Here is a 142,495-nt window from a genome sequence, read left to right as displayed (position 1 = left end):
AAAGTGTCCCAGACTTTGAGAGAAAAGACCCAAAGCCTGGATCATGCTTTTATGAAAATCCTGAGAAGTGCCTTTTAACACACAGCCTGAGATCCTTCTTGGCACTGCTCTGCTAGACCTGCCCTGACGTCAGAGCACCTATACTAACTCTCCCCACGCCTCTGCTGCACTTCCATATCTGCCCTCCTTCCCTCTGCACAAAAAGCTGAGACTGTATTGTTCCCATTTTATAGATAGGAAAGTAGGGCTCTGAATGATTAAGTGACTGAACCCGGTCACTTTGCTCTAAGTGGCAGACCCAGCCTCCCTCTCTTCCCTAGCCTAGGACAACTTGCACAGACGTCATTCCACTTCTGGAGATTCTGCCCTCTTAGGGGTACATGAAAAAATGCCTATCTCCACCTACCGTCCCATCCACACATGGGGATTCTGTGGCTCCGGCACCCCTAAGGGTCAGCAAATTTCCTCCCTTTGCTGAAAATCTGCTCCCTTTCATATAACTCCAAGTGATCTTTGGGCAAGCTATAGTCTTTAGTCAGGACAATAAAAACTGAGCAATTAGGAGACAACTGCTCCTCTGATGGACAAGATCACCACCCAGAGAAGGCTGGCCCACCTTTGACTTTGTAAAGTTTCAGAGGGGAAGAGAGGAGGCCCCAGAGGCCCCCAAATCTCCCTGCCCCACTTCACCTTACCCTTTGTCCCCGCTGTCCCCAGCCACCAAAGTCTTCAGTGGCTTCCCTGGGCAGCATCCTCAAGGGTACCAGATGTCCCCAGAAATTTAGAAGGGGAGAGATCCAGGCCAAGTACAAAGTATTAACAACATATGTTTGGGAACATGTTATTTAGCCCAGGAAATCAGCACTTCCAAAATTATGAGGCAAATTTGTATCCAAAATACAACTTAAGCTCTACCCCTGAATTTCATCAAATGACAATCTGAAGGATTTTGCAAAGCCAGTGTATGAACATATTGTCGACTGAAAAAACAAAACAAAAACACACAAAACCTAAAAACTGACTTATGTTTTATTCGATGATCTTACTGAGGACTATAGCCCGGGAATCAGCTTCTCAGATAGCTCTGAGGAATTGTTCCGAAGAGGTACGGGAAGAACCAGGATATAGAGGAGTTTTTGCTGGAAAAAAAACCTGGTGGTTGGACATCAAAAGATTACTGCTAATCACACACACACACACACATCTCAAGGTAATGATTTTAATGCTTTACTTTGTATGGGGCAATGCAAGAATCTGGACTTACTAAAATTATTCCTTTGATATGCACCTTAACTACCTATCCTGTTTCTCTATCCTGAATCCCCTCAGGGCACACCGTTGGGGGGGCCGCAGTGGCTGAGGGCTTTATGACCATCCTCCTTTGTTTACTGAAATGGCAAGTGACATTCTTTGTCTACAATATCCACCCTGATTCCTCTCTACTTTTCTCAGAATTCCAATCTCCTGAGGCCCCATGCCTTGCTGCTACCCGGGGACACTAATGTCAACCTTACTTTTCACCTGGAGAGTGTAGTCTAGCCAGGCTGGCAGACACGTGGAACCTTGGTGTAGGTCACTCCCCAGTGCGGGGGCTGGCACCACCTCCCGTGTGGCCAGCAGGCTTGTCTCTGCCTGGAGCAACCGCCTTCTCCTCAGGCGCTCACAGACGGGGTGCCAGACCCAGGACAGCTCTGATTGTCACTGTCATACCCTTACTCCCACCCCTCGTGAGGAATCTGTCCCTTTCCCAGTTCCCTCTGTCTCTTACACGTCGTCACGCTGCCGCATGGTTACCGGTGAGCTCACTCCTCTCCTCCATAAAATCCCAAACTCCTTGAGGGCAGAGACCTTGTCCTGCTTGTCTTTGGGGTTCCATACCTGGCTCTGGGCCGGGCACTTAAGAGGACTCCATGTGTATTTGCCAATAAATCCTTCTGTCTCCTGGCCTCCAAAGATAGCAGTTGGATGAATGGTCAGAACATCGTGATAAACTAAAATTCATTCTATGGGGCTTCCCTGGTGGCGCAGTGGTTGAGAATCTGCCTGCCAATGTAGGGGACACGGGTTCGAGCCCTGGTCCGGGAGGATCCCACGTGCCTCGGAGCAACTGGGCCCGTGAGCCACAACTACTGAGCCTGCGCGTCTGGAGCCTGTGCTCCGCAACAGGAGAGGCCGCGATAGTGAGAGGCCCGTGCACCGCGATGAAGAGTGGCCCCCGCTTGCCACAACTAGAGAAAGCCCTCGCACAGAAGCGAAGACCCAACACAGCCATAAATAAATAAATAAATAAATTTTTTAAAAATTCATTTTATGATGTGGCGATGGAGACACACAAAGACTGTGACATCATGTCAGGCAGCTGACACCACCAATCATTAGTAATGTCTATTTCAAGACAGTGTCCTTGGCTTGGACACGTGTGGGGAAAACAGTTCAGAGCCCCGCTGAGTGTGTCACTGTGCTGTAGGAACTGGCTCCGACAGGGATGGGGCTATGCAGCTGCTGTGGACTGAGCTGGTCTACCCCTTGGGACAGAAGCTGTGTTTCATTCATCTCTACAGGTCTCAACGTCTAAGTCAATATTTTTGGATAACTGAAGTAATTCCTTTACATGAAACTAGTGGTGTTGTCGAAGACAAAAAGCTCAGAAGAAACCTCTTTCTGCATCTCTCTACTCCCCCACTGACTGAAAAGAACAGACTACGGTGTAGGAAAGTTCCCCGGATGGTCCACGGCTCCCAGACACACTCCACGCCCACTCATACCTCAGTGCCATTGCACTGCCGTTCCATCTTCTGGCATAGCCCTTCCCCTTCTATCCTACTTTTGTCCAGAACCCCCCTTCTACACCTTCTCTGTCAGGTCTTCCTGGTCCAGCCCCTTGAGAGTTTTTGTGAGTCAACACTGGTCATTTTCATAAGGTCAAGGCAGTCTTAGGGCAAGCAGGAGGAGGAGGCAGGCAGGCCCTGCCCCTGCACCTCTAGCAGCAAGATCTGCAATAACGGGGAAATGTGCTCACTGGGTCTGAAGCAGATCCTTGAAGGCCTTGTGCTCCAGCCTGTGGTGTGACCGGGCATGGGGCATGGCGTGCAGACAGAGACCTGGAGATGAGGACAGAGGGCAGCTGGGGGCTGAAAAGTAGGAGCAGGATTTTAAAAGTTGGAAGCTCCTGCATTCCATGCTCTGAGCAGCATTCGGGGAACGCAGAAAGGAGCAATGTGGTGGGATTGGTGGAGGTGCTGCACGGAAGGCACGGATCTGGCGGAGACTGAAGAATATGCATGCAAACCCCACTCCGTCACTCACTAGCATTGATCATAAGCAAATCACTTGGCTTTGCTTTTTGTTTTTAATTTTTATTTATTTTATTTTGGGCTGTGTTGGGTCTTTGCTGCTGCACGCGGGTTTTTCTCTGGATGCAGGTAGCAGGGGCTACTCTTCATTGCGGTGCACAGGCTTCTCATTGTGGTGGCTTCTCTTGTTGCAGAGCATGGGCTCTAGCCGCGCGGGCTTCAGTAGTTGTGGCGCACAGGCTTAGCTGCTCCGCGGCATGTGGGATCCTCCCAGACCAGGGCTCGAACCTGTATCCCCGGCCTTAGCAGGAAGATTCTCAACCACTGCGCCACCAGGGAAGCCCCCAGCTTTTCTTAATTTAGTTTCTTTTGCTATAAAACTGTCTCCCAGGGAGCAGGAACTAGATTCTTACGCCACTTTTCTGTAACATGTGAGCAACACCGCGGGTTGGGATCTCTAGGGACACGTCTCAGGCCTCCTGGGAGTTCCCTGGGTATCCAGTAGAGAGGAGATTCCCACGCTGGACGTTTCTACTTCGTGGTTTGCCTCTGACATTGTTCAGCTCAATCTCTCTAAAGGGTTTACAGAATGCTCTAATATCCACGATGCATTCTTACTTCATCGTCCCATCAGCCCCTTTTGCAGATGGGGAGACATGGGCCCGTGACTTGACACTGTCACTCTGTGAGGACCAGCGCCCCTGGTTCCGGCTCTGGAGAGCGCAGACGCCTGGCCCCCCGCGCCATCCCTGGGGGCGGAGTGAGCAGGCGAAGGGCGGGGCCTTTCGGGTCATGTGACTCCCGGCCCGGAAGCACTCGCGCCCCAGACCCCGGCGTGATCAGTTTGGGGGCTGCCACCTTCAGCGAGCGCGGAGGTCGCACTCCTGTTTCGCGCTCCCAGCATCCGCCGCCATGGCCTGGACCAAGTACCAGCTGTTCCTGGCCGGGCTCATGCTCGTCACCGGCTCCATCAACACGCTCTCGGCAAAGTGAGTCCGGGCCTGGCTGGGAGGGGAGGGGACTCCGCGCCCTCCCTTCGCGGCTCTTCTTTCACCAGCCAGCTCAGTTGCTCTGATCCGTTCATGCGGTTTATGGACCACCCAAGGGGTACGAGGCCCAGGGAAATGCAGGGCAGGGCTGTGTCCCCAGCTGGAGGATCCGAGCCCCGGCTTTGATTCGCTGTGTGCTTGATCCCAGCGAGTCACTTTCTAACTCAGCGCCTCAGTTTCCTCATCTTTAAACGGGAGGAAGTTTCTCTCCCCTGCCCCTTCCAAGCTGGCTTCAGGGGCCCAGCCCTCCAGGAGCCGCGGGCCAGGGAGGGCTACAATAAACGTCATGCAGACCGAGTGACCAGTGAGCGTGGAGGGCTGCGATGACAGAGAAGGGGGTGCACCATGGGCCCCTCTTGGAGGAAGGGTTACAGCTGGGCCTCGAAGCTTCGGTAGGACTTCTACATGTGGTGGCGACGTTGAGGCAGGAACAGCAAGGCCAGATCCAAGTGGATTGTAACTAGCACCAAATGCCCAGGCTGGATTTTATCCCATAATCAAAGAGGGGCTTTTGAGATGGGGAGTGACATGTTAAAAGTGATACGATGAACCTGGTGGTCAAGGTGAAAAGTAGCTGGCTGCAGGGAAGACCACTCCAAAGCTGCTGCATAGCAGATAAGGGGAACTGGGAGGTGGCAGTGAGGTGGGAAGGGAAGGGGCAGCTGGGAGAGACCAGGTGCAGAGTGAAGCCACAGGGCCTGACCCACAGGATCCAATAATCACTCCTGGGCTTCTGCCTGGGGGAACAGACGTGGCATTAACCCATGCAGGGTGGGCAGGGGGGCAGTTCAGCTCTGATGTAAGGGGGGGTGGTGCTCGTGGGACGGTGAGGACAGTCCTCAGGAGGTTGGGGGTTGAGGGCCTGGGGCTGTCATGAGGCTAAGGGACCGGGCACAGCCTCCTCTCTGTAACAAGCAGGAAGCCCGGGGAGCAGCCCCTTTTCTTGGCGGCCCTTCGTCCCTTTCTCTGCTCCCACCTCGGGGCGGGGCCCTCCTGCCTCTCTGCCCACCATCTAAGAGCCCCAGTACCCAGAACCTGCTCTTTCTCTGAACCAGTTCCAAGGTGCACGTGGAGGACAGTAGACAGTGACCCTCTCCCAGTCAGACCTCCCTTCCACCTGAGCCCTGCCAGGCTCCAGAGCAAAGGGCAGTCACCCCAGTCACCCTCTGGGCTGCGCTCCAGGCCCCCTGAGGGTTGTGGGGATAGTCGTATCTTATTCGTTTTTGAGGGTGTTTCTTCCCAGCGTAATCCATCAGTGATGTGAGAAATGCCCCAGAAGAGAGGTCTGGGAGAGAAGTATCCTGTTCGATTCATCAGGCATGTTTAAGGTCCTTACAGTGTGTGAGGCACTGCCTAGACCTAGGGAAGGAGACAGAAGTGACCGAGAGAAGGTCCCAGGCTTTGAGATGCTTAGAATCTGCAGCAGAGTAGACAGATGTGCACATGCTTGACAATCACAGTGTCCTCCCTTCTCCACAGGAGGTGGACCTCTGGGTGAGGCCCACCTGTCTCTCTGGTTGGGCTCTGGCCGCCTGTGTCTGTGTCTTGTGCTGGGCTCCTGGGCCCTGAGGCCTCCTGAAGGGTACTCCTTTTGCTGAGCCCTTAGCTATAAAGGAACCTCAACCCGAGGGCTCCCATCTCAGGATCTGACTGCAGCAGAACAAGTCATCTGTCCATCCGTCCCACAAGCCAAGGCCTCAGTCTGGTGCTTGTAGGGTGGCTGTGGTCTGCCAGGGCCACCGCCGTCCACAAGGAGAGCTGAGTTACCTACTGAGGTAAACTGTGCTGACTCAGCTCCTTCCGTAAAAAGCTCCAGACCTGTCAGGTAAGAAGCCAGGGGATCCTCAGCCCCAGGATGCCTTGCCCTTGGAGGCTGCCTGAGAGGCCAGAAAGAGGTTCCCAGGTGGGGTCCCAACCTTTGGTCCTGTCCCCTGCCCTGTGGCCTGATGTGGGGCCTCTTAGGAGCCTCCCTACCTGTGATGGGCCCCAGTATTGGACCCTAAACAGTGTTCTAAGACCAGGCTGTGAGAAGGACGCTCTCAGAGAAAGAACATGGGAGAGCAGCTGTGTGCATCCTGATAGAGATTATTGATCTGAAATCGCACTCTGACCTGCAGTTGCTGGCAGGGACAGAGAGACGAGAATGTGACCACAGCAAGTGCTAACCAGCTAATACACAGAGAGCTCCACGTGCCACATCCTGCCCTGGCCGCCTTTCAAGAGTTAAGTTAATGAATTCTCATAACCACCCTATGAGGTAGATAAATTCCTTGTCCCTGGATAAGGAAACTGAGGTTCTGGAAAGAGGGGCTTGCTTACCCAAGTTCAACTCAGCTATTAAGTGGCAAAGTTTATATTTGAGCCTAAGTAGTCTGGCTCTAGAATCCATGCTCTTAACCTCCACTATGGATGAGGCTGGGAACTTCTCTAGTCATTCTTAGGGGCCTTTAAAGTTGTTGGAGGGGCTTCCCTGGTGGCGCAGTGGTTGAGAATCCGCCTGCCGATGCAGGGGACACGGGTTCGTGCCCCGGTCCGGGAAGATCCCACGTGCCGCGGAGCGGCTGGGCCCATGAGCCATGGCCGCTAGGCCTGCGCGTCCGGAGCCTGTGCTCTGCAACGGGAGAGGCCACAACAGTGAGAGGCCCACGTACCGCAAGAAAAAAAAAAAAAAAAAGTTTTTGGAAACATAGAAATTATCCATTCTCATCCCCACAGTTTACAGTCAAGGTCCCAAGAAAAGTTTTGTGTGTGTGTGACTCAACTGGTTGGTGTCTAGAACCTCGGTCTCAGGATTTTGGTGCAGGGCTGGTCTTCTACAGCTGCAGTACCCAAAACTCCCGCTTCCTTGGGGGTTTCCTCTTACATCTCCCCAGGCAAGAACAGACAAGCATGTGCCCATGGCAGTTGTAATCCTATAAGTTGCATCTCCTCTCCCTGCCATCGGAATGCCTTCCCTCTGGGACTGGGTGACAAGCATCTAAAGCCTCCATCCCAGAGGTCACTCAGGGCTCAGGGTTAGAGTCTCTAGTAGCCTCTTGCAGTTTCCTGGCCTGTAAAATGAGCATAACGTTTCCCTCCCCGGCTTCTTGGGAGGACTGAAGACAGTGGATGAGGAAGTGGGCGTGAGCACTTGCTGCTCCTGTGCTGGAACCACAGGTCAGCTGTCCGCTGCAGGAGGTCACTGGCCACTCAGCAGGATTGGGTGTGCTGCGGGGAGCCAGCCTGGGCAGGCTGGGCTGGGCTGGGGCTGGGGATCACCTACCCCCGGGAGGGAAAGTCACCGATCAGGCTGGCCCTGTAGCCTCGTCCCTGGGTGTTGGCAGAAGGTCCCTCCCTTCTCCTTTCTGTGGCTGCTTTCTCCCCGCCACCAGGCTTCTGCTGATGCACTTCCTGGAGACTAAACATTATTTGCCCTCCTCTGGCACCGCGTAGGGCTGTCTGCCTGAACCAGTGCACATTTCGGAGCCCCACTCTCCTGAATCCAGCTGGGGTTCTGCATGTAAAGAGCCAGGGTCAAGTAGACGCTCACTCAGGAAGGCTCACATCCCCTCCTAAGCTTCTGCAGGCTGTGAAGCCCACCCAGCCACGAAGGGGCCATGGGGGTCATTTCTCCAACAGTCAGGCCCACTGGGTCCGGGGAGCCTGCAGGAAGGTGGCAGGAGGCCTGCGATCACTGGGCCTCTTTTAGGGAAGGACTCCCACTGTCCTTCCTGTGCCAGCTCTAACTTTTGCCTTGGCAGCTGCCCCTCCCCCCACCCATAGGCTCCAAAAGTGGGCACGGGATAATCGCTACAGAAGGGTTCAGGCCAGCTGGAGAAAGCCTTAAATCAGCAGGGCAGTGTAGCAGTGAAAAGAGCATGAGGCTTGGAAGCTACAGGATTAGATGAGTCACTGGGCCTCTCCCAGCCTCAGTTTCATCTATAAAATGGGCATAATAATCCCTGCCCCACCTTCTTCCCAGACTCCTTGTAAGATCTACTGAGGAGAGTTATCTAATACTTAAGGGGGGGCGGGCTGTCATCATTTATCACCACGTGAGCCAGGGACACCTGCTATGACACCCCAGAGAGTGGAGAGGCCCTGGGGCCCTTCTGAAGATCCCAAGCCAGAGAAAGAAGCTGACTCACTGGGCTTAACAGGCCCAGGATGAGAGCGGAAATGGCACAGATTCTGAATATGGATACACAGCAAATCAGTCCGAGGCAGCCACATCAACCACTTCCTCAGCTTCTGACCGCCACCCCTGGTCCCACACAGACGCGTACACCTCTCAGAACGCTGAGCTTTGAGTTTACTGAGCAAGGCCACGCCAGAGTGACTCACCCCTAGTAAGGGTAGCCCACCCGGAGCCCTCCAAGGCCCAGGGAACTCTAAAGGAAGCCCGCCTCTGCCAGTGGAGGGCACTTCCTCATGTGGCCTCAGCCTGAGCCTGGTGGGTCCCCAAGGCCTCCTGCCCTAGAGACCATCGCTTTCCCCAGGATGTAGTGTCCAGAGAGAATGGAGGGCCCATCTGCAGGGCTGACATTTTCCCCACCTCAGCCAGGGGGGTGGGAAGAATCTTGAGTAAGAAGATGATCGGTGTTGAGGAAGGAGCACAGAACAGGGGGTGGTGCTCCTGGGTACTAGTGCTTCCCTGTGTCCCTCAAGCCCTGTCTGGTCCCTGGGTTTCTCATCTCTCAAACAAGGAGCTTCCCGAGATGATGGCTGAGTTTGTTCTCCTCTTTCAGCACTTTGTGGCCCTCCCAGTGCCTCTGCGTCAGCCTGCAAGCTGGGTCCCAGAGGATGGATACTCTCCCCGGAAGCTTTCAGGCTAGAGCAGAGCTGGGGCCACACCCACCCAACACAAGGGGAAGTGGCTCCTGCTCAGCAGAGGAGAAAGAGGGAGAAGAGGGGCAGCAAAGAACTTTTATTGACCACCTGCCATATGCCGGGTCTTATATGTCTTATTACTTTTGCCAGTTCATCAGTGTTGGCATTATTATCCCCAACTTATAGGTGAGAAATCTATAAGTCATGCAACCTGTGAGAGTCAAAAGTCTGAGCTTTCCGTGTATCCTGCTGCCTTTTCTGAAAATAAGTTCAAGCAGATGGGTTTGGCCCTAGATCTGCCCGTTGTTAACTGTATGAGCCTGAACTCGGCTCTCTCCACCCCAAGGTCTGAAATGCCTGTCTGTGAAATGAGGATCCTTGTTGTGAGGCCTAAACCACACAGCCCACATGAAGCGCTCAGCCTCCTCAGGGAGAAGTACAGGCCTGGCACAGAGTCAGTACACAGTGAATTGTACGTTCATAAAAACATGTTAGTGAAGCGTGTTGCAAAGAGATAAGTGCTATCCCACTGGGGAGTGATTGCTTTCACCCCCAGATGAACCGGGCCTGGCTTTTGGCCTTGTTCTGTGCTCCAGTCCTTCTGTGACTGCACAGTGAGCCAAACCTTTCCCAGGGCCAAGATGAGAAGCCTGACTCTATCCCAAAGTGACTGCAGGCCTGAACTCCTGCCGGACCCCAAGAGTCTGGGTCTGGGCGGGGCAGGGCAGCCTGTCCTGACACCCAAACCCCTGTGGTGTAAACCTGCCCCAGGCTCTCAGATACAAAAAGATTCCATTTCCCCTGCTGGCAACCTGCCAGCCCCAGCCTGTTCAGGCAGACCCACCCCTTGGAGAAAGCAGACCGCGCAGGGGGAGGGGAGGAGGCTTAGCACCAGCCCTACAGCCTGCTCCCTGTGCAGTGCCCCTCCATGGGGAAGGGCAGGCCCAGCTGGTCCCACCATCAGGGGACACCTCAGACCGGGTGGCAAATTAGCAGTCATGGATACATTGCCTTTGGACTGTAGTACCTGCCTATTTGTCTAGCAGTGTCTGGAAGTCCCACTCATTCAACCAAAAAAAAAAAAAAATGTTTGAACTTCTGTATGATAATGTGCCAGGAGCAGGGGATTGAAAGCTGTGGAAGTTGCTGGATGCTGAGCTCACAGCCTCTCAAGTGACAAGGACTACGGAACCAGAAAGTGATGCAGATATGAGCTGTCATGGCTGTAAGGTGCACAGGCAGTAGCCTAGACGGAGTTCCAGGAGGTGGCCCCGCTGCTAGATCGAGCGTCTTGAGCCTGCCAGTCTGTGCTCTGGATGTGGCCCCAGGATGGGGCAGGGCCTTCCATACCAGCCCTTGCCCTAGGCTTCTGGTTGACCATGAACTTGGCAGGACCTCCCTTGTCCCTCCTGGAAGAGCCCTGGGAACTCTCTCTCTGACCTGCTCGCTCGCTCGCTCCAGGGCAGTTGTTTCTGCGCCCTTGGTAAAGCATGACCTCTTTGCTCTCCTTCGCTTCTCTCTTTTGCTCAGCTGCCTCACCCAGGCCCTCCCAGAGGGCTCTGTCTGTGAAAGTGAGTCTGGCTGGAGAGCAGGCCAGGCTGGGTGAGCCATACAGGTGGTGTGTGTCCCACACCCACATCCCATGTCCTGTCCTGCCCTGCCCTGCCTGGGGATCCCAGAGTCACAATCTACAGCAGATCGGGCAGAAATGAGGCCCCAGAGAACAGGTGGTTTCTGTCCTTGATGGGGTTTTCTTTGCCCCTTTGGTACTGGGTCTGGTTCCAGCCGGATCCCCTGACCCAGATTTCCTCTGCCTTCCCAACCAGGCATATCAGAACTTCTAGCTGCCCATCAGCTCTCCTTTGACCTCCCCCATTCCCAAGCACCAGAAGCCCTCCTGCCTTCCCTCCTCACATCTGTGGGAGTGGGTGGGGTCTCCTACCTTGAGAAAAGTTTGCCATAGTCCTGTTTTGTTCACTTGCCCAGGGATATGTTCAGATCTCTTTGTAGATTTGATCTCTGCCTCCAGGTCTGTACTACCGGCAGCGCCCAGCCCGCCCCTCCCACCGCCTGCCCACCTGCCCCGGGCTGTGGGAAAGGCTCCCTGTCTCCCTCCTCAGTCTCAGGCACAGAGAAGCCCCGCCTGCACAGGATCTTTGTCAAACCCAGACCTGCACCGCTTGGCGTGCCCAGTGGCCCCTGCTTGGGGCACAGGAAGCAGAGGCTTCCCTGCACTCTGGGAGCTGAGGCTTGTGCACAGAGGAGCCAGCAGATGGGGTGGGGCCCACCATGTAGCTGCTCTTGACAAACATTGTAAGGAAAGACATTTAAGAAGAAGTCCTGAGTCTTACGCTTTAGGGACTGCCACCGCCGATGAGTGGGGTCGCTGCAGCGGGCACAGGTCAGTGGCCCACTGCAAGCGGCCCTGGGTCTGCATTGACTTGAGTCAGCAGTGTGATGTGGCGCGTGCAGTCCAAGCCGGGTCAACTAACCAGGATGTCCAACACGTGGGAGGGGCCGCCCTGTTGCCCGACTCCGTCTGGGCCCGATCACATGCCCTTGGCTCTGGGCCTGGGCCCACCAGAGTGCTTCCAGAAGTCAGCAGCCAGGGGAGTGAAAGGTTAGCAAGGGCTGGGGCTGCTTAACCAGGAGAAGATTCAGAAGGTGGGGAATGAAATAAAGTTATCAAGACATTAAACAAGCCAGTTTGTGATATAGTAATGTACATGTGTGCATGCACTTCTTAACACATGAAATAGTAAGCAGTGGGTCTAATTACTGGTAATTTTGGAGCAGTGATGAGTGTAAATAATACTTCACAATTATCTGCAGTGACTCGAATGTGATGAGAAGAATTGTGATTTCCGTGTGTGACAAAGTCGCAGGTACTGCAATACTACACTCATAAATGGAGGAAATGCTAAATTTCTGTTAGAGGTTCATGAAATTTCAGCTAAAGGGTCCCAGGCCCCCACGTTCTGTCTGCCATCCAGGGGAAGACTCCTTGCCGTGGAGACTGGTCCCTTTGAGAGGGAGCCCCGCTCTGGGCCGAGTCCGCTAAGTCTGGTCTCTGGGCTTCAGGAGGTGTGAGCTCTCTGCAGGCCCCAGGACCGGGTGGGAGAGCCCGCTGCCACACTGCAGGGTTTGACCTTCTCTCTGTCTGCTGCAGGTGGGCAGACAACTTCGTGGCCCCAGGCTGCGGAGGGAGCCAGGAGCACAGCTTCCAGCATCCTTTCCTCCAGGTATCTGTGCCTGTCCTCGCCCATCTCCATCTCCCAGGCCTCAGGTCAGGGGCCCCCATGAGGCCATGCTGTTTCCTGGCCTGGGTTGGGGGCGTCCTCCCTTGCTCTCAGGAGAGCCAGTTGCTTCGCTCTCTCCCTCCCGGAACAGAGGCCAGGATGTGAGGTGCCCCTGGAAGGGTGCAGAAGGCACAGTCCCCTGTAGGAGGCCTGCAGGAGGCCTGGTGAGCGGTCATGCCCTGGACTCCTTGAGGCCAGCCCTCACCATGGCCAAGTCAGGACACATTTGGAAAAATCCAGCCCTGTCATAAAACCTGCTCCCCAACCACGGGGAGCCCAGACCCCACTGGGGCAGGGCAGACACCATCAATGGAAGGTACCTTATTGCTAGACTGGGAAGCAGGAGACTTCAAGTTTAGTCCAACTCTGCCAGCAACTTGCTTTATGACCTTATATAAGTTCTCAAGCCTCTCGGGGCCTCAGTTTCTCCATCTGGAACATGACCAGGGATTGTTCTAGATTGGTGGGTTTTCAGATCAGGCTCTACACGGCCTTAGGGTTTCCGTCGAGGTGTTTGAAGAGCTTAGGGGTAGACCTAGGAGGCAGGCTCTGGCCTCCCACACAGAGCAGTTCTGCTTTTGTCTGTTTTACATGTTGGGGTTATAGGTAAACTCTTGTGTGAAGAAAGGTTATGTTTAAAAAGTTTTGTTACAGAGAATTCCCTGGCAGTCCAGTGGTTAGAACTCCATGCTTTCACTGCCGGGGCCACAGGTTTGATCCCTGGTTGGGGAACTAAGATCCAACAAGCCGTGCAGCATGGCCAAAAACAAAAAAAACCCAAAAAAACTCTTGTTCTAGGTGGTCTTCCTTCCAGCTCTGAAGTCCTGGTTCTGTCCCTACAGGCAGTGGGCATGTTCCTGGGGGAGTTCTCCTGCCTGGCTGCCTTCTACCTACTCCGGTGCAGAGCTGCAGGGCACCCAGACACCAGCGTGGATCCCCAGCAGCCCTTCAACCCCCTTCTTTTCCTGCCCCCAGCCCTCTGCGACATGACCGGGACCAGCATCATGTATGTGGGTGAGTACCCAAGCCAGTCTGCCAAGGGCTCAGCGAAGCCTGTGGCCCAAGGGGGCTGCTGGGAAAGAGCCACCCCCAGCTCATCTTCAGCTCCCCCCACCCCTCTCCCACCGACCTTTACACACATGCCCCCAACCAAGGTCTACTGAGTACTTGCCACGTGCCAGCCCTGTCAGCCCTGAGGACACCTCAGTGAACAGACAAGCTGGGCCCGTAGGAGCTAACGTCATATGTCTCTCCTCTCCTAGCCCTGAACATGACCAGTGCTTCCAGCTTCCAGATGCTGCGGGGAGCAGTGATCATATTCACAGGCCTGTTTTCGGTGACCTTCCTGGGACGGAGGCTGGCACTGAGCCAGTGGCTGGGTATCCTCGCGACCATCGCAGGGCTGGTGGTCGTGGGCCTGGCTGACCTCTTGAGCAAGCACGACAGTCAGCACAAGCTCAGCGAAGTGATCACAGGTGTGGCCGGGGCGGGCATCCCGGCACAGAGTCCCTCGACAAAGCGTTTTACCAGCTCTGCTGGCCGCCAAGCCCCGGGGGAGGGCACGTGGGACACCAGCTGATGTGGACACGCCCCCGCGCTCGAGGTGATAGGAAGAGTGCAGGAAAGACCAGCAAGGGACAAGCGGCGTGAGGGAGGGGTGGGTAAGGAGCAGGGCGGTCCGAGGAAGGAGAGGGCTAGTTCTGCGATTTACTTACAGCCACACAGACCGCAGGATCCGGAAGAGGAAAGGAATGAATGTTGACTGAGCACTTACCAAGCGCGCAGCCAGTGCTTCGCACTGTGCTCATCATCTCTGCCGTCCTCACAGTCCCGGCAAGGAAGCGCCGCAGCCCCTTTTACAGTGAAGTGGCCACCCAGCTCACGCATGGCAGGATTAAGCCAGAAATGTCCATCTCAGAGCCTGTTGCTTCTCAAAAGACCCGCTAACCCCAGCTGTGCAGCCCTCAGGCCCAGGCAGACCCCGGCACCTTCTGGAGCCTTAGCCCAGAGGGGCTGACAGTGCCCTCCCTGCTGGCCTGCCTCACCCCTCAGGGGCCAGGAGGTCAGGCGCGGGGGCTGTCGCGGCCGGACCTCGTGGACCGTACGGTGCCCTGCGGAGTCAGGGGCTGCAGGGGCTCTTAGGTTTCCGTGGGCTGAGATGTCTGCCTCAGCCTGGCCTCACCCTGGGCCCCTCCTTTCCCACAGGGGACCTGCTGATCATCATGGCCCAGATCATCGTCTCCATCCAGATGGTGCTGGAGGAGAAGTTTGTCTACAAGCACAACGTGCACCCACTGCGGGCAGTCGGCACTGAGGGTGCGTGTGAACACGGGCTGGCAGGAGGGCGCTGGGTGGAGCGCGCCCTGCGGGGCGGCACACGGAGGGAATGCGGTGAGGGCGCCTGGCGAGGTGCCGGGGGCCTCTGGGAAGGGCGAGCCTCCTGCCCTCCTTCCTCGCTCCCTTCACCGTGTTCGTGTTGACAAATACCCTGACAGCTGCCGTGCACTCGGCCAGGAGCTAAGGGAGGACAGGGACGAAGATGAATGAGACGCAAGCCCCGCTCTAGAGGAAGCGACCTCAAGAAAGAAAGGAGAAGAAAGAAAGCAAGGAAGGAGCGGGCAGTGCGTTTTAGCTCGGACTGCTTTTACTCAAGTGACGCTTCACTTGCCAAGCATATCTGAGCGTCATGGCCCAGGGAAGGTGGCATTTGCGCTACAGATTTCAGCAAGCAAGAATGGACAGGAGGGAACTCCAGGCCGAGTGGAGACATGGGGAGCTGGATGTGAGTTTGGAAACCAGTGAGGAATAGTTTGGAGGAGGTACAGGTTTGATGTAGGGGAAATGGCCAGGAATGGAATATGTCAGGGTCATATCTTGGAGAACTTTGGAACATCCGGCAAGTGGATTTAGACTTTAAATGACAGGCAGGGAAGAGCCACCATAGGTTTTTGAGCAGGGAAGTAAGTCAAAATGATGCTTGAAAATTATGGAACTAGCAGGGCGGATTAGAGCAGTGCTACCGAAGTGTGACCTACGGGCTTGTCAGGGAGCTGTAGGTGCCTGCTCCACCGTGAGCTGGGGGCGTACAGCAGAACGTTAACCACCTAAATCAACTATGTCGTCAAGCATACTGATTGCTTCCACTGCGTTTTTTTTCCTAGCAAGACTTTCTGAGTGAAGCAGTGCCTTGATGTACATTCTGGCCCAGCTGCTTGTCACACACCAACAGCGCTGAGTTAGAGAGCTCTGTCTTTCCACACTGGTGAGAGCAGTGTCGTGCTTGCAGCCAGCAACCCTTTTGGCAATGAATAGAATTGAGTTTAAAAAGTGTCAGAGAGCATTGTACATTGTAAGGGTAGCTGTCGTTTTGTGAAGGTATGTGTACATGTCTGTGCCCTGGTCACAGTATAAAATGTTTAGCCTATTCTTGGTGCGGTCAGAAAATGCAGGTGAAAGTGGAGAAGGGGCCGTCAGAGCCCATTCAGGAGGCCGTTGTAGTTCCTAATGAGCAGAACGGCTCCAGGAGCTGGAAGGAAGGAGCTGGTGCGAGGGTGCCTCGGAGGGGTGGCTGGGAGGTCAGCGGAGCCCAGCTGGTGGGCCGGGCCACGCTGCCGGGGCTGGGGGCCCAGCGGAGAGCGTGACGTGCTCCCTCCATTCCCGCAGGCCTCTTTGGCTTCGTGATCCTCTCCGTGCTGCTGGTGCCCATGTACTACATCCCCGCTGGTTCCTTCAGTGGAAACCCTCGCGGGACGCTGGAGGACGCGCTGGACGCCTTCTGCCAGGTGGGCCGACAGCCACTCATCGCGCTGGCGCTGCTGGGCAACATCAGCAGCATCGCCTTCTTCAACTTTGCAGGCATCAGTGTCACCAAGGAACTGAGCGCCACCACCCGAATGGTGCTGGACAGCCTGCGTACCATTGTCATCTGGGCACTGAGCCTGACGCTGGGCTGGGAGGCCTTCCACCCGCTGCAGATCCTTGGCTTCCTCATCCTCCTGACAGGCACAGCCCTCTACAACGGGCTGCACCGCCTGCTCCTGAGCCGCCTGTCCAGGGGCCGGCCCCTGGCAGAGGAGGGCGAGCGTGAGAGACTGCTGGGGGGCCCTCGGACTGCCATTAACGATGCCAGCTGAGCCTCCTGCTCTACTGCCACCTGGACGCTCCTTGTTCACCCTGAGGCTGAGGCCACGTGGGCTGGTGAACCTCAAGTGCCCTGCCCCCGAGGCCTCACCCTGCACCCTCCCCACAGACCCCCCCCCGCCCAGGGCAGCTGCTGCCACAGAAGATGACACAACACCCAGGTCCTCCTTTGTCACCACCCCATTCAGGCCTGAGCGCAGTGCCCGAGCCCCAGCAGGCTTCCCCAGCCCCTCCTGCAACACTAGAGCTAAATCATGGAGTAGAATTGCAGGAACCAACAGCCCTAGGGTTTCCTCCTAAATCATTAGCTAAATGTGGTTCTCCCAAGAAGAGAGGTCACTGAGCAAATTCTAATAGAACTAAGCACCACAGTTTCTAAAACTTGTAAGATACTCCCTAAGCCTGTCTTGGAACCGAGGTTTCAGCCAGGGCCTTGCCGCAAACTCAGTGTGTGCTTCCCAGCCCTGTACCTGGTCACTCTGGGCCTTGGCATCCTGCTCTGCAGAAGGTGTCCACGGTGTGGCTTCCGTGCCTTCCGGCCCACCTGGGCCCATTCTGCAGGCCTGTGGTTTTGACCAGCCTGGGGAAGGAGTGACAGCCTGTTTATTGAAGATGCCCCCTGCCCACTGCCCTCCTCCCCACGCCTGCTCTGGAATCCTTGCTCACACCTTGAAGTCCTCCCCACCTGGGAGAAGTTACGGGGGGATTTCCAGGCAGCCCTTGATAATAGCTTTTATGAACTCTTCACCTTCCATTTTAAAGATGAGGAAACTTGAGTCCCAGAGTTATAAGTTGTTTGGCAAAAGGGCTCTCCTGCCATGGGCTCTGGCTGTGCAGCCACACGACCAGGCAGTCGGCTGGGTTGCAGAGCACGTCTGGGGTTCTGCCTCACCGCAGCAACCCGGCAGACACCATGGAGAACCCTCTAGGGTGATGGGTTTACCGGGAGTCTACCGTTGAGAGTGATGCTGGTATCAAAGGCGTTATGTTAAGTGCTTAGCTTTCATTCTCTTGCATCACAGCGTGCACAGGTGGATGCAGGTGAGAAAAGTGTGGCCCGGAGAAGGTCAAGTGACTTCCTCCTGAAGCCGGTATTTCAAGCCGGGTCTGCCTGATTCCAAACCTGTGGGCCCGCTTACCGTAAGAGTCTCTGAGATCTTTTGGGGGTACTTCCTGTGGCTGGGAGAGAGGCATCCCGTGCTGTTATCCTCCCAGTAACCCCACCCTGAAGAGAGGGGACTGGCAGCAGGGACCCCAGGGAGCTGAGCGGCCCTTCACCCCAGTGGGGTCCTCTCTCTGTGGCAGGTCACTTTCCTGGGCCGCTCAATCGTGAAACAAATACCGAATGGCTTCCGTAAAGTAGATCCTGGGAGAAGGGATCTCTGACAAGCAAAGCCGTCGGGCTGTGGGAATCCAGCAGGTTCTTACCATCGGGAGAGAAAGGCCTCTCCGTCCCACCAGCTCCGAGTCTCGGGGAGCCCTGAGCTCCTCTGGGCCACGGTGTGTGTCACGGGAAGAAGGAAATGGAGATCGAGGGTGGTGGGTGCTATAGCTGCTTTGTCCAAAAAACTGGGGCCTTACAGTGTTGTTTCAGGCTTTTGATTTTTAAAAAGCAGAGGGGAGTTGGCAGTGTGGACTTTTTTCTTTAATGAGAGGGAAGGAGCACAAGGGTTAGGACATTCCTGGAGGTTAAGTCTAGAACGTTGGATGGAAAAGCTGTAAAGTACCAAAGCACAGAAATCGCGTGTGGATTTTAGCATTGAAGGGTTGGGGGGATTATAATGGGACTTCAGTGGTGAGAGGAGGCAGAGGATGGGGAGGGGACTTATGGTCAGGCCTGCCACCCACTCCGGCAACTCGCTTTATCTCCTGGAGCTTTAGGTCTTCACATCTCTAAAATGGGGAAGCCTGCATCTCACAGGATGGCTGTGAATATTACCTAAGATATAAATGGAAGGTGGCTGTAAATGCCAACGTACAGTGGAGCGTCCTGTAAGGTGGCACTGCACACCAGGGTGGTCTGTCAGGCACTGAAGTCCCAGCAGAGCCATGGTGGGGAGCATCGGTTTTGCTAGGAGGGGGAGAAATGTTTCGTTAAAACATAACCGTTGTGGGGCTTCCCTGGTGGTGCAGTGGCTGAGAGTCCGCCTGCCGATGCAGGGGACACGGGTTCATGCCCCGGTCCGGGAAGATCCCACATGCCGCAGAGCGGCTGGGCCCGTGAGCCATGGCCGCTGAGCCTGCGCGTCCGGATCCTGTGCTCCACAGCGGGAGAGGCCACAACAGTGAGAGGCCCGTGTACGGCAAAAAAAAAAAATTAAAAAATTTTTTAAAAAACCCATAAAACCATAACCATTGTGGAGTAGAGTGTAAACTTCTCATCGATTATAAGATAAAACAGGATGCCTTGTAAAATTTTTATGTTGACCCTAAGTACCCTTCCAGATCCTGGAGGTGTGTCCTCTCTATCCTAGTGTCTGGGGTGCTTCAGAGGATGAGTTTGAGAGGCCATGCTGTGTCATGCTGGTAATGGGGGCGGAGGGGGAAAGAATCTCCACTCTCCTGCTGAGTCCAGAGGGTTGTGAGGAATGTCTGTAGCTGTGGCCTACTGCTCTGAGTGGAATAATGGGGCCCTGGACCCCAAATTAGGATTGACTGATAACAGACTTCTGTAAACATCAGTTCAAATACAGTGTAATTCAGACCATCTGCACTGTAGTGAACTGACCAGTCCCTGCCCCATTCATAGTGGTCCTGGGGGACCCTGGGGCTGGGGTGTCCTCAGGACTGCCATCCAGGTCCTGGAGTAGCCCTCAGGCTTGCTGCCCACAAGAGGTTTAGGACCGTGCCAGGTGGTTCCATTCGCCTTCACTCTGTCCAAAGGTCTCTGTACTTTAACAAGCAAAAAGCACTCAAAGAGCTCAGAGGACGGTAGGAGGATTGGAGCAAACAGCCATGTGGTTTAGGGGGAGCCAGAGATATGTGTCCTCAGCTCCGTCTCTCCCTTCACTGGGTGGCTTTGGACAAGTGATGTTACCTCTCCCCATGATCAAGTGGGATTTATTCCAGAGATGTAAGGATGTTTCCACATCTGCAAATCAGTCAGTGTGATACACCACATTAACAAAGGATGAAAATCATATGATCATCTCAGATGCAGAAAAAGCATTTGACAAAATTCAGCATCCATTTATGATAAAAACTCTCAACAAAGTGGGTATAGAGGGAATGTATCTCAACATAATAAAGGCCATATATTACAAGCCCACAGCTAACATCACACTGAATGATGAAAAAAGCTGAAAGCTTTAAGATTGGGAATGAGACAGTTTTTCCCACTCTTGCCACTTTTATTCAACATAGTATTGGAAGCCCTAGATAAAGCAATTAAGCAAGAGAAAGAAAGGAAAGGATCCAAGTTGGAAAGGAGGAAGAAAAACTGTCACTATTTGCAAATGACATATATATAGAAAACCTTAAAGACCATCAAAAAACTATTAGAACTAAAAAAAAAATTCAGTAAAGTTGCAGGATACAAAATCAATACACAAAAATCTGTTGCATTTATATACACTAACAAACTTTCGAAAAGAGAAATTAAGAAAACAATCCCATTTGCAATTGCATCGAAAAGATAAAATACCCAGGAATAAATTTAACCAAGGAGGCGAAAGACCTGTATACTGAAAACTACAAGACATTAATGAAAGAAATTGAAGACACAAATAAATGGAAAGATATTCCACATTCATGGATTGGAAGAATTAATATTGTTTAAATGTTCATACCATCCAAAGCAATCTACAGATTCAATGCCTATCAGATTCAATTCTACAAAACTCCAATGGCATTCTTCACAGAAATAGAACAAAAAATCCAAAATTTGTAAGGAACCACAAAAGACCCCAAATAGCCAATGCAATCTTGAGAGAGAAGAACAAAACTGAAGGCATCACATTCCCTGATTTCAAACTAGACTACAAATCTATAATAATTAAAACAGTATGGTATTGGCCTAAAAACAGACACATAGATTAATGGAACAGAATAGAGAGCCCAGAAATAAACCTGCACATACATGGTCAACTAATTTATGACAAAGGAGCCAAGACTATACAATGGGGAAAAGAACCATCTCTTTAGTAAATGGTGTTGGGAAAACTGGACCACTGTCTTACACTATACACAAAAATTAACTCAAAATGGATTAAAGACTTGAACGTAAGGCCTGAAAGCATATACCTGCTAGAGGAAAACAAGTTCCTTGACATAGGTCTTGACAATGGTTTTTTGACTCTGACACCAAAAGCAAAGGAAACAAAAGCAAAAATAAATAAGTAGGACCACTTCAAACTAAAAAGCTTCAGCACAGCAAAGGGAGCCATCAACAAAATAAAAAGGCAACCTACTGAATGGGAGAAAACATTTGCAAATTATATATCTGATCATGGATTAATATCCAAAATATATAAAGAATGCATACAACTCAATGGTGAGAACAAATAAACAATTCAATTTATAAATGGGCAAATGGGGACTTCCCTGGCGGTCCAGTGGTTAAGACTCTGCACTTCTATTCAGAGGGCACGGGTTCGATCACTGGTCAGGAAACTAAGATCCCACATGTCCTGCGGCACGGCCAAAAATAAAATAAAAATGGTCAAATGATCTGAATAGTGTTCCGAAGAGGACATACAGATGCCCAACAGGGACCTGAAAAGATGCTCAACATCGTTAATCATCAGGAAAATGCAAATCAAAACCACAGTGAGATATCACCTCACATCTGTTAGAATGGCTATTATCAAAAAGACAAGAAATAACAAGTTTTGGGGAGGATGTGGAGAAAAGGGATGACTTGTGTGCTGTTGGTGGGAGTAAATTAGTGCAGCCACTGTGGAAAATTGTATGGAGGTTCCTGGAAAAATTAAAAATAGAACGACCATGTGATTCAGCAATTCTACTTCTGGGTATTCAAAGGAAACAAAAACACTAACCTGAAAAGATATATGCACCTTTGTGTTCATTGCAGCATTATTTACAATAACCAAGATTTGGAAACACCCAAGTGTTCATCAATGGAGGAACAGATAAAGAAATTGTGGTATATATATATATATATATATATATATATATATATATATATATATATTCACAATGGAATATTATTCAGGCATAAAAAGAAAGAAATCTTGCCATCTGCAAAACATGGATGAATCTCAAGGGCATTATGCTAAGTGAAATGTCAGTCAGAGAAAGACAATACTGTATGATCTCACTTATATGTGGAATCTTAAGAAAAAAAAAAAAAACCCTCTATTTTTTACCTTTGTTTGCTACTTATTTCTAATGGAGCAAAGAAGCAGAAGGTGGTCTAAAGCAACAAAGAAGTCTAAAGCAGAATTAGTGAGTGAAGATTTGTTTTGTCTGATTAATGGGTCCTGAGGACTGGTGTAGTAGGACTTCTTGCCTCTGTGTCACTGAAAAACAACTATCCTTCTGTGATTTGACTGCATCTCAATGGGTTCAACCAAACATTCCTTTCCCTTCCTTCCCTTCCCTTCCCTCCTCCTCTACTCTTTATTTCTCTCTTTCTTTCTTATTGTGGTGAAATATACACAACATAAAACTCACCGTATTGACCATTATTAAGTGTACAATGTAGTGGCATTAAGAACATTCACATTTGTTGTGCAATCGTCACCCATCTCCAGAACTTTTTCATCTTCCCAAACTGAAACTCTGTACTCATTAAACAATAATTCCCCTTTCCTCCCTTCCCCCAGCCCCTAGCAACCACCATCCTACCTTTCTGTCTCTATGAATTTGACTACTCTAGGCAGCTCATGTAAGTGGAATCATACAATACTGGTCCTTTTGTATCTCATTATTTTGGTTAACATAATACCTTCAAGATTCATCCATGTTGTAATATATATCAAAATTTACTTTCTTCATAAGGCTGAATAATATTCCATTGTATGTATATAGCACATTTTATTTATCTATTCATTCACTTAGACATCTTTGGCTATTGTGAATAACACTGCTATGAGCCTTAGTGTACAAATACCTGTTCAAGACCATGTTTTTAATTGAATATACACCCAGAAGTGGACTTGCTGGATCATATGGTAATTCTGTGTTTAATTTTTTGACCAAATGCCATACTGTTTTCCACTGTGGCCACACCATTTTGCGTTCCCACCAGCAGTGAACAAGGGTTCCATAAAATCACTGATTTTGTAACATATTTCCTGATTACAGTGCATGTTAACTGTAGAACATCTAGATAATGTTAAAAAAAAAAAAGTGTAGAATATAAAATCCCCTTTATTCTAACTACCTAGTTTTACATTTGACCTCAATACATGTTATCCCCAACAGGAAAGGAAGGGGTCATTTCCCTGTTACGAAAATGCTGGAGAGCGTGGTCCAAAAATAGAGCTGAGGCCTGCCCTGCTTGACCTCATGGTCAGAGGCCCCATCCTGGCTGTCCCAGGACCCTAATCATCAATAAGGTTCATGCAGTTAAGCTGACTTCTGAGTCATATTCATGGGCTGCTCCTGGTCTCAGGCGAGACATGGGATGGTCACATTCTCCGTGGGCCCGTCTCCTCATCTTTAAAACCCACCTCAAGATTGATAGAGCAAAACATAAAATGTTTGCGCAAGGTGATTCGTCTAGAGAAACGCGTTCTACACACGCACCAGCTACATCTTCATAATCGAGCTTTCATTTCTCGACCAGAGAGCACCAGACGACCTGGGTCTGATCCATCAAAGATGCGGTCCTGCCCCAGGGAGCGGAGGACTGGAGCAGTTCCCGCCTCATTTCACTTTTCCAAGTCCCCATTGGCTGATTCCTACCATCGGTCCGCCTTGTCCGCGCTGTCTTCTCCTATCACCGCCGCCGGTAGCCTCTCATCCTGTGCTCTCATTGGTCCTCCTCGCAATCGCTCTGCGCCAGGAGCGGTCCAGAGGCAGCCACTGGGAGTCGCTGGATTCGGTTTTTAAAAAACGCCAGCAGTGAATCCGTGGCGAAGCGGGCAATTTGAACGCCACCCAGCCGGGGCACGCGGCCGGCGCGCTGTTGGACCCCAGCCTCTGCCTCTGGACCCGGAAGGCCGAGAAGGAGCCGTGGTCCGCAACCCTGAGCGCCAACCATGGGCCCGCGCCGCCGGATCCGCAAGCCCGAAGCCCCAACGAGGCGCGCCGCGAGCCCGGCTCCCGCCGCCCCCCGGCCGGGCCCATCCTTAGGTAACCCGCCGTGATCCCTTTCCCTCCGAGCCGGCCTTCCTGCAGCCTGTCTGTGACGTGGGTACGGCCGGGTCCGCGTGCCCATTTCACAGACGAAAAATCCTATGCTCGCTTGCTGAGCCTGGTGTCCAGCCCAGTCTTCCGACTCCCTGTCCGCTGGCCTTCCTCTGCAGGGGGGCAAAGCCGTTCTGCCGTCCAGTATCCGCTCCGGGACGGCCCAAGGTCCAAGACCGGGGAGGGACTGGGGAAGGCAGTTCTGAAGAGGAGAAAGGACTGGCCCAGACAGTATTCTTGATTCTACTAACGTGTATGAGTACTTACCACTAACTAGGCATTGTGTTAAACTCTTTATATGGATTAACTCAACTTTATATTGTGCCCATTTTACAGATGAGACAACTGAAGTGCAGACAGACAGACCTGATAATTTGAGCAAGGTCACCCAGCTTGTTCCCACAGACACGGGATTTTAAAAAATCGGTGTTTGTGCTTTTTTCAAATGCAAAAGTATTGGCTGCTTTTTGTGACAATTTCAAACAACAGTTCTAATTTTAGAAGGTGCCTTTCCAGGGTTTTTTGGTGTTTTGTTTTGGTTTTTTCCTTCAGTGAGTGGCTGTATTGGTCCTTAACCAAAGTGCCCTAACTCAGCCGGTGCTCTCACCTTGTTGCCTTCCAGAGGTAGCATGCCCGGAAAGAAGGCTGGTCTGTGGTCCTTAGTTTCTGTGCTGTGGTCTGGTGGATGGGATACCCACAAACAAGAACTGTGACAGCAACTGCTTTACTTGTCTTATGCTCCATAGCTAAGAGCAGGGTGAAGAAAGTATTATTGGTTATTTATAGATGTTGCTATTGTGAATGAGTTGTTTTTTATTTTTCTTTCCTTAACATAAATAACCTTTGCATCTAGCTAATTTGCTGAATTCTCTTGTTAATCCTAATAGTCTTTCAGCTGCTTTAATTGAAATTTTTAAGTGGACCATTATACTGTTTGCAAATAATGACTTTTGAGTCTTCTTTTCATTTTTATACATTTTATTTCTTATTTTATTGTTAGTGAGGCCCTGAGACTAGTGTTGAAGAGCAATATTTTGGTCATCTTTGTCTCATTTGTAATTTTAACAGGAATATTGTTACATATGATGTTCACTGTTGCTTCCGGATGTAGAAGCATCCTTACAACTCCAGTCCCCTGATTCACTCTCAGCTCAGGATGACCTTGCCTCATGCTTCATTGAGATAATAGAAGCCTCCAGCCTGGATTCCCCTTTATCTTCTCACAACAGAGAACCTAGGTGACCCCTTTCCATCAAAAGCCACTCCTCCTCCTACATGAGCTCTTGGTCATATTCTTCTGTCACCTTCCCAGGGGCTTTCTGTTATCCTTACCACCTGCACTTGGAAGTAAACTCATACTCCTTACATTGGCATTTGGCAAATGTGCTCTACTATTTCTGTTCTAAAGAAAAGGGCACCCCACATCCTCAGCTCCCTCATACTCCCCATTTCTCACTTCTGCCCTTCACAGCTACCCTTTTTATTTTATTATTTTTAAATTAATTTATTTATTTTTGGCTGCGTTGGGTCTCCCCCGCTGCATGCGTGCTCTCTCTAGTCGCGGAGAGTCGGGGCTACTCCTCGTTGCCATACGTGGGCTTCTCATCACAGCAGCCTCTCCCGTTGCAGAGCACGGGCTCCAGGCACGCGGGCTTCAGTAGTTGTGGCCCGTGGACTCTAGAGCGCAGGCTCAGTAGTTGTGGCGCACGGGATCCGTTGCTCCGCGGCGTGTGGGAACCTCCCGGACCTGGGCCCGAACCCCTGTCCCCTGCACTGGCAGGCAGACTCCCAACCACTGCGCCACCAGGGAAGCCCCACAGCTACTCTTTTTAAAACAGCCAGACTTAAGTCTACACACGTGTCTGTTTCCCCTCTTCCCAGACACCCTTCAACCCATTCCAATCTGACTCCCCACAACCACTACCCTTACTTCTAGTACCCTTGAACTGCTGTTGTGAAGGTCACCAGCTACTTTCATGTTGCCAACTTTATTAGACATGCCTGTGTCCTTCTCTTACCCTGTCTCTCAGAAGCATTCGACACAGTGGGTCATTTCTTCTTCGAAACACTCCATCCCCCTGGCTCTGTGATACACACACTCTGCAGTTTCTGCTCAGTGGTTTTTACTGCCTGTGACACCTGTCTTCAGTATGTTGATGTTGGACTTCCATGGTCTACTTTTCCTTTCTTTCCCTTCCCCAGGTGGGCTCATTCCTCCCCGTGGCTCCAGTACATTCATACACTGACAGCTCTCACATCTATAGCTCCAGCCCACATCTCTCCCCTGACCCCACACACCTACATCCAACGGCCTTTCTACTCGAAGACTCTTGGGTCTGTCACACTAAACACATCTAAAAGCACACTTCTGGTTACTCCCCTCCTGCCGCTTCATCCCCGGCTTCCCCCATTTCAGGAAATGGCATAGCCACTCACAGGATTGTTTAAGCCAGAAACCCGGGAGAGATTTTTCATCTCGCCCGCATGTCCGTGCAATCCAAATGTAAGCTCAGGCACTTCCACCTCCACGTCGCATCCTAACCATGCCACTCGTTGCCTTCTCCACTCCCACCAGCCTAGTCCAAGCCCCCAGCACCCTGACCTGGCTATGACTTCCCTTCCACTCTTGTCCCTTTTTGGGTTCTTTCCTTACGCAGCAACTGGAATGATCTTTAAATGTAAGTGGATCATCTCTCCGTCCTGCTTAAAGCTCTTCCGTGGCTTCCCATTACCTTAGAATTAAATCCCAACTCCTTATGTCGGATTTTAAGACCCAGCTATTGAATGTTTAATCCCAATTCTTTCCCATGATCTCTCTAATTGGTTACTTTTCACAAGCACTTATTCCTGAGTCATAGACTTCACATCTTCCCTTACCCCTCTGAGGTTATTATGTGTGTTTTTCTTTCTCTCTTTTCTGTAATAACTCAAGTCCCTCTGGTATTGGTTATTTTGTTTGCTGAGTTTGGTCCCTTCCTTTCATGGTGTTGGCCTTTTTACATTGCTTGGTGATCTTTAGCTGTGTTCATCTTTCCATTCTGTGACTGCCGTGTCTGATTATTAAAGGCTGCTTCCAGCGACTGGATTGGGGACTGGTGGTGCGGAGGGAGGCAGGTGCCAGTAGCTCATCTCCTGGGTGTAGGGCCTCCCTCTTTCTAAAAAGTCCCCTGTTTCTTTGGCCCCTGGGATAAAGTCTCCAATGCCAGTGCATCTCTGCATCGCCCCTCTGTCCCCATTTGCTCTTGGCAGCTTGTCTAACACTTGGCAATTAGTTCACCGTATTAAATCCCTTCTATGCAACTACTTGGTGTGGATTCTCTCTTCTTGGCTGGACCATAAATAACATTTCTTCAAAATGTTAGTTTTTGTGGGGGTTTTTTTTTTCTTTTTTTTATTTGTTCAACTTCTCAGAGGTTCATTTTGTTTTTATTGGTCCTTGGTTTAATTTATGGAGCCAGCTGTACTGTTTTTGTTTTACGCTCTTTTTCATTAAGTTAGTTTATTATCTTTAATATTTCTTTTGCTCTACCTTCTTTTGATTTACTTTAATAATTCTCTTCCTAATACGTGAGTTGAACACTTAGTGGAATTATCTTTTAATGTTCTTGTTTTCTCGTAGATAGATCTTGAGGCTGTACATTTTCCTTTAGGACTATTTGGCTATATCGCTTAAGTTTTAAGGTGTAGACTTTTAATTTTTATTCATTTCTAAATAGTCTAATTTCAGTGAATTTTCCTCTTTAACACAAGAGTTAGAAGAATTTTTATTTTTTATATTCTTGTGTTTTTAATTTCCGATCAGAGTTTGACTTTTTTGATTTCTACTTTTAGGAATGCTTTTCGGATTTTTTTGTCTTTTTTTGTTGTTGTTGAAACTAGGCTTTGAGCCAAAGGCTGTGACTTCATAGCCCAAAGGCCCGACACTGACACTGAGTTATGCCACTTCTGAGCTCCCACCTTGGCCGCTAACGTGTTCTGGCCAACTGTCTTAACCTCTCTGGGCCTCAGGATAACAGAAACAAGGGAATTGTACTAGATAATCTCTCAGATTCCTTCCAGCTCTTAAAATATACCTAAAAATTGGACTTCCCTGATGGTGCAGTGGTTAAGACTCCGTGCTTCCAATGCAGGGGGCGCCTGTTCAATCTCTGGTTGGGGAACTAAGATCCCACCTGCTGCGCGGCAGGGCCAAAAAAACCCTAAAAACAAAATTGGAAACTGGGTTTCCAATCCAGGTGGGAAAGACAGAGGAGATGCACAGAGTACTGTGGGCCCAGAGGAGGGAAGTGACCCATCGGTTTGGAAGGGATTGGGAGTCAGGAAAGGCTACATGGAAGAATCGGCATTTAAAATACGACCCTCAGGGCTTCCCTGGTGGCGCAGTGGTTGAGAGTCCGCCTGCCGATGCAGGGGACGCGGGTTCGTGCCCCGGTCCGGGAGGATCCCACATGCCGCGGAGCGGCTGGGCCCTTGGGCCATGGCCTCTGAGCCTGCGTGTCCAGAGCTGTGCTCCGCAATGGGAGAGGCCCGTTTTCCACTGCATTTTGGTCTATGACCCAACTCTTTTGCTCAGGCGCTTCCTCCCGTCGAGCTGCTCGTCGGAGACATCGGGTGCTGAAGGAGATCCGAACTCTTCAGAAGAGCACACACCTGTTGTTAAGGAAGTACCCCTTCAGCCGCCTGGTGAGCTCCAGGGAGCTTCCCGCCAACCCCCATGCCGCCTCCTTTCTTTAAATTTCCCAGGTATTGGGCCCCTATCGCCTCTTGCCCAAATAGCAAGGGACCTCTTCTCTAGCCTGGTCAGGGACTCTTCATCTTCTGAAAACATGAGCCCACCAAGGGCACCTTCTAATTCTTTATGGAATTAATTTCTAACCCCTACCACCTTTGAACTGTGTCCTTTGATTATGTAAAAGGAACTCTCTCATCCAACCACCCTTTCATCCCTTGTCTTGCCCTGAGAGATTGTCTCCTCCTCTCCCCACCACCAATGAGGAGACACGGGCCAATCTCTAAGCTCCCTGGAGTTGACACCAGCTACTAGTTAGGGTCTATGATTAGGGCCAGGAAGGAATCACAGAAATGAAGATTCATGGAGAGAGTCTGTCTTCTCTTGAATCTCCTTTTACTCTGCTCCTCCCCAATCCCCTTCTCCCTTGCTCCCCATCCCCACTCCTTCGCAGGCAAGAGAAATATGTGTTATATTCACTCGTGGTGTGGACTTCAATTGGCAAGCCCAGGCCCTGTTGGCCCTACAAGAGGTAAGAAGGGGGCCAAGGTACAGTTGGGTGAGGGGTGAGTATGGGAGAAAGGCAAGGCTAAATCTCACCTCCTTGAAAAGAACAACAAGGAACACCCAGTGTTTGGAGGCTAGGGTCTCCTTTGGTGGTAGTGGAATTCCCAGGCAAAGTTCAGTCTCATTCAGTGAATAATCCTTCCCCACGGTCCTTTGAGCCCTTAGAGACTGAGTTTAGCAGGTCTCTCAGCAAAAAAGCAGCCCATGCCCCCTCGTCTGTGTCAGTCTTTCTGCTTTTCTTTCTGTCCACAGGCAGCAGAAGCGTTTCTAGTTCATCTCTTTGAGGATGCCTATCTCCTCTCCTTACATGCCGGCCGTGTCACTCTCTTCCCGAAGGACGTGCAGCTGGCCAGGAGGATCCGAGGCATTCAGGAGGGGCTCGGCTGAGCTCCTGCTGCCCGTGACTCTGTAAGCGTTTCCTGCTCACCAGAGAGTGAGTGCACTTTGGGGGAAAAACACCTAGCTTCTCATCACTGTGGTGGGAGTTTCTGTGAAGGAATCTTCCTTCTCCATCCTTAGTCCTTTGCTGCCTCGCCTTCCCTTTGTTCTCTAGGAAATGTTTGACCTAGTTTTAACTTGAATGCTTGGGATTCTGTGGCTCATGCCCTCTTGTACAATGTTAAATAAAGATATTTTTCATTTAAGTAATGACCAGACAACCTGAATCTCTGACAGAGTTAATCCTCTCCATTTTACAAGGACCAGATGACCTCATTTTGATTAAAACAAAGTTCTTATTATTTTTTTTTTCAAAGTTCTTATTTTTGAAAATGTCTTGTTAGTAATTGTGATTCCTGTATTTCAGGGATGATACCAGGGACTCTGCCTGTAACTAGGACCAGATCACGGAGTACAGGGTGCTGCCTGGACTTGCTGTCTCTGATCAGAGTGTGTGTGTTGCTTTTGTAATTAGGTATTTTAAAGAAGGAGACTGCATGGCTTTCCTCCGTAACAGAGGTAATACGTGACAGAATCAACACATTCCAAAAGTCCTGACAATAATTTTCAGATGAAGAGACTCCAAGTTTGACTTCACTTTGCAAATTATTCACACACCTGATGATTTGGAAGACATCAGATTTTCTAGGTTATGAGAGAAAAGGATATTTACTGATTATTTTAGATCTTTCTATACCATTTAAAATTTTTACCATGTGTATATTTACTTTTATTTAAAACATAAGTGAAAAAATAAGAGAAGACCACTTCACCCAGTTGCATGGAAGAGCCTGGCGTGTCCAGCATACAAATCTCTGTCCTTCAGGTTGATTTCATCATTAGTGGCGGCAGCAAGTTCCTGTGTGGACTGTGCCTGTCAACAGATTACATAGCTTTTCAAAAACTCAATTGGGATGAAAACAGGAAATCATTAAGGTTTGATGTTCTGGCTCCTTCTGGTAAATTCCTATCAAAATCATTCAGAAATTCTAGCTTGTAGAATTTATTTTATTCTTATTTGCAAGTCATAGATGATGTATCATAATTTATACTGCAGAATTTTTCATTCCAGGACGTTTAAGAGCCTTTTCAGTGTTTTTACAGGTATTTTTTATAACTCCCTTGTGGAGAGATAATAAAGATAACTCTTTAATGAGAAAAAGTTGAAGCGAAGTCTCTATTATACAGAGATTATACTGTGTCCTTTGTGTGTTAGCGTTAAGTTCTTCATCTGGACACTTTGCCAACAGCCACAATTTAAACAAGAGAATTCAGGGATGTGTTTTTGTGTCCGGTGGAGTAGAGCGTGAGCAGGTAAAAACCTTGCCCGTCTCTTATAACTGAAAGCAGTTTAAGAGATTTCCAGAGAAAGAGGAAGTGCCACCCGAAGACTTTTAGATATTGTGTGTGGTGAAAATGATTAGTGAGGGCGGACACTAATAACGGTGTGTCAGCCAACTGAACTGAGAGACAAACTAAAGGGAAAAGGACCGAGTTCTGTTGTGTGATAGATTTTAACCCTTCGGAAAAACCGTTTCCTGTTCGACATCAACTCATTTTTATGTAGACATTGGAATAAAGCTTACCTATCTATGACTATATTTAAAGTTCTTGTCAGTATGTTATTAATCAGAAGATTATACTCTTCCTCTAGTTTTCTCTAAATTGACACTTCTCTGCTCTCTTAAAATTGTACTAACCAGGACCCCACTGTAACACATGGTCACATGTCACATGCAAATGCCAGGCAGGATGTCTGCTTAGCACCACAGAGTATTTATACAGTAACGTGAGAATAAGTAATTTACACCATGATAATGTTATATAATATCATTACAATTTACTGTAAACTTTGAGCACTTACATTGCTGATGCTGTTGGAGTTTTGTTTTTGTTTTTCTCTACTTTCTGGGTGATTTCACCAACATTATGTTCTAACCTTTCCATTGAGTTTTTTCTGCTTTCACATTTTTTAATATCCAAGAACTCTCTTATTTTTTGAATGTTTCTTTTTTATAGCATCCCAATCAGTATTTACTCCAAAAAAAAAAAAAACCAATCTAGATATTTCAAGCCAAGCAGAATTTAAAGGAAGGGATTGGTTAAATGATGTCAAGAGGGCTGGAAAAACTAAAGGGAAGAGAGGACGCTACCCCAGGATCAGGAAGCTTCCAATGCTCGAAGCCCACACTCACTGCTGCTCGGCTGGAAGCATGGCCCCCGCCACCACTGCGTTAGAACCACACCAATGCTACTGAGCCAGAATAAGGAGCCCCCGCCCCAGCCAATGCTGCTGCAGCCACCACTGACACCAAGGAAGCTCCTGTCATCCGCTGCTGCTTCTGCTGCCAAAGGCACTACCAAAACAACAGAGAAATGTCTCAACTCCCACCTGCCAGGCCCCACCAGCATTTTCCATTGGCAGAACCTAGCCAGAGCAGCTGCAAGGGAGTCTGAGAACCCAACTGTTGCCTTCTAACCCCCTTGTGTTAGGGACGAGACCTTGAGAGGGTGAGAATGGAGCTTTGAGGGCCAATAGACACAATCTGCAGGACGTGTGCTCTCAGCACCCAATCCCAATCTTGTTTCATGGATGCAATACCATTTTAAGGATATTTATTATAATTTTGCTACGGGTTTTTGTTTTCTTTTTGCTGTATCATCCTGTTTCCTCTAAGTTGTTTTTGTTTTTCCTGTTAGTTCTAGTTCCCCTTTCACTTTTAAGGTTTTCCTTTAATGTTTAACAATCTTTACATTTAAAAGTGGGAGACAGAAAAGCTAATAGGTAGTTCTGAGCATGTTGGTGGGGCTTGTTGACTTGGAGCTTTACTGTAGAATGGTCAGGTGGGTCTTTTCTTGGGGACACCCTGCTCTCTTAGGCCAGCCAGATCCCCAGGGGATAATCATCCAACCCTTACCACTTGGACAGCAAAGGCCCAGCTGGCTCTAAGAGCTGAGTGACGGAGTGCAGAATATGCAAAGTTCACTGTGCATAAGCTTCCTTAATCTCCCTGGCTTTGGCCTCCTGAAGTCCAGGGACTCGATTTTCTCTTCTCTTGAGAATCAGCCTCCAAGCTTCTGCTGGGATGGGGGAAAGAGAGTCACCAGTGATTGAGTGGTAGGAGAGGAACATTTAGGGACCTGTTTCCTAAGCAGCATCTAACCAATCCTCTATTTTAGCCAACCCTCACTCACACCCAGTTGTGGAAGTAATTGATGCTCTTTTGTTCCTGAGCCTTATAAAGATTTTGCCTTGTAGGTTGTGATGGTTCTTAACTTCCCCCACTGCTAGTTTAGGATTCCACTCTCTTGGGTCTGTGAAGTCAGTTTCTACTCATCTGTCTGCTTTCTAAGTTTCAGGATTTTTGATACTGTTTTTTCCTGTCCTGTCTTCCCCATCCTTATGAATTTATGTTGAGCTTCCTATCATCTATAGGATTGTAGATTGGCAGTTATTTTCTCTCTTTACATGAGAAAGCTGTTCCACTATTTTCTGGGTTCTCTTCTTGCTGTTGAGAAGTCAGCTGTCAGTCCAACAGATGCTCCTTGGAAGCTAATGTTATCTCTGACTTTCTCTTCTTAGAAGATTTTTCTTTGTTTTTGGTGTTCTGCAATGTCATTCTGATGTGTCTAAGTGTGCATTTCTTTTTATTTATCTTGCTTGGCATTCATAGGGCTTCTTGGATATGGGTTGATGTCTTTTTATCAATTTTGGAAAATTCTCTCATCAAACACTGCCCCTTTGCATTCTCTCTCCCCTCATTCTGGGATGCCAATTATCTGTTTGCTGGGCCTTCTCACTGTATCCTTAATGTTTCTTCCCCTCTTCTATTTTCCATCTTTTTTCTATCAGTGCTGCATATCTTCTTTCTTCTGTTCTACCCTGTAATTAATTGATTTTCTTTCAGCTATGTCTAATCTAGTTTTAAACCAGACCATTTTCTTAATTTCAGTTATTGTATTTTTAGTTCTAGAATTTGTGATTCTTTTCAAAATTGACCTGTCACTTTTTATAGTTTCTAGTTCCCTGCTTAAAATGTCAAGCTTGGCTTTTGAATCCTTTAACATAGTAAGCATAGTTGCTTTACAGACTGTGTCTGATAACTTTCATATTTAGACTCACTCTGGATCTGTTTCTATTTGTGGTTTCTGTTGATTCTCACTCATGTTTTTTTCTCTTTGGTGTTGATTACATTTGATAGTATGCCCGACACATCTATATGAAGAAATAATTTGAGGCCTAGAATGGTACCTTCCTCTAGAGAGGATTGGCATTTTCTCTGCCGTGTACTTGGAGGCACTAAACATTCAAAACCACCTTAATTCAGTTTTAGAGCTTGAGATTTTCTGAGCCACCCACATGTTTCAAAGCCAAGGTACGGTGTCAGGTTGGAGTTGTTTCTCATTCACTTTATTCCTAAGGTACAACCTGCCCTCCAAGGTCAGCTTATCATGCTTACCTTGGCAGGTCTGCACTTCAACCTTTGTCTCCCTAACCCCACAAAGTTACCACAAGCATACCTCATTCCTCAGCTACTTTTTTAGGACTGGCAAACATCCCCATGAGAAAGTGTTAGGCCTAATCTGCTGTTAAACTCATCTCTAGATTTCTGTCCTCTTTGACTTTGGATCAGTAATTACTAATAAGTAGTCACTATCTTGTTAGCCGTTTAATGCTTTTAAGGAAGGAAAAATATAGTTGTCCAACTTTTTTTTTAGTTGTCTTCAGTAGGAGAATGGTCCAAATGACTACTGGCATAAAGACATAGACCAATGGAATAGGATAGAATAGAATAGAATAGAATAGAATAGAATAGAATAGAATAGAATAGAATAGAATAGAATAGATAGGGAGCTTAGAAATAAACCCTCGCATATATGGTCAAATGATTTTTGACAAGGGTGCCAAGGCCATTCAATGGGGAAAAGACAGTCTTTCCAACAAATGTTTCTGGGAAAACCAGATATCCCCATGCAAAAAAATGAAGATGGAACCTTACCTAATACCATATAGAAAAATCAACTCAAAATGGGCCATATGGGCTTCCCTGGTGGTGCAGTGGTTGAGAGTCCGCCTGCCGATGCAGAGGATACGGGTTCATGCCCTGGCCTGGGAAGATCCCACATGCTGCGGAGCGGCTGGGCCCATGAGCCATGGCCGCTGAGCCTGCGCGTCCGGAGCCTGTGCTCCGCAACGGGAGAGGCCACAGCAGTGAGAGGCCCGTGTACAGCAAAAAAAAAAAAAAAAAAAAAAAAAGGGGCCATAAACCTAAATGTAAGAATGACAATTATAAAACTCTTAGAAGAAAACATAAGGCAAATACTTCACAACATTGGATCTGGCAGTGATTTCTTGGATATGACACCAAAAGCACAGGCAATAAAAGAAAGAAATAGACAAATTTGAGTTCATGAAAATTAAGAATTTCTGTGCATCAAAGGACACTATCCACAGAGTGAAAAGGCAGTATGAGACAAATATTTGTGACATATAATGAGATATATATGATATATGATGATGTGTACATAACATATAATGATGTATAATGAGATAATGAGACAAATATCACAGAATGAGAAAAATTTGCAAATCATATCTGTTAATATCAGAATATATAGAGAACTAAAAACAACAACAAAAACTTGATTCAAAAATGAGCAAAGGGGGCTTCCCTGGTGGCACAGTGGTTAAGAATCCGCCTGCCAAAGCAGGGGACACAGGTTCGAGCCCTGGTCCGGGAAGATCCCACATGCCGCAGAGCAACTAAGCCCATGTGCCACAACTACTGAGCCCACAAGCCACAACTATTGAAGCCCGTGCACCTAGAGCCCGTTTTCCACAACAAGAGAGGCCACCGCAATGAGAAGCCCGCGCATCACAACGAAGAGCAGCCCCCGCTCACTGCAACTAGAGAAAGCCCGCGGGCAGCAACGAAGACCCAACACAACCTAAAATAAATAAATGGTAAATAAATAAATCTATTTTAAAAAATGAGCAAAGGTCTTGAATAGAGGAATATGTTGCAACAAGAATGTTAGTTTTATAACTCTTAACATTCAATAACATTTTTTTCAAATTTTGTAATTTTATATCTTCCCAATGGGAAAAAATAACGAGACTCATTCCTGAATGTTCATGTTTAAATCTCAGTTGATAATAGCTATTTTCATTACTGGCTAAACTGTCTGATGAGAACATACTGTTAGTTCCAAATCCCCAGCCTGTAGAGGATTCCAAGAAATGGCACCCAGAGAGTATCAAATGCAGCTTGATCTGGGAGAGAAACAAGAGACATGCGTTTCGGAGTCTCTAAGTGAGCTGAAGAGAACTGGCCAGGTGCCTCTCTATGGGCGTTTGCTAAGTTCTGGACGGTCCCCACTCCACCCCAGCCAACTGAGTCAGTGTGGACACCCTGTCTGCTCTGACCATCAACTTGCACGGAACAGGGTCTTCAGAGTAGATGGCAGAAGGCCAGATACCAGATGCCAGCGAAGGTTGTGGACAGAGAACTGTCATTCTGTCCAAAACATACGAAACCGTCCCTTTGCCTAACAAGTGTCTCTCCAAGCCTCTTCAGTGTTAGATTTGCTCGGTTTACCAGTGCGCACACAGGGTCAAAGCTCATTCTCCTCCCTTTTATCAGATCACACTCAGGCACCCAGAGAACGGAAACCCTAACTCTGCTGTTAATAATAGCATGACTCACCTGCAACTTTTCCACAGAAACAGCAGCAAAGAACAGGAGGCAGCCAACACCAGATTAGACCCAGATTCCACCACAAGGCACAAGAGACAGCGTAGTTAGTACACTTGAGATAAAATTTGTTTTTTTCAGGCCCTTTCGTGGAATCAGACTTGTAGGTTTGGGAATAACAGTAATAACCAGCCAGTGTATACACACACCTATGCCCGAATCTCCTCTCTAACAACGTCCTCCCCACACCTGCCTGCAAAGCAGCTGGCTGTTCTCTCCTTGGACTCCTCTACTGACAGGGAGCTCATTACTTACCTAGGCAGCCTATTCCATACCCTGATACTCTGACTCCAGAAGAATCAGTAATTTTCTCCTACTATTTCCAGTTCCCCTTCTTGGGACCCATATAGGTCATACCTCACTCCTCCCCGACATGACAGGCTTTCCTGCAAGAAGACAGTCCAGTGACAGCTCCAAAGTCACCACTGGACTGTCATGACTATTAGATCAGAGACTCCAGCTCCTTGGCTTGGAGGTTATTAAAATTTGGTTTTGCCATTCAAATCAAGGAGGAAAGGGAAGGTTCCAGGCCCAGACAAAGGCCCTCTCAGAGCACCTCCCCCTCCCCCAGGCGAGCCCCTTGCCCGCAGGCCTTTGTTGCTCACTCTCAGGTCTCCTGGGGGAGAAGGTAGGACAGGGGCATCGTAGGGGTGAAGGGGGCTGGCTTCCCAGGACCACCCTGGGCTTTCTAATTCTCTAAGGAGCGTTACATGCACCCATCTGTTCACAACCTATGTCTAAAGCCAGGCTGCTTACAGTCTTGAGGAAGAGGCACGGGCCAGCCGAGAGGCGGTGCCTTCATTTCCTGCACTGCTGTGTCTTCAGCTCGTCTCTGACCCTCCCATGCTGGGCACCACAAGGCTCTGGCCACCATCACAACTCTCCCCCTGCCTGATGTCCTCCTTTCTCCCCTGCAACTGAACCAGTATTTTTTACAAAATTTTTAAAAGTGGAGTAGATACATTTACTCTGTAAACTACCAACTTGGTAGACTGAGTACAGAAAAACAATTCAGCTAAAACTTACCAGGCACATTAATATATGAATGACAGTGAGGAGATGGCCTGGTAGTTAGGTGTGGTGATTAGAAGGCCGTACGTGCTAACCAATGGTCACTGGGACCAAGATCATGGCACACCAAATGCAAGGTCACCAACCCCTGAAGCTGTGCTGGGGGCAAGTGGAGCAGCTATGATGACAGGTCTGCACACTCAGCCCGAGGGATTAGCAGTAACCAGGCGCCTCTCGTCCTCTCCTGGAGCCTAGAGAGATCAGGATAGGACAGTCCTGCAATACCACTCAAAAGATTTCCAGGGGCTCGCATAGGCCTGGGGCCGCACCTGGCTTTCTCCCTGGGGTCCCTCCCAGCCTCCCCCTTCCACAGCCAAGGAAATGGAAACCCAGAGAGGTTGAGTGAATTCTTGAGCAAAGAAGCTCCCCTGGCTGAGGTCGAGGGGACTTTGCAGGCATGAGGTGGAGGGTGGTTCTTAGTCCTGCCACAGAGATGGGGGTGGACGACCAGCCAGGGAGACCACCATGGGGAGAGAAGGGACAAAGAAAAGAGACACAGCATTAGACTGTGACAGCAGTCAGCTGAGTCACCCCCAGGATCCCAAGGGGCCCCAGGATCTTTGTTCTCCCCAAACCCATTCCTACAAAAAGCAGAGTCCAGCTCCTCTGGGGCCCCAGGAAACTCTCCAGCCCTCACCTTTCCGTCAGGAGAGAAAGGGGTGGGAGCCCTAGTGACCACCAGGGCCAGGTACGACAGACGTGGCAGGACGTCAGGGACACTTCCCGTCCCTCTCCCTCCCTTCTGCCACTGCCCTCACTGGTACAGGATTCTGACTTTGGAGACCCCTCTAAAACATCCCCTTGGCCCTTGTTATGGGCTCCATTGTGTCCCCCGCAAATTCCTTTGTTGAAGTCCTAACGCCCAGTACCTCAGAATGTGCCTGTACTTGGAAACAGAGTCTTTGGAGAAGTAATCAGGGTAGAACAAGGTCATTAGGGTGGGTCCCAATCCAGTGTGACTGGGCTCCTTATAAGAAGAGGAAATTTGGACACAGATGTGTATAGAGGGAAGACCGTGTGGAGAAACAGGGAGAAGATGGCCATCTACCAGCCACGGAGAGAGACCTCAGAAGAAACACCCCCACTGGCACCTTGAACTTGGACTTCCAGCCTCCAGAACTATGAGAAAATAAGTGTCTGTTGTTTAAGCCCCTCCCCACCCCACGTGGTACTTTGTATGTCTGCAAACGAATACAGCCCTTGTCTATCACCCGGATCTCACTGTTACTGCTGCATCCACAAGACAACAGGCTGTGTGACGGTGGAAGCGGACACCGGGCCCATCACAGAGAGCGGGTGTGGTGGTGTGGGGAGAGGAGGTGAAACGTCACCCCGGCAGACGCAGGGCGTGGGCTGTTCAGGGCAGCAGGGCTCGGTCGGGTCTGTGCAAGTGAACATGCCCAGTAGAAGAGACCGGTCCCTAGGTGCTTGGGAGGGAGTCCCAGACTCACTTGGCCTTTTCACCAGCACCCCAGGGCAGAGGATGTTGAGTCAGAAGGAGAACTGTAGAACTCACGGTGGGAAGAGAGCTCTGCAGGCCCCAGGCTCACCTCTAACCTCCGGTGGGGCAAGAACCACAGGCCACAGGCCCAGGGAGAAACCTGAAGGAAAAGAAACCCGATTCAATCATAACATCTGTGCAGGTATTTAAATGAGAAAATAACTGTAAGAAGAGAGACGGAACACATCGGTCAAGAACCTTCCTGTTCCAGAGGCTTTCACGTGGCTGAGACTCACCTGTCCTTCCTGACAACTCTGAGGGGACTGCTGGGACCTCACCTTCCACACGAGGTGGTGAAACAACCAGAGCAGCAAAGGAATCTGGGCCTGGCACGGGCAGCCCCATGTCTGAAGCCCGACTCTGACTGTGGCTCCGTAACTCGGGCAAGCTGCTCATCCTCCGTCAGCCCCGTTGCGGGGTCTGGCAGCGCTGCCTCCTCGTAAACGGCAGCAGCTGCTATTGTTACCACGGTTCCATAGCAATGCCTTCAGGGAGGCTGAGCGGCCATGTGGCAGAAGCTTGAACACAGTCTTCGGGCCAAATTCACAGGCTTGGACAACCTGATACCAAGCAAGGAGTACGGCCGCATCAACCGGCTGTTGGCCCTCAAATTGCCTTCGCAGGAGCCCTATTTCAGGACTGTTGCATGATGAGGGCTCAGAGGGCAGCGGTCTCAGGTGCTAGGACTTGGTGGGGGGCTTCAGTGGTTTAAGCAATTCTGAAAGGTTGTCATTAGCTATTGAATAAAATTGGTCACCCTCAGTTCCCAAGCAGAGGGACTAATGTACCATAACATCTCGAATTTATTTGGTGTCTTTCTGCCAAGGAGATCAAAGCACTTGAAAATAATTTCCTCTAAACTTTTCTGAGAAAGAAGCCAGTGGGGGAAAAGCACATTTCGCCTAGGAGCTCCGCTTGACATCAGTCAGTCTCTGAGACTTTATAATTCTGTATGTTCTAGCAAAAGGCTTTTGCACTGAGGATAGTGGTACTCTGGGAAGTAAACTGACAGATGGGGTTGACCCCATTTTACAGATGGGTAAATGGGAGCCCTGGGAGCCTGAGTGCCTTTCCCAAGTGAGGACTTTCTCATCATGCACTGCTGGCCATTGGTACCTCCATGCATTGTCATGTTTGCTATTTTCTCCTTCCCAGGGCTCCCCCAAATTCCTCCTATGTTCTCAATCCCTTCCCCTCTCTCTTTGTCCCAGGAGTCACCTTCTTCGAGCCTTCTACACCTCTATCTCCTGTGCAGAGCTTCATATGGCTATGTACCTGCAGCTGGAAAAACCTCCCCCCGTACCCTGCTGCCCCTCCTCTTAGCCAACCCAGGTCTGGCCCTTCCTCTCCCTGGCGAGGTTGCTTCTGTTTTTTACCACTTACTCCTGAGCCCACAGGCAGACTTTCACCTTCACCCCTTACATTGCAACTGCTCACCAGGCACTGTTCTCAATATCCTGAATAATAATAACCACCATACATTGAGGGTCTACTGCTGCAGGTGCTGTGCCATCCATCCTTAAATGACCTGGAGAGATGGCTACTGTTAGCCCAGGTTACAGACGCGGTAAAAGAGGCTCACAGCATCTGGTTCAAGTTTATAGCAACCTGACTCTAAAACCAGTGCCTCTCCTGCTTCTCCACAATCCCTCTCGCTGTGCTGCTTTATGTGCCTGGTGCAGGGCGGGTCCTCATCGCCCACCCAACCCCCCAGCAGCTCCCCTTCTTCTGCCCTCCTGGCCATGAGTTTCCCAAGGTCCTTCCTCTGTCCCTCTGTGTGGCATTCCTGCACTCTCCCCAGGCTTCAGCTGGGACTTCTCTCCAGATGGCCCCCAAATCCACCCTCTGGCTGCAGCCGCCTCCAGCTTTGAGTTCTGTATCTCCAAATCCCCTTAGCTGCTCAACATCCTGGGGTCTTGAAACATAAGTTTCTAAACGCAGACTCCACAAAGCAACCTCCATCTTGCAGGGGCTAGGCTTCTGCCCACTGTTCCCCAATTCTCAGTCACCTTGGGTTTTTCCATAAGCCTGGCCTTTCCACCTCCCTGCCAGTCACCCACACACTATTCTTTCTCCCCGGTCCTCTCAAACTCATTGCTTCCTTCCTCACCTCATCTCCTTACAGCTGATCTACTGCCACCTTCCCGCTGGCCTTTCTTGTCTCTGTAAGACCCCAGCCCTGGACCCCTCAAGTCTTCTGCACGTGCCCTGGGATTGGCCTTCCTTGGGGTGGAGGGTCGTAAGGACTCTACTCCTCAGTCCTGACCTCCTGAAATAACTCCATTTCCACAACCCGGACACCACACCCAGTGGTGCCCCACTGAATCCCTCTACAGAGGAGGCGCAGGGTTCAAAGTCAGACAGACCTCAGCCTGAAACCTAGCTCTCCCACTCACTTGCGCTGTGACCGTTAGGTTGGTAACTTAACCTCTCTGAGCTTCAATTCTCTCATCTAAAATTTAATCAAGCTGTTGGAAAGATTAAATGGGGTTCTGTTTGTAAAGCACTTAGCATACCCCTGGCACCTTACTCAACAAGTGGTGACTGATTTCTTTACTGGAGACCAAAATACACCCCAGACCCACATCTGCCCACCTCCTCACAGCCCACGCCACCTTGGAAACCTCTCTGCCGCGGGAAGGGCATGCCCCCTCAGGAATCATCTGTAAGGGGAGAACAATTTGACAGCAGTGAAAGCACATTTAATGCCAAGGGGAGATGGAGAATTACTCGCTTGGGCGGCAATATCACCCCAGGTGACAGCCAGGACCAGCATAAGGAACAAAACCCTCATCCTAGCAGCAGAGAAGGGCTGCTTCCTCCCTCGGGACATGACACTGGGCCAAACCCAGGCTCGTGTCTCCCTTTATACACAGGATGGGCCCTGCAGCCCCTCGCACAGGAGGAACTTGATGCTCTTCCACCCTGGTGCTTTCTGGGACTGGCCAGGCCTGCGGCTCCCTCCCCTCCCCCCCTTCCAGCCCTGGTGCCAGGTCCAAGCTCCAGTAACAGCATCATCACTCCCCTCCTGAAGCCCAGAGCTGCTCCCCGGGGCGCCAACCCTCAGCCCTAACGCATGGACAATCAGGCTTCCTGAAGCTTTTTTTCCTTTGCTATACGCCCAGGGATTCAGGAGTCACACAGAAATTGAAGTCACCTAAAAATGAAATGGGGGCTTACCTGAATTCATTCTTGGTAACTGTGGTCAATCAGTAAATCTCTTCTCTGGACTTGAGAGCAGGACAGAACTCACCTCTGGGTCAGGGACCTACAGAGGTTTCATTCATTTTTGTTCATTTTGTCCATTTCATGCTCCACTTTAATTATGCTGATTTAGTGGATCTGAGTCAGGAGTAGCTCAAAACTGCACAATGAAGAATGCTCTACTTCAACAACAGTTGATTTGCAGGTCTAGGAACAATGGCTTGGCGGTGGCGTCCAGCTACACACACATACACACACACACACACACACACACACACACAGAGAGAGAGAGAAATAAGCCTTATTAAGACACATTCTGGGGTAATAAAGATGCTGTAGGGAGACAGGCACATTTGCAGACTGAAGATGGGAATGTAATTGAAAGGGTTCAGAATATGTCACCCCCAAATACGCCACTTTGGCATACTGATTATTTTGAATTAAAGGTACTTTTTTTTTTTTTTTCTTGCTGTACACGGGCCTCTCACTGTTGTGGCCTCTCCCGTTGCGGAGCGCAGGCTCCGGACGCGCAGGCTCAGTGGCCGTGGCTCACGGGCCCAGCCGCTCCGCGGCATGTGGGATCTTCCCGGACCGGGACACGAACCCGTATCCCCTGCATCGGCAGGCGGATTCTCAACCACTGCGCCACCAGGGAAACCCTAAAGGTACTTTTAAGAAACAGTTGGTACAAGAAGGACACTCTGGGCTTCCCTGGTGGCTTAGTGGTTGAGAGTCCGCCTGCCGATGCAGGGGATACGGGTTCGTGCCCCGGTCCGGGAAGATCCCACATGCCGCGGAGCGGCTGGGCCCGTGAGCCACGGCCACTGAGCCTGCGCTCCGCAACGGGAGAGGCCACAACAGTGAGAGGCCCGTGTACAGCAAGAAAAAAAAAAAAAAAGGACACTCTGACCCTCCTTTGTCCTCCTGAAAGCAAGATCTCCCATGTGGAAGGGACCCTCCCTGTACCAGGAGGATAGAAGACATCCTTATCACCAGGGACAGGGAATTTAGGGCTGAGAAACCTGTATCAACAAAACTGGTTAAAGTAACCCATATCCTCCTACTTACTTCTTCCCTATTTACTACCCATAGCCCAAACTCCTTTGTCTTGTCAATTCTTCACAAATGTATTGTTTCTTTGTCTAAAAAGTATAAAAACCTCCTTCTCTGGTCATTTCTTCAGGTCTTCCGTCTCTTGTGAAGGCTCCCATGGACATGTAAGACTTCAATCAAATTTGTATGCTTTTCTTCTGTTAACCTGTCTTATGTCAGTTTAATTCTCAGGCCCAACCAAAGACCCAAACAAGATAGAGGGGGATTTTTCTTCCCCTACAAAATCGAGTATTTTCTTTTAAAACTCTTTAAATTATGAGTAACCAACAGTTTTGCCATGAGGTTTTCCTTAATGAAATAGTTACACAAAGATACCAAGATAGATCTTCAAACATGTTTGTTCTGGACTATTTATAACAGCAAAAAAAAAAAAAAATGGAAACAACCTGGAAGTCTAAAAACAGTCTACAGTTAAGAGTTCTTCATTGCAAGCAACAGGAGCCATTTCTGACTGTTCTAGATGGAAATGGGTTTATTAGAAGGATATATAGTGGCGAGTGCCTGAGGCCACAGACAGGACTGGTGCAGAGGGCTCACCTCTGCACCACAGCGTGCACTTCCAACCCCACCAGCACCAAACGCTGGCCATCACCACCAACTCCACCGCCATGGGCTGCCCAGGGAGGCGCCATCGTGCTGAAGCTGCTGCCTCTACCAGATAGGCAGTGTGTCCTCACACAGCCGGAGGAGTAAGGGAGCTCTCTTCTGCCCCGTATAAAGGCATTCATCTCATTCCTGAGGGCTCTGCCTTCATGACCTAACACCTCCTGAACACCCCACCTCCTAACACCATCACAACAAGGGAGCATATGAATTTCACCATAGGAATTTGGGAGGTGATGCAAACATTCAGGCTATAGCAGAGCACACTAAAAGTGTGACCCCCCCCCAGACTTTTGTAGGTTTTACTTCCAGGAACCCCACTAAGTTCTCATGGTGAAGATTGGAGAAAATCCCCCTTTCGATTCTGGCATGGGATGGGGAAAAGTAACTATTTTGAAATAAGACTAGAGGGTTCTTTATAATAAGAGCCCTCCAGGGCAAACCTTATCAAAACCTTATCTTACCTGAGGGAAGGGCAATTATCCAACTCTGTTCCTCAATAAACTTCCTGTCTCACGTAAGGGAAGAGAGAAAAAAGGATGAAAATTGCTTCTGAAGGTCATAACCCAGGGACTCGGTCCTTCTTTTAAAAAAAAAAAAATGAGATTTAATCATAAGGCTATAGAACCCATCCCTTCCCAAAACCTTACTGACACATCAACAGGCTCCAGGATCATAACAGCAGATTACAACTGAAAAAGCTGCAAGTCACAGAGTCTTTTTAAGTAGGAGTTCTTATGGAAACCCCAAAGATAACGGAGAAAGAAAAACAAGGAAATTAAAGGAAAGAAGCCTTTGGCACCCATAGTGATTATTAAACACAGTCCAGGGACTTCCTTGGCAGTCCAGTGGTTAAGATACTGCACTTCTACTGCAGGGAGAGTGGCTTCAGTCCCTGGTCAGAGAACTAAGATCCCACATGCCACTTGGTACGGCCAAAAAAATAAATACATAAAAATAAAAAAAGTAAACACAGCCCAGCTCCTACCCACGTTAGCACAAATCCTTACACTAAAAGCTTAATTACCTCAGTTTCTCTTACCCAGAGCATCATGTCTGGCTTTCAACAAATATGGCAGTTGTTAATCCAACTATATCAGTAATCACTTTAAGTGTGATTAAAAATTAATTTAAAAACAGAAGTTGTCAAAGTGAATTCTAAAAAATTTTTAAAAAGAGACCCAACTACATGCTGTCTACAAGAAAACTACTTTAAATATAAAGACACAGATAGATTAAAAGTAAAAAGATGGAAAAAGATATACCATGGTAACACTAATCAAAAGAAAGTTGAAGTGGCCATGGTAATCTTAGACAAAGAGACTTCTGAACAAGGAAAATTATCAGAGATAAAGAGGTCCATTACATACTGATAAAGGGGTCAATTTTCAAAAAAAGACATGACAAATAATTGTAACAAATATACTACACTAATGTAAAATGTTAATAATAAGGGAAACACTGTGGTGTGTGTGTGTTGGGGGGGTATATGGAAACTGTACTGTCTGCTTAATTTCTTTGTACATCTAAAACTGTTCTAGGGCTTCCCTGGTGGCACAGCGGTTAAGTCCCAATGCAGGGGAAACGGATTCGAGCCCTGATCCGGGAAGATCCCACATGCCGTGGAGCAACTAAGCCCATGTGCCTCAACTACTGAGCCTGAGCTCTAGAGCCTGTGAGCCACAAATACGGAGCCTGCATGCCACAACTACTGAAGTCTGCGCACCACAACTACTGAAGCCTGCGTGCCTAGAGCCCATGCACAGCAACGAAGACCCAACACTGACAAAAATAAATAAATAAATAAATTATTTTTAAAAAACTGTTCTAAAAAATAAAGTCTACTAATTTTTAAAAGGTAATACATGCTAATTTTTTTTAACTTGGAAGAATCAGAAAAATAGAAAATAAAAATCCTGAAGACTTATCATCCAAAGGCAACTGATATTGACAGTTTGATATAGTTCTACCAGACTTCTTTGTGCAGCCTCTCACTAATAGAAATTTCTTTACCGCTATGTATATCCTGGAACCCCGTCTGTCTCTTATTATAGTTGTCTTTGTTTTCCACAAGGTCTTAAGTTCTCAGAGGGCAGGAACCACAACTTATTTTTTATATTTCATATGGTTCTTGGCATAATACCTGGAACATAGTAGGACTTCAGCAAATTTTTGTTTAACTGAATTGAATAGAGAAGAACTGTCCCCATATCAAAGCTATGCTTGCTGAAGAAAAAAATTTACAGAATGATTAAGAAAATATAGAAACTCTTATTTTAGAGTTTACACCTTTCAACAGATAGAGATGGGCTGGAGACCTTAACACAATAGGACCGAGAAAAAAGAAGTACAAAATTTATCTTTGGAACAGAAACGGACTCACAAACTTAGAGAATGAACTTATGGTTACTGGCAAGGGAAGGGGGAAGGGAAGGGATAGTTAGGGAGTTTGGGATTGACAGGTACCTACCACTATATTTTAAAAGGCTAACCAACAAGGACCTACTGTATAGCACAGGGAACTCTGCTCAATGTTATGTGGCAGCCTGGAGGGGAGGGAGTCTGGGGGAAGAATAGATATATATATATATGGCTGAGTCGCTTTGCTGTGCACCTGAAACTATCACAACATTGTAATCAGCTATACTCCAATATAAAATTAAAAAGTGAAAGTCACTGGGAAAATAAAATAAAATAAAATAAAATGGTTTTCCAAAAATAAATAAATAAAATTTACCTTTGAAGACCTCAACACTGGTACCTCTTGGTGGCCACATTACTCAGAGGGCTAAATCTTTGGCCAGGCTAGTCCAGGCCGGGAGACTTGTACAGAGCATGTGGTTCTTTCAGGTTGGATCTGCAGAGCCTACTGTGAATGCATTTTCTCAGGAGAACAAGCAACCGATGGCACTTATAGTGTGAATGCCACCCGTCCCTGTTGGCTGCTGGGCAGTGACACTCTTCTTCTTCGGGAACCTACCTAGATTTGAATAAGTGCACGAAACCCGTTGGGTGTATAAAGCATTCCACACACAAGATTCAGTCCAGTTCTTAGCGCTTTCCCTCTTCATAGCGTGACAAATTCTCATTTGATTTTTACCCTTAAGTACTCAAGGTGAAGGATTCTCAAACAAGTAAATGAACCTCCTTCTCCATCTTAAATCAGTTTGAAATTTAAATTTCCATTTCCAGATGAAGTGGTGCACTTGTCTGGAAGAATTTTCAACCAACTTCTTAATCCTTTAACTCATCCTGCCTGCACTTGGAGTCTAGTGGAGTGACAGATTTTACAAATCACACCCATCATATTTCTATCAATTCAGGTGACGTGTAAGGGCTGCTGACCCACTCCCCCATACACACCAAAAAGAGAACAAAACTAGGGGATTCTTTGGACCTCACATCAAATTATAGTGACAGTAATAATTGGCATTGATACAGTGCTTTACATTCAACTCCACAAAAAGTTGGGTAATTTCTTAAATGTTACCTCAGTTGACCGGTGTCCTAACATATTGTCTGATCCTCAGGTACTTTGCCTGGATTCAGATGAGTCCCATTCCCAGCACAAACAAAGGTTGGCTAACACGTCTCAAAGAATACCTAAGCTGTAGCCAGCCTGAGCACAGGCTCCTACCTAAGACAAAAAGGCTGGCATGAGTTAAAGGGGATCATGTGTTTGTCCACCTTCTGGTCCTGGTACCCAAGGTGTAAAGAACCCACTGGTGGGCTGATGGCTGTCGTTCTAATCCTCCTACCCGGGGAGTCCCTGGCTGTGGCTGCCTGGCCCTCTGCAGGGAGTGGGGCACTCAATGTCAGGCCCAGCAACCTTGGCACGTGATGTCCTTGCCAGAAAGAGACAGGAGAGGGAGGCAGATGGGGGTCTGTGTTTGGACAATTCACAGAACAAAACTCTCAAAGCTCATTTGAGGGACTTTGGTCCAAATACAACTCCTGGACAGGTACCTGAATCTTGTTAGAAAGTTAGCTAAACACCTGGTTGAAGGGTTTGGACAGTTTGCTGAGGCAAGATTCCCAGGAAGGGGAGGGCAAGGATCTTAAAGACTCCACTCAGTGTATGAGGAAACTGAGTAGTTCTTTTATTTCTGCTAGGACTATCATCTGTCTGCTGTAGTTTCACACTTATGGACCTTCGTTTCACTGAACATATAATAATAATGATAAGAATTGCTAGTAATTTCTGAGCACTTACTAGAGCACATCTGACTTATTAAATCCTCATAACCCCTACGAAAGTAGGCAATCTGCTATAACAGTACCTTTCAATTGTATGGTGCTTTACACCGTTCATTTTTTTTTTTTTTTTTTTTTTTTTTGTGGTACGCGGGCCTCTCACTGTTGTGGCCTCTCCCATTGCGGAGCACAGGCTCCGGACGCGCAGGCTCAGCGGCCACGGCTCACGGGCCCAGCCGCTCCGCGGCATGTGGGATCTTCCCGGACCAGGGCACGAACCCGTGTCCCCTGCATCGGCAGGCGGACTCTCAACCACTGCGCCACCAGGGAAGCCCTACACCGTTCATTTTTAACGTGTTAATTACAAGCCATCGAATAAACACTGAACACTCGCCTAATCCGCAGCACCTCACATCCATTACCTCACTCTTTTCCCACAAGCATGCTGTGGCTAGGACCTGAACCGTCCTCCTGTAAAGCAGAGGATACTGAGACTCGGAGATGCAGCATCACTTGATCCCATGGTTAAGTGAATGATTCAGGCAGGTGTCCAAAAGATGTCCCACCCTTCCAAAACCTGGGCTTTTATCCAGCCTCTTTTGATCCTCACAATAGCAGAGAGATGATCACTGCCCTACAGTTGGGAAGCAGAGTCTCTGCTGAGGGAGGGGACTCATCCTGGGTCACCCAGGCACTTGACCTATTGGTCACACGGGCCAAGTCCTTCTTCCAAGTGCTCTAAGACACTGTACGGTTGAATAGCAGGACGCATGGCTCCCTGGTACTTTACAAGCCCCATCAGGGCTCTTATCCTGAAAGTGGGGAGGCAAACGAATCAAATTCAATAAAACCTCCAAGCTGAATGGGATGGCTGCCACCCGGAAAATTACAATGTGAATGCCAAATAACCATTATAGGTTTGATAAAAGGGCAAATGTGAACAGAATAATGTTCAATTACAGGCAGTGTGGTCTAAAGGGACAAATAGGGATACTGGAGTCAGACCTGGGTCTTGATCTCGGCTCTGCCCTTTTGAGTTGTTTGACCTTGGACTAGTTACTTGTCTTTGAGATCCTGTTTCCCTCTTCCATAAAGTGGGTGTCATGATACCTTTCTCACAGGTCTGCTGTGGGGATTAAGGGAATAACATACATAAAATATACAGGAAATGCTAGATCAATATTTGCTTTAATTCCTAGTGAGATAGGTTCTGATTAATGCAACTACAGAGGAGAAAATAGCTCAACAGAAAGGCTGGCTTCATAAGAGTAGCAGAAAAAAATCAGGTAAAGGCAGTAATGGATTTATTTTTTTATTGCTGTATTTCTTTGGACTCGTTTTATAAATGAAAACCCAACTTGGTGGCCGGAGTGAGGGGATTTCCAATAGCCTCAGCTCCTCAGCCCTGGTCAAGGGTTCAAGCATTGTGATGTAGAGGGTGACAGGTGGGAAACAAAAAGATGATTAAAGATCTGGCTCTTAGAGTAACTCTTTTGTTCTCTAAAGGTGATTGTGTATATTTGAGTTGTGTTTCTTGTCCTATTATTCTGGCTAATACCCAGATGAATTTTATTTGTTAAGGGAGACAATGGCTTAAAACAAAGTCTCCTTATCCTTATCTGTATAATGTTGACATTGTGAGACTATGCAATTTCTAGGTTCCTTTTGGCTTGAAGAATCTCTACATGTGTGTGAAAAAAATGCAAATTTAAAACTGTAGATTTCCACAATGGGGCCAGGGTAGCTGGAATCACCCAGTGATTCCTTCTGGTTCCAAGAGAAGACAAACTTTGATTTTAAAACTAAACTTTGAAATTGAAAAATAAAAGAAGAAAAAAAAAAAGGTTTCCAAGACCAGAAGGAAAGATTTAAATTTTTGAAGAGCTCATCAGCATTTCAAGGGTAGTGATAAGCCACTAGAATTTACTTTGCTGTTTTCAGCTCAAGCATTGCCACCCCCAGCCTCCCCAGTTCTCCTCTCCTGTGTCTCCATGTCAGGCTGGGTGGCCACAGCTCTGGGGTCTGAAACTCTCCCAGTCTCATTCCCCTTTGTCCCTGTTTGTGTATCTAATCGTCTTCATGCTTCCTCTCTTCTCTCTCTCTCTCCCTCTCAATGTCCACTTGTCCATCTTCCTGACTCCTTTTTGGCCCCTGCCCCGTGGACCTGACCTGAATATAGAGGTTTGACTGCTGGCTCACAATTTTTTTTAAGGGCTAAGTAGACTTCACAACGTGAACTCCAGGGTAGGGTTGTTATGGAGAAGTATGAGGGGGAAAAGAGGTGAAAAGAGAAGGCCAAGGTAGAAATTTAACACAAAGGTCCTCAGGAATGTTGGAGAACACCCCTTCTCGGAGGGCACCTCGAGGAGGAACAGGTTGAAACTGCAGGAGGAACATCTGGGTGCCGATGACTTGGCTTGCCTCTCCTTGGCAGCTGGTCATTCATGGTCACCACAGTCTGTCACCTTCTGGCGGATTGTAGGGGAGGGTGTGCTGGAACAGGAAGAGTTCAGCTTTGCATCAGGCAGTTGGGGCTGGGAACCATGGTTCTGCTACTTAGAGGGCGTGACTCTCCAGACTTGGATCTCCTCATCTGCAACAGATGAGCAGTGCTACCTGCCATGTGCAGGGGGAAGGGTCAAATGTGTTCTAAAAACACCTACTCCTCTTTCCTCCTACCTCTTTTACTTGCCTTCACTTGCCCATTATTCAGAAGCTTGCTGTTAAGGCAATTTGGAACCTCAAGCACATTTTCTCATAAAAACCAGTAGCCCTGAGCTGTGTGAAGCCTGGCCCCGACTCCAGCCTACCTTGCTGTCCTCCTTCTCTTCCCACCACTCCCATTCATGGACTGGACTTTCAAGCCATGGTGGGATCTTCAGTTGTCTTCCAAACACCCCTCAGCTTCTCTATCCACAAACTTTTACTCCTTCATCCTGGAATCTCAGACCTCTGCTTAGAACTCTTCAGGAAATCAATATCCAGGTGAAATCCAAATCCAGTGCCTTCATTCTCTGACGAGCTGTTCAGAACTGATTTTTCTCTTGTCTGAATTGACATTCCACTTCACCTCAGTTGGTCATAGGAGCTTTACAATAAAAGTGACCATACTGCCTTTTGTGGCTGTTATAATGGGAGCGTCATATTCTTATATCCCTCACACTGTTCAACAATTATTGCTGAGTAAATGAATAATAATAGCTACATTTGTTGAGTACATACTATATGTCAGGTAGTGTACTATGCCTTTTTTTTTTTTTTTGCTATGCCTTTTTGTATGCATTTCCTCATGTAATTATCTCAGCAAGGTTAAAAGAATACATTATGATCCCCACACTCTGTGGGGAGCTAAGGTTCAGATGGACTAAGTAACTTTCCCAAGGTCAAGTGTCCAGAGAGAAGAGCAAGGATTCCAACCTAGGGATGTGTGACCCCACCCCCAGCAAGCCCTGCGTTCCTTCTACTTCCCAAGAGAGAGCCTAAATTAAAAATAAATAAATACAACTAAAATCAACTACCGGGGCTATTTACAACCTCAGGTTTGGGTGCGACTTTCAGCAACGTCCCAAGCCTACAAATAACCTCCAGGCATTTCTTTTCTGGCCAAAGGAGGTAGGCCCAGTAAAGCAAAGAAGCAGGAATCCAAACATGCGGTCCAGTCCACTAAATGCTGCAGAAAAAGCTTACTGCCACTAGAGGGCGTCCTCCCCCTTTAGGCAAAACGTGCGGCCTGGAACTTTCCAGCGAACCCAGCCGCGGTGAGCGGCCTCTGGGCTCCACTCCACCTCCCTCCAGCTCAACCCATTTTACCTAAATCCCTGGGTCAGCGCACAAGTTGGCCAGCCTGGGGGAATCCCTAAGGCAGTGCCCCAAGCTGGAGCAGTGGGGGAAGGAGGAGCCACTCCCCCCTGTTTTCACAGGCACATCCCCAGCTCCTCTGGGTTGGGGATGCTTTGAGGTAGTCCCTAGGCTCATTTGGGGGCTCCCTGCATAAGTTTACGATGTGAGAGGGGGCAAAGAAGTAAACCTTCCTCCCAGGAGAAGTGGAGATTCTATGGTGGTAATCCAGAAGTGAGGCCCAAATGCCAGCCTGGCCTGCTCCAGGCTCTGAGCCCACTGCAGAGGAGTACTGAGCAAGTGGCCTAAGGCGACCTCACTTCGGTGGGCTCTGCGGGGGCCCGGGGCCCGGGTAGATTTTGCTGAAACGGGGAGGAGGGACCCTCCAGAGTAGTGAAGCATCATTTTGTTTGAATATATCCTGCAGAGAGAAACATCTCTCGGGGCCATGGTTGTGCGGCTACAGCCAGGGAACTCCCTCATCTTCACCCCTTCCCAGGAGCCCGGCTGGGGAGGGGCTTCTACAGCAGCCCCTTGTGGTTCCCCAGGGACCCCGGTATGCGGTTGGAGTGAGGACTCAATGCTGCATTTTAACACCGTATCAATAGCAACGCTTGTGGAGTGACAATAAGTGAAAAGAGGCAAATTACTAAACCATATCTAAGCTATTATTACAACTACTGAAATAACAGATAAATGGTGAAGGACTGAGAGGGGATCAGGGAGGTGGTAAAGGCATGGTGATCCTCTCTCTTTTTTAGACTTGTTGATTTTTTAAAATTCTGTGTGTATTCAAAACGTGAAGAAACAAAGTGAATTGAATGTAAATTGAATTATAAAACATTTACAGAGGCTTCACCACGCCCTGAAAGGAGGTGTCAGAAATAGGACAGGCAGCTAGACCTGAGAGCTCTGGATGGAGAAACGCTGACCGAGAGAATGAACTCCGAATTCCAGGCCCCACAGGGTGCAGATGCGAACTTAGGTGGCCCCGAGTGGCCGTCCACGTTGTACGTGAGAACATTTTTCTTATAACTACACCCCCGCCCTCTCCATCCTGCAGTTCAGCCGGGCGCCCATTTCGAAGGCGTCGGACTGGGTCTTGGCGGGAACTAGGCGGCCTTAGCCCGGCCTGCAGGGAAGGGGAAGCCCGGCAGCAGCCCGGGAGAGGCGACTGGGGCATTGTTTCAGCCCCTCGGGTGGGGTCCTGCAGGGGGAGGGGACGCTCGGTAGCCCTCCCAGGGGACCCGTGCATCAGCGCGTCCAACCGCCCGGGCTTTGTGAAGTGTCTTGAGTCACCATGGAAATCCAAAGGAACGCGGAGAAGGGCGCCAGGAGGTCGGCGGGTTCTTGGGCCGCGCCCTCCTTCCCTTCTCGGACCCTGGCCCTGCAGCAGAGCCTGTCGGGAGTTGTAGTTCCAAAGCGGCGGCCGCGAGCGGCGCCGAGGATGCCAGGCGCCGCCGGTCCCCGCCTCCCCCTAACCTGCTAGCGAGAGGTGGGGAGCTCTGGGGAGGAGCCGTCGCTTCGGTGATTGGCCGAGGCCGCCTCCAGCCCCCACCCGAGACCCCTCCCCTGCTCGCGGCTTCTGACTCCTGCGCCCGGCGCGCCAAGGCGGCGATCAAGCGAGCGAGCGTGCAGCCGCCGCCGCCCCGAGCACCCGCAGCTCCGGCGCCGCGGCGAGACCGGAGGAGAACCCACCGACCGACGGACCCTCGCATCCCGGAGGAGTGGGTGATGGCGGGGTGGGCGGTGGGCTTATTCTCCCCGGGCTGGGACATCCATCTCACACAGTCTCTGTTTCTCTGGGAGGCGCACAATAGGGCCGGGGTCCGGGTGCGCCTAGGGGCCCGACTGCGGGGGACGCGGCGGAAAGTGTGGTTTGGGAATGGCGGCAGCGTTCCCGGGCTAAACTGGGGCCCGAATCGGTTCCTCTTTGTAAGCCCACAGAGCTCCCAGAGCGCCGAGCGGTGCCTTGCTCATAGTAGGCGTTTAATAGGTGCTCGTGGGATTGCAAAGAACTGGGGTGAGGAGGCGGCTTGGTTGAAGGGGGTTCACTCCTAGCACACAGTAGACGCCCAGCCTCACTCGTCGAGGCGCAGTGAATAGCTGGAAGGCTGGGTGGGGGCTTGCTGGCCGTGGGCCCGTCCGGCCCCAGTCCTAGATCGGCGCCGTCCTCTGCCCCCACCCCCATCCGCAGACACCCTCTGTCCCTCTCCCCTCCGAGCTGGGGTTTGCCTAGCCTGAACCGGACCCGGCGGTCCGTCCACCCGTCCGGCTAACGGAGCGGACGCCTGAGGACGATTTGCCAGCCGCCTCCGAGGCACCTGTCTGAACCACAAAGGCCGCTTTTTGCGGCCCGGCCCTCTCGGCGGGCGCCAAGCAGGGTCCCTTCGCTTGAGCCCAGCGCGGGAGCCCTTCTGGCTGCATCGATCTTGGCGAGCGAGAGACGTCGACGCCCCAGGCCCGGGGAGGAGGCAGGAGTCCGAGCTGGAGAGAAGCTGGGATGGAGAGAGGCGGAGGCGAGGCCTCCGTCTGAGCAGAGATGGGGGCAAATGGGAGATAGGGAAGCTGGGTGGGGACAGGTGACTGGATCTGGGAAGAGGGGTAAACTGGAGACTAGGGTTTGAGGAGGAAAGAGAAGGGTCTGAGGAGGGAGGGACGGAGCTTGGAGCAGGTGGCGCGAGGCGAGGCTGGGGCTGACGGAGAATGTGGAGGGGAGGAGGGATGCTGGAGGGTGGAGACTGCCGGCGTTTGAGGCGGGTAGACGCTGGGGAGGAGGAGACCAGCGCGGTGAGGAGGAGGAGTCTCCCTGGGGAGGGAGGTCTCCGGGAAGAGAGGGGCAGGCATCTGGGGTCGCGGGTCTCGGGCCTGAAGACCCTCAGCTCTGGCGATGGGCCTGGCTGTCCTGTGCCTGGCGGGGCGTGGCTCTTGCACCGGGCCACGGACCCAGGATGGCGGATCCGGGACCGAACTGGCTGTCCCCGCGAGGAGCTTTGTCTCCCGGCTTGACACCAGCCCGTAGGGACTCGTTTAGGGTTTTGTGATAATCCGCAGCGCCGCAGGCACACCCTTTTCTTCGCAGAGCTGAAAGGCTTGGTCCAGCGGCAGATGCTGCCAGGGAGGCGGAATGGGGGACGCCTCCCGCCCGGGAGACCCGGAGAACAATAGCCGACACAGGGCCCGACAACGAGCTAGGGCCCCCCTCAGAACTGAAGTGCGCAGTTTTCTGGTGCAGAAAATGCTCCCGGAGAAATCACAGGGCACGTGCTCGTCTCTTGGGGTTTGTGTTGGGGACCCGAGACCCGCCGTTAACTCCCTGGTGTGAGTCGCGCGTCCCCCTAGACTGTGGCACCGGCAGACAGACGCCGCCCCTGGCTTTGGTACCTTCTGGCTGCGACACCGCCCCCTGCCCCTTGCTGTTGACCAACCACCGAGACGGTCTGGGGCGACCTGTGGAGGTTGCCTCGGTACTGGGCGCGCTCCTTGAGTAGCCGGCTTTGTCTAGCGAGGCGGCCCACATCGAAGGTCTGCTGTGTGTTTCTAGAGGGAGTAGTCAGGGCTGGTGCGGACTGTGGTAAAATGGGGAGAAGCTGTCGTGGAGATAACCCGCCACGGGTGCCACTCCTGGCCTTAGAGCCGGCAGCCAGGGGACCAGCGCTTCCCTTTGCCAGTGACCACACCCAAGCCAGCGTATCCATCCTGCAGTTTTCTCTGGCATTGTCTGCTGACCTAAGACAGGGAATGGCTCTGTGATAGGAGGCATCTCCTTGCCCATGGGAAAGCAGATGGACAGAAACACAAAAAGGGGTTCAACAGAGCTTTCCACGCACTCATAGTCTTGCTTGCTGTCTAAGCATCTTTCATGCCACGCCGCAGCGTCTTGACGTGTGAAATGACAGCCAGAAACTAGCATTCTGTTTTATAGGTTTTCTTTGATAATTGTTTAGCTGATATTAAAGGTGACTCTTTAGTATAGATGTATACTTTTAAATGGTCATTCATTTAAAAAAAAAAAAAAAAAAAAAAGCAAGGCAGAAGCATTTTTGTTCCAGGAGTGGAGGAAGCTTGGCTAAATGACGGTCAGAGCATCGTAGGACAAATCGATATGACAGATTTGGCATGAAGTTGACCGATGAGCCTTTCGGCTCTCTTAGCCTAGCCTTGAAACCTCTGGGTTTTACTCAGGTTGATGCGTAAGGTGAGGGACTGTGAAGTGACTGTTAGCTCTTGCCCAAAACGTATGGTTGCTGCCAACGTGAAGTCCTCCTATCTGGGCTGTACCCAGTGGCAGCAGCAGTAGACTGTATCCTGCTGCTTTGAAAGGATGGTGCTTTGAGGAGGTGCCTCTCAGAATTTACAAAGGACTAGCTGGAATGTTGTTCATTGGATGTGTTTAATTAAATTAATAGACCTATCTATCTCCAGAGTAAGTGAAAACCAGGAATCTCAGTATTAGAACACCCAAAATCTGATGCTGAAAGTTTTTTCTTATGAAAAAAACTCCAATGGGAAGTGTGTTTTCATGTCATTTCCCAAAGGAAAAGTTTCAGGAGGGAACGTTTTGTTGGTTTATTCTTCTTGAAGGAACTTCTGGATTTGTTTAAGGGTGTAATCCTGTTAAAGTGCTGTGTGAATAGCCAACCCAATTTTTTCCCCGTGGGGAGTCAGTTCATAGATGAGGGATGCCAGTATGACCAGCTGATTTCTATCGGGAAGATAGAGAAAAAGCAGCATGCCCCCCTCCCACCTCCTGTGAAAATGCCTGGGAGACAAAGGGGAGAGACAAGTGGCTCCAGAGAAGGACTTTATGTACCCAGAATTCTGGAACTGTAGGCCAAAGGCCATCACAACTGTGGACAGATCTCTGGGGTAAATTAGGATTTAGATAAATATTGAGAGCCAGAGAAGTTGGTATTATTAGAAAAGAGTATGTAAGATATTTTTCTGGTGTCAAAACTAAACAAATTCTGATAGAATCTGAACCTGTTCATACATTTTTGTTTTCTGAGCTATAAGAAAAGTTTTTCAGAAAAGTCTTCTACGACTTAGTCGACAGGAGCTTATAGAAGAATAATAATATAGGAAATCTTTGTTAATGTGAGAACCTGTAGGGAGAAGTTGGTATAAAATAAAGTGAAATGAGAATAACAAGAAGGTGTTTGATTTTCTTGCACTGCTAGTGAATAAATAAGAAAGAATTTCAAAATCGCTTTGTCTTAAATTTTTTATATGAAGTTGAAAGGTTCAAATACTGTGGTATGGATCTTTAATGAACTTTGATATAGATGTATAAAAGCAGACACATTATATACTTTAACAAAAAAAATTTGTGAAAGAATATTGTATATGATTTGTTCTGTTTCAACCTTCGAAATTTCTTCCATTTAAAATAAATGGACTTAACCATAGCATCCCCTGACCCTCTCATACCCTCCCGTCAATCACAGCCCAGTTTTGTGCTCAATCCCTTGTCTCCTCCCACCTCGACTCCCTCCTCACAATCCAGACTCAGAGACAATGTACACGGGAGGGAGAGCCTTGGTCTGAGCCAGGAAGTCTGGGGTCAAATCCGAGCCCTGCCATTTTCTGTCCGTCTATCCTTAGAGGAGTTATTTTTCTCTCTCGGACTCAGTTTCTTCTTCTGTACAATGAGGTTTATATGAGTTAATATATGTTTAGCACTGAGACCAGAGTCTGGCACCTAGTAAGTGCTCAATACATGTTAGTTATCACCATCAACACCATCATCATACCCTTACCCCAGAATGTGTGCCCATAAAAACATTTTGAGTCCCCATTTAATCTTTCATCCGGGGCAAGCTGGTGCGCATATCACCAGAGGCCGGGGCAAGCTGCCGTAGGGTATTGATAGTGGGAACAGAAAGAACGATTAGGACACCTTTCTGAAGCTCCCACCCTTATAAATAGTAGGAATAGCTCTGTGCTGAGTCTGAGCCTCTTTAAGCACAGCTGTTTTGAGCAGCTGAGAACTTGCAGAGTTAAGAATGTTCCAGAAGTGCTCTGACCCCAGCTTTGCCAAATTGTCCCTGTGTATAGAGTTGGCCTGGCAACTCACCCTGCTCCTACACCATCTAAAGAACAATCAGGCATCCGTAACTGGTGAGATGCTGTTATTCCGAGGATGTTCTGTTCTTGGTGTGGGAAAGAGCAATCATGTTTGGTTGGTGGCAAGTTGTTGGGAATAACAATTGTTGAGTTTATTTCTTAGCTCAAGTTTTCCAGCTAAGAAATAAATTTGGCAGCACAGAATTACTTATTTAACAAACATTTTCAAAACACTTAACTCTGTGTTAGGGGTTGTTCTAGTTCCTGTGAGTTAAGTACAGTACTGTCATTATTCCCATTTCACAGATGAAGCAACGGAGGTACAGAAACCAGCCAGCTAGAGAAGTGGTAGAGCCAAGCTTCGAACCCAAAGGGCCTGCTCAGAGTGTGTATAAGTCGAGGTTCTCCAGAGAAATAGAACCAATAAGGATTGGCTTATGTGGTTGTGGGGGCTGGCAAGTGTGATGTGTGTAGGGCAGGCCAGCGGGCTGGAAGCTTTCATGTAGGAGCTGAGGTCGCGTGGGCCCCATAATGGTTAGTCTTACAGCAGAATTTCTTCTTCCTCTGGGAAACCTTAGTTTTTCTCTTAAGGTCTTTCAACTGATTGTATGAGGCCCACCTACATTATTGGGGAAAATCTTAAAGTCAACTGACTGTGGATGTTAACCACATCTATAAAATACCTTCCCAGCAACACATATAGATGTGTGTTTGACTGAATAACTGACTACTAAAACCTAGCCAAGTTGACACAAAAAACTATCACAGGGTCCATGCTTTTAAACACTACCCCAAGATAAGAATCTTACTTGTTGGGTGTAAGATTTACAATAAACTAAAGAATTTAGCAAAGGGCTCTTTATCCCACTACAAAATGGTGCTCCTTACCTTGTTGAAAATAGAATTTGGACCTCTTTTTTTTTTCATCCATGTAGCTTCTAGCACAAAATAATGCTCAGAGCAAGCATTCAATAGATAATATTGAAAGAACGACCAACTGAAAGATTGAGATGATATTTTACAGGATTTTCCAGCCATTGAGACCTCTAACTCCCCATTTAAATGTAAAATTATTTGGCCCAAGTGAGGTTGAGGTTTTATGAATGACTAGACTCTCTTGAATCAAAACAGGAGAGGTACTTCCCTGGTGGCACAGTGGATGAGACTCCACGCCTCCACGGCAAGGGGCACACGTTCGATACGTGGTCAGGAACTAAGATCCTACGTGCCGTTCAGTGCAGCCAAGAAAAAAAGACAGGAGAATATCTGCATTCTGAATTGAGCTCCCCACCTCCCAACATCTGTCCATTTTCATTGGCTTTAGCAAAGATTTTTGGATCTGTCACTGCCTCAACTCCTTGTGAATGTGTCCTGTACACAGTAGCAGTGCCCAGGACTCAGTCACACCATATTTGTGTCCCTTTGTTGTCCACTGACAAGCATTCCCTTTGTTGATTTCAAATCCGGCATGGGCTGCCTCTAATTTCTCAGGCCATCGGTCTTTATTCTCCCTGCTTTTGTCTGGTCCTGTCCTTCCCTTTGTCCTTCCCCAGAGCATGACCACTATTGATGGAGAAGTCGCCTCCTTTCCCATTTGTAGCGCTTCAACCGGATTTTCGTCTTTGTAGATCAATATATTCATTCTGGGGCTTCCCTGGTGGCGCAGTGGTTGAGAGTCCGCCTGCCGATGCAGGGGACACGGGTTCGTGCCCCGGTCCGGGAAGATCTCACGTGCCACGGAGCGGCTGGGCCCATGAGCCATGGCGGCTGAGCCTGCACGTCCGGAGCCTGTGCTCCACAACGGGAGAGGCCACAGCAGTGAGAGGCCCGCATACTGCAATATATATATATATATATATATATAGATATATAGATATAGATATAGATTCTGTTATAAAATTCAAATGTAGCCCCCAATTTTTTCATTTAATGCCTTTTTGCCCCTGTTTCCAACAGACGTGAAACTCAACTTTAAGAAAGTTACTCGGAATGTTTTAAGTTTGTCATATTGCCAAATATTTGGGCCACACACATACATAAAACAGTAACATTGGGGATAGAGAGTGTATTTTTAAAATATTTTTATTTTTTAAACCTTTCAGTGAAGTATAACAGATATACAGAAAAGTATACAAATCGTAAGTGTATAGCTTACTGAATTTTCACAAACTAAACATGGCCATGTAATCAGCACCTGATGAAGAAACAGATTACAAGTGCATATCCCCAAACCCCCCTTAAGTCCCCTCCCAGTTACTACTCTTCCTCCAAGTTCTCTAACCCCTATCAGCATAGATCAGCTTTGCCTATTTTTGAACTTTTTACAAGTGGAATCATATAGTGGGTACTCTTTCAAAAAGTGGCTTCTTTTGCTCAGTGTTACATTTGTTGCATTTTTTATGCTCATTTTCATTGCTATATAGCATTCCATTGTGTAAATGTACCACAATTTATTTATCCATTATGTTGTTAATGGGTATTTGGCTAGTTTCTAGTTTGGTGCTATCATGAATACTGCTGTTGTAACCATTCTAGTACCTGTCTTTTTGTGAACAAATGTGTGTTTCTCTTGGGTATGTAGTTAGGAGTAGAATTCAGGACAAGGATATGCATATGTTGTGTTTTAGTAGACCACACCAAATAGTAAGATTAATGGTGAAATTTTTTTTTTAAAAAGTCAATCCCAAGGCATGCAATGCTGTGATTAAACTGCTTTTAGAAGCCCTAAATGCTGGCATAATTTAGTGGCTTGATCAGAGGTTGGTTTTCAACCCTTATTCTTCAGCAAAAAAAGAGAACTTTAGCTCTGTCTGACTCTACAGTAGCTAAACTGAACATTTCTAAAGACCAGGGATGTGCTTCAGCCTTGGTCTTGCTACAGCAATTTCCTTACTCCTGTTTCTTAAGGAAAAGCTGAGAATCAGATTATAATTGCAACATGGGTCCAAAGATCATTCCAGAGATGTCCTGTCAGCCTTGAACAAGATTAACAAGTGATAGTTATTCGGTTAACTATTTTGGATTTCTTGTATTGGGTCAGATAGCAGTTTTGAACTGTGTGATTTCTGTGGTTTAAAAAATGCCTCAAAAGTGTCAGCTTGTAATCGCAAAGTTCATATTTCTTGTTTGGGAATTAGAAGTATAGCATATATCTCATTTTTTGTGGGTTTTTCTAAAAAGACTTAAAACGCACATGTTATGGGGGGTGTTAATCTTATTTATTTATTTTCTTTTTTTCTCTCCTTTTGTAATTGAAGTATAGTTGATTTACAATGTTGTGTTAGTTTCCGGCGTACAGCAAACTGATTCATATATATACATACACACACACACACACACATTCTTTTTTAAAATTCTTTCCCTGGGACTTCCCTGTTGGTCCAGTGGTTGAGACTCTGCGCTTCCACTGCAGGGGGCGCGGGTTCCATCCCTGGTCAGGGAACTAAGATCCCACATGCCATGTGGTACAGTGCCTGCCCCCCCCCCAAAAAAAACCCAACCAGATTCTTTACCCTTATAGATTATTATAAAATATTGAGTATAGTTCCCAATACAACATGATTATAACGGAAAAAACCCTGCAACTACTGAAAAACGATAAAGATGAGGCACAAAGATATGAGCAGTAGCTTCTATCCAGATTGTGGATATAGGCAAACCTATCTCCTCTCCATAGCTGGTCTTGATTGTTGACCCAGGAGAGATGGCAGTGATAAATTTGGCCAGTATATAGATCAAGAGCAGTGATTTAGGTACAGTTATAGGATGATGGTAATGAAACCTTTGCCACCAAAGGAGCATAACAAGGCAGTCATGAATCCCTAACTTGGCTGGTTTTTGCTTATGAGACCCATTCACAGCCCAAGTTGTTCCTGAGAAAGAATATTTTCCTGTCGTGTGGTCTTTCATGTTTGGTATTGGTCCTCATATAAGCAAGTGAGTGAGATCAGATTTATCACTGCTTTAAAACCTGGATTTACTGCTTGAACTCTGAGTCCCTTAAGCACTTATATTTCATCTCTCTTTTTTTTTTTTTTTTTTTTTTTGGCTGTGTTGGGTCTTCGTTACTGCACGCAGGCTTTCTCTAGTTGCGGCGAGCGGGGGCTACTCTTCGTTGCAGTGCGAAGGCTTCTCATTGCGGTGGCTTCTCTTGTTGCAGAGCACGGGCTCTAGGCGTGGGGGCTTCAGTAGTTGCAGCATTTGGGCTCAGTAGTTGTGGCTCGCAAGCTCTAGAGCGCAGGCTCAGTAGTTGTGGCGCACAGGCTTAGTTGCTCCGTGGCATGTGGGATCTTCCCGGACCAGGGCTCGAACCCGCGTCCCCTGCATTGGCAGGAGGATTCTTAACCACTGCGCCACCAGGGAAGCCCTCATATCTCTTTTAATATAGCATTTAATTTTGTACTTTAAAATGTATATTCCAATATTTAATCAATTATAAAACCACTTAGACCATTTTGCTAATACAGCTAGTGTGTTTGCGTTTCATCAAATCCTTGTCCATATACTCAATGTAATTTTTACAGAGTTGTAACCACAACATGGATACTATTTTGTATTTTATTCTGTCATCTGACAGTAGAAAAAAACTTTTCTGTGTCTCTACCTAATTTAGAGATGTAAACTTTTAATTGACTGCCTATCATTTCATTGGAATGTACTATATTCAAACATTTACTTACTGATGAACATTTAGATTATGTTCAATTTTTATTCTTTTATTTTTATTTTTTAATAAATTATTTATTTATGGCTGCGTTGGGTCTTTGCTGCTGTGCGCGGGCTTTCTCTAGTTGCCAAGAGCAGGGGCTACTCTTCGCTGTGGTGCGCGAGCTTCTCAAGGCAGTGGCTTCTCTTGTTGTGGAGCACAGGCTCTAGGCACATGGGCTTCAGTAGTTGTGGCACGTGGGCTCTAGAGCGCAGGCTCAGTAGTTGTGGTGCACGGGCCTAGTTGCTTCGCAGCATGTGGGATCTTCCCGGATCCGGGCTCTAACCTGTGTCCCCTGCATTGGCAGGCAGATTCCCAACCACTGTGCCACCAGAGAAGTCTCCGATTCTTAAAATTTTAGATAGTGTTTACATCTTTGTGAAAATCACATACATGATTTTATTACCCAGCTGATAATATGTTTTTGAAAATTGAGATTCCCTTAAAAAAAGCTTTTGGTGTGGGGGATGCAGTTTTATTCATAATACCTGATAGTTTTCACATAAGGAGAAATACATAAATATGTGTTAATTCCTTGAAATGCATAATACATGTCACAAAGTTCCCTGATCAGAGAATGCCTTCTAATCAGTCTTGGCTGGCAAGTTGTTTATCAAAGGACTTGTGTAAATGTAGGAATAAAATTGTCTGAGATAATCATTTTACAAACAGGACATGTAATAATAATTTGGAGCACAAAGGATTCCAAGCTAAGCCAATTTTACCAATAAATTCTATAAAATTGTGTTGTCTCAATAGCAGATAGCACCAAAAGTTGGCCATAGTGAAAAAAATGAAAGTTGCAAAGAGATGAAACAGTTATGAGAAGCATCCAATACTTAGTTAAATTCTAAATATCTGCCAGTAGAATGCAAATAGCCAGGACCAGAAATGACTGTTGGAGCAGCCTAGCAAGTGAGAGAGGTTTGCTAACCATCCAGTAACTGGACTTAAGTTGCACTGAGCTGTTATTTGAGATGGGCTCAAACCTCCTCTCACATATTTCCTGAGTGCCTGCAAGGAACAGTGCAATTTCCAGGAAGAAGCTTGCACGTGGGAGAGAGATGGGGTTTGAATCCTGACTCTGCTACTTTCTAGACGTGAGAGACCTTGGACAAAGTCACCTAATCTTCCCAAGCCTCGGTTTCCTTGTGATTTAAAGGGTAGTTAATATCTTTCTCATAGGTTTATAAGGAGGACTCAAGGGAAAACATGCAGGGAGCCCGGTGGGTATGTCGTAAGCACTCAGTAAGTGGAGCTAATGGTATTCTGTAGGTGTTAAAGTTAGGTGCTTTGAGCTACACGAAGGTATAGAACAGTATTGTCAAAGTACATGATTGTCAAATGAACAGGCTGGACAATAGGGTAGCTGGTGCAGAGGGAATAGAGAGAACCTGAGAAGTTCAGTCACAATGGTTCAGGTCCCTCCTCTGTACAGTGAGGAGCTGGAGACTAGATTCTATCGGCACCTCTGATCTTTGACAGCCGTGCTGTGTTGCTGCTGAGACTGTCACAATCCTTCCCAGCTCAAACCAGCAGACTTGCAGTTTGGCACCATCTATGAAAACGAAAACTGCAAAAAAACAACAACAAAAAAAACCCAAAACAAAACAAACAAACAAACAAACAAAAAAAACGAAAACTGCACACACCCTTTAACCGAGCAGTACCACTTCTGGGAATTTATCCTAAAGATGTACAAGTATATGTGCACGATGAAAAATAGGAAGGGTTATTATTGCAGCATTATTTGTACTAGCAAAAAAATTAGACCCAACCTAAATTCTCAGCATTGGTGAGCTAGTTAAATACATTATGATCCATCCTTACAAAGAAATATTATGTAGCCATTTGAAAAAAATAAGGCAGATAATTTCTGATCTGATAAAGAACAACATCCAGTATATATCAGCGAATAGAAAGGAAAGCAGGCAGACCAATATTTAATGCATGTTTGCTATTTATGTGATATAAAATATATACATATACGCTTAAATATGCACAGACTGTCCTTGGAAAGAAACACAAGAAAATCCATGATGGTGCTTGTCTCTGGAGGAGGGGACTGGGGAATATTTCACTATTTCTATAGATTTAAATGTTTATCATGTGTATATTTTACCTGTTTAAACAATAACAATAACTTGGCAGCCCTGGTTGGTTCTGGCTCACCTCTTAGAGACTCGAGAAAACTGGAGAAGGGTAGAATTCTGGGCCTCATGCTCAGGGCTTATGTTCTCATATGGACCCCCAGATGGAGGACCCCTAAATAAGCCTGCAGAGTCGGGCTTTCAAGCCTACTGAAGAGACAGAATGTGTAGCCCATTCAAAACAGAAAGGCTTTGGGGACAGGAAGTGAGGATGACGGAACTACTGCTGATTCGCAAATAGCATTTCTGATATTTCCCCTCTTATTTATTTTTATTCAGGGAAATTTGATTTACATCTTAGGATGCAGAAGATGAGGAGCACTAATGAGGCATCGTGAACCTCCCACAGCGCTGTGTGCATGTGCTCATTCCTTCGTCCCTTCCTTCATAGAATAGGTGCTTACTGAACACCTACAGTGGGCCAGGGGTCAACACAGGATATTGGGGCTAAAAAAACCTTAGACAACATTTAATCATTTCACAGAGGAGGGACCTCCGGGGCAATTTAACTTCCAGTGAGCGGTATCAGTGCAGGCAGTTTCTGATAATTGCCCTCTTTGGTCTCAGTGACAGGTTAAGAGACCTCTGAATCCTCCTGGAGACTTAGTTCCCTCATGTAGAGTGTTGCTTCCATTCTGTTTTGCATTCTGTGTACTTTGGGGCATGTTTTCTCTGTAAGGGCTGTGAAGACAAACTCCTGGGTTCATACCGTTGTGTGATCTCTTCCTGTGACTTGCTTTTAACCAAGAGAAGATGACAAAGATGATGGGGGATGTCATTCCCATGACTGTTAGGTGATGTAAGACCCCGTCGTCTTGCCAGCAAACTTGCTCTAGACGCACAGTTTGATGAGCAAGTAGCTGTGCTGGGAAGGCCCACTTGGCAGGAGATTGGGTGGCCTCTAGGAGCTGGGTGGCCTCTAGCTAGAAGCCTATGACCGTAAGGAGATGAATTCTGTCAACAACCTGAGCAAGCTTGGAAGTGGGTTCTTCCCAGTCAGACCTCCAGATGAGAACACAGCCTGTCCAACACCTTGACTGCAGCCTGTGAGGCTCTAAAGCAGAGAACTTAGGCCTCCTGGCCCACAGAAAGGGAGGTAATGAATATGCGTTGTTTTAAGCCACTGAGTTTGTGGGAATTTGTTAAACAGCATAGAAAACTAATTCACAGCTCTCCTGCATCACTGTTTCTAGTCCATGTTTTCTTCACCCGTTTTACCCCATGAACCCACTGCTTCATTTGTTTCTCATTCGCTTTCTGAGTCTTTGATCGCCCTCCCGCCGCCCCCCGACTCCTGACTTCTGGGGGCTAGAGGTGGAGAGCAGCTGTGCCCTGACCCTGACAGGGCTGATGGAAGTCATCAGGCTAGTGGGCACTTCTGGCCCCTGTGGTGGAGGTCCAGCAGAGTTGGGGAGGGCGTTTTGCCCAAGCTGGTGGAGAAGGGGGGACTGAGATAGAGCTCTGCCTAGGAATGTACTAGAAAGCAGTCGTGGAGGTGGTCAACACTCCATTTTGTGGCCCTTTTCAATGTATGTAACTGATTCCAGAAGTTGTTTCAGCCTGTCCTCCATTGTTTTTGTTGTGTTTTGTTTTGGTGCTGGAGAAGGTGCTTGTTGAGGGCATTCTCCCGTTTTAGTCCCTTTTTTGGACCATACCCTGGAATATCTGGCACATCCACTCCGACCTGTTTCTCGACTTATGAGTCAGGCTGAAGTGTCCATTCTCTCCTATTACTGCTTCTTAAAGCTGGCCCTGCAGTCTTAGCTTTAAGCACCTGATACAAGTTTGAAATAGCTTTGAAGCCTTTTTAACAGCATTATTGAGACGCCATGTAAATACCATAAAGTTCACCCATGTAATGTATACAATTCAATGATTTCACCATTCTCTAATGTTTGAACATTTCCATCATCCAAAAAGAAACCCTTTACCCCTAAATCACTTCCCATTCCCCTCTCCGACCCCAGCTCCTGGCAACCACTAAATCTACCTTCTATCTCTATAGCTTTGCCTATTCCGGACATTTCATATAAATGGAATCAAATGTGGCCTTTTGTGACTGTTTTTTGTTTTGTTTTTAAATTCTATTTATTTATTTATTTATTTATTTATTTATTGGCTGTGATGGGTCTTCCTTATTGCGCGCAGGCTTTCCCCAGTTGCAGCGAGCGGGGGCTACTCTTCGTTGCAGTGCGCGGGCTTCTCATTGCAGTGGTTTCTCTTGTTGCAGAGCATGGGCTCTAGGCACACAGGCTTCAGCAGGTGTGGCACGCGCGCTCAGTCGTTGTGGCTCTCTGGCTCTAGAGCACAGGCTCAGTTGTTGTGGTGCATGGGCTTAGTTGTTCCGTGGTATGTGGGATCTTCCTGGACCAGGGCTCGAACCCGTGTCTCCTGCATTGGCAGGCAGATTTTTAACCACTGCACCAACAGAGAAGCCCCTTTTGTGACTGTTGAAGCTTCATTTTTTTAATCTTAAAAAAATAATGTAGGAACTTCCCTGGCAGATCAATGGTTAATACTCCACGCTTCCAGTACAGGGGACGCAGTTTCGATCCCTGGTCAGGGAACTAAGATCCCACATGCGTGGCCAAAAGTTTTTTTTTAAAAAAATGCAATATCTGCACTCTAGTCCACAGTCTACCCTTTTTTGTTTTGCTATAAAGTAAAGAAATATATATTTGGTCGTCATTCCCTGGCACAGAGCTCGTAAAACTCTTAATTTTCTGAGTGATTGGTGTGAGAGGAGTGTCTTATTATTCATAATAAGCCCCTTTCCACCTTCCCTGAGTTTATGCTAATAAGGTGACTCTGAGGATGGAGCTGGTTGTCAAGGGAACCAACTAGGTGATGGAGGTTTGGAACTTTCAGCCCCACCCCTCACCCCTCACCCCACCTCCAGGGAGAGAAAAGGAGCTGGGGATTGGGTTAATCACCAAGGCCCAGTGACTTAATCACTCATGCCTGTGTAATGGAACCTTCATAAAACCCAAAGGAGTTTAGAGAGCTTCCACAATGGTGAACACATCAAGGTGCGGGGAGGGTGGTGCACCAGAGAGGGTATGGAAGCTCCAAGTCCCTTCCCCATACCTTGCCCTGTGCATACCTTCCATCTGGCTGTTCCTGAGTTGTGTCCAGTAATAGTAAGTAAAATGATTCTTTGAGGTTTGTGAGCTGTTCTAGCGAATTACCAAACTCGAAGAGGACATTGTGGGAACCCCAGATTTATAGTTGGATGGTCAGAGGTACAGGAGACACCTGGCATCTGCAGCTGGGGACAATCTTGTGGGACTGAGCCCTTAGCTTCCAGAGTCTGCACTAACTTCCGGTGGTTAGTGTCAGAAGTGTGAATAGAGAAACAGTTTTCCTTTGGATGGTACCACAGGTTTTCAGCCATTCCCCATTGATGGGCATGCAATTTGTTTCCAGCTTTCTGGTTTTTTTTTCCCTACCAGCAGTGCTGCAGTAGACTCTCTGTACATGTCTCCTTAGGTTCTTGTGCTTTTATTTCTATGGATGGAGCCCGACGAGTGGAGTTGCTGAGTCAGAGATCTTTTAAAAATTTTAATAGAGGTTTTCAGACTGTTTCCCAAAAGTGTGTAATAATTTACATTTCCATCAGCAGCGCCTACGCAACCTCTCCCAACCCCCACCCCTCCTCCCCCAAGTCCTGTCAACATCAGGTATCACTCTGGAATTTTTGCCATTTCTGATGGATATGAAGTGGCACCTCATTACGACTTTTATTTGCATCTCCTTGATTACTGGCGAGGTTGAACATCTTTCTGTATGTTGTGGGTCATTTAGATTTATTTGCTCTTCTATGTATCACTTATCCATATCCTGTGCCCATCTTTCTCTTGGTTGTATTTTTCTTATCAATTTGTAATAGTTCATAGCTGTCATATGCACTGCACATGTTTTCTCAGGCTATTTATTGCTTATTGACTTTACTTCTATGATATCATTTTTATATCAAATGAGATCATCTTCTGTAATATCACATTTAAAAATTTTTATAAGGTCAGAAATGTGACTTTTCTTTTATGGCTTCTGGGTTTCTAGATTGACGTAAAAGGTCTCCCCTGCTTCTAGGTTATACATGTATTTTCCTGGGCTTTCTTCTAATATTTTTAACTGTTTTATGTTTTACATGTAAATAAATTCCAGATGGATTACAGATTTGGGTATATGCTGTAAGGTAGGGAGCCAACTTAATTTTCTTCCAGACAAATAACCAGTGATGCCAGCACCATCTATTATTAAGTAAATCATTTTTCCCCCTGCTGAACTGAAATATCTCTTTTGTTGGATTTAATTGAAATCTGCTACCAATTGCCTTACTCTTTTCCACTTCTCTATCTAATCATATGCTGACACCGTACAGATTTAATTACAGTTACTTCATATAGTATCTTTTATTATTTATAAGGAAGTCCTTTACCTACCCCACAGTATTCCTTTCCATAATTTTCTTAACTTTTCTCAATTCCATTATTATCTGTTTCAGAATAAACCCTTTGGGAATTCTAATAGGACTTTCATGACATTTATCTATTAATTTTGGGATAATTGACATTTTATGATATTAGCTTTTCCTGTCTGTGAATATATTTGTTTTCATTGTATTTACATCCTATCTTATGTACTTTGAGAAGTTCTATAGGAGTCTGTGCCTGTCTTAGTTTTTTGTTTTTGGTCTTTTTTTGTGTGAAGTCATATTGAGATATAACTTATATACAATAAAATTCACCCACTTTAAGTGTACAATTCACTGATTATTAGTATATATAAAGGGTTATGCCACCATCATGCAATTTACCTTTAGAAAATTTCTATCACCCCCAAAAGAAAACTCAAGCCCATTTGCATTTACTCCCATTTCCACCCCCAACCTTGGGCAGCCTCTAAACAAAATAGATCCAACTAGAGAAAATACTTTATATTTAGATTTGCCTTTTCTGGACTATTCTAAATGTTTTATTTTTTTATGCTTAAGTGTTTTCCAGTGTTCTACACTATTGTGAACACAACATCTTTTCCTGTTTCTATTTCAAGCTGGCTGACTGCTAGCATAGGAAAAAAAATATTTTGATATTATTGACCTTATAATCTGTTGTCTTACCAATTTTCATAGGTTTTCTAGGTATACCATCATAACACAATTTATCTCTTTTTTTCCATTTTATCTTGAGAATTTAATTTTCTCATTGCATTTTTAAGCAAATTGCAAACATCATTTAATAATCGTAGTCAGAGAAGGCATCCCTGCTTTATTCCTGATTGTAATGGCTATGAATTGCCGTCAAAATGTAATTTATTGACAACTATTGATGAACTGCAGAGGCAGCGAAAGTCAAAAGAAGGGTGAGAGGGAGTTACCTTTCCATTGCCATTTCTTTTAAGGCTGGTATGAAATAGTTATATGTTTCCTTAATCATTGGCTGCACTGCAGAGTGGCTTAGCCCCTTAAAAATAAATACAATTAAAATTTCAGTTCCTCAGTTTCAAGTGCCACGTTTCAAGTGCTCAGTAACCACAGTGGCTAGTGGCTACCTCGTTGGACAGCACAGCTCTTAGACCCTGGGTGGGCAAACCACCACCAGCTTAGAGTGGTGGTTACAGTTTTAAGGGATTACTTAAAACAAAACAGAATATGTAACAGAACCCAAATTGGTCCAAAGGCCTTTTACAGAAAAAGTTTGGAGACCCCTGGTCGAGAGTATTGTCTCTCCAACTGAGTCATTTTTAGATACCTTCTTTCCGTTTTTCTTATTACAATATCATCTATGAGATAGATGCTTAATATTTTTCTTTAAGCTTGACTTTTGTAAAAAAGAAACATTATATCAATACTGTAAATGGAAATGTTTGCCATAAATAAATAACTAGAAAAATAAATAGAATGAAAGCCAACCGATGTTATTAAATTCCAATAACAAACTAGACTTTGCTCTTTCTTTTGTTAAAAAGAGAAATTAGCAAGTGCTAAGTATTAGCCGAGACACATCCACCACCTGAGAGGTGTTCCATGATGTAATCAGAAGTAGAAAAAGAGAACTGAAAAAGAACCGTCTCCTCACTCATGATTCAAGGTCACTTATATCCGGGGATGTGTATAGATGTCTCCTGCTTCAAAAGCTCATTTTATGGCTGCTTCAGTTTTACGAAAGACCTACATGAGTACCTGTTTTCGCTAACCGACAGAAAGAGGATTTCTGCTTTTAGGAACAAAGGCAAAAATCGAAAACAGTGTTCAGCTTTTGTTTTGCTGAGACCCTTTACAGAGGGCGGTACCGCGGGCCTCTCGCGTTCCCGAGCACAGGCTCCGGACGCGGCTCAGCGGCCATGGCTCATGGGCCCAGCCGCTCCGCGGCACGTGGGGTCTCCCCGGACCGGGGCACGAACCCGTGTCCCCTGCATCGGCAGGCGGATTCTCAACCACTGCGCCACCAGGGAAGCCCATGCTGCCGGCGCTTTGAACTGTGTCTGTGAGCATCTGCGCTTTATTTAGATTTATTTTGTGCATCCATCAGCAAGATGTGTCCTAAGGTAATTGCTTCTTTGCTTTAGGCCATTTTGCCTAGAAGGTTTTCATAGGAATGCTCTATTTTCCGATGGGGGAGGGAGGGACACGTACCTTCTGGAATCACCTGTAGTGTTCCTCAATTTTGGAACACTAGGCTGAGGGGAAAGGAGGTGGGGAGCATGAACTTGGCATAGGCTATGGCTGGGGTTGGGGTGGCCTAACTAGAGGAGCAATATTTAGACACCTTCCTTACCATTACCAGTTTAAGGGTGTACAAGATACATTTGTGTTCGCTTTTTACTCTAGGTTAGAGCACCAGATGTAAATTTATAATTAGACCATATCACTTTAACCTCCACATTTTTGTTGTCACAACTGTGCAGGTGCTACTGGCGTCAGTGGGTTGAGGCCAAGAATACTGCTAAATATGCTACAATGCACGGGATAGTCCCTGCAACAAAGAATTAACCAACCCAAAATTTCAGTCGTGCCAAGACTAGGAAACCCTACTCTAGCTATAGATTGGGCAAGCAAATGGTATCCCACGGCTCAAATGCAGCCTCATTGCCTGGTTTTGTGCAGCCCATAAGTTAGAAATGGGCTCAATATGTACTCCAGCATGACTGGCTTCTTTCACTTAGCATGATGTTCACCCGTGTTGTAGCGTGACTCAATACCTCTTCTCTTTTTATTGCTGAATAATATTCCATTGCATGGATTTGACACATTTGTTTATCTTTCATCAGTTGATGGAGGTTTGGATTGTTTCAACTTTTTGGCTATTATAAATAATGCTGCTATGAACATTCTTGTGTAGGTTTTTGTGTGGGCATATGTTTTCATTTCTTTTGGGTATACAATATACTTAAGAGTGGAACTTCTGGGTCATACAGTGATTCTATAACTTTTTGAGGAATTGCCAGACTGTTTTCTAAAGCAGGTGCATCATTTTACATTTCTACTGCAGGACATGAAGGCTCCAGTTTCTCTCCACATCCCCGCCAACACTTGTTATTATCTGTCTTTTTTATTATAACCATCCTAGTGGGTGTGAAGGGGTATCCCATTGTGGTTTTGATTTGCATCCCACGGATTGCTAAATGAGCATCTTTTCATGTGTTTATTGGTCATTCATATATATTCTTTGGAGGAATGTTGATTCAGATCCTTTGCCCATTTTTAAATTGGGTTATGTCTTTTTACTACAGAGTTGTAGAAATTCTTTATATATTCTAGATATAAGTCCCTTGTCAGATATCTGATTTGCAAATCTTCTTCCCATTCTCTGCGAGTTAGTTCCTTTTTATTAATGAGTATTATTCCCTTGTTTATTTGGAATTAGTACTGTACTCACAATTTGTTTATCCATTCACTTGCTGGTAGACGCTAGGGTTGTTTCCAGTTTGGGGTTATTATGAAAAAAGTTATTACAAGGATAAGTCTTTTTGTGCACATATCTTTATATCTCTCTGGCAAATGTCTATAGAGTGGGACTACTGAGTAGTATGGTAAGTGTATGTCTAACTTTATGAGAAATTGCCAAAATATTTTCAAAAATGGTTGCACCATTTTACATTCCTACTAGCAATGCACAAGAGTTCCAGTTGTTCCACATCCATGCTAACCTTGATATTACTGGTCTTTTTAAGTTTAGCCATTCTAATGGGCAGTGATATTTCATTATGGTTTTAATTTGCATTTCCCTGGTAATCAGTGATGTTGACATCTTTTCATGTGCTTATTTGCCATTTGTATCTTTTTTGTGAAGTGTCTTTTCAAATCTTTTGCTCATTTTTTATTGTATTGTTTGTCTTCTTATTGAGTAAAGAAATTCTCTTCATGTTCTGGATATGTCCTTTGCAGGTATATGTTTTGCAAATAGTTTGTCCCAGTCTATGACTTTTCACTTTCTTAACAGTATCTTTTCCTTTTTTTTTTTTTTTTTTTTTTTGCGGTATGCGGGCCTCTCACTGCTGTGGCCTCTCCCGTTGCGGAACACAGGCTCCGGACACGCAGGCCTAGCGGCCATGGCTCACGGGCTTAGTTGCTCCGCGGCATGTGGGATCTTCCCGGACCGGGGCACGAACCCGTGTCTCCTGCATCGGCAGGCGGATTCTCAACCACTGCGCCACCAGGGAAGCCCAACAGTATCTTTTGAAGAGCAAAAGTTTTAAATTTTGATTAAGTTCCATTTATCAATTTAATCTTTTAGGGTTCATGCTTTTTTTTGTCCTAACCCAAGATCCTAAAGACTTTTTCCTATGTTTTCTTTTAGAGGTTTATAGTTTAGTATTTATGATTAGGCCTATTATCCATTTTGAATTCATTTTTTTCCCCACATGGAAGTACATTTGCTTAGCATCATTTGTAGAAAAGACTACCTTTTCCTCCATTGAATTACTTTGGTACCTTTGTCAAAAATCAATTGACCATACATACATGTAGGCCTATTTCTGGACTCTCCATTCTGCACTATTCTTATATTTGTCTATTCTTAAACCAGTACCACACTGTCTTGATTACTGTAGCTTTATAGTAAGTCTTGAAATCAGGAAATATAAGTCTTCCGGTTTTGTTCTTTTTCAAAATTAGTTTGCCTGTTGTAGATTGTACACATTTTTATATAACTTTAGAATCAGCTCATCAATATCCATAAAAAGTTCTATTAGGATCTTGATTGAGGTTGTGTTGAATCTCTAAATCAAATTGGGGAGAACTGTCATCTTAACAGTGTTGAGTCTTCCAATCCCCAAACAAAAAAGTAAATATTTCATTTACTAAGCTCTTCTCTAGTTTCTGTTAACAATGTTGTGTAGTTTTCGTTGTACAAGTTTTGCACACCTTTTCTCAAATTCATCATGTTTTTGGTGCTATTGTAAATGAGATAAATGTTTTAATCATGTAGGCTGCCTCATTCTGTGGATCACTTGATGACCCTCAACAGAAGCAGGCAAATTGGGAATGACTAGAACTGGAATGGGTGGGGGTGGGGTGAGGGGACAACTAGCCTTGCACTGCGCAGCATACCCATGATGGTGGAGACCACAGCTGGTAGGAACCCAGGCATGTGTCAGAAAACAGCAGGTAGAGCACAGTGACGGAAGTGTGGGCACAGGTGGTAAGAGGAAGCAGTTGGTGTCAGAAGAGTGTGCCAGCAGGTGGAGGGGCCTCAGACACAGATGGGCAGGACTCGACTCCCAGAAAAGGCAATAAGCAACAAGAAGGAAGAGCCTGCCAGCCTACCAGGCATGAGATAGTGGACCCTTTACCAAGCAGGGCTTGGGTGCAAGGCATATGGTACCTGATGTGGAATCTGGGGTCTGACCCTCTACAGCAGAAGAGGTAGAGCGCACATTCAGGGCTTGTCCAGAGCCAGGTGTCCTAACTGGGAGTCTTAGCATGTTGGACTCTAGTCTGTAGACTTGTCTTCAGGGATTGGTCCTTGGCCTGGGCTGGGGCTGGAGAGGAGGCTGCCAGGGACTAGGAACTTAGGGAATCTGGCCAGCCCTTCTGGAAAGGAAAGGGAAATAAATTGTGTTTATAAAGGTAATTGGGAGTCTGTCATCAGTTCCAACCCCTCCCCTTTTCTGGTATGAGCAGATGAACAAGAAAAAGGGGAAATGCTGGCATTCAGGGTGAATTAGATGGGCAGACAACCAGACTTCCCATTACTCCCATTTACTTGCTTTCAAGAGATGTAGACTTATTCATCCCTTTTGTTGACAGTTACACAGCAGGTGCCCCACAGCCCAGCAAGGGATGAAGGAAAGGCTCATTAGCTCTTTTTGTTTAAGTGAATGAAGGTATCTCTACTTTTTCAGACTCAGCCACCAGGAAAAGCTTTTGGACCCCGAACAATCCATTGCACCCTCTCTCTAACTGTTCATTCAAGGAAGGCAGCAGCCAGATGGGCTGGGTTAGAGAGGGTGTTCAGCTCCTATTTTGCAGCCATTTGAAAAGACTCTGTCTTGTCTGGGGCCCCGGTGAAAGGAGCGGAGGAAGGGGGCCATTCGCTATTGCCTGTGGAGGTGGCCCCCATTTGCTCTCTTCATTGAAGGTGATGTCCCTGGTGCTGGCTTGGTCCCAGGGTGGGAGGTGGGGTGTCTTTCACTGAGATACGGGATGCTGGAAGAGGAGCCAGGTGCAGAAAGAGTATGATGAGCTTAGTTTTAGATGTGATGAGTTTGAAGGGCCAGTGAGACATCAGAGCAGAGCGATCCCATAGGCCATGAGATGTACTGATGAATGGTAGTTGAATAAATGTACAAGAGATGTTGACTTGCTAGTGGAATGCCTGCGCTGGCACAGACTTCCTCAGAGAGTGTACTCCAGTGTTGCTGCTCGCTTGACCAGGGCTATCGTCAATTCCACAGCTAGTTTGTTATAAAAATATTTATGTAATCAAATAGTACCGTGAGATTGAGTCCTGCTGCACTTCCCTTTCTCTGGGACAACTGCAGTTAATAGTGTTTTATGCAGAAAGCTCATTTATGTGTGAGTTTATGTATATAGATGAATATTTATAAATGGGATTTACATATAAATGAGATTTAATATTCATATATATATATGAAATCTCACTTATATGTAAATACACAAGTAGATACACACACCATAGGTCCTGTTCTGTAACCTGCTTTTCTTAACTTAGCGCTGAATCATAGACAGCCTCCCATGTCAGTACTTAGAGATCTAAACAATCCTTTTCAATGGCTGCATAGCCTTCTATTGTGTGAATATGCCATTATTTATTTAAACAGTCCTCAGATTGATAGACCTTCAGCTTGTTCTCAAAATATTTGCTATTATAAACAGCAATGCAACAAAATACCCACATAATACATTTTTGTGCAATGGTCCAACTATTTTCTTAGAAGGTTTTAGATGTGGAATGCACATTTTAAGTTTTCATACAGACAGATTTCATACAGATTTCCTTCTGATGAGATTGTACCAGTTTGAACTACTAATGGTGTCTGAGAGTGAGTACATGCTTTTCTCACTTGCTCCGGGCTTTGTTCTCTTTTATCTATGCCATTATGATAAGTGAAAAATGTAATTTCATTGTTTTCATTCACATATCTTTGATTATTAATAAAGATGCACATTATTTCATTTGCTTCTTAGCTGTCTATATTCCCCCTACCCCTGTGGGTTACCTATTCATATCCTTTGCCTATTTTTTGTACTGGAGTGTTTGTCTTTCTCTTAAGATTTATAAGTGCTCTTATGTATTACAGGTACCCTTAGTTAGGGTTAGTTATATGGTACAAGCATGTCATAACTAGTTTTTATTTGTCTTTGTTAAGTAGTTTGTGGAATCTTTTGCTGCATCACAGTTTTTCATTGTTATTTTAGTCATATCTACATCAATCTTATGTTTTATAGTTTCTGGCTTTAGATTATGCTAAGAAAATCGTAACCCATCCAAAATTTATAAAAATATCTATGTTTCCTTCTAGTACTTTATACTTTTATTTTTTATGTAAAATGTAAATTTATGATGTCACTTCCTTCTTTGCCATATCAGCAAGCCTTCCTGATGCATTTCCTTAGCATTTAGTGTGGCTAGGCAACACTCTTGGCCTAGCCCACCAGGCCTTGGATGATCTGGGCTCTGCCTATTCTCCATCCTCATAAATCAAATATATCAACCATCCCAAAAGCACTGCTCTGCTTCTGTTTGCAACACCCATGCTTGTCTTCTCCCCCACTGTCTGGTGAACTCCTAAGCAACTATCAAGACTCACCTCAAGGGCACTTCCTCTGCGAAGCAGTCCTTTATCCCAGTCAATGTTAAGTGCTTCCTGCCCTTAAGTGCTTCCTGCCCCTCCTGGGACTGACACAGCTATTCTCTTAACTTATGTTGAAATTTTTGTTTATGCATTTCTTTCCACTACAAACTTGTGAGCTCCGGGGCTGCGGGGTGGGAGCGTGCAGCATCTGGCACTTGGTACAGTACCATTTAGCAGGTGCTAAGCCTGCCCCTGTGATCTGATTTGCATTTTAGCAAGCTCAATGCGCTAACAGTGTGGAGGCTGGGAGACCAATTAGAAGTATCCAGGTAATAGTGAATGTCCTCATCCAGGTAGCTGACAAGGACCTGGACTGAGGTGGTGGGTTTGGAGAAAAGAGTTTAAGAAACAGATTTAGTGGGTAGAATGGACAGTGCTTGAGTAGAATGTTTTGTTTGAAGTGCCTCCTAAACGTTCAACAAACGAGTAAATAAAAATGTTAGCCTATTAGCACCGTCCAGACCTTTTGCTTGTGGTATTATTTGGTGTTTAGAATTACCCCTACTCCTATTCCTTTCCGTGAAGCTGTGTGATGTTGGCTAGTCAGTCATCACCTCCAGTCATCATCCGTCGAGTGGAAATAGCCTATCACCTCCAAGGGCAATTGTGAGGTTGTTTCAGTTAAATGCCATGTGTTATGAGCCTTCACAGCCCCTAACATAGTAGCACTCAGTAAATGTTAACAGTCTGGCCTCCGCCACCTGCTTACCTTGGGTGATTGGGTCAGTTGCCATCTTCTGACTGACCTAAGGGATTCCTAGAGAGAGAAGCTGAAATTAGCGTTTATTATTGCGTTTCCACAAAGCACAGGCGTGCCCTGACAGCTGGTCTCCATCTGTCCGCAGCTCTCTGCTCGCTCTGTTTGCCCTTGCTGCCATTCTGACTGTCGTCCCCAGTCTGTTTTCCTTTTCCTCCAGAGACCCTCCCAGCATTCAGTCCTTTCCAAGCTCTGCTCCTTCCTTTTCTGTCCCGTGAGCACTGCGTAATTAACCTACTGCATCCTCATGCGGGGATCACAGCAGTCACTGGTCTCCCAGCCTCCATTCAACCTGTGCCAGGTGGACAAGCAGGAAGACCAGCCCCCGCATCATGGTTATATCCCCTGACCATACTCGGCATCCTGCTCTGAACGCTCCGGGGCTTCCCAGGCCCTGCGGATCTCATTCAGGAGCCTGAGCCTCTAGCTCTGCACACCCTGGCTGTCCAAGCCGCTTCCTCATCCCAGCCTAACCTCTCTGCTCCAAGGCCGTTAGTCGGCTTGCCATTCCCAGCCCAACTTTGCCTACTTCTGCCTCTCGTCTTTTTTTCCACCCCACAGAATGCCTGCTTTGTTCCTCTGCCCCAGGCTTGCACCAAACACCCTCACAACTGGCACAGAACTCTCTTTTGAGATGCCTTCCTTGCCACTGCTAACAGCCCATTCCTGTGGCTAACACCTTGTACTCATAAAATGCTTTCCCACCGCTGTCTCATATGGATCAATCCTCCTGCTTTCCTTCAGCTGGCATTTGATGAGTCCACTCTGCATGCCCACCCTGGGGAGGATAAAATAAGGTATAACCTTTGCTCTCCAGGAGCTCCAGTCTAGGAAGTATGAATTCCAACCCACAGTTTCCTTGGCCATAAGATGGGGATGGTAATGTTTAACGACCTCACAGGGTCGTTGTAAGATTTATCTGAAATTATGTGTGACGCAAAAAGAGCTGACACAAAAAGAGCTTAACAGCAATGATGTGGATGGATGGTGCCGATGGCCACTTTACAGCTGTGAACACGGGCTTGGAGCTGTCAAGGACGTGCCCACAGTCACACGGCTAGAGGGACCAAGCCAAGTTCAATGCTTGGGGCACGGCCCTACCCCGTCGCCCGCTCCATCTCCTCCTCATTTCCCCCTTTGCTTCCTTTGTGTCCCATTCACTCTCCATCGCTGCTCCCTTAAACAGGTCTCTGCCATACGGACACAATCAGGCTAATGGCATCACTGCCCCAGTCAAGGGGAAGTTGGTCATTTTCATCCTTAGTCCTTTCTTTAAGCCTCCTAAGTGTGCCCACTTGGCCTGCCACCCCAGGGGCTTCCCGCAAGTGCCCGGCTGTCTCACCCATGTGAGTTTGTCTCTAGGAAGGAGTTGATAAGCTCACCGTGGCTCACCCGCCTTGCTGCCCACCTCCCCAGAGTTGGGTTCCATTAGTCATGTCTGTCCATGGGCACTGATGAGCTTTGCTTCTCAGGCTCCAGGAATTCCGGATTGGGGTAAAAATACCCATCTGCCTCAGTGATGGAGGTGAGTCCGGTCCATGAGAAGGCAGCTGGCAGAAGCAGGCACAGGAAGAGGGTCACTGATTGAGCAGAAGCACTGGTGGTGTTAAGTCAATGGCAGGTAAAAGCATTGCATGTGGGAGAGAGGCCTGGAAGCACATTTTAAGCCCAAGTTGAAATATCTGGTACCTCTTTAAAGGAGTCATATCACAGAGAAAAAAAAGTTTGTGTCCTTCTGAAATCTACTTAAGAGTGGATATAAGGAAGGAGATTGGTTTGTTTCAAAGCCCAATCATTTTAGGAAATCTTCCAGAAGGTGGCAGGGTGATGGCAACACCTACTGAAAAGAAGAGAGAATGTCTTTCACCTTATGTCAATTTTTTTCAAACAATATAGAAGTAGTTATGTCGTTTTAAATGACCATATTTACTTTTCATTATAAAATTAATATATAGAAAATTGGGGAAATCACCTACAATTCCATAACAAACCTTGTTGTTTATTTTCATCTGGTCTGTTTTTTGAATGCATATTTTCACATGGTTGTAACAGTACTTGACATACCGTTTTTGTACACTGGCATGCAGTTCTGTTTTTTTTTTTTAATTGTGAAATGTTTTATGGGATACATCCAGAAGAGCACAGAAAATATATGGACAGTTTAAAGAATAATTTAAATTATTTTAACTCCCACCCAGGTGAAAGACTCGAGTATTTGCAGCTCTCAAGAAGCTTGTGGCCCTCCCCAAACAGAGCCCCCTCTCCCACAGACAGAACCACCAACCTGACTTTTCTGAGAACCTTTTCCTTGGCCTTTTCTTCATAGTTCTACTACTGTGTGCCTATAATTCACTTTTACCTGTTTTTGAATGTTATATGAATGGAATCATACGTTACTTACTTTTGTGTCTTGCTTCTTTCCTTCAATTATTGTTTTCAAGACATTGTACATGGCTGTAGTTAATTCATACTCATTTTCAGTTTAAAAGAGTGGTTTTATCGTCCTGCTCTGTTTCTATCCCAAATCTAGACTTTATCACGTAGCCCAGGTCTGTGATGCTTTTATAGTTGGGAAAACTCATTCCTTTCCCCTGTTTGTGACTTTCCCCAACCCCTGCCTGAGAACGTAGGTCTCAGTGAGAAGAGCACTTCCCCCTTTTCTGGCCATGGCGCTGGCCCTCTCTGCCATTTGGCTGGTGTTCTAGGAAGCAGCCACTCTGTGGGCCGCTGGAGACCCTTGAGCTGCAGCTGCCGTCTTTCCAAGGGAGTTGATGGAATTATTTCTGGGGCCTGGAGACAGCTGGCGAGAGCATGGAAAGCACAGCAGGGCTGAGGAATCTGCCAGAGGGTTGGCCGGAACCGGGAGGGTTCTGGTGGTGGTGGTGACACTACTGGTCAGGAAAAGCCAGGTGTTCTGTGGCTAAAGCCTCAGTCAGGAGTCAGGAAGCCTTGCCTCCAGTGTGTGCACACCCTCCTCTGCCCTTCTTCCAGGGCCCTGGAGCAGCTGGGCTCACGGAAGGGGGATTTAACTCATACTTACTGGTGTTTGCTGGTGCTTAGCCTCTCCTGGTCTCAAGTGAGCCTCCTGACCTCAGTGAGTAAGTGGGCACCTGAAAGGAGCCACGTTGCTGCCCAAATGCCAGAAACTGGGCACGCCGGGCCGGGATGCCCACACAGACACACACGTGTGTCAGCGCACGGAGAAACCTGTTCCGGGTCAGCAACACACACACTCACGTGCACGCTCAGCTTTGCCTTCTAACAACTGCCCAATTTCTCTCATAGCTGATCTTGTCGAACAAATGGCCTGCGGCTCCATTTCTTACCACTCTCTCACGGCTAATCCTTCGGAATTTCGCTTTTGCTCTCTTGAGCACTGACGGGTGCTCGCTGGGTAAGCCGCGCCCTGCTGGGCCAGGCCAGGCCAGACGAACCCATGGGATTAAAACCACTTACTTGATCTTAGCCTGTTAAGGACTCACCCCCGTTGGATTTATATACACTTTTCCGGAAGCCAGGCCCACCTCTTGGACTTTACTTGTAGCAGCTCCCTGGTCCTAAGCTGGTATTTTATACTTTCTCAGGGGCAAGCCCTTCCTTGGTCACCACATTCACATCCATCACATTGACAGACTGTGGCCATCCCCTTTCCTGTTACTGCCTGAAGAGGCTGTCCTGGTGCTCGGCTCTCACCAGCAGTCTTGCCCTTTCCTGTCCTACCTGGTCTAATTCTACCTTCTGTACCATGTGGTAGCAAAGGTGGTGGCAGTATTTCCAGATGCAGATGCTTCATGGTCTTGTACAGATGATCCCCAGTTACAAACACCCTGGGCCAGCCCTCACCTGCCACCCATAGCCTTGACCCTGCCCAGCCCCTGGGTTAAAGGAAACAGGGCCCCTGGGATGGTAGAGACTTCCTGGCTGGCCAGTTAGATGCAGAAACAGTGTGTTGCTAGCAGATGAAGGATACAGTGTGTCTCAGGGTGGGTGTAACATCGGCCACAGCCTCTCTAGCCTCTGCCGTCACTGAGCTAGCCACCCCTTGGCCTGACCAGCCGTTCTTCCTGGCCAGGTCCCTGGCCTCCAGGTCTCCACCAGTCCTTGGAGAGCCCCAGATGAGAGACGGAGGACCTGCCCTTTTACCTCCCCCAGTTCCTCTTCCCACAGTTGACTTCTACTTCCAGAATCCCTCAAAACTTTTTGCACAAAACCCCCAGGTGCATGCCCGCCCTCCTGGACACTGATGCTGGCCTGGATTGGAGAGGAATCCAAGAAAAGTCCCGGATTTCTGGGTGGGTGATGGGGACAGTGCAGTTGGTTTGGGGCCAGGGGAATGGTGCTGCCTGTAGGACCTCCCAGTGGAGTGGTCCACTGGCCGTTTGGATGATAGTAAAACTCCCCCACTCCTTCGCGCTTAGCATAGTGGAGTTTCCCAGATTCCTTCTTACGCTGGCAAGCAGAAAACTAGGTGGTGAAGAAATCAGTCATAGAGCAGGTGAAGTGTGACTATGGGATGTAGGGAGAGGTGGTCACGGAGTGGGAGCAGCTGTGATCTTGTCCTTTTGTTTTTCTTACTTGTCACCTAATTGTTATTAGTCATTGATTCATACCCATTGACTAGGGGAGAAGTTAACCTCCAGGAGGGGAATGTGGGTTGGGATGAAGGAGGTGCTGGCTCTTGAACACAGTAATGACAATGTTTAGTTCACAGGTGTTTGTGTCATTATTCTTTGTACCTTACACGTAGGTTATAAATGTCATTTAAAATCTACTCAAGAGTTGATAAAGCCAATTAAGAATTAGTTATAAAATTACACTGTGCTTTAGCATTCGTTAAGAACTGTTTAGTGCTTTACTATTTAGGAAGCAATTTATTATTTTTAAAAAGTAAATTTATTAACTTAAACACTTAGCTGTTTCCCACTCACCTCAAACTTCTCTTTTTTTGGTTTTTGTGTTCTGCTGAACCTTTAATTTATTCTCATTTTCAACTCCAAGAGAACCCCTTTCCGGAATCATCCCAGGTTGCTCTAAGCACAAACACCCCTCTCCCATTGTTCTGTCTCTCTCCCTATGTGCTGATCAGAAGAAGGAAAACAGCTGCATGGTTTTGTTTTCTCTTCCAAACCGGTGACATATATTGCCCTTTGATCCTTTAGCAAATGTTATCTGCTTGGAGCAAGGGACAAGACATGCCATTCATTTAGCGTGTCCCCTGTGACCTGAGCGTCTTCATCTCCCCTCCAGCTTCTACTCCGGGTTGCCATTAGGGTCGGCTTAAATACCACAGACGCTTCAAGCCACGGGGCAGTGTGTAGTTCTTGCATATTCCTGGCTATCACAGTGACCAAGTGTGTGTAGAATCACACACTTCCCTGTGGTTTCTACTGAAAGAGGAAATATGAGTCTTAAACCAGCGCCTGTAAAGAGGAAACATACATCTTAAACCAATTAACTGTCAGGTTAGTTTTAAGGTCTTTCTGTAAGAAGTGTCCCTTTGCAGTCTTCTGGCTTGTGGGTCTGTGCCCAGCGTGAAGCCGCCCGGCGTCCGCCCCGCTGAGCTGCCGGCAGGAGGCAGCTGTGCCGGACAGACTGTGCCGCTCTCGTCTCACGCCTCCCTGCAGGCTCGGGGAAGTGTGGAAGGTGATGACAGGAGCCAGCTCCAAACACGGTGTTGGGGTCGGCGGAACGAACACTGTGCACCTTCTAGGAGTGTGAGGCGTGTGCATTTCGTGAAGGAGAAGCAGAGCTGCCCGTAGCCTTGACTGCCCACTTGGCAGGACGCACCCCCGGCCCCGCGCATTTCTGCCCCGGAAGCTGCTCAGCAGCAGGAAAAAGGGCAGGAGGGTGGGCGGTGCGGGAAATGTACTGTCATCCAGCAAGACAGTTGCTGGAGAGCAGATAGCAATAAATGCTACTATTTTAAACATGAAGAGGCTTTCTCATGAAAGGCTGAGCTCCCAGCTTAACACGGCTGTCCCTCCCCACCCGGAAGTCCCCGTTTCCCCCAGCCTGCACGTCACCTTAGCTCTGACCCACCACTGGTTTAGGAACATAAGGACCCGGAAATTGGGGGATACGAGCTGGGTACACTTGGATAAATCTTTGCATATTGGAGATATCCACCATCTTGCTGTGGAAGGTGTCATTCCCTGAATAAATTGTAAAATTCTTAAGATCCTTAATATTTGTAGCATAACACCACCCCATTAGTCCTGGACTGGTTCCCTTTGATTCAAGGTCACTGTTGGTAAAGTCCAGGACTGGAGGGAAAGTCAGAGGGGACTTGAGTCTATGCAGCTCTAGAATTCCATTCCTCTGATTTATTTTTTATAATAGCATTGAACTATCTGGCAGTTTTTCCCCATTTCTTCCTAGGAGGACAGATATGTGGTTTGAATCCTTTTGTTCGAATAAACAGAAGAAGTGGATGATCAAAGTTTTTGGTTAAATGAATCGGAGTGTGGGGATACAGTCAGAAGTCTTTAAAGGAGGTGTATTTATTTTAAGGCCCAGTTGTTACTTAATGATCATTTGATTATAATGTTTATTTCTATCTAATGTGGTATCTTAGTCAGCTTGAGCTGCTATAATAAGAATACCATAGACTGGGTGGCTTAAACAACAGAAGCTCGCTCCTCACAGCTCTGAAGGCTGGGAATCTTCTCTCTGTGTCTTCATATGGCAGAGAGAGAGAGTGAGAGAGAGATCTTGTGTCTCTTCTTCTAAGGGCACTATATGACCCCCATGACCTAAATATCTCCCAAAGATCCCATCTCCAAATATTATCACATTGGGATTAAGGCTTCAACATATGAATTTGGGGGAGGAGGAGCCTAAACATTCAATCCATAGCATGTAGTAAGCCAGTGGGCCGGCTATTGGCTCTATCTATACAGTTATGATGTTTGGGGATAAAATCGGTGACTCGAAGAATCATAAATTAGTAAAACTGATCCTGACCTTCTTGACCATGACCATTGACAAGAATGTTCTTTGAATGTGCTGCCCCAACCAGAGCAGAGGGAAAGACAGTCATATCCGGTGGCGTTTGCACTGCTTAAGCATGTGTTTCAACAGCTGTGCTCAAATCCTTCCCCTTTCGGGGGGACTCTCCAAAGAGGTCCAAAGTATCTCCCCACTCACCCACCCCTTCACTCTGTAATGTTCATACATGCATAGTATACTCACAGCAGGCACACTGTGGGAAAAGATGACAGTGTGTCTTTCCTTTCTTTCGTTTAGCAAAGACTAGCAGGGAAAGCTGTAGGAATGAGGTGCTAATGAGGTTGCTGGGGGAGGTGAGAAGCATCATGAATGTCAACCGTCACACAAGTCAACAGCAAGGGGGCACCAGGAGGGATTAGACATCTTGGTGATGTAGACAGTCTGCACATGTAGAAACGTGGGGAGGATACTTGTGTAACAAGACACCCCTCCCATCACCAACCTGCTGGCCTCATCCAGTCACAGTTGTGGTGTCTGGTACCTGGTGAGAGACACCCAGTGTCCCCTGGACACTTTAGCCACTCAGTAATGCAAATATTTGTGTCTCTCTCGCCCACTAGACTGAGTTTCTTGAGAGCAAGTTCTGTGTGCCTTCAGAGTTGTCTCCAGTGCCTGACACTGAGGAGTGAAGTTATAGAATATTTTCAAGCACACAAGTGTTCATTTTAAAAAGATATTCTCCAAAAGCACCTTGGGCAGGGAGCTATGATATTATCCAGCCACACCAGTCCAGGCCTGGGGTGTTCTAAGGCCTTGGCAACCTCAAAAGACTGAAGTCCTGCAGGTAGTTATGATGACAACAACCTCCAGTCTGGAGGTGATAGTCTGCCAGAGGGTTGGAGGGAGCTGACAGTATTGTGCCTAATCAGACCTAGCAGCCAGGCCACTATTTACACTGAAGCCATTATTTACAGAGTTGGTTTCCAGTGAGGACTCTCTTCCTGGCTGGTAGCTGGCCACCTTCCCACTGTGTCCTCACATGGCCTTTCTTCTGCACATAAGCATGGTGCACAGGGGTGAGAGGGGGTAGGGGAGAGAGGGAAAGCTCTCTGTTGTCTCATCTTATGAGCACACTAATCCTATCTGATCAGGGCCCCACCCTTATGACCTCATTTAACCTTAAAAACTTCCTTAGAGGCCCCATCTTAAAATATAGCCACTCTGGAGGTTAGAACTTCAACATATGAATTTTGGGAGGACACAAACATTCAGTTCATAAACTGCTCTGAAAATGACTATCTGGCTTTCAATTCCTACTCTGTTACAAACTAGCTGTGTGACCTTGAGGAAGTTCCTTTAGCTTTTCTAAGCATCAGCCTCCTCATGGTAAAATTGGGGACAAAAATGGTACCTATCTCAGGGTACTGTAAAGATCGAATAAGATAATGTATCTGATGGGCTTAGGGAGGGGCCCAGTGTACAGTAGGTGTTTACTAATTGTTAAGATCGTTAACAGCACCCTCCAAGTTCTGAGAATGAGTTCCCTCTAAGGTAGTCCTGGGAGTCCAGTCCAGCCTGGATTTCCAGGACGAGGTCAGGCTGTGTGAATGGGATCTCCAGACCAGAGAGGTTCCAGGACTCCCCAGGGTTGTTGAGGGAGCCCAGCCTCTTCAGAGCCTGGTTAGCCTTCAGGGATTTCCAACAAGGAAGTGGAAAATGACCGGATGAGTCATGGTGGCAGCCCAAGGGTTCTAGAGAAGGATTCAGTGTTATGGCTGGTGGTAGCAGGGTTTTTATTTCATCTCCTTGCATGGAGGGTGGCAGAGGGAAGGACTGAGCTCACTGGACCTGAATGAAGGGTCACACTGGATTCCTTCTGCCTTCTTTGTAGCTTAAAGAAAACAAAAACAAAACAAAACCTTCTTAACACAACTTTTCAGATTCTAAAAGGTAATACAAGTTTATTGTATAAAATTTGAAAAATATAGAAAACTATCAAGAACATAAAAATCATCTGAAACTCTTCTACCCAGAGTTAACTCTGATAACTTTTCCTTTAAGTCACAGACCTGGGTATGAATCCCATCCTTCCATGCTGGAGTGGTGTAACCTTTAATCCTTTAATGGGCTACCTGTTCTTTTCTTTTCTTTCTTTTTTTTTTTTTTTTTTTTTTTAGTATTTATTTATTTGGTTGCTCCGGGTCTTAGTTGCAGCACACGGGATCCTTAGTTGAGGCTTGCCAGCTCCTTAGTTGCAGCACTTGGGCTTCTTAGTTGTGGCATGCGAACTCTTAGTTGCCGCATGCATGTGGGGTATAGTTAGCTGACTAGGGATCAAACCCAGGCCCCCTGAATTGGGAGCTCAGAGTCTTATCCACTGAGCCACCAGGGAAGCCCCTACCTGTTATTTTCAAAACCTCTACTTCCTCATCTTAAAGTGAGGCTAATACTTCCTGCCTTTTTCCTACTTCTCAGGGCTGCCATGTGAATTAAATTCCAGGCACAGGGTGTTAGCTTAGTAAAAGCTGTTTTCTTATTTCTACTGAAGAAAACACCCTTGGCTTATGATTCCAGCATCAAAGCTCAGATAAGAATCCCCCGTAAATCATTATCATATCACCCTTTCAGGGTCTCTGCCCTCCAGATGTGTGCTATGAGCATGTGTTCTGGATTAATAAGCAAATCAATATCTTCATTTACCACACTGACATAATGACTATGCAGCAATTTCCCAGCATAAATATTCCTATTTTTCCTCTTACTTAAAGCTGCTTTAAAAGGTGAGGATTGGGCTTCCCTGGTGACGCAGTGGTTGAGAGTCTGCCTGCCGATGCAGGGGATACGGGTTTGTGCCCTGGTCTGGGAAGATCCCACATGCCGCGGAGTGGCTGGGCCCGTGAGCCATGGCTGCTGAGCCTGCTCGTCCGGAGCCTGTGCTCTGCAACGGGAGAGGCCTGCATACCGCAAAAAAAAGTTGAGGATTATATATTTGCACAGAGGATTGTGTGTGTCTTACCATCATTTCCCTCTGAGAACTTGCATCTCTCCTTTTGTGGTCACGCCTGGCCTTGGCTTTGTAATGAGAGAGAGAGAGAGAAAGAGAGAGAGACTGCATCTCTGAGGCTTTCTGGACTTCCTTTGGCCAGAATGGTTTTGTCCATCACTTAAGAACCAAACTCATTTCCTGATTATTGTGTATTAAATTAAAATTCCAGTTTTCAGATTTTAGGACAAAAGTTCTCCTGAAATATGTCAGCTTCATTCCAGCTTCAGACAATGGGCTCGTTGCTGTGACTGTCCCTGTCCCCCCATCCTTCTGGCCTACCCAACTCCTCCCCAGTGCTTCTGCCCAGGGCCTTCCGCACTAGGGGAGGGACCCCTCCTCCTCAAAGGTCAGAATGATACCTGGCAGGGACCAGATGTTCATGGAGGACAATGTTGCTGTGTAAGGGAACACGGTTCACTCCCAGCCACCTGTCTTGTTTCCCAGCACTGTCCCCAGCAGACCACCTTCTCCTAACAGCAGGAGGGCCTGGCAGTTGAGGCTGAATAGGTACTGTAAACTTTCTTGGTGTGGAGATTCCATGCACTCCAATCTGGTCAACTTGACAAAAAAACAAAAAACAACTGCCTAACCAAGTGTGTCCAGGAGAGCAGGCTAAGCTCTCCAGATAGTTGACTTATTTCCTTACAAGAGCTATTCCTTCAACAGATTGTGAGACCTTTTCATCCTGGGACAAAGGCTTCCTGTACCTTGCCTAGTGGCAGGCAAAATGAAATGACGAGGATGAGAGATAGTATGTCGCCTCCTTTGCTCTGTTCACAGTGATGGGCTGTATTGGAAAAGGAATGAAAGTTGAGCATTGTCCTTGACATAGAGTTGCCAAATGTCCTGGACAACAAATATGGAATTAGCCTACCACTTGTTGCTTTAAACCATTTGATTGTCAGGGTGCAACAAGTAGATGAAGCCAAAACTGTTCATTTGTGAAAAGTTTTGAGTTTCCTATACAGGATGCTGGGGATGAGGACCAGGCAGAAACGATGTTTGCTGCTATGCCTTTGACTTTGAGAGCTTAGTCCAGAGGTGGAGATAGACTCCAGTGCCTCATGAAGGTACAGAGGGAGTTGGGGAAGGCTTCTCAGAAGGGGGAACAATTGATTGGATCCTGAAGAATAAGTTTACCATGTAGAAAGGTGGGATTTATTGAGCCCACAGAGACACTGCAGTGGTGTAGTCTCCCTCCCCCGGTCAGATTGTGTCCTATATTTTCTAAGCCTAAGTAAAAATCATTTCTGTTCAGATATTGAATGGTCAAGATAGTTGCCAAATCAACCTGCATTAAACGTATATATCAATTAGGGGAGAATTGACATCTTTACTATGCTGGGTCTTCCGATCCATGAACATTGTATGTCTCTCCACTTATTTATTTCTTTGGTTTCTTTCATCAGCATTTTGTAGTTTTCAGCATACAAATCCTGTATATTTTCTTAGATTTCTACCTAAGTATTTCCCTTTTTTTGTGTGTCCATTTGTTCATCGCTAGTATATAGAAAAACAATAACTTTTTGTATGTTGATCTTGTACCTTGTGACCTTGCTGAACTGACATTTGTTCTAGGAGACTTTTTGTAGATTCTTTGAGATTTTCTGCATAGCCCCCTACACGTCACCTGCAGATAAGAATGGTTTTATTTTTCCCTTTTTAGTCTATATGCCTTTTATTTCATTTTCTTTTGTTATAGTGCTAGCTAAAACTCCCTTTGTTGGATAACAGTGGTAAGAGTAGACATCCTTGCCTTATTCCCAGTTTAGGGGGAAAGTATTCAGCCTTTCATAAATTCTGATATTAGCTGTAGGTTTTTTGGTGATGTTCTTTAATTTTTTTTTAATTATTTATTTATTTATTTTTGGCTGTGTTGGGTCTTCGTTGCTGCGTGTGGTCTTTCTCTAGTTGTGCTGAGCAAGGGTTACTCTTTGTTACAGTGCACAGGCTTTGCATTGCAGTGGCTTCTCTTGTTGGGGAACACGGGCTCTAGGTGCGCAGGCTTCAGTAGTTGCAGCACGTGGCATGTGGGGTCTTCCCGGACCGGAGATCGAACCCATATCCCCTGCATTGGCAGGGGGATTCTTAAGCACTGCACCACCAGGGAAGTCCCTGGTGGTGTTCTTTATCAACTTGAGGAAATTAACTTCTTTTCCTACTTTCCTGAGAGTTTTTTATCATGAATGGGTGTAGAATTTTGTCCAGTGCTTTTTCTGCATCAATTTATATGATTATGAGATTTTTTTCTTCTTTAGACTGTTAATATGGTGGATTACATTGATTGATTTTCAAATATTGAGCAAACTTTGCATCCCTGGAAGTAATTCCATTTGCATAGTGGGATTCTTTAATTCTTTTACATATTGCTGAATTCTATTTGCTGATATTTTGTTAGAAATTTTTGTATGTATATTCATGAGGGATATTACTTTATAGTTTGTTTGTTTTCTATACTGTCTTTGTCTATCTTTAGTATCAGGGCAGTACTGACTTCATAAACTGACTTGGGAAGGTTTCCTTCTATTTTCTGGAAGAGATTGGGGTTAATTCTTCTTTAAGTGTATGGTAGAGTTCTATGGCTTTTGAAAAGTTGATTCTGAGGACGCAATCTGGACCAAATAAAGCTGAATCTTGGGGGTGGGACTTGAGCATATCCGATGAGCTTATCAATGTGCCGCCAGCTGTGGAGCTTCAGTGTGGTCGTGGACTTCTTGAAACAAACATAAGAGGGTGAACTGAATCAGAATCCATCTGAAGAATGACATGAATTAAGCAGCTGTGAGGCTTGGAGAATTTGGCTCTCTGAGACACGTCCCTGGAGCCTCTGATACCTTCAGGACCATATGGTATAGTGGAGACATTGGTCATACAAGACGTCTGGGTTTGACTTGGCTACTTAGTAGCCATAAATTCCTTATTAGCAATTTCAGTTTTCTCGTCTGTAAAATGCCACTTCTTGGGTTGTTTTAGGAATAAAATGAGACAGGAGATATGAAAATGCTTTAGAACCACCACAACTTTTTGAGAAGGTGAAAATTGATGTTTCTTTGGGCCCCAGCTTCACCCTTACTGCTGTGGTGTCATGATTCCCAGTGAGTCCTGCTGTGAGGTCAGTGGGAGGCTTGTGACTCCAGCTGGCTATAGGACCAGTGTCCTCAGGCTGTGGACAGCTCCTGTGGACAGCTGTGGACAGCTCCTCCTCCTCCCCATCCCTGCTCACTTACTCTGCCCATGGAGTTTGGGCACTCACAGGAAGGGGTGGGACCTTGGTGACAGTGAAAAGAAATTTTGACCTTGACCAGTGCCTCCTCTCACCTTTCACAGGAACATGCTTGCCAATTCAGCCAGTGTGCGGATTCTCATCAAGGGAGGCAAGGTTGTGAATGATGACTGCACCCACGAGGCTGATGTCTACATTGAGAATGGCATCATCCAGCAGGTGGGCCGTGAGCTCATGATCCCCGGAGGGGCCAAGGTGATCGATGCCACTGGGAAACTGGTGATCCCTGGAGGCATCGACACCAGCACCCACTTCCACCAGACCTTCATGAACGCCACATGCGTGGACGACTTCTACCACGGGACCAAGGTAATGCTTCTGTTTGGGGAAGGTGCCTTCCTCGGTGGTTTCCTCTGTTTCTGGGGCTGCTCCAGACTAGATCCACATGAACAGGGTGCTCCTGCTGTATCGCTCAAAGGAGAAGGGTGCTCTTGAAGGGGCCACTGTGGCAACTAAAATAGGAAATTTCAGGCTAAATGTCATAGATTTCTATGATTATGGAAAAGGAAGCATTTAAGCCTATTTTGCTGATCACATCACTTACTGAGGTACCCAGGCCAGGAACTGATTTTATTTTTTTTAGTTTTATGTCATGTAGTACAGACCTAGAGGAAGAGGAGAATTAGCTGGAATTTGTTATTGTGCATGTGTGGGGCAGGAGGTGTGTGTGGGGGGAGGTAGGTCTGAGGGACTGCTTTATGTATGATAAGCTAAATTAATTTCCCCAAAATTGTAAAAAATAGATATGCCTAGTCTAGATGATTTTAATGGTAGAATTATGAAACAGACATAGTTAACTATCTTTTATTATCTTTCCTAGCTTGTTCTTTTTAAAAACAGCTTGAAAGATACTGGCGGTAGGCCCTCTTTTCAGAGTGAATTATCATGAACAATATTTAAGAATTACTGAGCTGGGCCTGAGCTACTTTATGTCCCTACATGCAAAATACAAAAATTCAGACCTGTGAAACAAATGAATCAGGAGGAAATTATGTTTCGCCAAAAGAGTCACAAATAGGTTCTTTCACCCTTTCTCTGTGCTCCAGAATCCTGTCATTGCTGTCATCCCTGTGTGTTGTAATTATCTGTAATACGCAGGCCTCTCCCTGGACACCAGACTATGGGCTCCTTAAGGGCAAGGCCTGACTGTATTCTTCTGCTTTCCCAGAGCCTGGCCTTGACCTGGAATGAGCGTAGCTGGCCAGCAATTGTTTGTTGAATGAATAAGTGATTGATACTTATCCATGCGGTCTCTACATCCAGCTGTGCATCAGATTCATCTATGAAGACTTTTTTCAAATGCAGAGTTGAATCAGCATCTTGAGGGTCAGAAGTCCCTGGCCCCGGCAGCAGCCCTTTGTCCTGTCTGATTTATAAAGGACTTGGCCTCTAATGCTGCCTGGGTGAAAGGGAGTCCACCAGTGGCAGCAGTCCTGTGTCCTACTTTGGCCCACTGCCTCAAATCCCCGTTGGCCCTGTACCTTAAAATCTCACCTCTGTTCTACCTGGGGTTCTCAGGGAGCCCCTCTCCCATGCTCAGTGCAGTTTCCCTAGGATCCATCTTCCTGGGGGCTCCAGTGCTCCGGCTGTTAGGCAGCAACTGATAAGGCTCCCCAAACCCACCCTGAAGAGCCTGGCTGGGGCTGCCAGGCAGGCAGAGGCTGGCCCGCCTCAGGCAGATGTCCTTTAAGGTCTCCCTGAGGATATGCCTCCTTCCCAGTCCAGGCGCAACAGATCAGACCCCCGGAAGGCTGAGCTGTGAGGACTCACAGTAGCCATGGCCCAGCCTCTGCTGAGGCAAGGATGCCGCCAGGCCTGCTGAATACTCTGGCATCCCAGGCCACACCTGCCCACTTGAGCCAAGCCCTGGGAATAGAAGTGATTGGTGGACCCGCCCTGCTTTCTCCTCTGAGAATTACTCCAGGGCCCTGCAGGTGATGCTTCACTAACGAATGGGGAGCCCCATCCTCATAAACTCTTGCAGGGTCCTCTTGGGGGGACTCTGGTGGCAGTCGGGGCCTTTCTGAAGAGAGTGAGCACATCCAGCTCACCATCCCCATGCACTTGAGCCCTGCCAGGCCAGGCCTGCTTCATTTGTGGTTATTTTTATTGAAGTATAGCATACATACAGAGAAGCGCACAGGTTCTAAGGTACACAGAATCGTCACAACTGAGCACACCCTTGTAACCAGAACCCAAATGGAGAAACGAGACATTGCCAGCACCCGGAAGCCCCCCTTGTGCCCCCTCCTAGTCACTACTCCTCACCAAGGCTGACAACTATCCTGACTTCTAATACCATAGTTTTTAAAAAATCACAGCTTAATTGAGATATAATTCACACTCCATACAATTCGCCTATTTAAAGTGCAGAAGTGGGTGCTTTTCAGTATATTCACTATAGGTTTTGACTGTTTGCTTTATGTAAATGAAATCAGGCAGCCTGTACCCTTGCGTTGGCTTCCTTTGCTCAACATTATTTTTGGGAAATTCACCCATGTTGTACTTCATTGCTTCATCGTGTTCCACTATACAAGAGCCCACAGAGTACCTAGACATTCTGCTATCACCGGGCATCTGGGTGGTTGCTACTTCGGGGCTATTACAAATGCTGTTGCTGTGAATGTTCTCATACATGTCTTTTAGTAAACGTGTCTGCACATTTCTCCTGGGCATATTCCTGGGAGTGGGATTGCTGGGTCATAGAAGACACACATGTTTAGCTCTAGGAGAGACTGCCAAATTGTTTTCCAGTTTGGTTGTAACAGTTTATACTCCCAGCAAGAGAGTAAGAGAGGACCCAGTATTTACCACCAACAGAACTCTGATTACCACACCAGTCCATGCTGGGGTCCATTTTGCAGTGTGCACCAAAAATTGTATGCATTGTGCAGCCTTGCACCAAAAATTGTAGCTTGCTGGTTACTCTCCCCACTTGGGAGATCTTTAGTCCAGGGTCGGATGCCACACTGTCACTATGCTGCCTACCAGCCTCTGGGAGAGCAGGCTGGCCTTTCTTTGTTTTATTTTCCACATTGTCATCTGCTGGGGCCTCATTAGCCAGGAGTGACGTGTTTTCCCCTGAGAGCCTTCAGCTCTTTATAGCAAACGAAGGCCTTTGCACGTGCATCTTTGTGCAAGGTGGTGGGTAACTTTTGATCTTTTCCAGGCCTCTCATCCATGGAAGCAGCTGTCTCTGGAAAAACACAGAAAAGCCCCTGTGTGATTAAGGGTCCCACCTCTCCCAGTTCCTGCAGGATCAGACACCCCCAACCCATGCCAGGCCCAAGTTATAGGAAATTTAAGGCCCATAAACCCCAAGCCACTCTGGCTGCTCGTGTCACCTAAACTGACCTGTTGTTATATCCACCGCCTAAGTTAGATCGGACCTTATCCTTGTGCCGCAGCTCATATTGAGCGAGCATCTGTTTCATAACACAGCCCCTGACGCAGTCCTCCTCAGACCCCTCTGGGAGACCCTGCACAGAGTCCTGCCTCAGACATCCCAGCCTCCCAAGAACTAGCTTCCTGCCCCTGTCCCCCCTCCCCTCCACTCCTGGATTGCTCCTCCCTGTTGGTGCTCCTACAGCTGGATATTTTGACTTCCTCTTATCTCTAATTCCTGACAATCTCCTGGGGAGAGAAAATGCTCTCCTGTTGCACTGCTGATCTCAGGGATGTGTGGATTTAATTATTCACACAGCCTGTGGCACTCAGGCTGAGGCTGTGCACCCTGATAGATTGCCACTGACCTACTTTGCACCTTCTAAGAAAGGTAGCAGTTGATCTGCTTTGAGCATCTGCGTTTATAATAGAATAATAACCCCAAGGAAAAGCTCACCCTTGTGATTAGCCTATAGAGAAAGAGAGATCAAGTTGCGCCTTTTTGTTCTCCTCTGACAGATCCAAAGGGCCTTGAACTCTGCACCCCCTGAGCTATGGCCTGCCTGTCAATTGGGCAGCAGCAGCCAGGGCTGGGAAAACAAAACCATTGAAAGCCTGGCTTTTCTGAGAGCATCTGGGTCTCCATTGTACTGGGTCTGAAGGGGTTTCTCTAGCGCTTCTTTGACACACGCTTTGCCCGCCTCTGCTTCTGTTCGAGTCTGGGGCACGCTCTGCCTGGTTCTCCTGCCTCTGCCCCGCCCTACTCACAGCCCGGGCACTCCATCCTCCTCCCCGCCTCCTCCACACCCCCAACCTGCAGGCCCCTCCCTCCCAGAGGCCCAGAACCTGGTCTCCAGAGATGCCAGGACGCCCTGCTTGTTAAAAATGCCCCCATGGAGGAAAGGGGTTATCTCCTGTGGGATGGCAGGGGCAGGAGGGGAGGGAGGAGAGCCAGTGACACCAACTGTGTTAATAAAGGTCTAGGATTTCACTTGGGTCACGGGGGTCTTTTATCATTATCCTGCTTAGCTTACTCATAAGTTATGCTTATTCTTTGGTGTGAATCTAATATTACATAATAAGAATGTTAATGCAGGCTGTTGAGCTCCTCCCCACCAGTGGCTCTCCGTGGCCCGGTGGGAATATCAGAATCAGGCTTTTTAAACTACAGGCACAGCCCCTTCACTAAGATGGTGATAGAGGGGGCAGCAGGGACAATGGGGAAACGCTTCCTAGATGCCTTTTCTGCCTCCCACTCCTCCAAAAACAGACTGAGAACCACTGTCTAGGCCAATGGTTTTCAACCTTTGGAAGCAAATTACAGTAAAACTACTTGGGGAATTTTTTTAGAAATACATGTCCAGACCCCTCCTCTCTACTGCCCGTACCCTCCATCCCAGACTAATGAAATCAATGTCTCTAGGTCTACCTCTTCCCCCATCTGTATTTTTTTTAAATTTTTTTTTAAATTTATTTTTTGGCTCTGTTGGGTCTTCATTGTTGCACGTGGGCTTTCTCTAGTTGCGGCAAGTGGGGGCTACTCTTCGTTGCGGTGCGCGGGCTTCTCATTGCAGTGGCGGAGCTCGGGCTCTAGAGTACAGGCTCAGTAGAGCCTACATGGGCTTAGTTGCTCCGCGGCATGTGGGATCTTCCCGGACCAGGGATCGAACCCATGTCCCCTGCATTGGCAGGCAGATTCTAGTCCACTGCGCCACCAGGGAAGCCCATGTATTTTTTTTTTTTTTTTAAAAGCATCCTTGATGATCCTAACACTAGCATGAGGATTATTAAGGAACTTTCTCAGATATTTTGAATGGCCTGTTGTCTTGGCTGTTACTCCTGTTGCCTGTCTGACCCTCACCTTATGTGCCAAAATGAAATCTGAGTCCCCTTTGAAAACTTGGGCTTGTCTTGCCTCACCCTTACCAGTATTATTTATTTGTTTCACTCCTTCTATTTACATTATAGGGTCCCGTTATTGGGTTCCCAAGCCCCAGCCTGGGGCCTAGAACCCCTGTACTTGCTAAGTGTCCCTGGTGCTGTGCTCTGCCCTCCTGTCTGTACCGCATAGACATCATCAGTGAGCGGCGAGTTGGCCATGGTCAAGATGTCATCAAATGGAAATCCGGCTGGGTCTGTCCCTCTTCTTTGAGGACCCAGAGACTCCCTCTTGTCTGTGCCAGGGCCATCTGGTCACTGAGACAGCCTCCCACTAACTCAAAATCATCAGCAGCAGGACATCTATTCTGTAGTCAAACCACAAAGGGAGCCAAATCCTAACCCAAAGAGTGTTTGCCTAGAACAGGATCAGCCTAGCAGATGTACAGTGGCACAGGCTAGGTGGCCTGCCACTTCCTGCTCCCTCCTCCCACTGCAGAGGACTAAACCTATCAGAGTCCTGGGATATGACCCGCTGGGACATAAATAAATTCCCTTTGGTGTCCAGCCTGCCAACCTTCTTACCAAGGAGCCCATTTATCCACTGGGCAGACTGTTTTTGCTATTTTGCCTTTGAAACTTGCTCTTTTGGCTTTAAACCTTTAAATGCTGCTCACTTCCCTTCTTCTTTTTTCTTGACTCTGTTAGTCTGTCCATTTCTGTTTAATTCTAGCCAAAATGTCTTTGCAGTCTTTTTGCTCTGCAGTAACACTTCCTGCTTATCGGGATCCAGACTCATACAGTCTTGCTTATTAACTGATGTTCCCAAGTTCACTTCATTCTGGTAAAAAACTGGAGGGACCTTAGAAATATAGCCCCACCCTCCCATTGAGAGGGAGAGAGAGTGAATGAGTTGCCCCAAGTCCCAGAGGTAGTTGGACCAGACTGTAAGTTTCTCAGTCTGAGGCCCTTTTCACCACACCACTCAGAGGATCCTGAAACCCCAGATTCTGGACAGTCACCCCTTTCAGACAGCCTATGACCACTCAGTAGGCTGCATGCAAATAGTTAACTCGACATTGTGTTGCTCCAAACTTGCCTGGACCAGATAAAGGCATCAAGGAACCGATGCATCAGGCAGACAGCAGAGTAAGCTCTCCGTCTCCCCAAGATGGCGGCTTTATAACACACCACTGTCCCTAGAGGAGTAACACTGATGTCAGTGCCTTAGAGCTGAAAGTTTTTATCATTTACAAATGGTTGTTGTGGGGATTAAATGAGCTGATGGATGAAAAACACTTCACACAGTGCCTGGCACAGAGTAAGTGCATGATAACTGTTAGTCCCCAGGCTGTGAGTACCTGCTTCCGCCCTAGGCCTGGCCTTGACTCTGTCTGGTTTCTTGGGTTACTTGATCCACCCACTTTGGCTTTGCATTCATATTGTTCTACTGTCCATCTAGTGCCCGTGCTGCCTATGTCCGCGGCTTTGCCAGCAGGGTCACGTCCTGCTTGAGATCTTGCAGTGGCTCCCTGTTGTCTAGTGTGGAGTCCTAGATCTTCACCCTGGACAGCTCCCCATCTGACCTTGCCCTCTCCATCCAATCCTCACTGCCCACATGTGCCCATCCATCAGGAAGGGGGTTTTCTCAGCCCCCTTTGCTATGAATGTCCCATGCTCCCTCCTGCCATCCCTTCCCACCCGTCTACAGAAGGCCTTCACGACCTACCAAGCTCATGTCACATTCTTCCTCCAGCTAATTCAGCCCCAGGATCCACTTTCTTCTCCTCAGCTGAAATAACGTGTCATCCTGGGGCTTTCAAATTGTTTCCTATGTAAAGTTTGTCTCTCAACTGGGTTGAAAACTTTGAGGGGCAGAGACGACAATTTACATTTAACTCGTGACTCACCACAGACTCACCGAGATTTAAACATGTAGTACAATAGATGCTCAAGAAATAGGGTGGCAGTCGTGAGCACGGGCTGGGGTGGACGGCCAAAGTTTGAATTTCAGATCCACATTTACTGGTTGTGTGATTTGGATGAGTTAATCTCTGCCTTTCAGTTTCCTTCTCTGGAAAATGGAGATTATGATAATACTTTATGTGTGTTGAGATACTACTGGTAAAGAACTTAAAATAGTACTTGGTAGTTCCCTGGCAGTCTAGTGGTTAGACTCGGCGCTTTCACTGCCGTGGCCAGGGTTCAGTCCCTGGTTGGGCAACTGAGATCCCACAAGCCACGTGGCCAAAAATAAAAAATGAATAAAAATTTTAAAATAAAAAATATATTTTAAAAATAGTACTTGGTGCTTACTAAGCACTATATGAGTGTTTGTTAAACAGATAGATCGTGATGATTGAGGACCAACCCCTGGAAAATTCATTTGTGCAATTTCCTCACAGGCATACGTATTAAAGTGTTAGACATCAAATAGGAATTACAGGGCTTCCCTGGTGGCGCAGTGGTTGAGAATCTGCCTGCCGATGCAGGAGACACGGGTTCGTGCCCTGGTCCGGGAAGATCCCACGTGCCGCGGAGCAACTAAGCCCGTGAGCCATGGCCGCTAGGCCTGCGCGTCCGGAGCCTGTGCTCCGCAACGGGAGAGGCCACAACAGTGAGAGGCCCGCATACCGCAAAAAAAAAAAAAAAAAAAAAAATAGGAATTACAAAATTGGTTTCTGTCTCTACTGCAGGGTTGACTGTGTGTGTTATAGATTTCAAATGGAGCCTAAATAGTACTGGTGATGACCTCTAGATAATTTTCTTTCTCTTAAAAACAGAAATATCCAGTCATAAACTCCACAGGTAGCAGGAGCTATTTAAAGATGTCCTGCTTCAAATCAGGTATCTCGTATAACAAAACCTTGCTGGCAACTTTCACTGTACATCTACGTTAATTGGCAGGCCAACATGTAGGCCAGGTTGACTCTTCTTAGAACAAACGTAAGAGAGATCTATCATTTCTTACAAATTTTTACGTCTAGCATTGGAAAAAAAATCTCCTATGGTGACCAAGCAGCTGCTCAATTCTTATTCTTCTCAAGAATAAGAGTGTTTGCAAAGAATTGATCTATACAGAGAGATTATTGCTTTTTAAAACCTTTGGTTCAAGAATAGAGATAAATGTACCCTTTGTGATTAAACCCAAGCATCTTGGAAACCTTTCATACCTCATACTAGCTCTGCTTTTATACGCTCATCCAGCATCTCTGGGGTTTAAAAAAAAGATAGAAGAAAAATACATCATGTATTGTATGTATACTTCAGTGATACATGTAGTACATGAATGATGTATTTTTCTTCTTCCTATTTATTTTCTTAAAGACTGAATATTTTTTAATATTTCAAGAAATATTTGAATATGGCCTTATGGAAGGCTTCAAAAATATCGGTTGAAAATATCTCTTCTCCGAAACCTCAGTGAGGTTGCCTCCTATTTGAAGTGGCCATATTTCTGTGTTGAATGTCAGGTGCACATCTTAGAATGGTTCACTGGCAGGTAGAAATGTGTGTAGATGCTGTATCTTCTCCCTTAAGTGGTTTCTGCCTCATTGTTCCCTCAGGTTATCCCTGTAGCCAACCATGTTTTTCTCTCCTTCTGATCCTTTTTTATTTCTTGCTAATTAAAAATTAGGAGCTGTAAGGATCTCTAATTAGTGACTATGTGAGGATAAAGCTGTAGGCCAGCTATAGTTAAGAACTTTCTCATTCACCAGTGTGGTTCTTTTTTTGTTTGTTTGTTTGTTTGTTTTGGCTGTGTTGGGTCTTTGTCGCTGCGCGCAGGCTTTCTCTAGTTGCATTAAGTCAGGGCTACTCTTCGTTGTGGTGCACGGGCTTCTCATTGCGGTGGCTTCTCTTGTTGCAGAGCACAGGCTCTAGGCGCGTGGGCTTCAGCAGTTGTGGCTCGCGGGCTCTAGAGCGCAGGCTCAGTAGTTGTGGCGCACGGGCTTAGTTGCTCCGAGGCATGTGGGATCTTCCTGGACCAGTGATCGAACCCATGTATCCTGCATTGGCAGGTGGATTCTTAACCACTGCACCACCAGGGAAGTCCCTCATTAACAAGTGTTTATCTCTCACAATACACACACACTCACACACTTAGACACTTTCACATACTCACTCTCACAGTCGCACACTTACACACGCACTCTCACATACACACACGTGCACTCACTCATGCGCACAGTTTTAGAGCTGGAAGTGCCACTGGAGATTAATGAATTCAACCCCTCATCTATAAATAACTTTCCTCTTTAGATTTAAACTCTCTACAGTGTTCTCAATATTTAAAAATAAAATTAAACTTGATGAATGTTGGTGAACTCTATTCTTGGGAAGAGTATGTACAGAATGAAGGAGGTCGTGATTGGGTAGCCCAGGAAGCCACTTTTTTTTTTTTTTTAATCTATGTGTTACGCTTTTTTTTAAACAACTTGATTAAGGTATAATTGACATACGATAAGCCACACATTTTTTTTTTTTTTTTGAGGTACGCGGGCCTCTCACTGTTGTGGCGTCTCCCGTTGCGGAGCACAGGCTCCGGACGCGCAGGCTCAGCGGCCATGGCTCACGGGCCCAGCCGCTCTGCGGCACGTGGGATCTTCCCGGACCGGGGCACGAACTCGCGTCCCCTGCATCGGCAGGCGGACTCTCAACCACTGCGCCACCAGGGAAGCCCAGTCACACATTTTTAAAGTGTATGGTTTGATACACTTTGACATATGTATATACCGTGAAGCCATCACCATTAATATAATAAACATATCCATCACCCCCCCTCCCCCCGCCAAAGTTTCTTGGTGTCCCTTGTAATCCTTCCCTGCGCTGGCAACCACTGATCTGTTTTCTGTCACTATAGATTAATTTGGATTTTCTCACATTTTTATATAATGGAAAATACAGTATGTATTTCTTTTTTGGTCTGGTTTCTGACTTAGCATTATTAAGTTTTTGGCAACTACAGATAAAGCAACTATGAGTATCTGTGTATAAGTGTTTGTGTGGACATATGCTTACATTCCCCTGTGTAATTACCTAGAAGTGGGTAATATGGTAGGATATATGGTAGGTGTACATTTAGCTTTTTAAGAAATTGCCAAACTTGTTTCCAAAGTGGTTGTAACATTTTCTGTTCCTTCCAGGCTCCACATTTTTGCCATCACTTGTTATGGTCAGTCTTTTTAATTTTAGCCATCTAACAGATGTATCAGTGGTAGCTCACTGTGGTTTTAATTTGCATTTCCCTGGTGTTGAATGTCTCTGCATGTGCTTATTTGCCCTCTGTATATCTTTGGTGAAAAGTTCACATCTTTTCTCTATGTTTTGAGTCATTGGCTTTCTTTTTTCTTTTTTTTTTTTTTATGAAATGTAAAGAATAGGTAAATCTTAATTTTTTCTTTCTAGTTTTATGGAAATACAGTTGATATACAGCACTGTATAAGTTTAAGATGTACAGCATAATGGTTTGACTTATATACTTCATGAAAAGATTACCACAATAAGTTTAGTGACCATCCATCATCCCATATAAATACAAAATAAAAGAAAAAGAGGGACTTCCCTGGTGGTCCAGTGGGTAAGACTCCACGTTCCCAATGCAGGGGGCCCAGGTTCGATCCCTGATCAGGGAACTAGATCCCACATGCATGCCACAACTAAGAAGCCTGCATGCCGCAATGAAGGTCCTGTGTGCCACAGCTAAGACCTGGTGCAGCCAAAATAAATAAATAAATAAAATTTTTTTAAGAAAAAGGGGGAAAAAATTTTTTTCCTTGTGATGAGAACTCCTAGAATTTACTCTCTTAATGACTTTCACCTATAACATCCAGGAGTGTTAATTATATTTATCATGTCATACATTACATCCCTAGTACTTATTTACCTTACAACTGAAAAATATGGAATGCTTCACGAATCTGTGTGTCATCCTTGTGCGGGGACCATGCTAATCTTCTCCATGTTGTTCCAAGTTTACTGTTGCCAAAGTGAGCACTGTTTGTCTTCTTTTTATTGGGTTGTCAGAGTTGTTTATATGTTCTAGCTACAGGTCGTTTGTTGGGTACACGTTTTGCAAATATTTTCTCCCAGGCTATGACTTACCTCTTCATTTTCTTAACAATGTCATTGGAAGAGCAAAAATTTTTCATTTTGAAGTTCAATTTATTCTTTTTCTTTCATAGTTTGTTTGTCGTGCTGTAATTAAGAAATTTTTGTGAAATCCAAGGTCACTAAGATTTTCTCCTATGTTTTCTTTTAGAAGTTTTATAATCTTAGCTCTTACATTTAGGTCTATGATTCTTTTTAAGTTAGTGTTTATATATGGTATCCAGTAAGGGTTGAGGTTCAGTTTTTTTACATATGGCTATCCAATTGTTCTAGCACCATTTGTTGAAAAGATCATCCCTTGTCAAAAATCAGTTGCCCGTATATGTGTGGGTCTATTTTTGCACTCTCTTTTCTGTTCTTTTGATCTATGTATCTATCTTTACACCTATACCACAATGTCTTGATTATGATAGATTTACAGTAAGTCCTGAAAGCCGGTGGTGTAAGTCTTCCAACTTTGTCCTTCTTTTTCAAAGTTGTTTTGGCTATTCTATCTCCTTGGAAGCAAACTTTTTTAGTGCAGGCTGTAAACCAAAAACTTAAAAGAACAGTAAACTGAGTGCATTAACCAAGCACTTGATAAATATTCTCAGCCGTTAGCATGGTCCCTTTCTGTTAGCCAAAAGTTAAGAATTTTCTTTAGAATTTTCTAAAGTTATTTGGAGAGAAAAAAATCTGTGATGTGTGTGTGTTAAAAGGAACTTAACTGGGTGCTGGGGGTTCAGATGAGGTCCATGAGGATGTTCCATGATACTTGGCTACCTATTGATCTCGATATATTTTCTTCACATGATCCATATCTTTATGTATAATAAATTGTGATGACATCATAGGGAAGAGCTCCTTCTGCTTCCTCTTGCTCCCTCTTTGTCTTACAGTTAGAGTCAGTGGAGAACAGAAGTGGGCCGGGGAGTTCTGAGCCGACTAGGTTAGGATAAAACTTACACGAACTGAAATTCTAACCACTGAGCTGTTGCCACCCTCTCCCCTTCCCTCTGTCAGGTTTCCATTCTGTTTGGTACCCTTTGTTACCACCAGGCCTGGGCTGTAGCTCTTTTCTGGTTTGGTGCCCCGACTCTCACTTTGCCAGGCTTAAGATAACTAGGACTTACATTCAGGAGAGCACTCTTGTTCTGAATCTCTAAGCCCCAGACATAGTGGCCCATCAAAGAGTGTACTTTTCCTGCTGTGTGGAAAATACAGAGTTCAGCCTGGAGCGTGTGGAGCCTCTCACGGGCTCTGGGCTCCCAGACCCCGAGGTGGCGTCTGGCAGTGCATGGCTCTGCGTAGGACCTGCAGCTAAGCTTCCAGCCGCTGTCCCCTCCAGGAGGGCTGCACTGCCCTGTCAGGCCCAGCATTTCTGTATCCCTTATACACGTATTGTGATCTTTAAAGCCCCCCTCAGGCAGGCCTTATTTTCCTTCCTTTGCAGGTGGAGAAGCTGAGTCTCAGGGAGTGAAATGCCTTTCCAAGCTAGTAAGTACAGACATAGGCCTCCCTGCCTCCCAGAGCAGACGCCAGCCCGCATTCCCCAGCATCAGCACCCAGCACGGCCTCAGGACAGCCTTCCTCGGCAGCTTGATGGCACTATTATCACTGAGCTTTGCTACCAAAATGAAGACTCGCCAACACTGGAGTAGATGAGGGAAGGAGAGCAGATGGGGTTACATGTGGTTTATTTCTGGATTGTTGACAAGCCCCTCTTGTCTGGCATCTGTGGGCAGCCTGGACTTTTAATAAAGATGGTCATGACCTGCTTACCTGTAAACTTTCCCGCTTTGGGAATAGAAGGGGCTTTGCTAAGGAGGAAGATAACAAAGGGCGTCTCCAGGCTCTATTTTAGAACGGCTTCCCCTGGCCCCCTGGCTTCTCAGAAGCTGGCAGCCACGTTCTCTCCGCCACATAACTCCCTCTGAGGATCATCTCCCGTCTCCATGGCAACTGCATGTCGGGAGACAGCCTGCTCTGTTCTGTGGCTTTGTATTAAACACGACGATTTAAATTGGATGCTCAGCAGTGAAGATAATCATTCTGGATTAGAGAGATGCCTGGAGATCCTCATTTCATAATTTTAGATGTTGGCACAATTCTCAGGTTTAGCCCTGTAATTCAAGCCCAAGCCACACCTACCCCTCTGTTTCTAAACTGCAGTTAGGTCCAATTTCACTTGGGCTTTTCTCCATCGTTTGACAGAGGAATCTTGGAGCCAGGGAGCCCCGCAGTCAGACCAGGGCTATCCTGAGCTTTAGAAGGGGCAGCATAATGTAAAGGAAACCTAGGGTGCTAGCGGCAGACAGACCCTCACTCAGGCTGGCTGCATGATTTCCTCTGAGCCCCATTTTTCTTATCTGTAAGACGAGAGGAGTAACCTCTACCCTACAGAATCATATATTTTTAAATTTTCTACTGTGAGAAAATATATATAACAGAAAATTTATCATTTTAATCATTTTTAAGTGTACAGTTCAGTGACATTAAGTACATTTCACAATGTCGTCATCACAACAATCCATTTCCAGAGCTTTTTCATCTTGCCCAGCTGAAATTCTGTACTCCGTAAATACTAACTTTCCCATCCCCCACTCCTCCCAGCCCCTGGCAACCACCACTGCACTTTCCACCTCTATGAAGTTGACTATTCTAGATACCTCACAGAAGTGGAATCATACATTGTTTTGTCCATCTGTGACTGGCTGATTTCACTGAGCATAATGTCCTCAAGTTTCAACCATGTTGGAGCGTGTGTCATAATTTCTTTCCTTTTTTAAGGTTGGATAACACCCATTTTATGTATGTACCACATTATGTTTATTCATTCATCTGTCGATAGACACTTGGTTGCTTCCACATTTTGGCTATTATGAGTAATGCTGCTATGCACACGGGTATACAAATATCTGTTTGAGTCCTTGCTTTAAGTTACAGAGTCATTCTGAGGATCAAATAAGATAATAAATATTAATACTATTAAGAACATTGCACAAAGCAGGCTGTCAGTAAATGTTAATTTCTCTCCTGAACATGAGTTCAGCCCAGGTGCTACCTGCCGCTGTGGTCGGATGGCTTCCGTGGGAGTGGTGTCACTTTTTGCTAGCTTCTGTGTCCCTGGGACATGCTAGTCTGTTGGGTCTGGGAATTAACACAGTTCATCCCCAGATTTAAAGGAAATGTCTTAACCACAGAAATGTGCATCGTCTCATGATAAAAACCACGCATGCTTTTACATTTCTCCTACCATTTGGTATTCCTAGATCTAAAATGAGAAAATGTTAGGGCTGATGTATATACTTCCTTATCTGTTGTCTATTTTAAGTATACCAGGTGGGAGACCCTGAATCTGCAGTTGGGATTGTCCCAGGCTATGAGGCTCTGTGCTTAGTTACTATTTGTTGGTATCAAATCTATTCTCAGTGCTACGGAAGCGTATGAGATTTGGAATAAGACTGGATCCCAGTCTTGGCTTATGTCTCAAAAACTGAGATGGTGAAAACGTCTGTCCAATACAGTGGTCATGAGGGTTAGGTGAGGGCAGCACTTTGCTGTGCAGGTGACCCTCTCCTGGAGCACTTCGTGGGGACCAGGTCCCTGTGTTGGTCTGCATGCCTTCAGGAGATTTTCTCTGGGTCTAGTTGCATCCCAAAGTTTCTATAGTGGGGGTTACTCCCCTGCTGCCCTGGGCCCCTCCAGGGTTGAGAGTCCAGAGCCGAGGAGCCATCTTTCCCTTTGAAATTAGCTTTCCTGCCACAAGGCCACTGCACAAGCAGCCCCGGAGAGAGCCAGCACCTCTTTGTCTTCAGGAATTTGCAACAGAAGGGAAGGGGAAGCAAGAGCTCTTGCACAGCCTGGTCTGACCTGTGCCTGACCCAGCTGCTCCCCACAGCATAGCAGTCAGGCCTGTTCTTTATTGATGGAGCTGAAGGGAGGAGGGCAGGTGGGGATTTCACACTGAATGCCTACCTTTCTCTCACTCTCAGCAGCGCTTGCAGCTGGTTGTGTCCTGTGAGCCCAGGGTCTACCTGTTGAGCAGGAGCCAGGCAGGCTTAAATCAGCGCTTCCCAAGCAGATGCGTTCACTGTCCCTGAGACCGGAAGGCTACCCTGGTATGCTCACGTCTGGGAAGGGGAGCTTGGGTTTCCCCCGAAGGCATCTTAACTTCTAGGGCAGCTCACCTCTTCTTGAAGCCAGTGAGCCAGGGAGATTCTTGCGTTGGTGACAGGGTTTTCTTGGCTTCCATAACCCCATATGCCAGCCTGCTCTTCCTCCTGCCTATTGGCTCTCCTTCCCAGTCTCCTTCCATGGTCTTGTCCTCGTCTTACTCCTCTCCTCTGTGGTTGCTTCTCAGGATCCTATCCCAGATTGCCTTCTCCCCCTCCCCACCTTATCTCCCCAGGTGATCTGTTACTGATGACTCCCAGGCTTACAGCTACAGCCTAGACACCTCCATGCACCTGCCCCCAAACCCAACACATCCACCACGACCCCACTCCTCTCCCGGGGACCCCTCCTTCCAGGAATGGCACCCCCATCCTCCCAAGCCAGAGCTTACTTGCTCAAGACCACAGGACTCCTCAGCGATAAAGCCAGACCTCAGACCCAGGTGTGCCAGGCTCCAGAGTTCAGGCCTCTCCCACCAGAGCACCCTGCCTTCACGTACCATCGGAGAATCTAACTGTATTTCTAACAAACATAAAAATTCAGGGCTTCCCTGGTGGCGCAGTGGTTGAGAATCCGCCTGCCGATGCAGGGGACGCGGGTTCGTGCCCCGGTCCGGGAAGATCCCACATGCCGCGGGGCGGCTGGGCCCGTGAGCCATGGCCGCTGAGCCTGCGCGTCTGGAGCCTGTGCTCCGCAACAGGAGAGGCCACAGCAGTGAGAGGCCCGCGAACCACAAAAAAAAAAAAAAAAAAAAAAATCAGATGTCACTCTAAGCCCCAAACAAACTCTGCTCTGGGACGCCTCCCCAATTTTGGCTGTGCTGGACCTCCACCTGGATGCCTTTGTCAGTCCGTCCCTGGACTCCCCACTCCCTCAGCAATCCCAGCCTGCTTTCTCTGTCCCGGCTCCTGGCTTCACGGAACTGACCCCTTCTAATATGGCAAGTTTACTTCAGCCCTCCCTCGATGACCCTGTAGTGCATTTCCCATACAGTTTTCTTAAACCTCGTCTTGGCTCAGACTGACACTCCTAATTTTCCCAAAACCTTTCGTCTCTTTTGCTAAGAAGTCTGGGACCAAGGGCCTGGGCTCCCTCAGCTCTCCTCCATGTCACCACAGCTCATCTCCTCCTCTATCCACCCCCCACTACTAAATGGATGGGAAGAGATGTCCTTCCCAGCCTAATAGATATGAATATCAACCCTCACTTTCCTCATCTGAATAATAGGGATAATAATACATATTTCTTTCTTTCTTTTTTTTTTTTAAGCAGAGGTCTTCTTAGAAACCCATATGATTTAAATTTATTTATTTATTTTTGGCTGTGTTGGGTCTTCGTTTCTGTGCGAGGGCTTTTCTCTGGTTGTGGCGAGCGGGGGCCACTCTTCATCGCGGTGCGCTGGCCTCTCACTATCGCGGCCTCTCTTGTTGCGGAGCACAGGCTCCGGACGCACAGGCTCAGTAATTGTGGCTCACGGGCCCAACTGCTCCGTGGCATGTGGGATCCTCCCAGACCAGGGCTCGAACCCACGTCCCCCGCATTGGCAGGTAGACTCTCAACCACTGCACCACCAGGGAAGCCCGATAATACATATTTCACAGGACTGTTGTGAGAATTAAATAGCCACAGAGTATGTGCTCAATGGATGTTGGTTATAATTAGCAATTTTCATCTTCTCCATTGTCCCTCCATCAGATCTGCATTAAGATTTCTAAAGACTCCCTTCCCTCCTAAATTTGGTTGCTCCTCTCCTGATAACTATTTTTTCAGCCACACAGTCATAAAACCTCCCCTGTTATTTACATCCTCTCGTCTTCTGTCATCAAACCTGGCTGCTACTAATTCCCCGAAACAGGTTTCACATATGTCATTCATCTCAGTCTCCAGGTTGAGGTCCATCATCTCAGCACTGCAGTCGAGTTTGCACTGAGCAGGCAGGGCCATGTTCTGGAGTCTGATTTTCATGTTCTTGCTCCGCCCAGAAGGCTGCTGTGACTACAGACATGGCCAGGGATGGGGGTGACCAGAGTCCTCTCTGTAAATGTGCTCCTAAAACCCACACCCCCGAAGCCCCCTCATCACCACCACCTCCACACACACAAGTTGCTAAACTTTGCTGCTTGATGGAATCCAAGTTCATCAAGGTCCATACAGTTTGCCTCAGGCAAGAGCAAACAGATCTATTCTCTGTCCTCTGGCTGTGTCCCTGGCTCTGCCCATATCATTTCCTACCCCAGAGTGTCTCATCCTGTCCCCTTCCAGCTCTCAGATGGCCCATCCTACTGTATCCTTCCCCTCCTCTGGTCTGTTGAACTTGATGTTGCCGTCACCATTGAAGAATATTATCTTGTGCTGCTTTGTACTCTCATTATTTTGAAGTCATTTCTATTAGAAATGAACTTTTTTCTTGTCCCGTTTGCTAACTGGACTCTAAGCCCCTTAAGGTACTTATATTTCTCACTTCTTCTGGAGCATCTGATACACATAACAAGGTGTGCACATTCATGCTACCTACAAATTATGCTTATTGTTTATTAACTATAATAGCTATAATAGTAGTATAAATCACTAGTATTTATTGGGTTCCTACTATGTGCAGGTGCTGTCCCAGGTGCTTTACGTGCATTATCTCATTTAATCCTCATGGTAACCCCACAAGGGGTGTATTATTACTCCATTTTACAAATGGGGAAAATGAAGTTCAGAGAGATTAAGTAACTTGCCCAAGATCTTATAACCATAAGTGATGGAGCTAGGATTTAAACCTAGATCTGCCTGCCTTAAAGTCTGGTTCTTGTCACTCTATTATTTTGCCTCTAAATATAGCATTAATGTGTTTTAAAAATGGCAAGCAGTGGATTTCCCTGGTGGTGCAGTGGTTAAGAATCCACCTGCCAGGGCTTCCCTGGTGGCGCAGTGGTTGAGAGTCCGCCTGCCGATGCAGGGGACATGGGTTCGTGCCCCGGTCCGGGAAGATCCCACATGCCGTGGAGCGGCTGGGCCCGTGAGCCATGGCCGCTGAGCCTGTGCATCCGGAGCCTGTGCTCTGCAACGGGAGAGGCCACAGCAGTGGGAGGCCTGCGTACCGCAAAAAAAAAAAAGAATCCACCTGCCAATGCAGGGGACACGGGTTTGAGCCCTGTTCCAGGAAGATCCCATATGCTGCAGAGCAACTAAGCCCGTGTGCCACAACTACTGAAGCCCGCGCGCCTAAAGCCCGAGCTGTGCAACAAGAGAAGCCACCGCAATGAGAAGCCCGCGCACCGCAACAAAGAGGAGCCCCCGCTCCACGCAACTAGAGAAAGCCCACGCACAGCAATGAAGACCCAACACAACCCAAAATAAATAAATAAAATAAATAAATTTTTTTAAAATGGCAAGCAGGCTAAGTGTGGGAAAACGTCCTTTTCCCAAGGTATATTGCAGATTGAATGTTGCCTGTCTCCTCTGCTGAAAATTCAAAGAATGAAGGGTGAGTTTTAGATATGGTAATGCTTACAGTGAGACCATTGCAAGGTCAGAAGTGGGACCATGCCCTAGATGAAGTAATAGAGGCTGGGACCCAGAAGGTAGGAGTGAAAAGTAAAAGGAAATTGAGAAGTGCAGTTAATTATAAATGTGCAATTTAGAGAAAAGCAGTCAGCTGAAGAATGAGCTCAACAGGTCAAGAAAAGGCTTGGGAGCTGTATGTAGCCAGAGGGACAGTGGGTGGTCCCAAGGAACAATCATGTATCACTTGGTGTCCTGGAGAAAAGCTGGTTGCAGGGAGGGTTTGTGTTGTTTTGTTTGTTTTTCAGAGAAAAGGGGCATTTGATAAAAGGTGTTGGGAAGACTCTAAAAGAGGTTGGAGCAGTGGTCATCATTCAAGCGGCCTTGAAAGGAATTATCGGAGAAAGCGTCAGGGTCCTGAGCCCCCAGTGTGAGCTGGATGAATTGGCAGTGAAGCCAGCGTAAGCCTGTTAAGAGCGTGATCTCCCTAGATCAGGTCAATGTAGCTGATAAAAATGGACTCCTTGTTTAAATACTATTAAGAATTTCAAGATGACAGCAGAGATTAAACCAAGACAGAGCCAGTCTGAACACAAGGCACTGTGGGACTGCACAAGCCACATACCCATGGAGCTGGCATTGGCTGGTGGGTGTATGTTTCAGGATGAGAAAGGTGTTTACTGGGTGCCAGGCATGGTTCTAGGTACCATACATACATCATCTCACTTGACGAAATGCTCAGGCCCTTCTTTGGGGAGTCTCTCACATCCCAAGGAGTGGTGCTGCTTAAGAGCTGGCTTTCTTGAGGGCCAGGGAGCAGCCAACGAGATCCCTGAAGGGCAAGGAAGTTATTCAGAGCAAGAGAGAAACTACTGATCTGGTTTTTTTTTTTTTCTCTTCTACTTGGAGCGAGTATGAATAAAAGATGGAAGATACATTCAGTGTGAAAAGAAAAGGAAGTGGTTCAGCAATTCCAAGAGAAGCAGATCCATCTGAACAAGTGATGGCTTTCTCAACTGCATTAAGAAATGTCGAAACGTTTGCATTGGACTTAGTTTACAAAGCACATCCAGATACTTGTTATTTGATTCTCAGTGTAGGATTGTTCCCTCTGTGAAGATTGAGTTGTCCTTACTCTATACATCTAGATACTCCAGACCTTGCTATTATGATTCCAATCACCTCCCCCCAGACACATACATTTTCTGAGCCCTAGTGTGAAAATATGCTCACAGGAAGTCCCTACTGCCACCCCTAATGAAAAACCCCGCAGATAAGCTCTGGCCCAAGTGCCTTCTCAACAATAGGGTACAAAGTTTGTGCCTTGACCTATTGGTTCTTGGCCTTGGAGCCAGAGAACCAAGCCTTTCCCTTTGGGGGGCAGGGTGGAGGGGTAGAGAAAAAACCGTTGCTACTGGGAACTCAGCAAAATGTGATTAGAGCCGCAGCAACGTAGAAGATTATAGAGAATGACTCTCCAAAGATCTTTGTTCTGACAAAACCAGGAAGGGCCAATGCACTGTTCTTTCCAACGCTGTGATGTCAGCAAATAAATTATATCTGAAATTTCTTTCCAACTTGCTGAGCAGGTCCCTGGTCAATACAGAGACCCCCATGTGCCCACAGTGGTCTGATAACTTCTGAAGCATAAAGATGACATTTATAATAACAGGTTTAGGTTGAGTTCAGTGCAAGTTCCTGCCAAACGTATGCCTGGAAACTGTGACACAAAATGGATTGCCATTAAGAATATTGGTTTTAAATGTAAAATAGATAGCTAGTGGGAAGCATCTGCATGGCATAGGGAGATCAGCTCAGTGATTTGTGTCCCCCTAGAGGGGTGAGATAGGGTGGGAGGGAGATGCAAAAGGGAGGGGATATGGGGATATATGTATACATATAGCTGATTCACTTTATTATACAGCAGAAACTAACACACCATTGTAAAGCAATTATACTCCAATAAAGATGTTAAAAAAAAAAGAATACTGGTTTTTCTTAGGGAACAAGTGTATGTGACATGACTGGGCATCAAATAAACCCAGATTTACCCAGAGGTATGTCATAAATATCAAAAACAAAATAATGGCAACCCTTTGAAATAGTAAAATTATGTTTCATATCCTGCCAAATATGTGTGATGATGCTGCATCTGTTAGTTAAACAAATGGTCCTAAAGTCCATATTAACTTAACAGTGAGGGATGTGAAATCTCACATTCACAATAGAAATGAATGCCACATACACAGTGAGGAATGCTTGGCTGGATAGTAGTTTATGTCCAAAAAATAAGGGCCTGGGTTGATAAATGGCCAGTTCAGTCAGACACCAGGCTCCAGTAGGCCCTAGTGTGTTAGCTGTTCCATGGTCGTGTCTGTCTCCATAAATGAATCTTAATTCTGTCAGATAAAAAAAAGCAAGTTGCAGAAGGACATGGACAGTATAATACCACTTGTGTACATTTTTCAGATTTGCAAAACAAGTATAGTAAAAGCATAAAAACATGGATGGGAGAAATTTATATAAACCTCAGGATTAAGGGATGGGAATAGGATGGAGGGCTCCAGTTGTATTGGAAATGTTTTCTTTCATTTTTTAAATTAAAAAACATGTAAGGTAAATACAGTAAAAAGCTAACATCTGTTAGATTTGAGTAGTGGGTTCATGGGTATGTGTTGTATTATGTTCTGTACTTTTACTGTATGGTTGAAATGTTTCATACATAACTTTAAAAGAAAGTATTTTAAATACATAAACATGGTTAACTAAATTTTAAGTAGTTTTAGTTTCCTCCAAATTAATTTTTTTATGTATACAGTGTTATGAAATTAATATATTCTATTCAGTAAATTTTAGAAAATTAGAAAAAATAAATTACTCAGAATCTCATCATCCAAAAACAGTCATTGTTAATGTTTTGGTATATTTCCTTCTATTTTTTTTTTCTTTGTGTGGGTGTGTGTGTGTTTAAACATACTTCTAAGTATCTTGGGTACGCTTATTGAATTCTGTCTTTTTCACTTGTTATAGCATCACCCTTGTTCCATGTGAAGACTTAGCCTTCATGAACATCATTTCTATTGATTCTTAAGATCTTTCACAGCTTACTTTTCTTGCATAAAGACAGTTATGAACATTCAGCAGTCACACAGTCACCTTTCCTTTTGATTATCGTAAATATAATCCTTTTGAAAGCCTCCGGAACAGTATTGCATCACGCTCTGCTGTTGATTTGTACAAGGCTGTTTTGTGTGGGATGACAGTAAAAAGGTCTGTCACATCTGTGATATCACATTCCTGCAAAGACTGAGCTTGTCGGCATTTATCCCGTGGGTGGGAACTGTGCATATTTTAGAAGCCAGCTCTCTGTGTGCATCTTGCCTGGGAGGAAACCAGCACTAGTGCATCCAGCATCTGGTCTGGGATCCTGAACCCGCAGCTGGAAAAGTGTTTACTGATCCCATTAAACTTTTGCTTTGAGGCCTGGGGTAACAGCAGTAATGATTATTCCAGATATTTATATGCCCCTTCCCAGTTTATAGAGGTTCTCACATCCACTGCCACCTGAGCTGCTGTGGGCCCCCAGCGGTGAGGTGCAGAGCAGAGCCAGGCACACAGGATTACAACCAGCAACTGGGGAAGTCAGGACCTCTGCCGGATGCTTCTGACTCTGTCCGGAACGCTTTTCAGTTACCATCCTTGGACCCAGGCAAGAGGAGTCTCTGCCATGGGCTCTGGACTACAGGTAACTCCCGCACGTCTGCCCAGAGCTCATTGTCCCAAACTCTGGGGCCCTGGAATCCCCTGACAAAGGGCCTGAGCACTGCCAGGGCCTACATTAGCCTGAATCTGTCCTTCTGGGGGCCAGACCACCACTCTGTGCATGCCTAGCCCCAGGGCGGCACCTTGCAAGAGTGAGCAGAGCTTAGATCCACGGGCTGCAGGACACATCACCGGAGTTGGAGAGTGTGGGCTAGAGGCAGATGCAGAGGCTGAAGGCCAACATCCCCTAGAGTGTAGCTCAGAACTGCAAGCATTCTGAGAATTCTGAACTTAAGCCTGGCCTTCTGAGTCATTATGAACATATATCTGTTAGAGTAGGAGAACAGAATATACTCTGTGTAACAGTTTGTTAGCTTGATCTGTAACTTTTAACTAGAGATTCAGCAGGTAGACCTCCTTTTCTACTCTCAGAAGCCCACAGATGCTAAGAACGGTCTTGGCTCTCTTATTCCACTGTGCTGTCTCCGGGTTCCCTTTTTTTTTCTATGCAAGTCTACAGACAGATGAGGGAGTGCAAAGGAAAACAATCTAGAACCACAGAAGAAGTAAGACAATTCAGTGTGTCACATCCCAATATACCAGACACCCCCGTGTCCACACATAAAAGCAAGAAATGCATTTCAGGACAAAACAGAGTACCACCACCTGCTACGAGGGTGAATCATTCTGGCACAATCCAGCAAAATCAGAAATAGAAGCCAGCTAGTAAAGCTACAATCTGTTGCTCTTCCCCTTCTCTCCATCTCCCACATCACAATTCCTGCGTGTGAGCCGCCAAACTAGCACCCTCTTTTGGTTGCTTTAAGCTATGCAAGGAGTCAGACCCCTGGGTTTCCCAGGACAAGGGGACTAGTCTCACCTGCCCAGCCAGGGTCAGTATGGAAAATCAGTGTTGCAAGAGCTTTCATTGTAATTGTTGCTTGGCCACTGAACTAATTTTTTTTTCAGTCCCTTATTCTCCAGCAATATTTCTGATTCGTGATCAATGATTTAACTTTTTGTGCTGTTTTCCTCCCATACAGAAAACAGAGATAAACTCTGAATAATTAAACACACATATTAGGACAAAACTTTACAAAGTGAAGATTCTCTTGACTTTTTTTTTTCTCTCTCTCTCTTTTTTTTTTCTCTCTTGACTTTCACAGCTCTCCAGCAAGGAAGCTGGTCCCATGGTATAGGTAAAGACTCTGTAACAGAATATTTGAAAAATAAATAAATGAAAAATTTTAAAAGAAAAAACATACTTGACCTCTTGCATCACAGAGGTCAAGTAACCGGGCTGAGGTTATCCAACTGGAAGGTAGCATAGCAGGGCCTTGAACTTGGAGCTGATTCCAGTCACTGTAAGGATCCAAATAAAAGAGTAGGTTTTTAGGCTTCACTTCCCTGGTGGCGCAGTGGTTGCGAGGTCGTGCCCCGGTCCGGGAAGATCCCACATGCCGCAGAGCGGCTGGGCCCGTGAGCCATGGACGCTGAGCCTGCGTGTCCGGAGCCTGTGCTCTGCAACCAGAGAGGCCACAACAGTGAGAGGCCCGCGTACCGCAAAAAAAAAAAAAAAAAAAAAAAAAAGAGTAGGTTTTGTCCAAATTTTAATTCATCAGGAAAAGAGAGTCACCTATGTTAAAGCCCTCATAAAGTTTCACATATTATGGGGCCTGACTCAATTTTTATTTTAATAAAGTTTTTTTGGAGAACAACCCATTAGCCTTTGGAATAGCCTTTGGTCAGTGCTAGTTTAGGAAGCTCATGGAGGTCACCTGACCAAACTGGTTTTTAAAAAAGTACGTGGGGGCAGACCTTTAATACAGATTTAGTAATTATTCCTGGGAGCGTTGTTTGTGATTGCAAATGAGACCTTTTAAAGATTTCGTTTTAAGTGGTATCTCATGGAGATTGTGGATAGGATCATTTTTTCACTGATAGATCGTACGGGGACCTAAAATGCTCCATCTCAAACAAGACAGATGGAAATGAAGTTAATGTTCTTGGAAAAACTGAAGACAGAGACCCTGATGGGAAGATGCGTAAAAAAACTTTGAAGAGAATTGTTTCATGAAATGTGAGCGAATAAAACCAAACAGTAGAGTCAAATTAACATTTTATTCATTATGGTTTACATATATATGTGTAACTAACATAATATTATAAACAGACTTATATTCCATTATGGTAGACATTTGATTACATCGTCTATATATTCAAGTTGGTCAGAAATTGTCTGGGGGGAATCTTCTCATTTGGAAATATCGGCACTGGTAATACACGAAGTGGTTTTTCCCAAGCACTGAGCCGCAACCCAAGACGAGGAAGAAGCAGGTTTGTGTGCTGGACCCACGGTAATGATGACGATTACACACTGGCTCCTGTGTTGACAGCTCCGTACGTTTCCCAAACATTGCTGCTCTTGGCCCCCCCAGCCTCCTGTGTGGGAGAGTCTGTGGCTGTCCTAAAGGTCCACCTGAGGACCCAATGTCCCCACGTCAGCGACTTGGGTGCGGGTCGAGATGTGACGAGATTGCTTTTCCCGTCTCCCTCAGGCAGCGCTAGTTGGAGGTACCACCATGATCATCGGCCACGTCCTGCCTGACAAGGAGACCTCCCTTGTGGATGCCTACGAGAAGTGCCGGGGTCTGGCTGACCCCAAGGTCTGCTGTGACTACGCCCTCCATGTGGGGATCCCCTGGTGGGCACCCAAGGTAACAGCACTGGGTGGAACCCCAAAAGAAGACCCAGTGCTCTTTTTGGCAGAGGGGCCATTTGGTGAGAGCCAGCTGGGGGGTGGTGATGCTGTCCTGAGGTGTGGAACACCCCTCCCACCACCACCCTAACTCCTCCAAATGCCAAAAGAAAAAAACACTTATGATTCTGTAAGGGGGGAGGCCTGTTTTGCTTCATTTAAAGAGCCAGTTTTCCAGCGCTCTGACCACAAGGCGCCCAGCATGTTCTGATGCTCTACCTAAGATGTCACTTAGGTAGCAGCCCCTAAGGGGTTGCTGCTGAGTAGCAAGCTCAGTAAGGATCAGCCCTGAGGGTCACATCATTTTGTGCTTGGAGTGACAGCACTGAGGTCTCAGAACGGAGGGTCCCGTCCTGGCTCAGTGCCGCCTGGTAAGAATGGATTGGGGTGCTTCTTTCCTGCTGGGCCCCAGCTCCTGCTCTGGGCACCCTGAGTTTGCTCCTGGTGTGTGGCTCCCACTGGGCCCTTTCTCAGTTCATCCTCTGTGTCCCTGGCTTTCCTGGCTTCCCGTTGCCCAGGCCCCAGGGACAGAGTCCAGTCCCTGCTCCCCAGATTCCCTCTTCCTTGTTCTTCCTGAACACAGATGTACAGGCATTTAGATTTTGCTTCACTTCTGGAGTTTTACTGCTTATTACCCCAGGGAAGCAACCTGGATATTCATTCTTTCATCAAGTGCTCGTTAATCACCATATGCCAGTACTTGAGTGGGTACCCTGGAATCTTAAAAATAAATAAGCATTGAGAGATTTTACAAAGTTCTCCAGTTGTGGATCCTGATCTAAAGGGCCTGACTCCCTTCTGAGACAGTGACTAAAAGCCTGGCGGTACTTCTGCCCTCAGGTACAAGCCTTGAGCGTGGGGCTTACACAGTCTCTTCCATTATCTCCGAACTGGTGCTTATGAAAGGCCTTGGAACCACCCCCCCAACCTCACACATGAAGATCCCCCTCCCGGTACCGGGTAAAAGGTGCAGACCACACTGAATGTTAGCCATCCTTTATCTCAGATGGAAGTTTTGTCCACTTCGGACACCCTCTTGGATGGGCGACCCCTACCCTGAGCCTATCTCCCTTCCCTCCTCCAGTGGCCTGGAAGAGAGAGGGTCCACTCAGATTCCCAGCAACATTGAGGCCAAGTCAGTTATCCCTAAGTCCCCAAAGGTTGTGGGGATTTTCATGCCTCTAGAATTTTTAATTCTTTTTTATAATAACCAAATTTTTTTTTCTAATTACAGATTTTAAAAATAGAAAAGAAAGGAAGCACATAATTCAGTCACCCCAACACAATCACTATTGTTATTTTAGCTTGTTTCCTTCTGGTCTTTTTTCATACCTGCTTTTTACATAGTAACTCTTTCCCTTAAGTGTCAGCATTTTCCATCTGGCTGCAGGGTCTTCGTGACCATCAGTGCCATGGCCACCTAATGTTCTGTCAAGTAGATGAGTCACAATTTATTTTCCTATTGTTGGACCAATGTCTCTTCCAGTGTTTCCTAGTATAAATAATGTTGGGATGAATCTCCTTATTCACATAGCTTTGCTTCATGTTTGGCTTTGTCCCTAAGTTAGATTTTCCCCAGGTCTCTGGATTTTTAGCATTAGTACGCCTTCTCTGTAACCCCCCTCTGTTATGGGAACAGAGGAAACTGGCCACGGGTGTAAAAGTCATTAGTGCGTATTTACCAATAAGGCCGATTTGGAGGCAGAAACACAGGACAAGCTTATGTGATAAGGAGAAACATGCCCAGATCCCGTTTCTATATTTGTGTCACGCTGGACAACTTTCAAAACACTTCCGCATCCATTTGCTCACGTGACCTCACAGCAGCCTGTGGAGTGGGAGGAGAGTGAGATGCTGCAAGGTTGCGGGTGGTCATGTGGCGACAGAGCCACCTCTCCTCCGCTCTGGGCCAGCGTCTGCCAGTCAGCCTCTTGGCTCTCTGTACTCACGTGGCATTGCCTTTGCATTCTGCTCTCCAGGTGAAAGCAGAAATGGAGACCCTGGTGAGGGAGAAGGGTGTCAACTCGTTCCAGATGTTCATGACCTACAAGGACTTGTATATGCTTCGGGACAGCGAACTGTACCAAGTGTTGCACGCTTGCAAGGATATTGGGGCGATCGCCCGGGTCCATGCTGAAAATGGGGAGCTCGTGGCCGAGGCAAGGCAGTAGAGAATGTTGGGGGAAGTTGGGGGAGCACCAGTAGAGACAGTTCTCTGGGGGATTCCTGACCACCCGTGACCCTCCCTACAGGGTTCAGATAAAACAAATGATAAAAGAAAGTGTGAGATGTCAACAGCCCAGGTGACAGATCTTTGTCCAAAAATCCAAACTTTTCTAGTGTCTGTAAAAAACAAATCTCTCTGTATAGTCCAAAAGGGTTGCTAAGTCTTGGATGATGATGTCTTCATTCAGATAGGATACTTAAATTCCACTATCACAAAGGAATTTGGAGCACCTCTAAGAAATATTTTTAATGAGATGTGACGTACAGAATAAATAAGGATCAACATTCCACTTTCCTGTACCTCCTCAGTGGACCTGATGTATTATAGAGATCTTCTCCCTGGTACCAAGACAGACAAGCCCCTTTGTACTACTGGGTCTTAAGTAGGATACTTGGGGTAAAGGTTAATCTAGGCATCTGCGGAAGCTGGAGATTTAACTAGATTTCCAGTGAGGAAATTCTGATTTGCAGATCAATAAACAGTGTTTGTCTTTAGTGTCCCAGGCCTGTTGGCTGGTGACTGAACTGTATTTTTAAGAGGAAAAGATATTTTCAATCATTATGAAGTGAGACTCAGGGGATCCCTGTACTAATCCTGCCCTCTTTATGAGTATTACAGAAGTGAGAAAAGCAGCAGGCCTATTGGAAGGGGCTGTGCTGAGCATATTTTATTGTCCCTTGGGTTCAGTATTTTTTGCATCTCTATGATCCTCTCAATTTTCTTTCTTTTGCTCTTATTCAGGGTGCAAAGGAGGCGCTAGATTTGGGTATCACAGGCCCAGAAGGAATTGAGATCAGCCGTCCAGAGGAGGTGAGGAAGATATCCGTGTTCTTTGTCATCATCTCTCCTATAGATTCACAGAAGCTTTAGGATAGACGAGTCATCAGTAAATACGAGTTGTATGGTATTGCTTTCTTCATGGGTGAAATTCCCATCTGGAAGCTTCCTCCATGCTACAGCCGGCCTGGCCTTGAGCTTCCTTGGGGAAGCCAACTTTTGGGAAACAGACCCACCTCACTGGGGGGCTGATTTCAAGGGTCTCAGGGAGGCCATGTGAACATGCCAGGGGTTGCTTTGGCCAAAATTGAATCAGGAGAGAAAAGACAGACTGAAAGGGCCTTTAGATGTTAGAAGAAATTCCAGACTATAAACCCGTGAATTGGCATTTGGGGGCTGAGATCCCTTTGAGCATCTGTGGAAAACTTTGGACCCTTCCCCCCAGAAACGAGAGGCACGTGCGTATCTGTGCTCTTTCCCCCTTTTCCTATTCGTTGCTGAGATGGTGACTAAGCCCTGCTCTCCCTCCGCCCTCTGGTTTTATCCCTGCACAGTTTTGCAGGGTGTCGACACAAATGCCCCCAGGTCCCCCCTTGCTGAAGAATTCGGCTCTGGAGGATCACATTAGATAAAGAATGAGTTCTTGCCCTGTGACCCTGTTCGGACGTGCCTTACCAGTGGTGAGGGGAGAGCTATTTTCCTTTTCTTCAAAGCCTCCAATGCAGAGTGGTGGTTGGATGTCCGTGAGGGACGGATGGGGAGGCCTTGGGGGACGAGGAGCTGGAGACAGGATGTGATGGTTCTGTCATCAGACAGGAACCAAGTCAGCCTATAGTGGGTCAGCCTGGTGTGGGCGGGGGTCCCACCTTACTCCTGCCGTGGGTGTGTCTCTGTCTGCCAGAGCCCTTGAATGTAGCTCCTGTTTGGGCACCTCAGAGTTGATAGAGAAGGACACACCAGCTTCAACAAGGCACTGAGAGTGCCTGTGAGAACAGGGGTGGGGGATGCGTACAGGACTGGACTTTGTGGAGTTCTATGAGGGGAAGAACGCGGTGCTGACTGTAGTGGTAGTAATAGCAAGAATACCACCTTCATCATCTACTGATTTAAAGGGGAGCATCTAAGGAGGTTTTGTTCCCCAGGGACATTTGGCAATGTCCAGAGATACTTTGGTTATTTGGGTTATCCCAGCCTGGGGGGAGGATGTTACTGGCATCTACTAGGTAGAGGTGAAGGATGCTGCCAAAGAGCCTGCAATGTCCATTCAGCCCCTACCACAGAGAATTATCTCACCCAAAACGCCACTAGTGCCGAGGTTCAGAAATCCCGATCTAGGCTAATTTCCAGCTGGAAATCAATCAGTGTCGCTCCTCTGTTACAGCTCTGAGATGGCTGTGGAGAGAATGCACCAGAAACCAGGGAGAGATGTGACTGCAGGTTTTCGTTTGCTCTTTTTTTTTGTTGTCTTTTAATTATGCCCTGAGTAGCAGCCAGCAAAGACGTGCCTAGAACCCTAAGTCCTGGGGTTCTCTCAGTGTGAGCAGAGGTGGTTGGAGCTCGGTGCCCCTGCCCAGGGCTTCCCCCCGAGCCAGCCCCTGTGGGTGCTGTTTGTCACTGCAGCTCTGAGTCAGACATTCCAGCCGTTTCTGCGTACGAGGTGGGGTGTCAGGGAGATGTAAGCTTGCTTGGGGAGATGGTGGAGCTTGTTTTCTTCCTGTCCTCTGTTTCTAACAGCTGGAAGCAGAAGCCACTCACCGAGTTATCACCATTGCAAACAGAGTAAGTAGACCCCAGCTCACCCTCCGCCCATTCTCAACTCTGGGGTCAGAACCCAGCCTGTACAGTCGAGTCCCATTCCTCTCTGGGTGCCAGCCCCATGCCTGGCTCACAGGACCGCAAATGAACACCGTTTGCTGAATGAACGTTGCTATTCCCACAGACCTGGCGGGAGTGTTCCCTGCCACCGGCTCTCCGTTCTACCCTGCTGAGCTTGCTGAGACCTGGTTCATTGCTCAAATGGAAATGCCTCCCAGCAGAGGCAGGGCAAGGTGGGGACCACAGAGCCTCATGGCAGCTGGAATCTGTTCCTTGTAGAGGAGCAGAGAGACGTTTGCTTAGAGAACCATGATTCGAACCTCCGCCTCTGGGCCATTCATGATTTTTTTCCTTGGTATGGTTCGGGGTAAGGGGGCGCTGATGCAGCGTGGTGGTGAGAATGAGCACACACCTTGGGGACTTGACCAAAGACGGGCTTCCAGTCACAGGCAAGTCAATCATCCGCTCCGAGAGACTATTTTATTATCTAAAATTGGGAGGATAATATCACCCACTCCTCACAGGACGGTTGTGAGGGTCAAAGGAGCCATGGAAGGAAAAGCACTTTAAAAACAGTAGAACACTGCACCAAGATCCTTTCTCCTCCTAAACCATCAGTAAGTGTTCTGTTTGCTCAGATCATCTGAACTCTAGTTTTCTAAGTGTGGTCTCCGGACCAGCTGCATCAACAACATTTGTTAGAAATAGGAACTCAGAAGTGAAAATGCTCAGGCCTGTTCAGACCCACTGAATCAGAAACTGGGGGTGACGCCCAGTAATCTGTGTTTTAACAAGCCCAGTAACGATCCTAATGGGCGCTAACACTTGAGAACTTCTCGGCAAAGACCTAGGCTACCCCGAAGGCTGTGAGCAGAGGATGTAGTGTTAGGAACACCAGGGGAACACAGAGGTTGGAGGTCCAGTTGTTCTCAGAATTAGTCAGGAAACTTGTGCCAAGCACATCAAATGTCAGGCCAGCCCCTAAATTCTCTATCCTCCTAATTCGATAGGCAAAGAAGGCATTATAATCACAATAGTTACGCTATCAATTACTTCCTGATGGAAACTTACCCCAGAATTAGGAAAGATCTGAATAACAAAAGGGCAGCTCCTCATTTCCTTAGTTCAAACACATGCCCAGAAAAGTGAAGCCATGGAACGTGGTCACACAGCCTGATAGAGGAAAAGCTAATCAGTATTATAATCCAGGTGTCCATTTGCAAGACCGGTCCTGTCTGGTGTAGACTGTGAGCCCTGAACCTCTTGTGTATTGTCTCTTCTCCCGGGTACATTCTGTCTACTGATAAAGCAGCCCTCAGATGGCAGATATCATCATTTTCGACATGGGATATAGTACACAACTGTCTCTAGGTCATCACGTTCATGAATAGGAAATTAAGAGTCCCTCATTTCAAGTTGTAAATAGTCCTGGTGTTGGCTGGTAGAAAATGTGAGGTTCAGCACTTGACATCTTGCCCTGATGTCCCCCTGCTGGGCTCTGGTGCTGGGCGTTGCCCGTCCCCTCCTTGTTTCTCGTGGGGTTCCCCAGCCTGCAGCCAGCAGCCTTGCATTCCCAGCAGAAGACCGCCACCCTGAGGGGAGTGCGAAGCGATGCAGGGGGCGGCGCTGGGGCCAGGACTGGGCTGGTCCGGTCACCCTGGTCCTTGTTAGGTTATGGGGTTGATGCTCTCTCCTTCCCACCGTGTTTCCCGTCCTTAGACTCACTGTCCCATCTACCTGGTCAACGTGTCCAGCATCTCGGCCGGTGACGTTATTGCAACTGCTAAGATGCAAGGTGAGTCCGCAGGCTGGGCTGAGCAGCGACCGGGTGTGGTGGGGCCCAGCAGCTCCATGCACTTCCCAGCCCGGCTCCTGGGGCCAGGCCCTGAGCCTGCCTTTCCCTTTTCTCTCCGGCTGTCTTCCTCACAGGCACCCTACACTGGCCTGGGTTCATTGCATTAGCACCAGTGTTTTCCTCTGCACATATGTTTGCATAACAGCTTTACAGAAGTGTCCGTCACCTCTCCTGGGTCTGGTAAAATGTTCCAAGTTTTCAATCAACTCATTAACTGGTATTTTTTTCAGTCTCTTGGGTTTTGCTAGTGGTTGCGTTGGTAACCAACATGAAATCCTGGACCAGTTCCAATGGACCTTTCAGGGGGGAAATGCCTGGGAAGTCCCTGGAGAAACGACACTGTGAGGGCCCAGCGTCCCTTTCAGGAACCCAGTGTTCCAGCCCCAGGGCACCTGTGCGACGGAGCAGCACAGGCACCTGGCAGCACCTGAAGGCTTTGTACGTGCCTGTACTCCCAGTCCGGCTCGGGGTGCCAGTGAGGGCCTAGTAACAGGAGGAACAGGTCACGGTCACAAGCCTGAGGATATAAATCCGGAGCAAGGGCTTGCAGCCTTCCCACCACACTGCCCTCCCAGTCCTGCCTCTTGCTTCTCCTTTAGCGGGACCCCCTTCGCTGTCTCTCCTGCGCTGTTGTTCCAGCCTCCCACGTCCGTCTCCCTGCCCTCCATCCCCTGCTACGGTGCCACCCCCAGTATTCTCCTGAAGCTGCTCCCAGCAGCCGCCTGCTCAGAAAACAGACCAGCGCTGCCCCGCCTCGGTGCCCTTGCCCTTCTGTTCTCTCCCGGAGTCAGCTCGGGACAGGGAGCAGTCTGGCCTTGACCCCAGCTGCGCTCTCAAATGCCCAGCTCAGCTCGGGCGAGTCCCTTCCTTTCCGACTTCAGCTCCTTCACCTGCCCCATGAGAGGCTCAGACCAGTGACCTCCCGGGTTCACTGGCCTCCTGGTGATGGTTTGAACCCCCTTCTTTCAGGGAAGGTCGTGCTGGCCGAGACCACCACTGCGCACGCCACACTGACGGGCTTACACTACTACCACCAGGACTGGTCCCATGCAGCCGCCTACGTCACAGTGCCTCCCCTGAGACTGGACACCAACACCTCAACCTACCTCATGAGCCTGCTGGCCAAGTAAGGTGTTTCAGCAGGACCACGGCACTGCATTATCTCACAATGCGCGCCATTCTGGGAACGTGTAGATCTTTAGGGTGATATCGTAGAGGCCCCAAACCTGACCTAAGTTTGATTTCGTTGTGTCCAGAGGATGATTTAGCTTCTGTTAGCTTCTCCAAAGCCCATCAGATAATTGCCATCCACGCAGCTCCTATCACCACTTGATTTGGATGAGAGCTTCTGAGGTGACAAGTAAAGAGCATATATAAAACTGTGAACAGTGGCTTTTCAGAATTTCAAAGGATATTGATACCTTACGCTGGAGACCACTGAGGAACTATAGGATATGGTCTCTGACTTAGCCTAGAAGATTTGTGCATCTTTCTATCTCTTTTTTTTCTTCACCTCTCCCTCTTCTCATTGTGTCCCATGTGGTTTTCTCTCTCGCTGTGTGTACCTCCCTCCTTCTGTGCGTTTCTCCCTCCTTTCCTTCCTCTTCCCCTTTTTCCTCTGCACCTTCTCCCTCTCTCCTCTTAACGTCTTCCTCCAGACCTCCCTTTCCCCAGCTCCTCTTTTTCTAACACTGCTTTTCCCCATTCGATCCAGGTCTAAATAAAGTGCTTTAATGAACAGTCTGAATTTGGTGGGACACAAACTTGGAAAGATTTTGTTTCGTTTTTGCTTCAAATCCTTTCTTGCCGCTAGTGACACTTTGATAATGGTAAAGGCCATTGCTTTTTCTTCTCTTTTTGTTACTGAAGTCCAGTTCAGTTTAAAAGTCAGTCTCTTCACCTCCCCACCCACAGCTCAGAGAATTAGTAGGAGTTAGGATTAAAGGGGTGGGGAATTCCACTCCATACCCAAGCACTATCTATACTCCTGCACTAATCGTTGCTGCTTCTCTGGCTGAAAGTGACTGGCCTTTGGGGCCCTCCTTGTATGGGGCATGTGCCCAGATACAGGCTCTCTTGAGTCACCCTCATGCAATCCTCTGACACAGGAGATGGAGTCCAGCTTGACCTCTTCTTCCTGTACCTTCCCGGCTTCCAGAACTAGCAATTCCCTGTGAACAAGAATCTGGCCGAGCAGCTTAAGCCTGGCCACCTTCTCCAGTATCTGGGGCCCAGAGCAAGCTCACGTAGCTTTGCCACTCCGTACGGTGGGAGGGCAGGCTGGCCCCCACCCCTGGCTCTCATCACCCAGAGGCTCAGGCAGGTGCCCGCTGCTGTCACCTCTGCTCTCCACAGATGAACCTCTTGAAATGTCCCCTCTTGAGGAGACTAGCTGGGGGAGAGGAAAGCACCATTCAACCCATGAAAAGAGGAGGACGGGAGAGACTGCAGGACTCACCGTTCCCCAACACCTCAGTTGCCCTCCCTGACTTCTGCTTTTACAAGACCTGGGGGTGGTGATACACCTCTGTTAGGGTGATGGTGGGGGGGGGGTGTTGAGGGAAGTGACCAGCCCCAGTTGGAGGTGACTGTCGTTAGATCATGGGGCTTTTATTTCATCCATGTCCTCAGTTTTCAGTCCTGGTTGGCTAACGACTGGAAAATTTCCACTCTACATCCTGCTACGTTAACAACCGAAAGAGCAGTGCGGGGCTTTCCAAATACAACTGGAGTGCAGGCAGTAGGGTCCCGGGGTGAAGGTGGCCCCTGGAGGGGCAGGATATGCTGTGGCACAGTGGCAGTAATTCAAGTCTGTCCCATAGTTTTGCTGTGATTCTGAGCAGTGGCAGCTCTGACAGATTTAACCAATTTGAGAGAGTAAAGGTAGAAATGCTGGATCAGCTCTTTCCTTTAAAAATGCTTGTTGTTGGGAAAAACCAGCCTCCTTTTCATCATTATCAACACAACAAAAACAAACAAGTATCAAGAACCCACTGTAAGAATTGGAGGGGGCTTCCCTGGTGCCGCAGTGGTTGAGAGTCCGCCTGCCGATGCAGGGGACACGGGTTCGTGCCCCGGTCCGGGAAGATCCCACATGCTGCGGAGTGGCTGGGCCCGTGAGCCATGGCCGCTGAGCCTGCGCGTCTGGAGCTTGTGCTCCGCAATGGGAGAGACCACAACAGTGAGAGGCCCGCGTAACACACACACACACACACACACACACACACACACACACAAAAAAAAAAAAAAAAAAAGAATTTGGGCTCAGTTCCAAGGTCAAAGAATCTTTTGAAATACCTCAGCTTGCCACAAGCAAATTTACTGAAAGAACAAGAAGGTAGTAAAACCCCCAACCCATCCAAATTACAGTGCCCAAACCCACACAAATTTAAATAAGCAGGGGAAGAAACGTATTATTAATCGAATAATTTAAGTTTTTATATCTAGCCTATTTTGTCAAATTTATTTAAATTATTTAACTAAATCTATTCATTTAAATAGAATTATAATCTCATGTGAACTATTATGAGAATAGTTTGAATCCCATTTTTTAATATTTATTATTTATTTATTTGGTTACATTGGGTCTTAGTTGCAGCAGGCGGGCTCCTCATTGCAGCTTATGGGCTCCTTAGTTGCGACTCGCTGGTCCCTTAGTTATAGCACACAAACTCTTAGTTGCGGCATGTGGGATCTAGTTCCTGGATCAGGGATCGAACCCAGGCCCCCTGCATTGGAAGCACAGAGTCTTAACGACTGAGCCACCGGGGAAGGCCCCGAATCCGTTTTTTAATCAGTGCATATTGTAAACGTGTGCAGTTTTATAGAATTTGGAGCATAGTTTTTACATTTTTAGGAATTTATGATTACTATAATTTTGCTTCTGTGACATTGTTGGCGATAATTGGTATTATGCAAAATAATTGATAGAAAACCCAGACACCAATTATCATATTTCTATAAGAAAATATGAGCTGCTTCATAATGATCTAATTTAGGATGTGGTTTCTTCTAATATATCAGGGTAATAAGTACAATCTATAGATATAAGGATTTGTCCTTTATTTAAAATCGGACTTCTCAAAGGGGTCAGAAATTTTTTCATTTGAACGTATATATTTTTAAAGTACTTAACAAAAGGCAGTGATGTTTTAAACTGTAAAGAGTAGGGATGGGTCTGTCATACCTCCCAGATTCAGGGCAGCATCAGGGGACCCCAAAAGCCCTTCTGGAATGTGCCCCCCATTCACTGTTGCCTAGTGAGCACTTACTTGTGTAGGGGCCTTTTTAGAAAAGTGGGTGCTCAGTAAAACTTGTCAGTTAAAGCATGGGGTCCTGGGGTCCCAGACCCTCAACCCATGACTTTGTTGGGCATCTTCTGATCTGAGCCCAACCGGGGTGTCTGGAGGATCCCTGAGGATAAAGTGAGAACCTCAAGATTCTGTTTATCTCTGGTGGATCCTGCAGGTCTGGGGGATGTGGGGATCCCCAGGAGACCCTAGAATAAACCCTCTGCTCTGTGGAAGAGCCCCTCCCACAGTCTCTGAGAGGGCCCAGAGCAGCGCCTTTGGCTCAGGGAGCTACCAGCCCGTGCCACAGAGTGGCATGCCATGTGCGCTCTCACCGATGTAAGTCTCTGCCCCGAGTTCTGAGCTGGCCCGGGAACCCCTTGACAGCCTGGCCGTGCCTTACGCACCGTAGCCTCAGCAACCATCTGAGGACCATGTTCACGGATGGCAGCGGCGATGAACCACTGGCATGTCGTTGCTGCTTGATCAAGGCAGACTTCTCCTCCGTCTTGTCCTTCCTCTTCCCTGCCGGGCCAGGAGAGCCCTCACATCCAAGCAAAGCTTAACATGGAACTTGAGTGTTTTACCAAGCACATGCTTATTGCAAGCAACGCCTGGTGCGGGTTGAGGGGGGAGATGAGAGGGAGTCGGCGTATGGTTCCATGGAAGTAAAACTACTTCCACCCTCGCACTTTAGTTAAACTCTTTTTTAAAAATTTATTTATTTATTTATTTATTTTTGGCTGCATTGGGTCTTCATTGCTGCGCGCAGGCTTTCTCTAGTTGCGGCAAGCAGGGGCTACTCTTCGTTGCAGTGTGCGGGCTTCATCGTGGTGGCTACTCTTGTGGAGCATGGGCTCTAGGCGTGCGGTTTTCAGTAGTTGTGGCTCACGGGCTCAGTAATTGTGGCACGCAGGCTCAGTAGTTGTGGTGCACGGGCTTAGTTGCCCCGCGGCATGTAGGATCTTCCCAGCCCAGGGCTTGAACCCATGTCCCCTGAACTGGCATGCAGATTCTTAATCACTGTGCCACCAGGGAAGCCCTTAGTTAAACTCTTAAGTTCAATTTTTCTCCATCCGTTAGTTCTCTTAATATCCAAAGACTCTCATTGTCTCCCGTGACGCTGGCATTCTGTGCCACAGTTGGCACATATGCTCATTCTGCAGATGTGTAAACTGAGGTTCTCACAGTTAACTCGCTAGAGGTCATACAGCTATGAAGTGGCAGAGCCGAGACTGAAACCAGCTTTGCTGGGTTTCCAAGTGAAGGTTTTTTTCCCTGTCCCTGTCCCCATCCTCTGGGACCCTGGCCTCCCCTCTCCTTACTGGTCATGTCCTTCTCTCTACTCAGTGATACTCTGAACATTGTGGCTTCAGATCACCGGCCTTTCACCACGAAGCAGAAAGCTATGGGCAAGGAGGACTTCACCAAGATCCCACACGGCGTGAGCGGGGTACAGGACCGCATGAGCGTCATCTGGGAGAGAGGAGTGGTATGTTCCCAGGACCCCTCCCCACTCTGGACCTTGGAAGAATTTTCACCCTTAGTAGGACTGGGTCAACCACAGCTCCTGTTTCACTCAAAAGGGAAACAGAAAAGGTCTTTTTTTTTTTTCTTGATCGGAAAGGTAATAAGGCCTAGCATAAAAAATTGGAAAATATGGAAAAGTATTAGGAAAAAACCCATAATTCCATACTGGAAAGTTATTAATATTTTGGTATACTTCTTTCCAGCTCTATGCATGTACTGTACCTTATTTTAATTACTGGGTTCATCTTCTTTTCATATCACAGTGTATTTTGAGTGTCTTCCTATATCAGTAAAAATTCTTTTAAAACATATTTTTAATGGCTAAATAATATTCCCTCCAACGAAAGTACCATACTTCAATTAATCCTTCCATGATGTGTGGAACTTCCAGCTGTTTCAAATTTTTGCTCTTAGAAATAATGCTGCAGAGAATCTCTTTGTTTATGAGTGTACATCAGCATTTCTAATCATTTCCTGAGGACAGATTCCTAGAAGCGGATTTCTGGGACAAGGGATATGAACCTTTTAAAGATCTTGATATCTTTTGTCCAATAATAAAGATAGAGACTGGGACTTCATTTGAATACCTCTTGTTCTGCCCATGAAGAATAAGTAGTTTTGGTCTTGACCTATCACAGGTTAGATGCAGCATAGAGTATGAGCCCAAAGAGATTTGAAATCCTCAAGCCTAATCAACAACCAGCTCATGGGAAGACCCATGAGGCAGCTCCGGAATCCCCTTTGAAAAGGGTCCACGGTGCCTTTGTGGGTGGGACGATAAATGCCTTTCCAGGAGAGAATATATGTCCCTTCGTGGATGCAGGGAAGCTCCTGATTTATCCAGAGTGAGTACTGAGTAGACCTGGTTTTACAAACAGGAGGTAGATTTGCACCAGGAAAGCAACCTTTTGGAACAAGGGCCCACCCGCCCCCATTGCTGCAAGAAGGAGAGAGGAGTAGCATGGAAGCAAGCCTAGCAGGTTGGCTCATCTGAGATGATGCCCGTGCTGTTGTCCTTCTCAGCACCATTGTTCTGACCAACTAAAAGCCCTCAGGCCAGGGTCAAGAGTGACCCGGGGTTTGAGACACACACACAGGGCCTCGGTTGACCTAACACTTTTGCAATGTTTCAGGTTGGAGGAAAGATGGATGAGAACCGTTTTGTGGCTGTTACCAGTTCCAATGCAGCGAAGATTCTCAACCTGTATCCCCGCAAGGGCCGCATCATCCCTGGAGCCGATGCCGACGTGGTGGTGTGGGACCCAGAAGCTACAAAGTAAAACCTGCTGCTAGTCTCCAGGGCTAGAGGGACTTGGGATTTTTAAGGACCTTATATTACAGAACTCCAAAAGCATATCATCTTTGCACTACTTCTAGCATAGAGCAAGATGACCCTAAGGTGTGTTCAATTCAACAAATACTTGAGGGCTTGCCATAGTCCAAGCACTAGGAATGCAACAGTGAACAAGAAGGTCTGAAGATCTGCTATAGTGCAACTCCATGTGCACAGCACTTTACAGTTTTTCAGAGCTAGGTCACATTAACTATCTCGTTTGCTTTTCACATAGCCCCAAGAAACACTTAAGCCTAAAGTTCTTATTTCCATTTTACTGTTGAAGAAACTAAGAGCAGAGAGTAGAGGGACTCCCCACATCACATAGCTAGTAATTGGCTGAACCAGATAGATGTCCTGACACTCAGTTCCGGACTCTTCCACCAACACTCTGCTTCTCTCGTTGAGGGTGTGGGTCCCCTTGAGCACACAGCGATTGACACCCATGGCATTGATGTGGGTAAATGAAGTGCATCAGGAGTTATCAAGCCACAGGATAACTCGTCTGTTATGAGCATCATCTTTTTTTTGTAATTTATTTATTTTATTTATTTATTTTTGGCTGCACTGGGTCTTCATTGCTGCACGGAGGCTTTCTCTAGTTGCGGCGAGCGGGGGCTACTCTTCCTTGCTGTGCACTGGCTTCTCACTGCGGTGGCTTCTCTTGTTGCAGAGCATGGGCTCTAGGTGCACAGGCTTCAGCAGTTGTGGCTCCCTGGCTCAGTCGTTGTGGCTCGCGGGCTCTAGAGCGCAGCCTCAGTAGTTGTGGTGCACGGGCTTAGCTGCTCCGTGACATGTGGGACCTTCCCGGATCGGGGTTCGAACCCCTGTCCCCTGAACTGGCAGGTGGATTCCCAACCACTGTGCCACCAGGGAAGCCCCAGGGCATCATCTTGACTCAGAGATTTGAGCAGGGTAATGGGAATTGTTTTTTAATGTTAAATTTCATTCAGTCACTCAACAAATAGAAAAGTGCCACCATTTGCTGAGCACTTTTCTAGGTGCACAAGCCAGCAGTGAATAAGATAGACAAAAATGTGCTGGGATTTTGAAGACAAAAAGTTGAATTGCAAAGAAACGCACCTCCCTGCTGGGATCCCCACACTGTTTCTCCATTAGGGCACTTGAGAAGCCGGGATCTGCCTCCAGCCTGGGGCTGGTCCCTGCTGCTGTTGCAGGTGTGGCTGTTAGTGATTTGCTATCGGCAGAAAGACCCCCAGAGTGTATTAGTCAGCTAGGGCTGCCATAACAAAATACCCCAGACAGGAGGCTTAAACAGTAGAATTTTATTTTCTCACAGTTCTGGAGGCTAGAAGTCCAAGATCGAGGTGTTGTCAGAGTTGATTTTATTCTGAGGCCTCTCTCCTTGGTTTGTAGATGGCCATCTTCTCCCTCTGTCTTCACATGGCACTTCCTCTGTGTGTGCACTTCTGGTGTCTCAATTTTCTCTTCTTATCAAGACACCCATTTGATTAGATTAGGGTCCACCTATATGACCTCATTTCACTTTAATTAGTTCTTTAGAGGCCCTATCTCCAAATACAGTCACACTCTGAGGTACTGGGGGCTAGGACTTCAACCTATAAATTTGGGGGGACACAGTGCATCCTAGCCTTTGGGGGTCATCCCTTCCCACTGAGCAGCATCCCTTCCCACTGAGCAGCATCGCTTCCCACTGAGCAGCACCTTTTCCCATTGAGCATCATCCCTTCCCACTAAGTACCTTCCCTTCTGCTGAGCTGTGACATCTTTACCTCCTCTCAGAGCATTCTCTCCCGCCACTGCCTTCCCACCAGGACCATCTCTGCCAGCACCCAGGTGCAGGGAGGAGACTTCAACCTGTACGAGAACATGCGCTGCCATGGTGTTCCACTGGTCACCATCAGCCGGGGGCGGGTCGTGTACGAGAACGGCGTCTTCATGTGTGCTGAGGGCACTGGCAAGTTCTGCCCCTTGAGGTCCTTCCCAGACACTGTCTACAAGAAGCTGGTCCAGAGAGAAAAGGTAAGGTGAGGGGGTGGGGGGGCGGAGAAGACGTGTGGGGAGAGGTTGAAGGCCCCTGGCGGCGACATCTTATATGACTTTTAAATCTCAAAGATGTTCTCACTCTCTCTGTCCACGAAAATTTATTGCCTGAATAGTCACTTTGGGAACAAACAAAATAGTAGAAAAGGAGCACCTGTAACAAAGTAAAATTTATTGGGAAGGGTCCCCAACTCCCCCGGAGCCCGGGGATACTATGAGGTGCTCATAGCTCTCCCTGACATCCAGGCTTCTTGTCGCCCCTCAGGGGCAGGGGACTCCTGGCTTGACCTGGGTTGTCATATTTGCTCTGGAGATGCTCTTTCCCCAAACTCCCCACAGCCGCCCTGTAACTGCAGTAGGCTGGGTGGGCTTTGCTGAGTCTGAGTCCCTCAATGAAGTGGTCAAGCCAGGTCTAGCTCACTGCCATGCGGGGCTGGCCTGAGGTCTTATCGTGAGGGTTTCATCCAGTCCTCGGATTCCATAAACACCCTGGGTGTTCACTGAAGCTTGGGGCTCCACCTTATCCCCAGGGATACTGAACTCTGGGTAGAGTTTCACCCCAAAGAAGACTGGCTGTTCCCTCGTTGCTTGGGGACTGATTGTGCAGCCTTATCTTTGGGAGCTGTCCTGTCCTTCCTGACAACTCCGGGTGCTGGGAACCAACTGCAGCCCTGGCCTCTGGGTGGAGAACCCAAATCATCAGAAAAAGACCAATCGGACAAAACTGACAGGTGAAAGCATCATGAGGTTTCCCCTTCCCTTCCTTTGGCATAAAGCAATATTATTATGGTTCAAAACGCTCCTGCCTAGCTATTTCCAGATTCTGTCTGGAAAGGGTGGGTGTTCTTAGAAATATCATGACCAAGGGCCTGGGAGCCCCAGCCCAAATGCAGGTCTTCTATCAGGGAGCAGACTTGGATTACCTTAAAAAAAAAAAAAAAAAAGCATGACTTTAGTTATCCCAGTATTCAATTCAAAAGCGAACTCAGGATCTCTCGGGTGGGTGAATGCTCCCATCTCCAATATGCTTCCCAGATGTGGACAATGGCAGGAGACCTCAGCCCCACCTCTGGGGGATGTGCCACAAAGAACTGTAAGAGCGACACATTCACACACAAGACTACCTGACCAAGGGTGGCGATGATTTAAAATAAGAAAACGGGGGCTTCCCTGGTGGCGCAGTGGTTGAGAATCCGCCTGCCGATGCAGGAGACACGGGTTCGTGCCCTGGTACGGGAAGATCCCACATGCCGCGGAGCAACTAAGCCCGTGAGCCATGGCCGCTGAGCCTGTGCGTCCGGAGCCTGTGCTCCGCAACGGGAGAGGCCACAACAGTGAGAGGCCTGCATACCGCAAAAAGAAAAAAATAAAAATAAAAAAATAAAATAAAATAAGAAAACGGAAGATAACAAGTGTCAGTGAGGATATGGAGAAATTGGAACCCTCATTCATCGCCAAATGAATGTAAAATGGGGCAGCTACTTTGGAAAACAGTTTGGCAGTTCCCAAAATGTTAGATATAGAGTCACCAAAATAACTCAGCAATTCCACTCTTGGGTATATACAGAGGCAAGAAAAATGAAAATATATGCCTTCACCAAATCTTGTACATGAATGACACAGCAGCGTTATTCATAAAGGCCAAAAAGTGGGAACAATGTAAACGTCCATCAACTACTGAATAAACAAAATGTGGTATATCCATACAATGGAATATTATTCAGCCATAAAAGGGAATGGAGTGCTAATATATGCTACATACAACATGCATGACCCTTAAAAACATCATGCTAAGTGAAAGAATCCAGTCACAAAAGACCACATATTATATGATTACATTCGTATGAAATGTGCAGAAGAAGCAAATCCATAGATAGAAAATAGATTAGTGGTTGCTTAGGGCTGGCCAGAGGGGAGAATGGGAGTGACGGCTCACGGGGATGGAGATTCTTTTGGGGGTGATGAAAACATTTTGGAATTACACAGTGTTGGTGGCACAAACTTGTGATTACACTAAACACCCCTGAAATGTATTCTTTTAAATGGTGAATTTTATGGTATGTGAATTATATCTCAATTTTTTAAAAAAATCTTTGAACAGTTCTGTGGCTTTCCCAAAAAAAGATGTTTTAGTCAGGAAGTAGGATCAAAAGAGGGCAGAGAAAGTGTTTGAAGCCCTTCTAAAAACCAACCTGGGACTTCCCTGGTAGCGCAGTGGTTAGGAATCCACCTGCCAGTGCAGGCGACACGGGTTCGATCCCTGGTCCAGGAAGATCCCACATGCCGCGGAGCAGCTAAGCCCGTGCGCCACAACTACTGATCTTGTGCTCTAGAGCCCACGAGCCACAACTACTGAGCCTGCGTGCCACAACTACTGAAGCCCGTGTACCTAGAGCCTGTGCTCCGAAACAAGAGAAGCCACCGCAATGAGAAGCCCACGTGCCACAATGAAGAGTAGCCCCCTCTCGCAGCAACTAGAAAAGCCCACGTGCAGCAACGAAGACCCAACGCAGCCAAAACTAATAAAAATAAATAAATATAAACCAACCTCACAAAAATGTCAGACAGATACCAATTCACATTGGACCAATTTTAGGGCCAGACATAGTGGAAGAGCTCAGCTTCCAGGACTGATATAAATTCAACTCAGAGGCCCTTTATCCAAAGCACTTATAATGACAACATAAGGTCCTCAAGAAAAAGCCAATTCTATTCCCTATTCTCTGGTATAGCCCTTATGTAACAGAATGCAGGTACGCGTAAAACTTCATTTCCCCAAGATTATAAATAAGCGGTCCCTACAGAGCAGAGTGCTCAGGAAAGAAAGTAGCTCTGGGGTTGGGACCCATGTATAAATAAAAACCAACCTCACAAAAATGTCAGACAGATACCAATTGACATCAGACCTCTCTTAGGGCCAGACATTGTGGAAGAGCTCAGCTTCTAAGACTGATATAAATTCAACTCGGAGGCCCTAAGAACAGTGGCAGTGTCCAAAGTCTTACAGCCATCAAGGAGGTTCTGGTGGTGATGGTGGCTTGGCCCTGAGGGTTGATGGTGTATGTGCTCTGATGGCATCATCTTTTCCCCTTTTCTGCTCTCCACCTGCACTAGACCTTAAAGGTGAGAGGAGTGGACCGCACTCCCTACCTGGGGGATGTAGCTGTCGTTGTGCATCCTGGGAAAAAAGAGATGGGAACGCCACTCGCAGACACTCCTACCCGGCCTGTTACCCGACACGGAGGCATGAGGGACCTTCATGAATCCAGCTTCAGCCTCTCTGGTAAGAGCAAGGGCCCCTTGGCCTGGCACCTGCATCTCCACCACAGTGAGGGCACAGGAGGAGGACAGAGGGACTAGGAACCCCACCTCGGTAGAGGGGCTTATGCTGCTCTCCTCTCCATCTTCTCCCTCCCTCCCCGATCCCCTGCCCGGTGATGACTGCCGGGCCCCATGTTATAGACACACAAATACTGGCGGGCGGGGAAGGAGGGCTCTCCCAGTCCCTGGGCGCCAGCCACTCTACCAGGCCATGGCCCTTTTGGGCCTTTCTCCATGGTTTCTAAGTTCAAATAGTTTCATCCCTTGAGATATCTTGAGGGCCCTGCACGTAGGGATGCCCCAGAGACGATCTGAGCACAGAAGCGTGAACTCTGTGCCACTTCTCACCAGCTTCGCTGAAAGACGTGGTATTTCCCTTATACCCTTTCCTCCCTCGTCTCAACCTCAGGTTTGCTCCTCTGCCACCTTCTTTTCTGCGGAGAATTGTACTGTATGTAATACAATATAGAATATATGGGGTGTCTCTATGCTGAGAGGCTTTATCGTCGACAGCGTGTGTCCCGGGTGCTTGGCCATAGTTAAAGGTGGGGGTCATTGCGGCATAAATGGCGAGCCTCACTGGAGAGCAGGCAGAGACTGTAAGATGCCTTGGTCCTGCAAGCAGCTTTGCTGGAAGCCATGATCCATCCCTACTTGAAAGGGGCAGGGGCCGGGTCTCACGGAACGGCCTTCACGACTAGCCCTGGCGCAGACCGAGCCTCCGCTCTGCAAGAGCCGTGCTGGGGCCGGAACGTGACAGGAGCAAGATCCTGGGGGGGGTGAGATGCAGCCACAAACTGTCCTAACGTGAGAGGCCGAGAACTAAACCAGAGGGGAGCCGAGGGGCACGGCTGCCCGCTGAGCTTCCTCTGTGCCCAGCCGTGTGCTGGCAGCAGCTCAGGTGGTTCCTGACTGAGGAGCTGACCACCTGTGCAGAGGGGTCCTCTCCACCACCCTCCCCATCATCTCAGAGCCAGGCTCATTACGGAGATAGCTTCTGCCCCACCCTGAGGGCCACTGCTGCTCCCACCAGCGACGGGACCGAGTGCAGGGAGTCCGGCAGCCCTGGGAGAAGCAGCAAGGCCCCCAGAGCTGCGAGCCCCCTCTGGCCCCTGGCATCTGCTCCCCCCCAAGTCTCGGGCAGAGCCAGACTGGGCAGAACTGCTCTCAGGTTCACCAGGCAGCAGGCAGCCTCTCACCTTCCCTCCGCCCCAAACCTCGTCTGTTCTAAATGGGACAGGCTGGAGAAAGTCCCACCACACTCCCTGGAGCACAGACCTTCTTTTCTTTTTTGCAATTTATTTATTTACTTATTTCTTTATTTATTTTTGGCTGCACCCCAGGGCATGCGGGAATCTTATTTCCCCAACCAGGGATCAAACCCATGCCCCCTGCAGTGGAAGCATGGAGTCTTAACCACTGCACTGCCAGGGAAGTCCCCAGGCCTTCTTTTCTAAGTCTCGGGACTTCGAGATGTGGGGGGCCTTGGGGTGTTGTTCTTTGATTTTTCCAAAGCAGTGGCGCACCCTTCCTTCTTGCTCTCTTGCTCACTGAGGCATATGTACAAAGGCCCACTTGCTAACAGGCAGCTCCCTGGTCCGTGTGCTTGGCAAGAGACCGTACCCCCAGGGCTGACAGCGGTGAAGGCGGCTTACAAGGCAGTTAATCATGGAGGCTGTGAACCAGGGAGACCTGGGTTCATGTCCAGGCTCTACCACTTATACACTGTGTGACATTAGCCAAGTGAACTTCCCTGAGCCTCAGTTTCCCCACCTGTAAAATGGGATGGAGTTGGATTGAGGATTAAAGTAGATCCTAAGCACGGAGCACCTGGTTTTATTTCCCAGGGGGGCTCACCCTCTGCTTCCTTCCTCACAGGTTCTCAGATCGATGACCATGTTCCAAAGCGAGCCTCAGCTCGGATCCTCGCTCCCCCCGGAGGCAGGTCAAGTGGCATCTGGTAAAGGCACTGACCAGCCCCCCAAGTGAAGATGCACCGCTGCCACCAGCCCACACGCCCTCCGGCCACAGCTGCAGGGGGCGGGAGAGGCCCGGCTGGGCAGCGCACCACCTGAGGGGGCCCCGGGACACGGGGAGCCCTCCCCATGTCTGACGCGTGATTCACTGTGCTTCGAGCCGACCCTAACAGGCACTTTGAGATGTGTTCCTCCTGCTGCAGTCCTTTCCTGCCTTGGCCTCGGCAGGCTTCCCGGGGGCCCATGCTATGCACAGAGCCCAACGCGTAGAGCCTGGCCCCGCCCCTCCTCTCACACCTGCCTCTGGGCTGGCCTTGGGAAAGCCCGGCCCGACCTTAGTGCCCTGCCCCTGGCTGACCCGCCAGCTGTCCAGAGCACTTTAGCAGATGTGTTTTAAAAGAAAAGGACTCCCTCCCCCATCCCCTTTGGCCCAGTGGTCACTTTCCCCAAGTCAGACAGGTGTTAGCTTCCCAGCCATGCCCAGGACATCCGGTGTTTCCCCACTCATCTCCCGCCCCTGTTTAGTTGTGGCTGGGACACTCTGCGCCCTTTGCCAGCTGCTTCCTCTCCACCACCCCCCAGGAGCCCCAGGCCCAGAAGGGCTGCCCGGGCGGGCATGAGGCTGGTACCAGGCGCGTGTATATGATTTTGTTTTGCACGTTTGGTTTGCGCAGTGGTTTGGTTTGACTTGTTTGTGCATCCTGTGAAAAATGACGGTGCTTCGTGTCACTAGCATAGCATAGAAACAGGAATAGATGTGGACCTTAGGAGATGCTGCATCGACACCAACCAGACAGCCTAGGGCTCCGATGACAGGGGTGAGAGGGGGATACTGGACTCGCGGGCCCTTTTTCTCCCTTCCTGGAGTCTTCCTGTCCCTCCCCTCCCCTCCTGGTCTAGTTTCCTGCATCCTGAGAGGGTGCCCGGGATGCTGGCCCTGCAGACCTTCAGGGAGCAGGGTGGCCTTTCCCATCTCTGGCCCTGGTCACTCCCAGCACTAACCACCCACACACACACCCAGCCGCCTGTAGGCTTCCGCCTACTGGACAGAGGCCCCGCCGCTCCTCCGTGTGATTGGCGAGAGGCCTCATGCCTGCTAAGAGAGATGGGGGTGGGACTAGGGAGAGCAGGTTGGCTAGATACCAGGTGGGAGGCCAGGCCAGCAGGACCTGGCTGTAGCCCACAGCGCTGCTCGGGGGCTGCAGTCTCCTGTGGTCAGCACCTCACCCTAACCTGCCTGTGGCCTCCATCTCCTCCCAGTTGGGCCCTCCCTGCCTCCAAAGCTCCAGGTGATTTCCATGGAAACACTAGAGGCTGCCCTTGCTAATCCTTGTTCCCGCTCAGGGAGTGACCTCATGTTGCACATTTGGTTTGAGCACCGGGCTGACACGTGGCTCCCGGACTCTTGGGCCGGTGGTCATACCCGGCACGTTTCTGTAGTGCTTTTCACGTTGTCAAAGCCCTTTCATGTATGAGCTCTCAATTGCTCCTCACGACAACAGAGTGTGTATTATTCTCCCCATTTCACAGCTGTGGCCCAGAAAGCTTAGGCCTTCTGACTCCAGAAATGTCCAGGACTGCCCTTAAGAGCTTGGCTGTGTGCCCTAGCTGTGGACAGGAGGAGTGGAGTGACATCTCTTGCAGATCCCACCTGAGAGTTTAACCAACTAAAAGACTTACTCTCCCAGTAGGCATTCTGCTTTGTTTTGCACAGGTAGATAAATTTTTCTTGAAAACAAACTGACGCGTATCACTGTTTGAGCCAGAGCCAGTCACTTGTTGGAGGCCTGCCATGTGGTTTGAGCTGTCCCCACATCCTCACTTCTCCACTCATGTTCCTCTTCCTCGCTTAGGGGCTGAGAGGACTGAGACAGTAACCCAGGAAACAGAGGCAACAAAGACACTCGTGGAGGGTGGTGGCCATGGGGACAGTTGATGGGGATCTGAGCCTAGGAAATTGTGTGACACTGACCCCGTGGTACAGTGCACATCATCTTTATCCCTTTCAGCCCTTGCTGGGTCATGGGCCTTGGGCAGATGCCAAAGAGCCAAGCAGTGTTGGTGGCCAGGGAGCAGAGCATCCCTGCTTGGGCTAGGAAAGCTTTACCTTCTCTGAGTGCCTCCGCCCGAGAGATGCATGGTCCGTGGCTCTGGGAGACCACATGTTGGTGTGGTCCATCGAAGGCCTTCCACTTCATTCACCCCCGACCCTTACATAGACCCACCCTTGCCCAGGAGCTTCTAGATGAAAATCAGAAGGAGGTTCAAGGAACCAAATGAAAGGTCACCCCCTGCCACCCATCCCCTGCCCCTGTGCCGGGCTCCAGCCATCCCCATCACCAGCCCCATTGGCTCTTGGTTGGAATGAAAAGGGTCTCTGGTTGCACTGAATGCAGCTCTCAAACTGGTCTTGTACTTGCTGAATAAATACTGTTGTTCTTGCCTTAGCTGCTCTCTAGGTTTGTGGGGTTAAGTTACCAGAAAATTGTGCTACTGTGTGTGCGTGTGTGTGCGCGTGTGTGTAGTGCTAGGAGTCCACAGTAGGTCTCGGTCAAGCCAATGCCGTGATGAGGGCTTTTCCGATACTGACCCAGAAACCACAGAACCACTCGGAAACCCAAACCCCCTCCAGCTGCCCAGGTGGCAGGCACAGCCTGGGGTCGGGATGGAGCCTCCAGCACCCAAGTGACTTCCTCACTCCTCTGTAAATGTCATGGTGCTAAGATTGTGTCAACCCCAAGATGACACAGGGTCCTGTGCTTTGGCCACCTGACTGAGGCAAAAACAAAACAGCCCGACTCGTTGTGTTCTGGTGCAGGTTTGTATTAAACTGTAGCTACTTCTCACTTGGTCTCAGTTGTGTTTCTTCAAAGAAGAGGGAGCTTGGTAGGGGACCTCTTCTTCCACAGTGTCTGGGATGAGGCTTCAGTGGCTAAAAAAGTCAGTTTGGGGTCTTCACTTGTGTTAGGTGGCAGGTGGCAGCTCACTGGGAGGCCTGAGCAGAGACTGAAGATTAAACATGTTAAGAGATGGGAGCCTCAGTGGCCCAATAGCTAGTAGTCAGTCCTCTCTCCTGGTGGGAACAAAACCAAGTCTTTGGGTGCCAGATTTCCCAGGACAAATTTGAGCTGAGTTATCTGAAACAGGAATAATTAGGGGAAAACATCAGATACAAAAAGGCAGGGCTTCCCTGGTGGTGCAGTGGTTGAGAGTCCGCCTGCCGATGCAGGGGACATGGGTTCGTGCCCCGGTCCGGGAAGATCCCACGTGCCGCGGAGCGGCTGGGCCCGTGAGCCATGGCCGCTGAGCCTGCGCGTCCGGAGCCTGTGCTCCGCAACGGGAGAGGCCACAACAGTGAGAGGCCCGCGTACCACCAAAAAAAAAAAAAAAAAAAAGGCAGGAGTGGGGATGGGACTAGGCTTTCCCCACCCACCCTTTGTCACCTATTCTCTTGGCTACCATTTTGGAAACCCATAGCCCCGTCTTCACACTGGAACCCTTGGCTGTTGGAATCACGGTCTCACAAAATCACATTTCGAAGGACTGTGCAAAGCCAGTGTGTCTTTGAAGGACCTGCAGGCTGCTCTCTGGCTCTCCGGAACCCCATCTTTTGGATTGGCCCACTGTGTATTCAAACCCTTCCATCTGCATCAGGACTAATCTACCTTCTCTTAGATCTCCGTCAGAGGTTGGGGGGTTATCTGATCAAACACTTTCACACTAAAGAGTGAGTGAAATTGTTGCTACCAGTACTATGGGGTCACTTGTATTTCTTAGCCCCCAAAAAACAAAACCTTAATGAGGGAATTTTAGGTAGAATGGGGAAATAGTTGGCAGCCGGAGAACCTTCCCAGCTCTCACCAGATAAGCAACCCTCCTGCAAATAAGGCAGCCCGTGACCAAAAGAAATACCCAGAACACTGCAGTTAGGACAGAGCCCTTCACTATAATGAAATGAGCTGTGTGTATAAGTTCTACTGGGGTTTCGGAGCCAGATGGAAACACCATTATTGGGCTTGTGAAGGATGCCAAGTCCCTGGAATGATATTGGGCCAAAGCGCCTGTGTTACCCTGTTTCCCCATAGCATGGGAGCACACCAGAATTTGATCAACTGCCAAAAATCCTTTGTAAGTGTTTGAATGAAAAATGGCATGGCAACTTATTTGGCAGGTCATGTGCACTGGTACCAGGTGGTTTATAGAAAAAAAAAAAAAAAGATACCCAGGAAGACACTGGTTGCCTTTGTACATATGTAGTTGTGGGAAAACAAAAGACCCACAGACTCAGACTTTAAAAGTAACACTTGATCGTTTGTAATGTAAGAATCTGCATTTGGGGAAACTGAACCAGCCAGCAGCTAAGCAACCATCACCCTCAATTTCTTCACTCCAATTACAGACTGACTTTTATATACAGGTACAACCTAACACTAAGAATTGCCTTGCAGTTCTTGCAGTGGAGGAGGATGGGCCTCATGACACCCAAGGTATAAAGAAGAAACCTCACGATACACGGGGAGCGTAGACCTTCTAGTCTTAAGTTAATAAACAGCTCTTTGGGGCTTCCCTGGTGGCGCAGTGGTTGAGAGTCCACCTGCCGATGCAGGAGACACGGGTTCGT

General features: G+C 47.4%; 3 protein-coding genes and 1 non-coding gene across 6 annotated transcripts; 3 read left to right on the top strand and 1 right to left on the bottom strand.

The window, feature by feature from the left end:
* The first annotated feature begins 4,073 nt into the window (after positions 1-4,073).
* Positions 4,074-17,366, top strand: SLC35F6 (solute carrier family 35 member F6). Of its 2 annotated transcripts, XM_067007939.1 has the most exons (7): positions 4,081-4,282; positions 12,321-12,393; positions 13,293-13,464; positions 13,713-13,925; positions 14,656-14,766; positions 16,114-16,616; positions 16,675-17,366. In XM_067007939.1, the coding sequence occupies exons 1-6, from the start codon at positions 4,206-4,208 to the stop codon at positions 16,581-16,583; spliced, it is 1,116 nt and encodes a 371-aa protein (XP_066864040.1). In that variant the 5' UTR covers positions 4,081-4,205; the 3' UTR covers positions 16,584-16,616; positions 16,675-17,366. The 2 variants fall into 2 exon arrangements, with proteins under 2 accessions (XP_058934534.1, XP_066864040.1); XM_059078551.2 differs by having other exon boundaries at positions 4,074-4,282; positions 16,114-17,366.
* Positions 17,367-23,690: 6,324 nt separating this feature from the next.
* CENPA (centromere protein A) lies at positions 23,691-29,587 on the top strand. 2 transcript variants are annotated; one of them, XM_059078559.2, is made up of 4 exons: positions 23,691-23,850; positions 28,478-28,587; positions 29,088-29,165; positions 29,453-29,587. In XM_059078559.2, exons 1-4 carry the CDS (start codon positions 23,757-23,759, stop codon positions 29,585-29,587), a joined length of 417 nt encoding a protein of 138 aa, XP_058934542.1. In that variant the 5' UTR covers positions 23,691-23,756. The 2 variants fall into 2 exon arrangements, with proteins under 2 accessions (XP_058934542.1, XP_058934543.1); XM_059078560.2 differs by lacking the exon at positions 29,088-29,165.
* Positions 29,588-53,337: 23,750 nt separating this feature from the next.
* On the top strand, positions 53,338-140,720 carry DPYSL5 (dihydropyrimidinase like 5). Its single transcript, XM_059080034.2, has 13 exons — positions 53,338-53,643; positions 91,237-91,501; positions 116,527-116,685; positions 118,706-118,885; positions 119,695-119,763; positions 121,465-121,509; positions 123,265-123,340; positions 124,370-124,526; positions 129,040-129,181; positions 130,353-130,495; positions 132,349-132,556; positions 135,692-135,860; positions 137,777-140,720. Exons 2-13 carry the CDS (start codon positions 91,241-91,243, stop codon positions 137,860-137,862), a joined length of 1,695 nt encoding a protein of 564 aa, XP_058936017.1. The 5' UTR covers positions 53,338-53,643; positions 91,237-91,240; the 3' UTR covers positions 137,863-140,720.
* LOC131766055 (U6 spliceosomal RNA) lies at positions 102,349-102,456 on the bottom strand. The gene has a single exon (XR_009338357.1). It is a non-coding gene; the product is annotated as a U6 spliceosomal RNA (small nuclear RNA).
* Positions 140,721-142,495: the final 1,775 nt, after the last annotated feature.

The sequence above is a fragment of the Kogia breviceps genome, chromosome 11 (assembly GCF_026419965.1).
Source record: "Kogia breviceps isolate mKogBre1 chromosome 11, mKogBre1 haplotype 1, whole genome shotgun sequence".
Taxonomy (NCBI): Eukaryota; Metazoa; Chordata; class Mammalia; order Artiodactyla; family Physeteridae; genus Kogia; species Kogia breviceps.
Note: the sequence above shows the minus strand (reverse complement) of the source record. Positions and strands in the feature narration are given on the sequence as shown.

Bases quoted from the DNA above. Each gene is read 5' to 3' on its own strand.
- SLC35F6 (XM_059078551.2), top strand. From the start codon at position 4,206: ATGGCCTGGACCAAGTACCAGCTGTTCCTGGCCGGGCTCATGCTCGTC. The intron at 12,394-13,292 runs GTATCTGTGCCT...CTGTCCCTACAG, and splicing joins TCCAGCATCCTTTCCTCCAG to GCAGTGGGCATGTTCCTGGG. The intron at 14,767-16,113 runs GTGCGTGTGAAC...CCATTCCCGCAG, and splicing joins GCGGGCAGTCGGCACTGAGG to GCCTCTTTGGCTTCGTGATC.
- CENPA (XM_059078559.2), top strand. From the start codon at position 23,757: ATGGGCCCGCGCCGCCGGATCCGCAAGCCCGAAGCCCCAACGAGGCGC. The intron at 23,851-28,477 runs GTAACCCGCCGT...TCTTTTGCTCAG, and splicing joins CCGGCCGGGCCCATCCTTAG to GCGCTTCCTCCCGTCGAGCT. The intron at 29,166-29,452 runs GTAAGAAGGGGG...TTCTGTCCACAG, and splicing joins CCCTGTTGGCCCTACAAGAG to GCAGCAGAAGCGTTTCTAGT.
- DPYSL5 (XM_059080034.2), top strand. From the start codon at position 91,241: ATGCTTGCCAATTCAGCCAGTGTGCGGATTCTCATCAAGGGAGGCAAG. The intron at 118,886-119,694 runs GCAAGGCAGTAG...GCTCTTATTCAG, and splicing joins ATGGGGAGCTCGTGGCCGAG to GGTGCAAAGGAGGCGCTAGA. The intron at 124,527-129,039 runs GTAAGGTGTTTC...CTCTCTACTCAG, and splicing joins CTCATGAGCCTGCTGGCCAA to TGATACTCTGAACATTGTGG.